General features: G+C 38.3%; 5 protein-coding genes, 2 long non-coding RNA genes and 2 other non-coding genes across 21 annotated transcripts; 5 read left to right on the top strand and 4 right to left on the bottom strand.

Moving 5' to 3' along the window:
- Positions 1-2,105: 2,105 nt before the first annotated feature.
- On the top strand, positions 2,106-4,139 carry LOC122318341. The gene is made up of 2 exons (XR_006244803.1): positions 2,106-2,372; positions 3,819-4,139. It is a non-coding gene; the product is annotated as an uncharacterized LOC122318341 (long non-coding RNA).
- Positions 4,140-8,595: 4,456 nt separating this feature from the next.
- On the top strand, positions 8,596-41,367 carry LOC122318641. 13 transcript variants are annotated; one of them, XM_043136192.1, is made up of 7 exons: positions 8,596-8,746; positions 29,299-29,397; positions 30,414-31,024; positions 34,480-34,594; positions 34,733-34,810; positions 39,093-39,153; positions 39,289-41,367. In XM_043136192.1, the coding sequence occupies exon 7, from the start codon at positions 39,404-39,406 to the stop codon at positions 41,219-41,221; it is 1,818 nt and encodes a 605-aa protein (XP_042992126.1). In that variant the 5' UTR covers positions 8,596-8,746; positions 29,299-29,397; positions 30,414-31,024; positions 34,480-34,594; positions 34,733-34,810; positions 39,093-39,153; positions 39,289-39,403; the 3' UTR covers positions 41,222-41,367. The 13 variants fall into 13 exon arrangements, with proteins under 13 accessions (XP_042992126.1, XP_042992124.1, XP_042992128.1 ...); XM_043136190.1 differs by having other exon boundaries at positions 30,455-31,024; XM_043136194.1 differs by lacking the exon at positions 34,480-34,594 and having other exon boundaries at positions 30,455-31,024.
- LOC122274487 lies at positions 20,883-21,425 on the top strand. The gene has a single exon (XM_043083525.1). The coding sequence runs from the start codon at positions 20,883-20,885 to the stop codon at positions 21,423-21,425; it is 543 nt and encodes a 180-aa protein (XP_042939459.1).
- Positions 23,569-24,610, bottom strand: LOC122274488. The gene is made up of 2 exons (XM_043083526.1): positions 24,115-24,610; positions 23,569-24,068 (listed from the first exon to the last, which is right to left on the bottom strand). Exons 1-2 carry the CDS (start codon positions 24,608-24,610, stop codon positions 23,569-23,571), a joined length of 996 nt encoding a protein of 331 aa, XP_042939460.1.
- An 873-nt stretch (positions 41,368-42,240) lies between the features above and the next one.
- LOC122318645 lies at positions 42,241-43,931 on the bottom strand. Its single transcript, XR_006244887.1, has 2 exons — positions 43,464-43,931; positions 42,241-42,632 (listed from the first exon to the last, which is right to left on the bottom strand). It is a non-coding gene; the product is annotated as an uncharacterized LOC122318645 (long non-coding RNA).
- Positions 42,567-77,220, top strand: LOC122318644. The gene is made up of 3 exons (XM_043136205.1): positions 42,567-42,674; positions 74,058-74,414; positions 74,881-77,220. The coding sequence occupies exons 1-3, from the start codon at positions 42,567-42,569 to the stop codon at positions 74,935-74,937; spliced, it is 522 nt and encodes a 173-aa protein (XP_042992139.1). The 3' UTR covers positions 74,938-77,220.
- LOC122274868 lies at positions 73,285-73,392 on the bottom strand. The gene has a single exon (XR_006228408.1). It is a non-coding gene; the product is annotated as a small nucleolar RNA R71 (small nucleolar RNA).
- Positions 77,221-110,277: 33,057 nt separating the features above from the next.
- Positions 110,278-110,877, bottom strand: LOC122274490. Its single transcript, XM_043083527.1, has 2 exons — positions 110,725-110,877; positions 110,278-110,679 (listed from the first exon to the last, which is right to left on the bottom strand). Exons 1-2 carry the CDS (start codon positions 110,875-110,877, stop codon positions 110,278-110,280), a joined length of 555 nt encoding a protein of 184 aa, XP_042939461.1.
- A 6,843-nt stretch (positions 110,878-117,720) lies between these two features.
- Positions 117,721-117,828, top strand: LOC122274836. Its single transcript, XR_006228378.1, has one exon. It is a non-coding gene; the product is annotated as a small nucleolar RNA R71 (small nucleolar RNA).
- The last annotated feature ends 14,419 nt before the right edge of the window (positions 117,829-132,247 follow it).

A 132,247-nucleotide genomic window follows, 5' to 3' on the forward strand; every position in this document is an offset into this window, starting at 1 on the left:
TTTGTGCAAGGGAGTCTCGACGCTCTACTATTCATCAATTTTGAGTACTTCTTCCATTACTGACTTTGCTTCACTTTAATTTACATTTAAAATTAATCTTTATTTTCCATTAATCATTTAATATCTTTATTTAGTTTCCTTGTTCCTTCTACTATTCTTTTAATTTGTCTCCCTATAGAATCGATACTCCAAAATTGTACTACAACTACCGTTTTATTCTTTGGGCGTAATCAGTCTCCTTGCATTGGCGCAGTCCTCACACATGGGTAGTCTTATTAAATGAAGTTCTAAATCATTAATTTAATAGTGCACTTAAGAAGGAAATTGACAAAATGACATGTTCAATGTAGGTGCTAATTGACATGAATGTAATTTGAATGCATGAAATATGTTTTCTACATAAAGATGATGTTTGTATAAGGCTTGAGTTAAGTGATTATGTTCATACCCTTCTTATCGTTTTATGTAATAAATGTCATTTTTGCAAACTATGTTATATGTAAATACTTTAAGGATTTATGTTTATAGAACGTTCTTTGATCGGCCCTTATGATGTACCCGTATCATTACATCTGATGCATGAATGGAAATGAACTGCATGTTTATGATTGTGTGCGTGTATATATATATATACTAGATCAGAACAATGTGCAAAACACGTTTGCCTAGTTAGATGAGATAAGGTTTTTAATAAAAATAATATGATTTTACAAAAAATTAATTAATGCACCAAGTTGAGTCACGTACACATCATAAATGGGTGTCATGCACGTACATGAATTACATATTGATTTCTATTGAATGCCAAAACTAATCAATTCTGACATTAATTATGTGTATGAATTTATGGAGAAATCACAAAACCTTGGAACCCAATAAAATCAATAATATTTAACAAAATTCTCGACAAAATTTGTCGCATATATAAGCTAGTCTAGTCAATTTCAAAAAATAAAATTACTTTGATCTCAAAACTATAATTTATACTTTAACTTTTCCATTTGATTAAAAGTTGAATAGAACATATATTATTGCTCTTACTTACCAGACTATTTTAATTATTCCAAGCTAATATATTTTTAAGAGATCACAACTATATACCACATTACAGACATAAAAAAAATGTGATTAATTCTTTAATAAGTTTTTTTATTCAAATTAATTCTTTCATTGGTGGAACTGTTTGCTTAATTATGAGATAAATTGTTGTCAACTTCATGAGTATTATTGATGAGTAGTATAGAGAGTGAGTCAGCTTTCATTCTTGTCCATTTTATTTTCTACCTCTTTTCTGCATCATGCATTCAACATGCACATTGATTAACTTTGAAAGAAAAAGTTGCATATAATACACCTACGACCTATCTATCTAATAAATGCCTTAATCTAAAAATTATAGTTTTGAAAGAGTAATAGCATATTTTATTAAAAACATAGTGATCAGAAAGAAAGACTTGTCTGTCCACAAAGCATGCAGACCCGGCGTACAAGAGAACATATTCATGAGATCCTTAGAAATTTTTTATTATTTTTTATTACCCATTGGCCATCAGCTTCGATTGAAAAGATATTTTTTCTCAATTTTAACCATGTGCATGCATCCATCTTTCTCTTCTCCCAATACAACAAACAACCTTGATCTATTGCAAATAAAATAATTAAGGCCAATAATAGGTAGAAAATTAATAGGAAAACAAAAATTAATGGAAAAACAAGAAAAATTAATGGAAAAACAAGAAAAGTTATTGTAGCAGTTAGATAACCACTTATTATAATATAATAGATGTATTGAATGAATGAAAAAAAAAAGATGAATGAAAAGGAAAGGAAAATGACTAAAATGAATGTTTGAGGTATAATACTTAAAGAGCTATGATAGTGAAGACGATATTGTGAGGATAGGGCAGATGACAATGCTGAAATGCATTTTTGATGGTGCGCCTAGTGATAACCTATTTTTTAGGATGCTAGGTTCTTATCCACTAGCCACGAAAAGAGCCATGACCCAGTCGCTAACCCTAACACACAGGGGTTAACAATGTGTACTAGCCATTAGGTTAAAGAGGAAAGAATGTTAAGGCATGATTAGGTTTTATTAGGCTAAATAAGGCTTTAGAGCATTCCCATCCAGTATCCTAAACTATTGTTATCTCTGAATTTTGGGGGAAGCTGAAAAACCCCCTCGCATCTTATTCCTTAAATTAGGGATTTCATTTAGGGGAATATGGAGAACCACTGTACATCCCTAATCGTCCATCTCTTTCCTTTCCTATTGTTGGTCCTGTGTGTTCCTCTCTCTCCACTCTCGATTGCCTTCTCTTGTGTCGTTTGCCACTTTTGATGGTGGCTTCTCTTCATCAGCCCAAATATATGTAAGTTTATACTCATATCTTCTCTCTCGCACATTCCCTCTTCTTCTCTCCATGGCTGGACTCTGTCCTCTCTCTACACGATTTTACACACTGAGCCCCTCTCCCATGGCTGAATTTGATACATTTTTTAGTATAATTTTTCTGAGCCTTTTTGTAACTTTGGCCACTAAAATTTGAGAACCCTAGATTTAAATCAGTGCTCTAGGGTTTGGAATATTCATGGATTTGTGGTTGGCATTTTCATGGGAACTTTTATGCATGTATCTGCCATGGCTTTCATCTGTGTTACCTTTTCAACTTCTTGGTTGTATGTATCTCGATTTGCTTGGCCACTTCAATTTGAAAGCTTGACATTTTATTATTGAGTGCTCTAGGGTTTGAACGTTAGCTTGAGGAAATTGTTTGTTCTTTAAGCTGCTGTGAGTAATTTCAAACCTTTTTTTCATGTTGGATTTTTGTATGATTTAGGACTCACTCGAATTTGCCATGGTTGAATGTTGGATTTGTGCTCAATTTGGATTTCTTGGATGTTTGGAGATGGAGAATTGGTTTGTTTAGCTTTGTTTGGGCATGGACATGTGCTCAGTTTGGACTTATTGTTTGTGATATCATTGGTTTGTTTAGCTTTGTTTGGGCATGGACTTTGTGCTTAGTTTGGGCTTGAACTTGTGCTCAGTTTGAGCATGGACTTATGATCAATTTGTGCATAGACTTTTGCTTAGTTGTGCAACATTATTAATTAGAAAAATCTTCATGTGAGGCAACTTGCTTCTTTCACGACATGGAGTTCTTGTTTGTGGTATCATTGATTTTTTTTAGCTTTGTTTAGGCATGTACTTTGTGCTTAGTGTTTGGGCATGGACTCTTGCTCAGTTTGGGCATAGACTTGTTATCAGTTTGTGCATGGACTTGTGCTCAGTTGTGCATCGTTATTAATTAGAAAAATCTTTTTTTTTTTTTACAACTTGCTTATTTCACGACATGGACTTTTTGTTTGTGGTATCATTGGTTTGTTAGCTTTGTTTGGGCATGAACTTTGTGCTCAATTTGGGCATGTATTCATGGATCAGTTTGGGCATGTACTTGTGATCAGTTTGTGCATGAACTTGTGCTCAGCTGTGCATCATTATTAATTATCATGACATTGTGAGGTAGCTTGCTTCTTTCACGACATGGACTTCATGTATGAAGTTGATTATACCTTGCTATTAATTGATTTGGTGGTATCTCTTCTATTGTTACCATGGATTGACTTGCTATTTCCAATTACCTAGTTTGGACTAAATGAGCTATTGTTATATTGAATTCTTTGGGCCTTTGTATGCATTCATACACTATTTAGTAACCACTTTATAGACTGATGAGGGCACACTTTCAATGCATTCTCTCTACTGCATCTCTTGCTTTCATTATGTTGATGTTTAGTTCTACTTTTGTCTTTTGTAGCTTTTGGTATTGATTTTAGGCCTATTTTTTGGGGCTTCGTGTTTAGTGCAAGGCTGTGATGATGGTTCTAATTACTCCATGGAAGGGTTTAATTCACAGGTGTTTTTAATAGAACTCCATCGATATGGCAAGGTAATCTGAACCCAAATGACCACAAACTATTTTGTGATCGTTTTCACAAAAGACAACTAGGGTTTTTGATTTTGTAGCCATTTTCTTAGTTGGACTCGTATCTTATACATAATGTAAATAATAAGACCATTCTAAGCTCTATGTAACACACATTCTTTGGGGATTTCAATGCATTCATAGATTTTTTTTTTTTGGCATTGAGTATTGTTGTCATTGGATTTTCCTTCTCTAACAATCTCGACTATGATGATGACAAAGTTAAGTGGGGACATTGGAAATTTGGCACACAACCTCATCTCATGGTAATCCAACCATCTAATAAATAATGGCAACCGATTGTTGCAGCCATTCAAGGGAGGGTGCTAAATTTCATGCATGTTACCATTCGGTTCTTGAGCTGGCTACCAAAATAACTAGACACACTTGAATGGAAAAGCTCATTGTTTGTCTACAAACTTGAAGCAAAACAAAAGATAATGCTACCCAATACCTGGGTCGAGTAGTAGTACTATCAATATCTCACAATCAAACAATCATCCCAATAAATACCCAGTATATTATTGTGGTATCAAAGCAAGTCGACGAGCTGCTTATATTGAGGATAATGAGAGCGGCAATTTTTCGATTACCAAAACTATGAGGGAATTTTACAAGCTTTGTTAGTTGTCTTATTTGCAATATATGTAGTTGTACTGGTGTGCTTACAAATTTCAATACTTGTCAATTGTGTAGGCTAGGCAGATTTGCAGATTTTTTTGTTGGTATGACCCAGAAGTACCAGAATATGGGCATAAGACAATTAATCGATTAAAAACCGAACTTTATAAGATACAGACCTCAATAGACATCTAAACCAGTAGACATCGACTAGAAATTAATTTAGAGAGGTGTAAGCACAAATTGGAGAAAACTAATTTCATTATTCTGATTTTGATATTGTGGTTACTTATTTCGGTTATTTATTTTGGAAAATTCTGATTATGGCGACATGTACATGGCTTTTGTGCCCAATATATGGGCATTTCAATAGTTGTAATTATAATTCGCTTTTATTGTTTGCACATGACATTTGTATTTTGGAGCTAATTTGAATAGGCAATACTAGTACTTGTATCTAGAATTGATAAAATAATATGAATGTATTTTTCAATTTTCAATTTTGTATTTCTCTATTACAAATAAAAAATCATTCAAAAAGACGAATATTTATTATTTGTATTAATTTCAAAACTATTCACGTATCAAGATAAAAAATCAGTTTCATGTTTAAGATTTATGTAGAAGTTGGAAATGCTCAACAGAGAGAAAATACAAAAGAGTGAGTAGTTAAGATTGTAAATGGAGGTGAGAGAAAGAAATAATAAAAAAAGAAAAGAGAAAGATTATTTTAATAGAGAAATAATAGGAAATGAGATGCATGAAGTTTTTTAAAAATAAGTAAAATTTAGATGATAATTATAGGAAGAATGATTTCTAGTTAAAATTTAGGATAGGGAATGAGATGAGAATGCTCTTATGAGGTTGAATGTTATTGTAGCATTGTTTGGATTAAAAAATATCTCAACTTATCTTATCACATCATTAAAACTTTCTCAAACTTTCAAATAAAATATAATAAACAATTCATTTTTTTCAAATTTTAAAATAAAAATAATAATGAAAAATTATCCTATAACAATATTTTAATCAAATTTCAACTATCATATAATCTTATCTCAACTCAACTCACTGGTGGCTTGCCAAATCTTTTTTCAAAGTGCAGAAGCTATCAAAGTAGTACATAGATGAGTTCCAAGGTCATTTCTAGAGGGACAACAATGTTCATGAAGAGCAAGAAAATAATGAGTCGTGTTTGTATGAGGGGCGTGTTTGTAAAATGGGCTATTTACACAATTAAGAAAAGAAACAAGAAAATGGAATTTATGTATTGATGTAGGTTGCATTAATGAAATTTTTTTTGGATCTTTTCTCTATTTTTTTTTCGGAATAATTTTCTAAAAGTTTGTAAAATTAAAAGAAGTGAGTAAAGAAATAAATGCTAGAGAAATAAGTGTAAGAAAAATAAATGTGGCAAAAATCTAAACTAAAAATACTTGGGATTTCATAAGGGGATTCTAAGACACAATTTATCAAACACCTAAACTTCAGATTTCACCCATTCATAAGTTAGAATTGAACATTCCTCACGTTTATTTTTTACTCAATCATTCACTCATTCAAAGAGATATATATTCGAAGTTAAAACAATTCAAGTTCGGTTTATAGTTTATCCAAAATTTCCTATCGAGTTGCAAAACAAGTTTAGTCAATGTAAGAGGAAAGAAATCTATGGAATCTTAAGTCACAATCAAGTATTAGCTGTGCTTTACAACAACAACAAATTAAGATCAGCAAGAAGTACTCTAAACTTTCACAAATATAACTTGTTTCACAAAACAATAGAGTATGAAAAAGAAATCAAGGATGAAATGTGAGAAATTAACTCTAATTTAAATATGGGTTACTCCCTAAAATTTAAGCTTAGAAATTTAGCCTAACATCTCAAAGTGAATGTATTCTCTAAACATTTGTGAATCTATTGAAAAACTGAAGTAAAAATAAACTAAGGAAAAGTAAACAAAAGAAATAGCCAAGAAGAAGCTGCTGCGCAGGAAGCAAGTGCAGAAAATAATCAAATGCCGAAAAGCTCTTCACCAAAAGGTCTAAAATGAAAACTACAAGCAAAATAAATATGAAATCAGCTGAAAACCCCAACATCTGGAAAAACCAAGCTGATGCCGAGAGAATTAAACCCACGCCGTCTCCTACCAAAAGTAAAAACAAGAAAAAAAAGAAATAACCCAGTATGAGAGAGTGCCCTGTCCCACGTCGTTTCCTTTAAACTAAAAACAAGAAGAATAATAATATCCCAGAGTCCAAAAGCAAAACTCGTGCCCATCTGCACCGAATAAATCCAAAAAATTAAATGAATCCCTGCGCACCTCCTGCTGTCCATTGAAGCCACGATCTGCATCCCAGCTTCTGGCTGCGTGTTCTTGCACTGTGTCATGCTCCTGTTGTTGCTTTCCCTTTCTGTGCGTGAGTGTGCATATTGAGTTGAGGCTAAAAACTCCTTTCAAGTTTGGTTCATGTCTTTTCCAAAAATACACCCTAACCTATAGGTGAAATATTTGTGTTAGCATCAAGAATGGTAAAATTGAGATATTAAATCTGATGTGAATTATCAGCTGTAGTATAAATTTTTTTTAAGTACATAAACATTAGAATTTTATCAATGAGTCAATTATTAGAAATCACTGCGTAATTAAGTGCTTAATTCACTTTTTGTTAAACAATTTATTTAATTTAACAGCCAAATCATACAATTTTTGACACTTTACCACTCACTATTCAAACATCTCTTGATGTTAATGAACTATATGACTGAGGAATGTAGACATGTATAAATGTGCATGAATGTGAATGTGATTGTATGATTGAAAACCTATATTCTTATATGTTTACGATATGAATTAGTCAATAAGTAGTCATTATTGACTATTCAACTCATTTTTGTTTTAAATGTCTGATTGTCCTAGAAGATGTTTAAAGTGAGCTTTGAGACTATGGGACAGGGCTGGGCTTATGGAGAGACGGGCATAAATAATGTATGATTGTTTTTATTTTATACTTTGATAGAAAAATAGTTGAAATAATTTTTTATAAATACTTCTGCAGACTTTCTTTTAATCTTATAAAGTACGTGTTATTTTTCTGAAAGTAATCTTTTGTATTGGGCAATTCGTTAAAGAATATTTATTTTAAAGGTTAGTAGCACACCGATCTCTCTATTTTATGAAATTCACATTATTCGTAACTTTAAGTGGATTGGTTGTAAAGAAATAAATAAATACTAATATGGTTATCCAGTTATTTTAATAACCTTTCAATTGAATAGTTTTGATAATTTAGAAACTGAATAGTTTTGATAACCTGAAAATGGATCCTAAGGTAATTAATTTGTACGGTTTAGATAGTGAGTTGAGATGAGATGAAAGTTGAAAGTTAAATATAATATTGTTAAAAAATAATTTTTTAATATTATTATTATTTTGAAATTTGAAAAAGTTAAATTATTTATTATATTTTATGTGAGAATTTGAGAAAGTTATAATGATGAGATGAGATGAAACACTTTTATTATCTAATTCAATTTTTTTAAATTCTAAAATAACAGTAATTTTAAAAATTAATATTCTAATAATATTTATTCAACATTGAACTTTTATCTTAATTCATTTTATTTTAATTTACTATTTAAATAGGAACTTATATTTTAAAAAATTAAATTATTTATTATAATTTATTTAAAAATTTAAAAAAATTACAGTAATTAAATGAGATAATATGAGTTAAATATTATCTTATTATCCAAACCCCTTGTTTAAACTAAATTGTGCCCCTTTTTATTTTTTATTTTGTATTTTTGCCCTTTAGAAGTTTTATATTAATAAAATTAATTAAAAATGATGAGAAGCGATAAAAATGATCTAAACTGGAAAAAAGGTATCCATACCGTCTTCTTTGGTTCTTGACTTGATATAAAAGTATTGATATTTTAATCTCTTTTAAGAATTATAATAATAATAAAAAGAATTAAATAAAACACTGGAAAAGGGTAAAAGAACTCAAAACAAAGGGGACTTTGTACACTTTCGGTCTACCATCTCCTTCAATTGCTGGACCCTAAACGACACAGTGACCTGAAAGCAGCAACCGCGGCAGGAGTAGTAGCAGCCACTCGCCATTACAACGAGGTTATCCTCCTTCTATTCGTTTACCTTGTTCTTCACATATATTTCTGTTTATATATGGAAATGTTATTTCCCGATTCTCATTTATATTGCAAACACACACAATTGGTTCATAAATAAAACATCGGATGCGTGCCCACGCTCACATATCTCCTCTGTATAAAATCTATTTCTGGGGGGAGGAAGATAAAATATATTAGTCAGAAATAATTATAACGTCTCTGTATATGTTCCAAGAATCCACAAGAATTCAAGATAGCATTTTCACCTGTATATACCTAGACCTTTAGTTTCCCACTTTTGCGTTTGTTATTTGCGTTTTTTTTTGGTTTGCGAATTGTGAGGTTTAGGTTTATTTCTAATTAGCTTTATAGTTTTTCTTAGGATCTAATATTTTTCATTTCATTCGGACCTGTTTTCAATAGAATGGGACTGATTTGTAGTTATTATGTTTGGATAATTTTAGCTTATAGAGCGTTGTGAGTGAATTTTGCTACTGGCACCAAAATGTAAAATCCATCTAGTCTAGCACTTATAGGAAGAAAACTGGCTCTCTGCCCTCCTACATTGAATATTGATCGATTCTGGTTTGGATGTTTTGACCCTATGGTAGAGATGTATTTAGAGCCTCATTGTATTCAATGGGTTTTATTAATCTTGCTGCTTACAAGCTTAGCCGTTACAATCTTGATGTTCCTAGGATAATTAAATGAATGCCAGTTTCTCTTGGAATTAGAACTAGTGTGTTATGAGGTTTTCTTGGTTGCAAGAGAAGAAGAATAAACAAGAAAAAAGAAAGAAGAATTGAATACAAGAATCACACATGGATGGATTTTATTTTGAGGAAAAATCCCACCTCCATGAATTATAACATACTAGACTCTTCAGATAGTTCCCATCCTATTCTTCTCACCATTTATATACAATGGTAAAGATCGAAATGCACCGTATGACTATGATACAAAAACATTCCCTGTTTTATTAACTTCCCCAAATGACTAAACCTTCTGTTTGTATTAAACACCCCGTCTCTTTAATATTGAGGGTACCTTTTTATCACATCTTCTTCATTTCTTCCTTTCTCGATCACAAGCTCCAGACCCTTTGCTGTCTTTAGTTCCTTCCACATACACTTCAGTATACTCCTAACATTCTCCCCTCCTTCAAAAGCCTTGACTACAAGGCTGGACCTGCAACAAGGGAGTAGGAAAAGAGATTAAAGCTAAAGTGGCCACTGAAATATATCTTTGACAACTTAATTCCTCATGATATTGTTTTCCTCTGTCAATGGGCCAGCAAGTAGGTATTTCAAAGAACTTAAATGGAAAAACAAACAAAATCACAGCATAAGTCTTTGTTCTAGTGTGAAGGGCCATAACCCATTCAGCCATTGCGTCAAACACTTTGCAGCCAAGTTTCCAAGACTTGCATTTCGCACAGATGTCAAATATAGTATTGCCCAAATACAAGTCAAAAGCAAGCACAGATTTAAGAATATGCAATTGAAGCTCTGGGGAATCTTGTGAAAACCAAGAATCTCTGCATGAACATGAATTTCCAGCGTTTTGAAGTACAATACCTGAGTTATTACCATTTTAAATACTTGGAACACCTTTTCCTAAACTTCTGTTTCTTCTTTCTCCATGTGTTGTTTTTCTTACTTCTCACATTCTTGCTTGCTTCCCATATTTTCAAATTTATTTTTAGTGAAACTATTTTCTTCAAATGACTTTGGAGCATCATCAATATTTTGAGCAGGGGATGAACTTGGTGCATCCTCCAAAATTGTGGCCGTAAGTAGGAACATTTATGCTTCTTCATGCTTATTCCCTTCTAAAGAATAAGTTAAGTCAACCAACAAGTTGGACTTTACCTTCTCATCAATAGAAATAAATCGAGCTTATTCGCCTTTGTCGAACATTCATTCGTAACTTCAAGACCTTCAAGATCATCACCAGGAGCAAGTTCAATTGTTTCCTTTTCTTCCTTCATTATAAAAATCTCTTCTCTAAGCCTCCATGATCTTTGACGTGCCATTAAATCAAACAATTGCCATTGTAACTTAGAATACCGATTTTGATTTTAATTTCTGCCCCATGTCTACAACATACCGGAAATATTATCCAAACATTCATTAATTTCTTGTATGTCTTCTTGATGAATATCAAGTTGCCTCTGGATTTTCACCTGTTGCCTTTGAAAATTTTCTTGGCGTAGTGTTGATTTGGTGTAGTCTTCCATGAGAGGATCAACCTTTCTGATATAAATTGTTATGGGTTTTCTGGGTTGCAAGAGAAGAACAATAAACAAGAAAAAGGAAAGAATAATTGAATTCAAGAATCACACGGATGGATTTTATTGTGAGGAAAAATCCCACCTCCATGAATTATAACATACTATATTCTTCAAATAGTTCCCATCCTATTCTTCTCACTATTTATATACAACGGTAAAGATCAAAACGCACCGTATAACTATGATACAAAAACACCCTGTTTTATTAACTTCCCCAAATGACTAAACCTTCTGTTTGTATTAAACACCCCGTCTCATTAATATTGAGGGCACCGTTTTATCACATCTTCTTCATTTCTTCCTTTCTCGATCACAAGCTCCAGACCCTTTGCTGTCTTCAATTCCTTCCACATACACTTTAGTATAGTTGGTTTTGGTTTGTATGACATCCTGTATGTGGTGAGTCTAAAGAAAACTCCAAGCTTAAAAGGATTATTTTAATTTTTAATTGTAATTGTTTTCAACCTTTTTTCTTCTCTCAAATTTGATATGCTTAGATGAGCTCATGTACCTAGCTGCCTCAGTACTAAAAGAAATCATGCTTATTTCTTAGTGAAAGATTTTCCGAACTTGAATGGAGTCATGCATTTAGCATTGTAGCACCCCTTCCCGTAGGTCTAGAATGTTACTTCCATTTGTAACTTTGTGCCTAGTAAAGAGATTCAACATCATAAAAGTACTGCATTTATTGAATCATAAACTAGGCAAGGGTAGGGTTCTAGGTGCTGTCTAGGTTGCTGGCAGCAACCTAGATTCTTAGTGCTCCTAGAAGTTGGGTGGTTTCTCACATTTTCCAACCTGAGGCGGAGTTGGAGGAAGTTCTTGGCTGCCTCAACAGTAGCTATTTCCTTGCAATGCCACTATAGCGTGAGTTCTAAGTTCAAACTTCCATAATATAACATAGGGACGTTTCTAATGCTTAGGACATGGAAGTTTTGATGTATGAAACAGAACCCCTTACCTACCTTGAAGGAGAGTTTAGGAGGTTCCCTCTAAGAGTTTTGGTGGAGGGAACACAACCTTGCGAGATTGAATACGCCGGTATCACTTGCCAGAACTTTATCCTAATCTCTTCTTTGATTTCTCAGGTCCTTTTTAATACTGGCACATCAGTTTGTCTTTTTTGTTACCTATTAAAAAAAGAGTTTTGGTGGAGGGAACTGCAGAAAGAGTGCTGTGGAAAGGCAATATACTATGAACAGCATTGGGTTCGAATTACCTAAAAAGAGTAAGAGATACTCACTTGAAATTGCCATCATCATGCCTATTTGATAGGCTTAATGTTTTCCTGATTTTGGCAGCCTAGGGTGGCAGAGAGTGGCAGCACAATGGCGGTAGCAGCTTTGCGAATACCTTAACACTTTGATGGTATGAAACTGAGTGGAGTGTATAGAGTTTACTCAAGGGAAGAGGGGCTGCACGTGTATGGGGCTGCCTTTTGTTTGCTAATAGGCTTAGGAGGCTGCTAGGATTAGGGTTTAACTTAGGTGGAAAATAATTTAGGGTTTCTGTATCTAAGGGCTGCATGGGCATAGGGGCTGCTGCTATAATCCTGGCAATTTCTTATTAGGAGTTTTGATTGAGTAAATACTGGGTTTCTAAGCTGGCTTCCCAATTCTAGAAATTTCCATGTGAGTTGTATGAGGAAGGATCTCTTAGACTTGCTATAATGGGTTGGGATTGATTGCTGGAGCTGTTAATGCTGGCTTGTCAGCTTTTTCAATAGTCAACTTCCTGAATAGTTAGTCCTAAAATCTTGGTAGCCTCTTATCTAATTTATTCCTGTGCTAATCAGAATAAAATTTTGCCTAATGCATTTCCGAAATCCGAAATCCTGCTGCCCAACAGATTTCAAAACTCCCCAGGTCCTATATCTAGCAATAAATCACATAATACCTTCCTTATTTAAGTAAGGAAAGTCTGAGAGCTTTGGACTCTTAGCAGTCCTGTAAATATGTACAAAATCTGACTTTTGAGTGGGGGAAATCATTCCTTAAATATGTGTCAAATATCTAACTTAGCTTGGGCACAAAGCTGGCGCCATTAGCTGTCCAGTGGGTTGGACAGCAAGCCCACTAACCCCAATACACTCACTATTATGCATAATTTTTTTCTATCAGTAAATAAGTATTTTATTGATAATAGGTGAAGCCAAGTACATGGGACACATACAAGAGCCACACCTAGGCATGTCTAAAAATACAAGAAAATCATGTGCGTTTATGCCATTAAAGTATTACTATGGACCAATGGAATAAAGTGTGTAGAAAAAAGTTTTAAGCTCATCCATCGTCCGTCATGATCCTCAAAGCTCCAATTGTTCCTCTCCATCCATATGCACTACCATAGACAGGTTGGTATCATCTTCCACAAGCTAAAAACCCTCTCCGTACACATGCAAGTTTTTATGCCGGCAGGTGTAAACAACGTTTGACGGTGGTGTAGTTTATACGGAGGAGTATGATTCTGTCTAGAGAGTTAGTGGTAGAATAAAAAAGGATCGCGCTTGTGAGAGAAGGAGTAAACATTCGCATATCTGAAAGGGGATGGAAGGAAAAGTATGAGATGGTTGTGTGCCGTAACACAATGTTATGGCTTGTGCGTGTGTTGGAGGAATGCCTGAGAGGGGGGAGCAAGGAGGTGTACTCAGTGGTAAGGGAAGGCTATAGGAGTTTTGTCGCACAACGGTGGACAAACCACCGTGGACGTTATTTGTCGGTTGCAGAGTACGGATGTGAGGGAAGAGTTTCTTTATTCTGTTTTCCTGAAGGTTCAGGTGGTTGGGGATGGAAGAGCCTAAAGGAGCTTGCTGAGGAGATGAGCCGGTAGTTAAAGTTGTCGGGGCTCAGGCGAACAGAAGGCAGTAAGACCATCCAACCTTACGTACGTAGAGGCCCTCACGGCGGTGAGACCAGTACACGGCGAGAAGAAACCAGGTGACTATGGGTGGGATGGGGGTGTTTTTCGAGCCCCTCAAGCTGTACGGGGGTCAAGCTATGGCATGCCTAAGGTTGGTCAGGAGACGTGGGTGAGTAGCAGGCGATTGTTGGAATTGTAGGGGCAGTTGAGGAAAGTGCAGAAGGAGATGGAGGAGTTATGTATGTATGTCGGGATGAGAAAGGAAATAAAGGGGAAGGGGGAGATGAAGTCTAGTGAAGGTTTATTGGGCTCGGGGCTGTGTGATCAAGGGCCACAAAGGTCTAAAAGTGGGCCTTAGCCCCAAACAGTAAGTTCCCATGAAGCAGAAAGGCCGGGCTTCGTGGATAAGGCTCGGCCCAACATTGTGTCTAAAGATCGGGGACTAGGGCTTGGGCTTGGGCAGTCCCAGCCCACACCAAGTTTGAGCCCTTTGGCCGGCTCACCCAAGAACTCGTTGTGCCATTTGCATGACCCGTCGTCCAGCAATGGGACTTCGACAACTCCTGAGCTCGTGCAATGCTCATCGGCAACTGTCTTGCCAACGGCGAGTCCACAGAAGTCGCCGACGGGAGCAGGGGGAGACTCTGGCAAGGTGCCAGCGGCCATGGGTCTACAGTACTCTATGCCGAATCTAAGCGTGTCAACACCGGCGAGTGTAGAAAATTTTTTCCCACTCTATGGTGGCTAGACGACGCCGATTTATGTAGGAGATAAATTTGCAGGCGGATTGGAACTCTCAATCCATTCAGATAGTGATTCGGAGATGGAAGAAGAGCAGGGGGAGTGGCCCGATGACTGTAACCATTCGGTGGAGGGGGTTTTTGAGCTACCTAATGATGGTGAACAGATGGGTTTGGAAGATATATCTCTGGATGGAATTTTTCAGGGAAACTAGTTAAGTAGATTGGTGGAACCCACCCCGCTGAATTTCTGCTTCCCACCTCAACCGATTGTATCGGATTGGGTTTTTCACAAGGTAAAAGAAATACTGGATAAAGTACAAAAGATAAAAAATCATTATTCAGAGCATCCATGGGGTGTTAGGGTCATGGTTAAACCTTGTTGATGCGACGGAGTTATGTCTCAGTTTAGGGAGTTAGTGGTAGAATCTAAGAGAATGACTATCGCAAGCGAGGGAGTAAACTTCCGGTTAACGGAAAGGGGGTGGAAAGAAAAATACGAGGTGGTGGTCTGTCGTAACACATTACTATGGCTGGTACGTGCGTTAGAGGAATGCTTGAGGGGAGGAAACAAGGAGATGTATTCGGTGGTCCGAGAAGGTTATAGGAGTTTTATTGCACAACGCTGTGCAAACCACCGTGGGCGATATCTGTTGATGGCAGAGTATGGGCGTGAGGGAAGAGCATCTCTACTCTGTTTTCCAGAAGGGTATGGTGGATGGGAATGGAAAAGCCTTAAGGAGATGGTCGAGGAGATGACACACAAAAAGGTGCCGGTGGTAAAAGGAGATGGGAATCAGTTGTATAGAAGATCATGGAAACCTCATACCGTCACATATGCAGAGGCTCTCACGGCGGCAAAGCAAGTAAACGGTGAGCAGAAAACAGAGGCTGTCCGGCAAGGGGGTGTGTCTCGAGCCACTAAAACGGTACAGAGGTCAATTTTCGGCAGGCCTAAGGTGGGACAAGAGACATGGGTGAGTAGTAGGAGACTGTTAGAGCTGCAGGGACAGGTGAGGAGAATGCAGAGGGAGCTGGAAGAATTACGTGCCTATGTCGGGATGAAAAAGGAAATAAAAGGGAAGGAGTTGATGTTAGGAGAAGAAAGTCAGGGAGCGGGGACGTGGGTTTCTGATTTAAATGGAGGTGGGCATGGACTTGGGCCTGGGCCTGGCACGGCCCATGTGGCTGTTTTAGAGGAATCAGGGCCGTCGAAGTTTTTAATTGGCTGTGGGCCTGGGCCTGGGCCATCCCAGCCCATCCCAAATTTAAGTCCTGCCGGCCCTGACCCGAGCCTTTCGAACCGGTTACCCCGACCCGCTGATCCGTCGCTCATCACCGAGACACCATCGCATGTTTTGTGCACGCAGTTGAGTCAGATGACGCCGGCGAGTCCACAGAAGCTGCCGACGGGGACAGGGGGACACTCCGGCAAGGTCACGGCGACTATAGATGTACCCAGCCCAACCTCGGTCCAACCCCATTCAACGCCGATGAGTGAAGGAAATTTTTTCTCTCTGTGTAATGGCTAGAAAATGCCGATCTCCTCTAGAATCAATGGGGAAGATGGTATGGAGCTCATAATCCAATCAGGCAGTGATTCGGAGTTTGAGGAAGCGGAAGGAGAGGGGCCTGATGATTGTAGCTACTCGGTGGAGGGTGATTGTGTGCTTCCTAATGAAGAAAAACAAGTGGGTTTGGATGATATTGATCTGGATGGAGTCAGTCACGAAATTCTGCTAAGTAGATTAGAGGAACCTACCCCATTAAATTTCTGCCTCCCTTCCCAACCGTTTGTAACAGATTGGGTTTATCATAAAGTGAAAGAAATTCAAAAAATAGTGGGGCTTGAGTGTGATGGGTATGAGGAGCAGTTTGTGGCGTTGTTTACAACCATCGAAGCAGGGCACAAACAAAAGGACAAAGGAAAATCAAAAAAGCATCGGGAACTCCAAAGATTGACTTGGTCGATGAACATGGAGGGTAGCGCTAGTAGGGGTAGGGTAAAAGGGAAGGGGCAGAATGTTTCTCCATGAAACCAAAAATTGTGTCATGGAACGTTCGTGGGCTTAATGAGGGGGATAAGCGCCTGCGGATTAGAAATATGATTAGGGAATGGAAAGCGGATATTGTGTGTTTGCAAGAAACTAAATTGAAAGGTATGGATAGAGAAATAGTGCGAAGTTTATGGAGTGGTGTACATGTAGATTGGGCTTATTTGGCCTCTAATGGAGCTTCAGGAGGAATTGTGGTTTTGTGGGACAGACGTGTGGGAGAAAGGGTGGAGGAATTTATTGGTAATTATACGGTGGCATGCTCGTTTCAGAGTATAGCTGATAACTATCGTTGGGCTTTTGCAGGTGTTTATGGTGCCAATTCATATTCTGAAAGAAACCTGCTATGGGATGAACTTGCGGGGATTCACAGTGTGTGGGATCTCCCCTGGTGTATAGGGGGGGATTTCAATGTCGTGAGATTCCCAAGTGAAGCATCGGGAAGCAGAAGATTACGACCAGCAATGGAGGCTTTCTCAGAGTGCATTTTTGACTTGAATTTGGTAGATCTGCCTATAGCTGGGGGTATCGCTACCTGGTCGAATAATCAGTCCTGGTCCCGACTGGATCGTTTTCTCATTTCACCGGAATGGGAAAGTCACTTTCCGGAGGTTTGGCAGAAGAGGCTAGCCCGTATTGGCTCGGACCATTGGCCAATTATGATAGACTGTGGAGGTATTCGGAAGGGTCGTCGGCCGTTTAAATTTGAGAATATGTGGCTAAAATCAGAAGGTTTCGTGGATAGGGTTAAACAATGGTGGTCCTCCTATCAGCTTCAAGGAACCCCGAGTTTCATTTTTGCGGCAAAATTGAAAGCTCTTAAAAAGGATATCCAAACTTGGAACTTGGAATCGTTTGGCAATGTAGGGGAAACCAAAAAAGCAAAGCTGGCGGAACTTCAGGCGCTTGAGAGACTTCAAGAGGTACAACACCTCACACAGGCAGAAAAAGATAGAAAGGTTGAGTTGGGTGCAGAAATTGAAAGGTTGATCCTATTAGAGGAGGTGTCGTGGCGTCAAAAATCAAGAGCTTTATGGTTGAGGGAAGGGGATCGGTGCACGGGCTTTTTCCACAGAATAGCAAACTCACACAGGAGATATAACAACATTGAGATGTTGAAGGTGGATGGAATGGAGTGCAGAGATGAACAGGAAATTCACAATCATGTTGTAGGTTATTATGAGAACCTGCTAAAGGAACAGGCGGGATGGCGGCCTCCTCTGAATGGGTTGGATTTTAATACCATTGGTTTGAGTGACGCATCACATTTAGAAAGGGATTTTGAAGAGAGAGAGATCTATGAAGTTGTGAGGAAAATGGCTAAGGATAAGGCACCAGGACCGGATGGATTCTCTATGGGTTTCTTCCAAGACTGTTGGGGTGTTATTAAGGAAGATCTAATGAAAGTCTTCCAGGAGTTCTTCAGGGTGGGAAGATTTGAAAAAAGCCTTAACGCCACTTTTTTAGCTTTGATACCTAAGAAGGTGGGAGCGACGGAGATTAAGGATTTTAGGCCTATCAGTCTAGTGAGTGGGGTGTATAAGATAATATCCAAGGTACTTGCGAATAGACTAAGTGAGGTGATGGGTAAGATTGTTACTCAACCCCAAAATGCTTTTGTTAAAGGAAGACAGATCTTAGATGCAGTGTTAATTGCCAATGAATGCCTCGACAGTCGACTATCGCCAGGAAAACAGGAATCATGTGCAAACTTGACATGGAGAAGGCGTATGATCATGTTAACTGAGATTTCCTTTTACACTTATTAAGGAGGTGTGGTTTTGGGGAGAGGTGGAGGGCCTGGATTCATTGGTGTATTTCTTCGGCAAAATTTTCGGTACTATTGAACGGAACCTCAGTGGGATTTTTCCAGAGTTCACGTGGTTTGAGGCAAGGGGATCCATTGTCTCCTCTGCTGTTTGTCATGGTCATGGAGGCGCTAAGCAGGATGATATCGGCACTGGTTGTGAATGGTGTTATTGCAGGTTTCCCGATTGGAACCCCAAGCAGGGGCATCATTGATATTTCCCACTTATTATTTGCAGATGATACTTTGATCATGTGTGAAGCTGAGCATAGGCAGGTTCAAGTGCTAAAGGCTGTACTGTTCTGTTTTGAGGCTGTCTCTGGGCTGAAGGTGAATCTGGATAAATCAGAATTGGTGCCAATTGGGTTGGTTCCAAACACCCGCCTATTGGCACGAACGCTGGTTGTAAGGTTGCTTCTCTTCCTATGACCTATCTGGGACTGCCTTTGGGGAGTGCTTCAAGGGCTACTTCTATATGGGATATGGTGTTTGAGAAAAATTGAGCGGCGACTGACAGGGTGGAAAAGAATGTACTTGTCTAAAGGCGGTAGGATCACCTTGATAAAAAGCACACTTTCTAATCTACCCACATATTTCTTATCTCTTTTTCCAATTCCAGCAAGTGTAGCAGTCCGTATTGAGAAGCTTCAACGAGATTTTCTGTGGGGAGGCTTGGGAGATGAGTTCAAGTTTCACTTGGTCAAGTGGAAACAGGTATGTAAGTCTATCCAGGGGGGAGGTTTGGGTGTTAGAAACCTAAGGGTGTTTAATCGGGCATTATTAGGCAAATGGTTATGGAGATACCCCAGAGAACCAGATGCGCTATGGAAAATGGTTATAGAAAAAAAGTATGGCGGCTTATGGGGAGAGTGGAGCACGAGAGAAGTAAGGGGGGCTTATGGAGTTGGTTTTGTGGAAAAAACATTAGAAGAGGATGGGAGGTTTTTAACCGTTTTGTTAAGTTTCAGGTGGGTACAGGATTAAGGATTAAATTTTGGAGCGATGTGTGGTGTGATTGTCGGGCCTTAAAAGATGTGTACCCATCTCTCTTCCAACTGGCGAGTGCAAAGAATATTTCAGTGGCGGATGCTATGGAGGTGATGGAGGGACGGATTGTTTGGAATATTCACTTCGGTAGGGCGCTACAGGATTGGGAGATGAGTAGCATTGCAGATTTTTACAGCTTTATATATACTCTATAAATCTAGACAGCCAGCAAGAGGATGTCATGTGGTGGAAGCCAACAAGAAAAGGTATTTTCTCGGTTAAATCTTTCTATAAGGTTCTCACCCCAGAGTCTACTTCTCTTTTCCCGTGGAGGAAGATATGGCATCACAGTGCACCTCCAAAAGCCTCTTTTTTCGTCTGGACAGCAGTATTGGGTAAGATTCTTACCACTGATAATCTAAGGAAAAGAAGGATTATCATTGCAGACTGGTGTTGTATGTGCAAAAGTGGAGGAGAGTCAGTCGATCACTTTCTGTTACATTGTGGGGTAGCAAGGACTTTATGGAACGAGGTTTTTGCTCGCTCGACAATGGTATGGGTGATGCCAAGAACGGTTGAGGCAGCATTGGCTAGCTGGCCAAGCATAAGAGGAAGGCGGCCGATTAAAGCTATGTGGAAAATGATTCCGATTTGCATTGTGTGGAGTTTGTGGCGGGAGCGCAATGAAAGGACGTTTGAAGACCAGGAAAGATCTATAGAGGAGCTTAAACTTTTATTTTTTAGAACTCTTTGTAGTTGGGCCATAGCTGTTGATTTTAATGGTATGGCCTTTCGGGACTTTCTAGCCTCTAATGCACCTACTTAGGTGGGGCATTAGAGTTGTGACACAGGCGTTTGCCATTCTTTTGATTAATAAAATTATTTATTTATCAAAAAAAAGAAATACTGAAAATAGTGGGGTTTGAATGCGAGGGGTATGAGGAGTAGTTCATGGCCTTGTTCACAGCAATTGAAGCAGGGCAAAGCAAAAAAATAAGGGAGGATTAAAGAAGCACCGGGAGCTCAAAAGACTGACTTGGTCAATGAATATGGAGGGTAGTGCTAGCAGGGGTAGGGTAAAAGGGAAGGGGTAGACCGTTCCTCCATGAAACCAAAAATAGTGGCTTGGAACGTCCGTGGGCTTAATGATGTGGATAAGCGCTTGCGGATTAGAAATATGATCAGGGAAAAAGGCGTATGATCATGTCAACTAGGATTTCCTCCTTCATTTACTAAGGAGGTGTGGTTTTGGGGAGAGGTGGAGGACTTGGATCCATTGGTGCATTTCTTTGGCAAAATTCTCTGTACTGTTGAATGGAGTGTCATTGGGTTTCTTCCATAGCTCATGAGGATTGAGACAAGGGGACCCATTATCTCCCTTGTTATTCGTCATAGTCATGGAGGCGCTAAGTAGGTTGCTATTGGCATTGGTTGTAAATGGTGTTATAACAGGTTTCTTGATCGGAGCCCCGAATAGGGTTATTATTAATATTTCCCACTTATTATTTGCAGATGATACTCTGATTATGTGCGAAGCTGACCAAAGGCAGGTTCAAGCGCTAAAGGCCCTACTTTTTTGCTTTGAGGCAGTCTTTGGTTTGAAGGTAAATCTAGACAAATTAGAACTGGTGCCAATTGGGCTAGTTCCTAATACTCGCCTCTTGGCAAAAACGTTGGGGTGCAAGATAGCTTCTTTCCTTATGACTTACTTGGGACTTCCTTTGGGGAGTGCTTCGAGGGCTTCTTCGATATGGGATACAGTGATCGAGAAAATAGAGCGGCGTTTGGTGGAGTGGAAAAGAATGTACTTGTCCAAAGGTGGTAGAATCACTCTGATAAAAAGTACATTATCTAACCTACCCACCTATTTCTTATCTCTATTCCCAATACCAGCAAGTGTGGCAATCCATATTGAGAAGCTCCAACGAGATTTTCTGTGAGGGGGTTTGGGGGATGAATTCAAGTTTCATTTGGTTAAATGGAAACAGGTGTGCCGCTCTATCCCGGGGGGAGGACTGGGAGTTAGAAACCTAAGGGTATTTAATCGGACATTATTAGGCAAATGGTTATGGAGATTTGCCAGGGAACCAGACTCTCTATGAAAATTGGGTATTGAAAAGAAATATGGAGGCTTATGGGGAGATTGGTGCACTAGGGAAGTTGGGCTTATGGAGTTGGATTGTGGAAACACATTGGAAGAGGCTGGGAGGTGTTTAACCGCTTTGTTAAGCTCCAGGTGGATACAGGAGCCAGGATTAAGTTCTGGAGCGACGTGTGGTGTGATAGTAGGGATTTAAAAGATTTGTATCCCTCACTCTTCCAATTGGCGAGTGTAAAGGATTTATCAGTGGCGGATGCCATGGAGGTGTTGGGGGGATGGATTACTTGGAATATTAATTTCGGTAGAGCAATACAGGATTGTGAGATAAGCAGCATTGCAGATTTTTACAGCCTTATATACTCCATAAGAGTAAACAACCAGCAAAAAGATGTCATGTGGTGGATGCCAGCAAGAAAATGTATCTTCTCTGTTAAGTCTTTCTATAAGGCTCTCACCCCAGAGTCCAACTCTCATTTCCCTTGGAGAAAGATCTGGAGTCACAAGGCACCTCCAAAAGCCTCATTCTTTGTTTGGACAGCATCCTTGGGTAAGATTCTTACCATTGATAATCTAAGGAAAAGAAGGATCATTATCGCAGACTGGTGTTGTATGTGTAAAGGAGGGGGAGAGTCGGTAGTTCATCTTCTGTTACGTTGTGATGTAGCAAGGACTTTATGGAATGAGGTGTTCGTTCGTTCGGCAATGGTCGGGTGATGCCAAAAATGGCGGAGGCAGCGTTGGCCAGTTGGCCAAGCATAAGAGGTAGGCAACCGATTAAAGCTATGTGGAAGATGATCCCTATTTGCATCTTGTGGAGTTTGTGGCGGGAGCGCAATGAGCGGACTTTCGAAGACCACGAAAGATCTTTAGAGGAGTTTAAATTTTTATTTTTTAGAACTCTTTGTAGATGGGCTATAGCTGTAGATTTTAATGGCATAGCCCTTCGAGATTTTCTTGCCTCTAATGTGCCCACTTAGGTGGGGCATCAGAGTTGTAACTCAGGCGTTGCCATTCTTTGATCAATATAATTATTTATTTATCAAAAAAATCATCTTCCACATAACTGCAATTTGAGAATTACCGCAGATTCCTTGCCAACTGGTCAAAAATTCAACAACCCTTCTTGGCATTACCCAAATGAGTCCCACTCTAGCAAAGATATCGTTCCATAAACGCATGGCTACATTACAATGTAATAATAGATGATCCACAGAATCACCACTTTTTTTACACATGTAGCACCAATCCAATACAATGAGCAGCGTTTCCTTAGATTATCTAAGGTGAGAATCTTCCCTAACGCAGCTGTCCATACAAAAAAAAGAAGCTTTTAAGGGGGCCTTAGACTTCCATATGTTCTTCCATGGGAATGTTCTTGTAGAGTGTGTCATAAGAGACTTATAGAATGACTATGGTGTATCTCCCATTCTTGGACGGTGACCATATCATCTTATCTGCTTCTTCAAACATTCTAAAAGTGTGTAAAAGATTGAAAAAATTTGTAAATGTGTCAATTTCCCAATCTTGGGCAGCTGTACGGAAAATTATGTTCCATTGGGGTGAACCACTAGAGAGATCCATAAGCTTTACTACTGAGGCCGCCTTTCTTTGTGCAATGTTGTATGGTACTGGGTAGGCTTCTTTGAGGATTCTATCTCCACACCATAAGTTATTCCAGAATTTAATTCTAAAACCATCCCTAGCTACAAAATGTGTTGATCGATGGAGATTGGTCCAGCCCCTTCTTATGTGTTTTCAAAGCTCCACCCCATGTGGTCCATTCACCTCATTCGAGCACCATCCTCCCTGCAATTCACCATATGCCCCATCTTTAACTATATATCGCAACATGCCTTAAAGAAGGCCATAGTGAACCCATATGGACTTGGAGCTTTGTCGTCTGCCATACTTCTCACCACCTTACGAATCTCCACCTCCTCAAATGGCCTCTCTAGCCAACTTACTTCTTGCTGGTCAATCGACTAAAAAACAAGACCATCTAGACATGGCCTCCAAGAAAATTGCTTCGAAAGTAGTTGTGCATAGTAATTGGTAATGTGATTCGTGATCTCAATCGGATTCAATGTAATCCTCCCATCTACCAACAGGGACTCAATGATATTGTCTTCTATGCGAATTAGCATGTGATGGAAGAACTTGGTGCATTTATCCCCTTCTTTTAACTGTAAAGCCCTCAATTTTTGTTTCCATGAAGTCTCTTCCATTAGAGCCACCTCAATATCCAAGATGAGATGCTTTTTGTGAGCCTTTTCTTCTTCTAAAAGCCCCCTCTCCTCCAGGTCTTCCAAGCCCTGTAATTCGTCGAGGAGGGACTTTTTTCGGTGTTCCACATTCTTGAAAATTTGTTCATACCACTTTTTCAAGTTCACTTTGAGAGCCTTTAGCGTGCAAGCCAGCACATAACTCTGGTTGCCTTGTATGAGATATGAAGGCCACCATTGCCTAACTCGCTCAACGAAGCCTTTTGATTTCAACCACATGTTTTGAAACTTAAAATTATCTTTTACCTCCCTGGATGCCTCCACAATCAATGAGAATGGGGAAGTGATCTGAATATAGCCTTGGAAGCCGTTTTTTGATTAGGCCCAGAAAGTGTACTTCGCAATCGGGCAAAATAAGGAATCTATCAAGTCTTGACGAAGCTGGATGTTCTCTATTACTGGACCATGTGAATGTGGCACCCACTAGAGGAATGTCCAAAAGTTCTTGCTCACAAATAAATTTTGCAAAATCCGTCATTGCTGAGCTAGGGCTAGGTCTTCCTATATGTTCGCTTGGAAAGCGAGTGACATTAAAATCTCCCCCAATACACCAAGGAAGACTCCATAAGCTACAAAGTCCAGCCAGTTCATCCCACATGCCTCTTCTCACTATATTAGAGTTGGGTCCATAAACACAGACAAAGGACCATCGATAACTATCTTCCACATTCTTGAAAGAAGTGGACGCCGTATATTCCCCCACACGTTCATCCATCTTTTCCACCGCCCTTGTATCCCACATTACCAAGATGCCTACTGAAGCCCCCTTAGATGGCAAATATACCCACCCCACATGACGACGATGCCATAAATTTTGTGTGGTATTAAGGGAGATGACTTCTAGTTTTGTCTCTTGTGGACATACAACATCGACTTGCCATCCGTGAAGCTGATTTCGTTTTTTGGTGTGCTTCTCTAACTCATTCAACCCCTTGATGTTCACAAGACTATTTTGAGCTTCATAAAGACATCAATTTTTCCCTACCCTTTGTACCGCCATGACTCACACTTCCTTTGTAATTAATTGAACTTGTAAGTTGCTTTAATTCCCTTCACCATTTCTTGGCTAAATGGCTCTTCATGTTTGAGTTGGGCTGCCCATCTTCGATGGCAACAAGGCCAAGAACTGATCTTAATAACCAATACATGGAATTCCAACGCACAATTGAATCTCCTTGGCTTTACGTAGAACCTAGTTTGATGCTAGTATCTGGTCTTGCAGTGGTGACATTGAATTCTTTGGGGTCAGCTCATCCCAATGATAATCAGCACAAATGTTCTAGTTTATTGTTGTGTTTAGATACTCCCCCTCGTTTTCTGAGGCTTCGGGCTTGAATAAAACCAAGATGCCAGCATCGGTTTGGAAATCCTCAACACCCACTCTCTCAGCATTGTTATTTAGTGGCATCTCAATGTCTAGTTGAAGCTCTCGTGCAAGTACAGCTAGCTCATTGCGGACCCCTTCCTCTATCTGAGAGCCCTTGTTACTTTCAAAATGAACAGTCCTGGCTTCAATCTCTATTGGCAGTGTCACCTCTTGTAAGCCGTCAACCTTTGGTCCACTCACCAGATCTCTTGCTCCTGGTGGTGGATTCTGGGTTGTCACTGTCTCCTCCTGGCCCTTTTTCGTTATTGGTGAGCCTTACATACCTCTGATACATACTATCTCAACTATGAGCTCCACCGGCATCATCATCTTAGACAACCCATCGTCTGTGGCTTCACCCACCGGTTTGCCTTCTCCCATCGGCGAGTTCTATGTGATCGTTTGTTGTCATTTGGAGGATGACGGCGTATCGTTGTCGATAATAGGCATACAACCCTTTTCTGGAGGCCTCAGTTGTTTAGCCTGCCAGCTTTTGGGCTGGGTTGGGGCTTTCCCTTTCTTGGCCCAAGTATAATGCCGCTCTTGGAGCTTCTTTCATGAGTTTCATGAACGAGGTAAGTTTGAAAAAAGTTTAAATGTTACCTTCATTGCTCTTATTCCAAAGAAGCCAGGGGTGGTGGAGATTAAGGAGTTTCATCCTATTAGCTTGGTTAGCGGTATGAACAAAATCCTTTCGAAGGTATTGGCTAATAGATTGAGTATGATATTGGAGAAGATTATATTCAAGCCCCAAAATGCATTCATACGAGGTCTGCAAATTCTTGACATGGTGCTCATTTCCAATGAATATTTGGAGAGTTGCATCAAGTTAGGTGAACCAGGATTATTATGCAAACTTAACATGGAGAAGGTATATGATTGTGTAAACTGGAATTTTTTGTCACAAATGCTTGAGAGGTGTGGACTTGGATCAAGATGGTGTTCTTGGATCAAATTTTGCATCTCCACTGTTTATTTCTCTCTTTTGGTAAGTGGTACCCCAATGGGTTTTTTTTTAGGGGTGTGAGCCAAAGTGATCCCTTATCTCCATTATTATTTGTTTTCATAATGGAAGCTTTTAGTAAAATGATCACAGATCTCGTGGAAGGGGGCTTTCTATTTAGCTTTATTGTTGAGGATGCAAGAATCGGCACACTTGAGATGACACTCTTGTATTATATGGGGCTAATCATAATCACATTCAAGTTTTGCGGGCTCTTTTACTTTGCTTTGAAGTGGCATCGGGCTTGAAAGTGAATATTATCAAGTTAGAATTAGTTCCAATGGAAATGTTCCCATCTTCTTCAGTTTGGCTAATATCTTGGGATGCAAAGTTGCTGCTCTACGAATGAAGTATCTCGGTCTTCCATTGGGTGCCTCCTTTAAGTTGCAGTCTATTTGAGATGGGGTGGTGGAAAAAATCGAGCACAAACTAGCAAGTTGGAAAAGGTTTTATCTATCCAAAGGTGGTAGAGTTACATTGGTCAAAAGTACTCTCTCCAGCTTGCTTTCTTGCTTCTTATCATTATTTCCAATACCATGCAAGGTGGTTCACTGGTTAGAGAAATTGCAATGAGATTTCCTATTAGGGGGGAATAGATGAAGAATTCAAGTTTTTCATTTGGTGAATTGGGCTACGGTTTGTACCCCTATATGCAAAGGCGGGTTGGGAATTCAGAATTTGTTGGTCTTCAACAAGGCTTTATTGGGTAAATGATTATGGAGATATCACAAAGAAAGGGGAGCTTTTTGGAGGGTGATCATAGATTTATTATGCATAATTAAAAGCCCAAAAGTTTTGAGGAACTCTTTATTCCAACTTCTAAGCATGAACCAAGTGAGATTTTTGCTCCCCCCTTTCAACGCAGTTAGCTATGTGAGCTGGTAGGGTGAACGGCATCATAAAGTAAGTTGGCAAATTTGGCATAGAGAGAGTAGATTAATTACGTGTACTTGTATAGCATCCGTTTCTCTCTTAACAACATGTTACTTACATAAAAGAATTGCATGTTTTTGATCGGTAAACAGCATAAAAGAGTAACATTAGCAGTGATTTTGATGATGAAACCATTCAAAAATTATATGAACATACATTAGAAGGTTATTTTTAGAGACTAAACTTTAATTGTGATTAAAAGAACTGAGAAAACTTGAAAGAAACCCTCCCAAATCACCAAAGATGGGTTTACAACTAGACTTATATATTGAGTAAGAAAAAGAGTGTTATTTTGTAAAACTTTTAAGATTTTGAGGCTGGAAGGAGGCAACGACAATGGAGAATTAAGGATGAGTTGAAATAATGAGGTTTATGGTCCTTTTTGAACAATTTTAGGTTTTCATGGACAGCATGAAAGCTGACAAAAATGAGGGTTTCAACTCCTTATGAGACTAGGTTTCCATGGCAACAAGGCTCTAGGTTCAGATGGGTTCTCTTTGACATTCTTTCAAAGTTGCCAGGTGATCATCAAAGTTGACTTGATGAATGTCTTTTGGGAGTTCTATTAGTGAGGGAAGTTCAAAAAACGTCTCAATGCCACTTTCATTGTCCTCGTCCCAAAAAGAGCAATTCCACCATTGGAGGTGTTACAAACTTATCTTCAAAGATCTTGTGAAAAGAATGAAGGTAGTATTGGGAAAAGTTTTATTTTGTACAGTAAGTGCCTTCATTAGGGATGACAGATCCTCAACCAAGTTCCCATGGCCAATGTGTGCCTTGGAAGTTGATTTTGATCAGGTGTATCAGAAGTGCTTTTGTTAGCTGGATTTAGAAAAGGTGTTTCGTGTTTCACTCACGTCAATTGGGACTTTTTGTTCTACATGTTACGAAGGAGCAGTTTGGAGAAAAATGCTTTGGATGGATAGTGCAAAACATCTATTAAGTGTTTTTTTGTGCTCGTGGTTCAGCCTTTGGCAGCAGCTCACGTGGATCAAGACAAGGGGATCCTTTTATCCCTCTCCTATTGTTTGTAGGTATTATTGTCATGTAGTCCATAACCATGATGTTGGCGGCTATTTTGGATTTTGGTTTGTTGTCACAATTCCTGGTCAGCCATAGTAGCCTTGATTGGCTGCAAGTCTCACACCTCCTACGCTGGTTATACTTTATTCTTTGTGAGGCTAACCTTGATCATTTTTCCAACACTCCCAATGTCCTTTCTTTTATTTTGAAGTTTTTCCAGGTTTGAAAATTAATCTAGCTAAATCTGTATTGGTTCCAATTGGGGATGTTGTAGAGAAGGCAATTTGGCCTTCGTTGCTGGGGTGTAGAGTGGTGGCGTTACCTAGGAAATACTTGGGACTACCTTAAGGCCCAGATAATCTTGGATGTATTGTGGTGAAGATTACACATTGATTGGATGGGTTGAAGTGATTACCTATCCAATGGTGCCCGCTCACCTTGATGAAAAACACTCTTTCCAATCTACCCAACTTATTACTTGTCATCGTTCTCCATCACAGCAAGTGTGACAAAACGTGCATAGAGAAGCTTTAAAGGGATTTCTTGTGCGCTGGTATGAGTGTTGGTAAAAGTGTACTTAAGTGTAAAGCGCAAAGTTCCAAGGCTGGCATGCCCTGCTTAACAAAAGCAAGGCGCATTTACAAAGGCGCAGATTAAGCGCACTTTATGCACTTCTTTCAGTGTGATTAAAGCGCAAAAAGTTCGCTTTTGTAATTTGAACTATCTATTTTGTGTGCTTGGACCTTTAATTTAAATGAAGTAGATGAGAAATTTGACAAGTAGATGATGAAAATGATGATGGTCCTATGCTATATGATGAGGACGATTATATACTTTAGGCTTGCATGGTGTTGCCCATGTTGGCATATAAGTCAATACCATTTTTGGGTCTAGCTGGCTGCATACTTTTCAAGCTTCCTAGGAGGTTTCCTATGCCTAAATGCATGCAGAAAGTTTCCTATTCTGGTTTGAGTGCTGCGCAGCACACAGCTGTGAAAGTTTCCAAACTCTGGTCAACTTCTGCCATTAAAGGAAGTTCTTTCCTAATTTAATCCTAACCTGAAATCTCAGCAGCATCTTAATGGGGATTTTCTGGTTGTGACAGCTTGCTATCCAAGGCAACTTCTGCCAAAAGGAAAAAATTGCTGACTGACAGATTAGGAAATTCCCTAATTATGCAGTTCTGATTCTTGGTGATTTACAGGTAATTTCTGTAACCCTAAATCATAAGCCCTTCCTAATTTATTCCTGTGTCGGCAGGATCAAAAGGTGTGATTTTATGGGGTTTTTGTTAAGGGGAGATGATTTGTAAAGGAATGGTACAAATTTGGGGCCACCTTAAAAAAGTGGGGCCCCACTTTTTTTCAAAGGGAGTGCACGAGGCTTGCACAGTCTATAAGACTGTATCTTGCATTGCTATTTTGTTTAGTCAATATAGCTATGACAGGTTAGGAAACTTTAGAGGGTTGTCTTGGGCAAGTTTTCTCTTTGAAAGCATGCCTCAAATGACTGTTGCTACAGTAAATGAATCTCTCAGCCTTAATGAAATCAAATAATTAATATCAAATAATTAATAAAATTCTTAAAAATACATGCAATACAATAAACACCTAACTCTATAATTGGCTTCGAAAGTTTCCCAACTTATGGGCCAAAGGTCTAGGGTGTGACATTATTCATCTTGGGTTTCACTCTGATTACTTGCCAATAATTTTTTGTCAACTAAGGGGAGGTTTGGAAGTAAGATGAGCATTTTTAGTTTGAGATAAAAATTTGAAATATTATTTTTTAATATTATTATTATTATTTTGAGATTTGAAAAAGTTGAATTGAGATTTGAAAAAGTTAAATTGTTTATGATATTTTGGGGGGGAAGTTGGGAAGGTTGTAATGATGAGATGAGATTTTTGTATCTCATCTTACTTCCAAACCGGCCCTAAGAAGTAGCGCAGGATGACAATATTATACATGAGTTTTGTTAGAGGGCATTATTGTAATAAGCATAACTCATGAGGTTATAATCGTCAATTGCTTGTTTAGTATATATCGTGGAACAGTAATGAATAAACACAAGTTTTGAACAAATGGTTTTTCCCTCATGTTTGTGTTCTCTTTATGCTTTACAACATGGTATTAGAGAGTGCTTTCTACATTGTTGCTGATTCCATTTGATTTCACCCTTGTTTGTTTGCATATATTAAAAAAAAAAAAAATGAAAAGAAGCGAACTGAGTCACTTTTGGGTGGTGGTTGGTGGTGTAGCGGTGCCGTTGGGTGTGGCCGGAACAGACTTTACAACGCAATACTTGGGTTTACGCCGTTTCCAGTGTTTTCCGGAGTCATATCTGGTATTGGCTGCTGAATTTGAGCTCATTGTCGTCTTTAGAGGCGACCAGTAGGGCCACCAGTCGTCTGCAACGTTGAAGCCGAGAGATTGTATGGTTGTGGTGCTTAGGTATTTGGCCTTGGGGTGAGGATGTCCTTAACCTGGATTAAGTGTCTGCTCTATGTTGAATAGCACCTATTTGGTAACGAGAATAACCCACAGCCTAGTTATTCTTGTTTAACATAAATTAAATTTGGGTTTAAGGCCGAATCCGATGCAAGGCCATCCGTACTGCTACACACCTGTTTGATACTGGTTCATATATGATAGTGGCCTGTTGATATCGGTTTTGACCTGATATATACCGGTTCGAGCTGATACAGATCTGTTCGTTGTGGATACAGACCGGTTTGTAGTTGACACAGACTGGTTCAAGTCGATATTCATTTATTTTCAGCGATATTTGCAGTTAATCAACCGGTACAAGCTGAAATCCGGTCATTCAGGTCTGTCTCTCATGTACTTTGCATATATTTTACACGACTTCAGCTAAGTTTATACTTTTCAGTTGGGTTCTTTGGTTTTCATCCATATTTTTTCACATTTTGTATTGGTCTGCTACCTGTGTTGGATTGTGTTGTATTTTTCAGCCACCATGTGTACCAAAATTGAGTCATTGTCTTTTACATTAAGCTTTAATGTGTCTATGACTTCGGTAAATTTGAATGGAAAGAACTATGTGCTTTGTTCAAAATTTGTTGAAGTGTTTTTGAAGGACAAGGGTTTTCGTAGCCACTTGGTTTATACAAAACCCAACTCAACTAGTCCTACATTGCTTAATGGGAACAAGAAGATGCTCAAATCTTGTCCTTGATGTTGTTTGACATTGAGCCGAATATTTGTTCTAGTTTGATGCATCTTGACACTGCTCATGAATTGTGGGGGCATCTCAAGCAGATGTATTCAGTTGTTGGGAACATCACCTGCATTTATGAGTTGTGTAAGCAATTTTTTGGTTGAAACAAAGTACTTTGGGTCTTGAAGAGTATTATTCTTGGGTGATGAGTATATGTGAGGAGCTCAAAATGTATCAACCTATTACCTTTGATGTTTCATGTGTGCAACAATTTGAAGGGTTAAATGTTGTTTGATTCCTTGGAAGTCAAAATATGAGTCTGTTCGTTCTGAATATTTTGCTAGTCCATAGATTCCTGCATTTTCTAATGTGTTCTCTCAGCTTCAACATGCCACGTTGTCTGCACATGGATCTCAATTATCTTATCATTAGAGTAGTGAGAGATCTACTTTAGTTGTTTCTTATGGGAGTCACAATGTTCCTCCCGACAGGAATTGGGATCAGTTTTCTTATTATCAGACTATTGTTGGGATTTAGTGAGAGATCAGTTGTCTTATGATTAGACTGTTGTTGGGATTTACATGGTAGACGACCATCTGGGTCCGCTAATCAGGCCATTTGTCAAGATACTACCTTGATATGATCACCATACTAAGGGATGAGTGTTAATGTTTTGAATACCATACCGTATTGGCCAGTACAACTGGAATTTACTGTGCTAGAATAGTAATCGGCACGGGGGAGATAGGTGTACCGGGTCAAATACCGGCTGTTTCGGTGAGTTTAGGTCAATATCAGTAGGTTTTCGATGTACCGGCCATTTCGATGTGTTTCGATCAATATTAGCTGGTTGTGGTATTTTTGTAATTAATGTAAAAATCCTTACATTTTTTGTAATTTTCACTCAAATTCTCACATCTGAATATTCTTATATGTGTTTTAACTTTTTTTTTTTTTTTAGGGATAAGTTTGTGTTTTTAACTTTTTAGAACTTTCATTAATGTTATTTTGAAATATAATTTATACATATATAATTAATTTATCTACATATAGACAATCTCAAAATGGTACCGATATCGAAGTATTTTGTTCCAGTGCCTTAACCGAAACGATCACTGGAACGGTATTCAAAATCTTGATGAGTCAACTTCCATAGCTACTTTTGCCCGATCAGGTACACCATCCGCATGTATTTTTTCATCCACTCAAGATCTATGGATCATCGAATTTGGGAGCTAATGAACATATGACCAGTTTGTCTTATTCTTGATCTAATTTAGAAACTGTGAAATTTCCAAAGAACGTTACTCTTACTAATAGTTCTCTAGCTAAAGTTACAAACATTGGATCTACTAAGATCATTGACCCTATATCCTTGTCATTTGTTATATATGCTCTTGGCTTTTCCTTTAGTTTGTTGTCCGTAGTAAGATTACTCAAAATCTCTATTGCTCAGTGGGTTTTTACCCTCTTTATATATCTTTCAGGATCTCAATACGAGGAAAAAGATTGGTACAGGGCATATGAAACTGGTGGCCTGTATTATCTTGATTTCCAGCATTCACCCACTCGAGCTTTCACGTCCTCATCATCATCCACTTTTGGATGGCATTATCGCCTTGGTCACCCTTCCATTGCCCTTTTGAAATGTCAGATTAGGAATCTTGGAAATGTACCTTCCTTTCCTTGTGAAGTGTGTCAATTTTGTGTATTTAGTACCTTGAGTTGGTAATCGAGCCAGGAGTAATTTTGAATTGAATCACTCTGATGTATGAGGACCAATCAATATTCAATCAAATAAAATTCAGTGTTTTGTTACATTTGTGGATGATTAATCTCGTATGACATGGTTGTTTTTTATGAAGGCACTATTTGAACTTCTTTTCATATTTCAAATGTTTTGAAGATAAATTAAAATCCAATTTGGACAGAAAATCCCAGTTTTGTGTTTTGACAATGTTAAAGAATATCAACCTAGTTTCTTTGCTACTTGATTAATAAAGGAATTGTTCATCTAACCCCATGTTCTTATACCCCCAACAGAACAGTGTGGCTGAATGTAAAAATCATCATTTATTAGATCAACTTGAGCACTTTTATTGCACATGCATGTTCCATAAACGTTTTTGAAGTGATGGCGTCAATATTGCATGTCACCTTATTAACTGTATGCTTTCATCAGTTCTCGATGGTGCCTCTCATTTCTCTATTTTGTTCATCTCCTTCATTTTCTCTTCGTCAAAAATTCTCTGTGTTTGTTTGTTATGTTCATAACCTTGACCCAGTTTTTGATAAACTTGATCCATGTGCTACAAAAAGTATTTTTGTTGGTTATATTTCTAAACATTGAGAATATCATTGCTACAATCCCGTTCTTAGATGATACTTCACTAGTGCTAATTAGGGGTGTAACTGGTCCAGTTTGCTTCGGTTTTGGACAAAATCTAGGACCAAACCGATAACATCGGTTTTGCATTTTTTAAAATCGATTATGTACTGGTTACCTCCCTAAACTGGTACTTTTGGTTTTATCAGTTATGTTTCAGTTTGGTCCGGCTTTCCGATTTAATATGTTAAGTATATTAGTATTACTAATGTATTTATAAAAAAAAATATGTTGAAAATTTATTAGGCAATAAAATGTATTTAATATATATATTTTATATTTAAACATATATAATTATGTATTAAATAATATATTATAATTTATAACAACATTTTAATCTTAAACATGAATATTTATTTGATCATATGTTATATATAAAAGATTATATATATAATATTAAAAATTAATAAAATATATATAATATATGAACCGGTCCGGTCCAGTGTTGGAAAACGTAAAACCGATTCTGGACCGGATTTGACTAGTTTTTAAAATGAATGAATCTATTCCAGACTGAACCAACCTGCCTGGTCCTGTCCGGGCGGGTTTTTCGGTTTATTTTTACACCCATAGTGCTAATGCCACATTTTTTTAGTCCATACCCAATTTCTCGAACATATCTTCGATTGGTGAGTGTGACTTCTACCATTACTTACTCTTACTCTTCATTCCTCACCCTCACCCACTCTTACGCCGCTCCTTTCACTATACTCTTACAGGTTTATCCACATTGCTCGCGGCCGCTGGCTCTCATGCCTTTACCAACCTTGTCTCTTTCTTCAGATTTTGAGTTGTCTAGTACTTCAGATTCTCAACCTATTGTTCTTAGAAAAGGTACTTCTTATTGTGTTAGTCTACCTAATTAGCCTGTTTTTCTCTTGCCATGACTATCTTCTTCATTCTCATATTCTACTTCTTAATTTTCAAAGCTTTTTGTTCCTAAAATAGTCCATGATGCTTTATCTGATTCAGGGTGGTGGACAGCTATGAAGAATGAAATGGATGCCCTTCACCATAATGAGACATGGGATTTTGTTCCACTATCACCTGGTAAACAATCTGTTTGCTGTAAATGTGTGTATATAGTCAAATTCCATCCTAATACTTTTGTGGAAAGTCTGAAAGCACGCTTGGTCGGTAAGGGTTACATTCAAACTTATGACATTGATTACGAGGAGACTTTCTCCTCGGTTGCTAAAATCTCATCTATTTGAGTGTTGATCTCTCTTGGCGCAAATCTAGGCTAGCCCTTATTTCAGTTGGCTGTTAAAAATGCATTTCTACACGGTGACTTGCTTGAGGAAGTTTATATGGAGTAACCACCTAGGTTTGTTGCTCAAGGAGAGTATTGTGGTGTTGTATGCAAGTTAAAAAGGCACCATATGGTTGGGATGGTTTTCTAATGATGTATTGGCATTTGATCTTTATAGATGTCAAACAAACGATTTTGGTATTTCACCCACATAGTGATGTAGGTCATATGTGGATGACATTGTAATTATTGGGAGTAACTAAGCTAGGATTGGTAGGCCGAAACAATTTTTGCACGATCAGTTTCAAACAAAAGATTTGGGCAAGCTTAGATATTTTCTTGGGATTGAAGTTAGCATGTCTAAAATGGGTATTACCCTATCTCAGAGGAAATATGTACTTGACATTTTGGAAGAAATTGACTTGTTGGGTGCACGACTTATTGACACTCTTATGTATCCGAATTGTAAACTCTTGAAGGATGAAGGGGGAGTTGTTTGAAGATCCAGGTAGGTATTGATGACTTGTTAAGAAATTGAATTATCTTACTATCACTAGAGCTGACATCTCTTATGTTGTGATGTGGTGCCTCAACCCCCGCATGGGATTGGACGGTGATTGAAACGCTGGGACATGTAATAGATGGTTTCATACCCCTCATACACGACACATATAACATGCAATGCTTCTAGATATACTAGCAGTATGCAATAAACTATGCAGTGGAATATAAATGGTTTGTGTGAAACGAGACAATGCCTAAAGCAATTGCCTTAGCACATGGTACTGCAAACTAAGTAGAATCCAACATTGCCATCATCATAAAGTTTCATTTCATTAAGTACTCCCAAAAAGTGAATATGTTCTTTTCCCAAAACATGGGACCTAGTCAAAACAAAGTATTGTTCCACAAAAAGCTTCATTTTGTATCCCTTCAAAAAAAAAAAAAAAATGAAAGTCTTCATGGCCTTTTCGACTTTACTTTTTTCTCAAGGAACCGGTCCTTGCCAAGGTTCCTGAGTGCCTAAGATGTAACCCTTTTACAACATAAGAGATGTTGTACATGAACTCATGAATCATAACATCTCTAAAACATGGCATGTTGACATGGGCGTGTGAAACATCCAAACAACTTCATGAGCATACACAAACATGTCATGGCCGAAACATCCAAAGCTTAAAGTCATGGGAAATCTTCACGTAGCATGTTTCATAATTGAAGCTTTGTTAAACAATGGCCAAGTCTGAAACATTAGAGATGTGGTATAGAAAAATCTTCATTTAACATGTTCCAAACTCAAATCATATCAACCCTAGTCGTGGCATGGGTGGGTTTAACATAAAATCCTGACCATATCAGAGAAATCCGAGACATAGCACATCACACTAGCCGAGCTTCAAGATGAATGACATATTAACACAAACACAAGCTTAATCCGAAACATAAACATGTGATTCATGGCATTTTCATCATAGATCCGAAACATGCAACATCTTCTCATGGCATTATGCAAGTCATAGCAATAGGTTCATCCAAGCAACAATATAGAACAACCATCAAAGATGAAACAAGTAGAAGATTTACACAAGTATATACATATGCTAACCAAACTAGGTTGAATGTATACTTACAAAAATCACTTCGGAAACAAAAGCAAAAATCTGAAAATTACAATATAACATATTAGGAGTCATTACTAACATTCTAGATCTGGAAAAGTGGGTGAGTGAGTGAAAGTTTGGAAATCTTTTCTCAACTCAAAACCACCCTAGGGCACAAAGTTGAAGTATTCTAGCACGTCACCCTCAAACAGATGGCCAAACTGAAGTGGTAAATAGAAGCTTGGGTAACTTACTAAGGTGCATTGTAGTAGATCGTGTGAAGACTTGGGATGAAATTTTACCACAAGCGGAGTTTGTTTATAATAATTCGGTGAATCGAACCATTAAAGAGACACCTTTTGAGGCTGCTTATGGCTGAAGCCTTTGAAGATCAAAACCCTAGTTTGCCTTCCAAGTTAGAAACCGAATCACATCTAACTCCAAACTTGTATTCATGTGATTATTCTATGAGGAAATGCTTAGGGTTCCATCTTTCTAGAAGAGAAACCCTAGTTTCTAGCATGAAAGTGGGTGAGTGTGTTCACAAGCCCTAAACCCGAAAATGAAGAAAGGAAATTTCTCCACTTGGGTCGTGCATGAACAACAAAGGAAGGGGGGGAAAGATTCTTACCTTCACGAGCTAAACTCATACTCAAAGTGTGGAGGGTGATTCCTTGGTGATTTACAAAAATAGTGATGAGTATGGTGTTGTTTGGTTAGAAGGAAAGTGGGGCAATGATGTTTGGACTTGGAGAATCCTCTAAACGGCATGAGAGAAAGGTGGAGCATAGAACATGCCCTTAGAAATCCGAAAATGAGCAAGAAGAAAATGTGTGGTCATGTGGCATGTGGTCTTTATATAGTCTTCTTCTTGAAACTAATTGGTCAATAAAGAGCCAATGCATGTTGGACATGTGGCGTGGCCCTTCCTATTCTTCCCTTTGCTGAAACCCTTATGTCCTCTAAACCCTTCTCCTATGTCTAGGTTCAACGAATCCTTTGTACATTTGTGTAATTTGCCTCAATGCCTCTTCATTTTCCCAAGAAGATGGGGGTGCATGCATGCGAAGTGGCATTGGCGTATGGAGTCCCTCGCCCCCCTCTCTCTTTTCCCCTTGAGGATCTTTCCTCTTCCCCATGGTGTCTCCTCCTCTTCCCCATGCAAGAACCTTCATCTTCCCATCCGTATTCCCTAGGTGACTCTCCCACTTCTCTAGGCCTCCTAAAAACTCTTAATGTGACATGTAACAAGCGAGTGGGTGTGGTGACTGAAAAAAGGTGAGGGTAGACTTGTCTTTTTGTGTGGTTGCCTCCTTACATACCTTCTAGAAGGCCTTTGCATGCTTGACATGTCTCAAATTCTGAGGAAAACCTTTGGATAGGCATGTGGGGGTGGAAAACTGAACTATACCTTTTGTCCCTAGGCCTTCCCCATGCAAATCCCTCTTGGAAATCTCCTTGGTCTTTCCTAGGCACCACTTCTCCATTCAATTCACCTTGGAACTAAAATTTGTGCCAAGTGGCATGATAGGCATGCAAATGGGGCTTGGCTGAATGCGCCTTGATCTTCCCAAACACTCTTCTCTCCCCCCTAGTCCACTATCAAGACTAGCTTAGCTACATAGTGCCTTTCATGTGTGACACGTGGCACTAGTGGCAAAGGTTTGGATCATGGGCCAAAGCATCTAGGCTTTTTGGGCTTGGCCTTCCTATGGTGACCAAAATTCTCATGGCTTAGATGGCCTTCTTTTGGGCTTGGGTTGCTAATCTATAAAACCAAGGCCTAAATCCAGCTAAATAAATCCCAAAGTCCTAAAATATCACTAAGTCAATGAAATCAAACAAGGATGCAGTCTTGGTCAAAAACTTGGGTTATCACAAGTGAGTGTAGTGAGTCAATTTCTAGAAACACCAAGCGTCTAGCATTTGTATGCTGTAATACATATTCCTCTTATCTTATTTTGTGATAATAAAGTTGCAATGCATATTGCCTCTAATCATATGTTTCATGAGAGGACTAAATACATATAGATTGATTGTCAGTTCATTCAATATAAGATATTGAGTGGTGACTTTTCTACACCTTTTGTGAAGTATGCCAATCAACTTGCAGATGCGTTTACTAAGTCCTCGTGTCATGGTTAAAGTTTGTTTGTTCCAAGCTGGTTATATATGATATATATGCCCCAACTTGAGGGGTAGTGTTGGAGGGCATTATCGTAATAAGTATAACTAATGAGGGTATAATTGTCAATTATATGTTTAGTATATATATATAGTGGGAATAAACAGAAGTTTTGAACAATTAGCTTTTCCCTCTTGTCTGTGTTCTCTCTCAAGTTCCATTCCTTTGCATGTCCCTTCATCAACATTGGAAACTCTAATTAATTCTCTTAATTCTCCAGATGTTTAAGTTCAGTTCAATTGGGAAATTATGTCTTGTAGCATCTGCTCATGGGTATTTCCTTTTGTGATACAGGTGTGTTGTTCATTTGTCCCAGTGAATAAACCAGCACCATTTAACTTGGAATGCTATTCTTGTATGGGAAAAGCTTCTGAACCTTATTGATATTTGTTATTTCACACTGGCACATCTCTTTCCATTTGATTGGCTCGTTTTCTGCCAGTGTTATTCATCGTGTTTATAATTGTTTCCTCTTTTCCTTCTCCTGCAGAATCTGCATCTGACTGGAGTTCTTTTTTCCCTTTTCTTGGGTGATGGCAGAATTTTAAATGTACCATTGAGAACCACTATTATGTATGCAGCATAGGGGAAGTTCTTAGAATCATATGAGCGGGATTTCTTCTTGTTTAAGTGGATACATGGCTGATAATTCTTTAATTATATCCACGGGTTCTCGTAGTGTAATAGAGCATCCATTAGTCATTGGGCAAGAATTTGCTGATGTGGAAACATGCCGAAGAATGTTGAAAGATATTGCCATAGCACTGCACTTTGATCTCCGAATAGTAAAATCAGATCGTAGCCGGTTTATAGCCAAGTGCAATAAAGAAGGTTGTCCATGGCGTGTCCATGTAGCCAAATGTCCTGGAGTTCCAACCTTTACAATTAGAACCCTACATGGAGAGCACACCTGTGAAGGAGTTCGCAACCATCATCATCAGCAAGCATCAGTTGGTTGGGTTGCTAGGTCCGTAGAAGCACGCATTCGGGATAATCCCCAATACAAGCCAAAAGAAATTCTGCAAGATATCCATGATCAGCATGGAGTTGCAGTTTCTTATATGCAAGCTTGGCGTGGGAAGGAGAGGAGCATGGCGGCTCTTCATGGAACATTTGAAGAAGGGTACCGCCTACTTCCAGCATACTGTGAGCAAATAAGGAAAACTAATTTGGGAAGCATTGCTACTGTTGTTGCTGCCGGACAAGAGAATTGCTTCCGTTGCCTCTTTATTTCTTATCGTGCATCAATCTATGGGTTTATAAATGCTTGTAGGCCGCTACTAGAACTTGACAGAGCACATCTTAAAGGGAAATACTTGGGTACATTACTTTGTGCAGCAGCTGTTGATGCAGATGATGCATTGTTTCCATTGGCTATTGCCATTGTTGATGTGGAAAGTGATGAAAACTGGATGTGGTTTATGTCAGAATTACGAAAGCTTCTTGGAGTAAATACTGACAACATGCCTAGACTGACGATACTATCCGAAAGACAAAGTGGTATTGTTGAGGCAGTGGAAACTCATTTTCCAAGTGCTTTTCATGGTTTTTGTCTACGTTATGTTAGTGAAAATTTTCGTGACACATTTAAAAATACAAAATTGGTGAACATCTTCTGGAATGCTGTTTATGCCCTCACTGCAGTTGAATTTGAAAGCAAGATTGCTGAGATGGTAGAAATTTCACAAGATGTGATTCCATGGTTTCAGCTCTTCCCTCCTCAGCTTTGGGCTGTAGCATATTTTGAGGGCGTGCGATATGGCCATTTTACACTTGGGGTCACAGAATTATTGTATAATTGGGCCCTTGAATGTCATGAGCTTCCTATTGTGCAAATGATGGAGCATATTCGCCATCAGTTGACATCTTGGTTTAATGATCGTCGAGATATTGGCATGAGGTGGACCTCTATTCTTGTGCCATCCGCTGAGAAGCGGATTTTGGAGGCCATTGCAGATGCTCGTTGCTATCAAGTACTTCGTGCAAATGAAGTTGAGTTTGAGATTGTGTCAACTGAGCGGACAAATATTGTGGATATAAGAAGTCGTATTTGCTCGTGTCGTCGTTGGCAGCTATATGGTTTACCTTGTGCGCATGCTGCTGCTGCCCTTATTTCTTGCGGGCAAAATGCCCATCTATTTGCCGAGCCTTGCTTCACGGTAGCAAGTTACCGGGAGACCTATTCACAGATGATAAATCCTATTTCAGATAAAAGCCAATGGAGAGAACTGGGCGAGGGTGCAGAGGGTGGAGGTGCCAAGGTTGATATAACAATACACCCACCGAAGACTCGCCGCCCACCGGGAAGGCCCAAAAAGAAGGTTCTTCGTGTTGAGAACTTTAAGCGCCCAAAGAGAGTTGTTCAATGTGGTCGCTGCCATATGTTAGGGCATTCACAAAAGAAATGCACTATGCCAATTTGACCTTAGTTAGCTTGTTTAGAATATTTTGTTTTGTTCTTTTGTTCTAAAATATTCCGCAATGCAATAGAAGCAACAGTGTGCTTGTAATTTAAGTGTATTTTTTCCTATTTAGTTGCTAAAATAAGGTTTCAGTACTTTTTGGCATAGTTCGGTCATACGTCTTGTGCATGTGAGGGCAGCAAGTTTGTGTTTTTAATATTAAATAGCATAACCCAGTCTTACGATCTTTTTCAATTTAGATCAGTCTCTTTGTTTGTTTTCAACGGAAGGGACTAACAATTTAATTTTTCGTAGATTATGCAGGAAATAATTATCTTACAAAATCATTTGATCGTGTGTGTTTTCTGTAATGCTTTGAGGACTTGCCGGTCATTAATTAATGTTTGTTTGTAAGCTTTTTGGAAATCTCAACATGGAATTTCGGTTTCTTGGGGAAAGCTCATCAGGGATGGCCCTGGTGGGAACGAATTGTTCAAGAACATGAGACATGCCGGATTACGTTTTACATCGTATCTTGTGTAATTTGTTTCTTGTGTTGCTATGCTAGTGCATCCTTTAACCAAAATGTCTTGCCAGTTATCTTTGCTGGTTCTAGCACGAGCGCACATTTGAAAATGAGGCCAGCTTGCCCAAGTGAAGTACTGACACCAATGGTAGTTATTGTTCCTCACTAGGTTGCTATCTGTTGACGGAAAAGAATTTGTTTGCCTTGAGATGGTAGTAAGGAGGAAAATATAAGGTTGTTTCACGGTTACGTATCAAACTTATGCAAGATGAGAAATTGCAAGGATTTATAAATGAGAAAATACTACTTATCATTTCTATACCATAAATTAATTTGTGATTTGTCATTTTATTTAAATACATATTTATACATCAATAAGTGTATTTAAATATAATGACAAAAATGACATCACATGCTAGTGTGTGATGTGGGGGATGATTTTTAGAATTTTTTTTATTTTATTATAAATTTGTCAATTTAAATTGTAGTGGTTGGCTCACCCAATGCACGGGAATAAATGAAGTAGAAACCCAAAAGTGTAAATAATGACAAGTCAGTATAGGATTCCAAAACATGTACATTTGATTAGAATGGAAGGCCGTAATTGCACCTCTCTCTCTCTCTCTCTCTCTCAATGGGCGATTAGAAAGGCAAATCATTAGAGTCGTTTGGCACCAAAAAAACCGGCCAGTAAGAAGTCTGCTTCTCTCTCTAGGAGGTGTCCCATTTCCCTGCACTTATTGATGCTACGTTTACGTTCGTAGTCTAAATCGAACTGCTTCAGAACACAAGAACTTCAACCTTGATCTTCAGCCATCTCCACAATAGCTGCAGTTACCGATGGACATGGACTCTCTCTCATCACTCAAACTGAAGCCTTGTCGTGGCATGATCTCAACCTTCAGCCTGCACTGCAAAAGTCATCTCAAACAAAATCCTGGTAGGGAGGTTAGTAGCAGATAGACCCTTAAACCAATTTGCTATTCACTCTTGTATCAAAGCATCATGGAATTTCATACAAAATTTTCTCATTGAAGACATGGAGACAAACAAGTTTATTTTCACCTCTAGATCTCTCCAAGATAAATTTCGAGTTCTAAACCAAGCCCCTTGGAATTTCAAAGGGCATCTGTTAGTTCTAAAATCTTGGTCTCTAGAGGCCACTCTTCAAGAGATCAATCTAAACCATGCAACTTTTTATGTGCAAAATATATGGTCTACCACTTGATTATATAACTCTTGAAAATGTTGTTGAAATTGGGAATGCACTTGGTAACTTGATCAAAGTGGAAGAAGACCCCCTTTATGGTTTAGCTTTTAGAAAATACATTAGAATTAAGGTCGAGATAGACGTCACTAAACCTCTCCAGCAAGGTTTTATGATGCCAAGAGAAGAAAATCTAGAAATATGGGTAGCCATCAAATATGAAAAACTGACAGACTTTTGTTACGCTTGCGGAAGACTCGGCCACTGTCAAGTTTTCTGTGGTTTTCTAAGTTCAACCCCTACAAGACTCATATATGGCCATGGATTAGAGCTGAAAACAATAGCAGCCAAGGAATAAATCAAGCTTTTCAACCAACAAACAAAGGGCAACATGAAGAAGCGAAACCAATGGAAAACAATGCCCGAATGAATCTGTTATATGGAAATTTAAATCAAGGAAAACAAGCAAGCTTTGCAAGCACACACTCGGAAATAAACCAGTTTGTGATAAAGGGTCAACAAAACACTACCAGCAGGCAAACCGAAAGAAACTAGGCAACTGAGCAAGGCCTTTGTAGCCAAGTGAAACCTCCAAATGAATGGATCCAAGTCCAACCGAAAGAGAATAGAGAATGGGCAGTAACTCCAGGTGAAAGCTCCAGCTGAAAACTCCAAGTAAGCATCTCAAGTCCAGGAGAAAACTCCATGTAAATGGCCTGGCCCTTACAAATTCTTAGACACTATTCAGCTATAGTGAACAAAACGCAGTTAATTCCCCACCAAGAAAAGTTAATATTTTCACTGTAGAACCACCAACCGAATCCAACAACCTTCCCTCCTACTGTAGTTAGATTTCTCTTTTGTCTTCAAGCATAGAAATTTAGTCAACAAGGGGTACAAAAGCAATGGTACAGATATTCATAAATGCAGTCCTTCAGCTGAAACCAGTCAACCACCGTGGCACACTCAATGGCATCAGATAAACGCGACAATGAAGGGATTTAAACCCCAACAAAAGCATGGACTTGGCTTTCAATCGGCCCATTTAAGTGAACCCACTTTCAACTCTACAAGCCAAACGGAAACAAGGCCTTTCTTCATGAGCCTACAAGACATTCATGCAAACAGATTAGCCATAGATACAAGGCCTGAAGCACTCACCTACAAACTGAAGCCCATCAATGTGGGACAAAATCCACTTCATATCCCAACCGAAAGTAGCCCATACAAATTTCAAAAGATAAAAGCTTCAGTTGACTTCAACCCAGGTAACCCAACGATCATGGCTGCTCCATACATACCTCCATACATCAACTCAGATCAGAGCCATTCTCAGTTAACCATCCAACTCATTGAAGATTTTGGCCCCTAATGTGAAATTAGTCCCATGCATGAAGAATATGCTGCACCAACTCAGGAACCATTAAAAGAAAAAGAAAAATCCCCAAGAGTAAAGAGCCTCACTCAAACAAGTTATCCTCCAGAGGGTTTCAAACTTCAACTTCAAAATCAGACTAAAGCATTCCTCCCATCCAAAAGACATAAAGAGGTAGAATTTTTTGAAGCCCCAACAAGGAAATCTCAATGTATCTTAAAAATAGAAAAAAGAGAGAACTTGGATAGCATGGAAAAAAAAAATCACAATTAGAGGAATCATTAATGCCTCTTATGTGATGACCCGCTTTTACGTGTATTTTCACTAAAGGGTTGTTTTTAATTTAATTAATATATTGGTTTATTTATTTTAAATTATTGTATTTTAAATTGTTTTATTTTATTTTATTTGATGCGGTGTTTAATTTATTTAGTCATTTTATGGTTTTTAAAATCGTTTTCGGCGGATCAGTTTTTGGTTTCCGGAGTGAAGATTGGACCTTATTTATTTTCTTTTCTCTTTTTCTTTTTCCCATTTTCCTTTTCTTTTTCTTCTTTTCTTTCTTTTTTTTCTTCTTTTCTTCTCGTTTTCTCTCTCCCCGCGAGCTGCTCTCTTCTTCCTCTCCTTTTCGTCGCCGCCCCTTTGACCGCTCGGTTCTCCGCCATCTGGCCACCGTGTAGTGAACCACCCCCACCATTCTCTTCCCCTCCCACCAAAGATCATCTCCACCAATTTTCAGAGTTATCGGACTAGCCGTTAGCCGCTACGCACGGCTGGAAGTCACGGCACCAGCCCTGTTTTTCCCCCCTGTCGTCGGTTGCTTTCGCAGTCCAGAACCGCCGCTCGCCGGCGGTGTGGCCTACACCACCCACGCAGTTTTCTTCCCCTCTCACCGATGAACATCCCCATCAAGTTTCACCTTCATCTGAGCCACCGTTAGCCACCACGAGCTCCTCCAAGCCACACGGTTTTTCACCGTTTTCGGCGCCGTCGCACCACCTCCGGCCACCATCTCTTCACAGCTTCTTCCCCTACCTCTTGCCGACCTAACCCACCTAATTTCAGCCTTGATCCATGTCCGGAGCAGCTCCCACGAGCTCAACTCCGTTTAGCCCCTTTTTGGTCTTCCACCGCCGTTTCCACCACCACCCATGGCCAAAACTCGTTTCCCTTAACTTCATAAATATCTCAAGACCATTACCTATCAATTTCATGCCTTGGTTTGTCCCTGTTCGAAAGTGGGTAATTTATTACCCACGGCCACAGTGTAAAATTACACTGTTACGTTACTTTTCCTTTGCCGTTTGCAATGCCGCGAGCTTTAAAAAAATACCGTATAGCGCTGTAAGTATTTTCCAAACTCTACTTTTAGATTTAAACATATTTTACTCTTACAATAATTATTGGATTGGTTGGTTGATTCCAGACTGAGTCCGAGGAGTTCGGGGGTCGGATGGATTGAGGACGGAGTTGTTGGGTTGATGTTGATGTTTGTTTGAGATATTTGTGCCTTGATGTTTGCTTTGTATAGTGCATGCATGTTCATGTTTAGAAAGGGAAAAACCGGGTTTTTCGTGTAGTTGCATGCATGAACATGTGTTTGAAAAATGAAAGCTGGGCTTGTAAGCGAGAAATGATTTATGGTATATGTGAACGGTTGAACTGACTGGTTTGAGTCAGAGGCACGTGTAGGGATGGTGGCAAGCAGGGATGGTGGTAGAGTCCCGCCTGTGATTCCCGCCTACGGTGCTCGCGTAGGGACGGTGGTGAGCAGGGATGACGGTAGAGTCCCGCCTGTGATTCCCGCCTACAGTGCTCTGACGGTCTGGTTTTTGGGCCATTATCGGGGATAATGGCGAGCTTATATTTAAAGGATATACTTTGGGCCAAATGAGACTCTTGGCGTGAGTTGGTGAGGAATACGTTTTTGGGGCCAAATGAGATTTTGGCGTGCGTGGAAAAATGTGATTTTATGGGATGTGAGCATTTGCATTCTTTCCTGCATATTGTGGAGTTTATTATGTTTTTATCTAGTGGTGTTTGAATTTTACTTACCTGTGGCACCATTTTTGGTACCGTAGATTTTGGTGCAGAGTTCGAGGAAGGGGAGGAGGCTGAGCCCGAGGATGCGGCTCTGCCGGAGTGCTGAGTTAAAGTCTATGCTTTGTAGTTGGTTTTAAAACAATATTTGTGTTGTTTAATATTTTATTATGTATGTTTTGAACAGTTTTGTATTAAACTAAGAAAAATTCTGGTATTTAGTTATATGACTTTGCTATCCGCTGCGTGTTTCTTCGTGCACATTTGTTTTTTATACACACACTTGGCACATGTCATTAGGGTGGTGACCCGTGATGTTACCATCCGAACGTCTCGACTTCCCCGTGTCCGTGCGTGGGGATTTGGGGGCGTCACATCTTACTCTTCTGGAAATGCACTTAGGAAAGATGGGCAAAGAGAAAAAATCGAAAGGGAAAGCAAGAGTCAATCCCTACAATAGGCCGACTTCATATCCATAAGGAAAGTCCAAAATAGCCAGCGAGGCAGGCTTCAAAATGTCTCCACAAGCCAAATGAGAACACTAGTATGCAATTGTAGGGGTTTGGATCGACCCAAAGCAATCAGAAATTTAAGGGCCAATATTAGGAAATATAACCCTGAAGTAATCTTTTTGTCATAAACTATGGTGATGGAAGAGCACACCATATCTATTGTAAATAGCATAGGTTTCCATCTTTTTGTAAGCTCTCCAGCTATAAAGGGAGACTACTTCTTATGTGGAGACCGAGTATAGATATAGAATTGGTCAATATTAATATGAATGCAATATCTGTTTTGATGTACTCGGATCCCTCTCATCACCCTTGGCTAATGACGTACGTTTATGCCCCAGCGCAACAAAACCTCAAAGCCAACTTTTGGAGTCATTTGGACTCAATCCAACAAGCCTTTCTAGACCCTTGGATTTGTATGAGAGATTTCTATGATGCGATCAATCAACAAGAGAAATATGGGGGGCGCCCGTTTCTTAATAATCAAAACCTTGGTCTCAAAGCTATAATGGATAGACATGGTCTCATAGACATTGGTTATTGAGGCCCAAAATACACATGGACAAACAACAGGAGTGGTATGACACTCTTCAGAGAAAGATTAGATAGAGTGATTGCAAATCAAGACTGGAGATTACTGTTTCCTGATGCATCGTTGCAACATCTAGCGTTGTCAGCCTTAGATCATCATCCTTTATTGCTATGAATGTCCAACAATTAGAAATCTGTCATCTCTTTGAAATTTGAAGAATTCTAGATCCATGAACCTCTCAGTCAGAATATCATTCGAGAAGCCTAGAGTAAACCTTTTCAAGGAAACCCAGCTGATATACTATGCCGAAAAATCCAAGCAACAAAAGAAGCTCTCAAACTCTAGAACAAAAATCATTTTGGGCGAATTCAAAATAATAAACATAACCTGGAAGCAGAGTTGCTAGAGGTGCAGAGCAAATCCATGAGCAAATTCAACAAGGAAAGAGAAAAGTACCTTCAACACAACCTCCACAAGCAAAGAGAATATGAAGAATCACTATGGCGCCAAAAGTTAAGGTTAGCATGGCTCACCTCAACAGACCTCAATACCAAATTCTTATATTTATCAACAACGATCAGAAGAAGAAGAAACTCAATTGACACCATTAAGCTAAATCCAGGTAATTGGTGTTCAGATCCAACTCTTATAGAGAATGTTTTCATTAATCATTTTCGGTCCATATATACTTCTACAAACCCAAGCTTCCTAGAAAATTTGGAAAATTTATTTGAGAAGCAAATTACTGATCAAGAGAATAAGAACCTCTAAGCAGTGCCAAGTGGGATAGAAAGTTTTGGTGGTCTGAAACAAATCTCAAACCATAAAGCACCTGGCCTAGACGATAGGACAACACTATTCTATAGGCATTATTGGAATATTTTAAAAAAAGAGGTGGTCGGAGCAGTGCAGAATTTTTCAGGAGTGGTAAATTGCTAAAGCAAATTAACCATACCAATATAGCTCTTATTCCAAAAATTCAAAACCCAAATAATCTGAGCCACTACCGCCCAATTAGCCTCTCAAATGTCATTTACAAAATCATTACCAAAATCATGGCCAATTGCTTTAAAGTAACATTAGATTCCATTATATCTCCTCTTCAAACAACCTTTGTTCCAGGACGCAATGTCAAGGAGAACACTATAATTGCGCACGAACTAATCCATCATCTCAAGAGGAAAAAAGGCAAAAGAGCTCGAATGGCAATAAAGCTCGATATGGAAAAAGCCTTTGATTTGGTCGAATGAGATTTCTTATTCTGTAATGAAGCAAGTGGGATATAGCTTAGGGTGGATAAATTTGATCAAAGAATGCATTACCACAGCAACTTTTTCCATCCTCATCAATAGTTCACCCCGTGGAATCTTCAAAGCACAAAGAGGACTAAGGCAAGGAGATTCAATCTCTCCTTTCCTCTTTATTCTAGTTACTGAAGTGTTACCTAGAATTCTTTTAAAAGAGGAAGCAAGAGGGAAAATAGAAGGGATAAAAATTAGAAGACACAGCCCGCCAATCCCTCATCTTCTATTTGCATACGACACGATCATATTTGCAAAAGCAACCACAGAGAGTGCCCAAGTAATCTCTAAAAGCCTAGCAAAATTCAAACAGTAGTCAGGACAAAAGATTAATATGCAAAAATCCACCATCTTCATCACAAGGAATGTAAACCCAGCCATAAAGTCAGAAATCCACCAATGGCTTCCATACAAAGTCTCTTTAGAAAAAATGAAATATCTAGGCCTCCCAATGTCTATTAGCATAAACAAAAAAGAAAACTTCCAAGAATTATTAAACAGAGTGGAGAAAAAACTAGAAGGGTGGAAATTTAAATTACTCTCCCAAGCAGGCCAAATAATGCTGATCAGAACTGTAGCGAGCACTATCCCAACTTATTTCATGTCTACTTTTCAGCTCCCCAAAACAGTGTGCAAGACATTAGATACAAAATTCAAAAATTTCTGGTGGGGCTTCCCAAAAGATAAGACCCATAACTTGACTCTCAAGTCATGGAAATCAATATGGCAACCAAAAATATACAAGGGTCTTGGAATAAGGCATATGACAAACATGAACCAAGCACTAATCACAAAAACATGACAAGACATGAGTGAAAGCAAGAATGGTCTTTGGTACAATCTACTAGCTACAAAATATCTCAGCAACTCAGATGGTAAGCAACACAAACAAAATTAGACTCTTACTTATGGAAAGGAATCTTACAAACAAGAGATACACTCAGGAAAGGGAGATGCCTTCAGATCAATAATGGCCTCACGACTGATATTTGGGATGCACCTTGGATACCAACGAGAGAAAATTTCAAACCAAGACCACGGCAAGATATGAATCTAGCCCACTCAGAACTTAAATTTTTGGACATCATCACTGGCAGCCTAAGACACTGGGACCTAAAGAAAATGCAAAATCTATTTGAGCAAGAAAGTATCAATGGAATTCAAAAAGTTCATCTACCAATCTTCTCTCAATCAAGACAAAATGATCTGGGCCCCATCGAAGGGTGGAAAATTCTTTGTTAAATCGGCTTATCAAATGATAGTAGAAGGACAAGAAATGAATCAACAAAATGAAGTCCAAAACCAGAACCTCTTTAAGTCAATCTGGAAGCTAAAAATTCATGAAAGACACAAATTATTAATGTAGAAGCTGCTTTGGAACATCCTTCCAACAAAAACTCGAGTGAACAAAGTTATATCAAGCTCAAATTCAGAAGAGTGTCCTATCTGCAATCAAGCCGAAGAATCCTCACTTCATCTTTTTGTCAATTATCTCGTAGCGAGAATACTATGGAGTCAAAGCTCATGGAAAATGGTAGCTCAGCAGACATCCGATTCTGGGAGGCATTCACTCGCATGGGAATAGATGCTACCTAACTCCAACTGGATCCAATGCCACTCAAGGGGTACTCTAGGGAGACAGTTTAGGTGGGCAGCACTCCCTACATGGCCTTTGTCATGGTTGATTTCCTGGTAGTGAAGGCCCCATCATCTTACAATGCCATAATTGGCCAATTGACCCTCAATAGCCTGAAGGCAATCACCTCTACCTACCATCTAAAGATGAAGTTCTTGACCTCTCAAGGATTGGGAGAAAATCGGGGAGAACAGGTCCTGGCGCGGGAATGATACGGGCAGGAGATGAAACTAAGTGCTAGAGGGCTATACATGGCGCGCCCCTTGGCCCATTGAGAAGATGAAGCCTTGGAGGAGAAGGAGACCAGTGAGGAGGTTTAGATATGCGCCTCACATGAAGCCTTGGCTAGTCTTCATCAATGACTCAAACCGCCGGGCTGGAGAAGGAATGGAGGGTGCATATATATATTAACAAAAAAAAAAAAAAAATTAGGAAGAAATAGGGAGCTAGCCGATTTCCCCAAAATTTTTGATTGTTGTCCAAACTTTATTAATGAAAAAAATTAAGTTTTGAGGAATAGAATGTATAAAATTGATGTCTCCATCAATGCATATCTCCATCAACACATATCTCCATCAATGCATATCTCTATCAACACACATCTCAAGGGGTAGACCACGCCTAAGTGATGCAATGGAGGATAGTGAGCTCAACCTCTAATTTGCTCGAATGAATTACCTTGTCCCCATTAAGGCGAAGTGTGGACCGGCTATTTAGTTGTTTGACATTTACCTTTCCTGTGAGGCACCAAAGGGATGGGTGTAATACTTAAGGCTGTTTGATCCCTTCCACGACGAAGTGCTGGCTTATCCTCAGTTGCCCCACAACTTATCTTCCTCATGGGCATCAACAGGCAGGAGCGGGTCCAGTCCCAAACTGCCTGGTACTTACCTCCCCACAGGGCTTTAAAGGGTGAGATGAGCCAAAAGCCATCTTATCCCTGCTTGTAGGGGAGAACAGACCTAGCACTTTGACAACCCAATAAATTAGCCTGACCTCTGCCATGACTAAGAGTGGGATAAGCGCCAGCTTGACCCTCACTAACCTTCCCCATGGTGCTAATGGACAAGAGTGGGTCTAGACGCAAACTGCCTGAACGACCCCCGGCTTAGTTTGACCTCCCAATTGAGGAGAGCTGGTCTAGCCTCTCGGCTACCCTAACAACTAACCCCATCCCATTGCAGTGAAGTGCAGACTGGCTTCTCAGCTGCTTAATAGACTACCTCTCTGGGGGACAAAAGGAGAGGGCATGGCCTATGGCATCCCTACCCCTCCCTCGTGGAGTGCAGGTTGGTCCTCTAACTACCCAAAATAACTCCAGAAAGATTATCTCCTCCCATGGAATGCACATAGTCTTTGCCGCTCCTTATTAAAGCAACTTAGGTTAGCAAGTTCCAGTGATTATTTACACTAATCAGTTTGACTCTTGCAGCATGGATAAACATCCACTACTTACCTTCTCATTGGAGCTCAACTAGTCGATCTAGCCTTAAGGTGGCCCAACCTACCTCACGACGAAGTGTGGGTTCAGTCTCTCTACTGCTTGACGTCACTCCAGGGATCACATCTCCTCCAAAAAGTGCTCGACCCCTCTTGCCAAACGCAAGAGTCAACGAGGCTAGTTTAGCCTGAACATGTTGCTCGGCCTCCACTAAAGACTCAGGACGAGTATGACCTTAACATGCCACTTGGCCTCTCTTGCCAAGCTCAAGGGTCAGCAAGGTGAGTTCAGCCTAAACATGTTGCTTGAGCTCCATTGAAGACTTAGGGCAAGTCTGGCCTTAATGTATCGCTCGATGCCCCTTGCCAAGCACATGGATCAACAAGGCAACTTCAACCTGAATGTGCTACTCGACCTCCACTAAAGAGTAAGAGCAAGCCCGATCTTAACGTGTTGCTCAACCTCTCTCTCCAAACGAAAGGATCAACGAGGTGAGTTTGGCTTGATTGCACTACTCGTCCTTCTCTAAAGAAGTCAACACTCAGAAAAGGCTAGGGACTCGCCTGATTTCCAGGTGCTTGAATAGGCAGGCAAGTCACTTGGCTGCCTTGCTAACTTCATGCTTGGCTGCTCGGCTAACTTCACGCTTGTATTCAACACAGTCGAGCCCATCTCTCACCTTAGCTGAGTTTTGCACTTGCACCTTATGCGGTTGAGCCCATCTCCCACACACCCAAGATGGCCGATAGGTCACTCGATAGTCCGGCCATGTTCATGGGGACAACGGGACAAGTCACCGACAAGAGAAGCCTAGAGGAGGGATGGTGTAAAGCAACATAGGGACCTAATATCTCCTTGGCATCAATTATTCTGCCGAAGTTGGAGTTATTTGCTTACAAAAGCAAATGGGGGTTAAGCCCATGGCACCAGCGGTGACAACTCTCATCCGACATTAGATCTCCAGAAACATGCAAAGCATATGTACGAAGTGCAAATGGAAGAAAAGCAAAAGAAACTGGCTTAAAAGGGGGTGCAAACAAGAAGAGGCAAGTACCCTGTCCCCACGGACTCTCCCCAACCCTTGCTCCTGCAGGCTATGCCAACAAGGGGTCCAAGCCTGGCCAACCCATTGGGTCAACCAGTGAAAAGACATGGGGAAGATGATAAAGTAAAAATACACGAACAAGAGAAGTAAATAATGCTTGTTCATTGATGATTAAAGTCTTTACAAAGAGGAAGATTGCTACGTCTTTACAAGGGAATTTGCAAAAGAAAAAGTGAAGGAAGCTGATGTGTACATTTCAAAAAAGGGAAACATTTAGCCAATGGGCTTGGGATCGGTAAGGTTGTCGAAGAGCGTACAACCCCTCGTCTAACCCAGGTGTCATTAGGAGCCAAACTAACAGGGGAGAGTATCCTATTAATTGCCATAAAACTGACTCATCAGTACCAGCAAGCCCACCTCCAAAGCGGGTGATTGCCCTGTTGCACCTTCACCAACAATTCACAGGACAATCATCAGGGAGGCTGTTGTCCGAGCATGATCATCATCGACAAAAGCCCTCCAACCACTTCAGCCTAATGAGTCATAGCGTCTGAATAAAGTGTGAACTGCGTGGTGGGTCATGAGAAAGGACAGACTAACAAACAGTATGATCAGGGTGCCTGGGCCCCACCACCTCTTAACCATACCACCAAGTGACAGGGTACAACACAACCTTTGGCACAATCCCCTCAAGGTTTGTGGCATCCTCGTCCAAGGGAAAGTACTCCTAAATTGAAAATGCTCGACACTTTGTATTCAATCTTCAATGTTTCCAACTCGCCTAGGGCAATAGTCAAACTTTTACTTCTGTATAGACCTATAGTGAGCCTTTATCCAAAGGGCCTTGAAAAGAACTAGAAGGCTCATTAGGCTCGGAGTTCTCCAAAATAGAACCCACGCAAGAAGATTAGAAATGCCCCAAGCACTTGGAGGGTAGGAAGAGAGATACGATGATCACCAATTGAAAAGCAAGGGCTTATATAGGCCCTTGCAGTTGTCTGTACCTCGAGGTTTTGGGAACATGCATATCCCATGGCACCAGCAAGTCTGGCATGAATCTTGTGGCATGTATGACCTCAAATCTCATAGCACACACTGCATGAATCTTGCAATGTGTGTTGCACAAATCTCATGCCACACACTGAGCGACAAGAGGGGCAGAAGTCACCTGGCACCATTAGTACAAGAAAGATGTATCGAGTGTGAGAAAATATCAACATTTAACTGCCCAAAGCACGTGGGGACCAACGCATGCCACATCAGCTGGCAAACAGGGCTAGTAAGGGAGTCTCAAGACCTAACAGGTGGAAAAGGTGTAAGGCACAAGGGTCAACCTTTCTAAGAATGAAGGACACAAAACTGTAACGACAAATGTAATGATGTGAAAGCCAAGGTGAGTAGAGATTCCCATCAGGTCAATTGGTGAATAAAAAAAAAAAAGAAAAAGGAAAAAGAAGAGAACAAAGAAACAACCACAAAGCAGAACATGTGGCAATGGAACAAAGAAGTATACTGGTCTATTAATAATCAGAGCTTGTGCAAAGGGGAAGAATGAAATAGGAAAACTGTAATACGTCAAGTCAATAGTGAAGGAAATACAAAGTCAGACAAGCGAGGTGTCGAGGTCCTTGGACTCGATAGAGCCCACCTCTCGAGCATCCAGGTCCGCTATATGCCTTCAGGGTAGGTCCCGGCGCTTTTAGGATGGGCCACCCCTACGCCCTAAGGATCGGCCACCTCGACGCCTTCTAGATCAACCCCCTTGGCGCCCTCAAGTGGATGGGTTGTAGGGCCTTTGTCTTCAGGTGGAAAGGAGTTGGGAATCATCTCTTGACCCATTTCACCACCATGTTCGAGGGTAGCAAGATCAGGCTTGAGTTGATGGAGATTGATGGCCCTCAAATGTGCCTCAAGTGCTTGTGAGCTCCCTTGGGGATTTAAAATGACATAATCCCGCATCTTCTTAGGGCCTCCAATGTACTCTCAGTGAAATGACATACACCCAAGCATCGTCGTGAGCATTAAAGGCCTTTCCCAACTGGTCACTTATGTGGGTAGTGACATACTGCACCTGAGTCAGGTCACTACATAGGTCCTTGATAACCACATCCCGGGTGGCTATCCTTTATTGAGCCTCCTTAAACTCTTTCAAGGCCCTTTCTGCCTCCTTTCTCACTCGGCTGTGGCCTGGGCAGCCGACAGTGAGTCCTCCCGACCCTTCAAGGTAGTTGAAAGGGACAAGCACTCCCCCTTTAGCAATTTAAGCTATTGGGCATCGTAGTCTCAATGGTCCCTTAGTTCCACACTTTCTGCCTAGAGCTGACTTAGTGACTCCTCTAGTATTGCCACTGAGGCAGTCAGTTTTTCAACTGACTGTTGGACTAAAGCTGCCTGCCCCTTCATCATTGCCAACTCCATCTCCAGGCACCTTTTCTCCTACCTCTCCCTGCTCACGCAGTGGATAGCCATCTTCACCATAGAATGAAGTTCCCAATTCTCCACCTTGGCACCTCACAATGAAGTTGGCCAATATATTTGCCCCTTGTAGCCCACCACAGTAAATGCCAAAAGAGTCAAAAAGAGGATAAACAAGTAAAGGAGGGAGAAAGGTGAGTTAAAGGAACCTGGATGCCACTTGTCAAAGTGTGTGTGTGTCTTTCTTTGGCCAAAATCCCTATATCTTCTAGGTGATGTTTTGCCTTCCCAAGACAAATCCCTTGGCCTTCCCCCATGCATGCCACCAGCCTCTCTCTCTCTCCCTTTGCTCTTCCAACATACTTCTAGAACATGCCTCTTCCACTTTCTAAGTAAGATTCCTTGGAACTCCAAAAGTCCATCTCATACTCTCCACATGTTTGACAAGTGCCAATCTTGGCCTTTCCTATCCAAAGTGGCTTGTAGGCCCTAGTTTTAGGTGACATCATCTTCCACTCAACCTTCTAGTACCTCTTGCATGTAGGACAAGTGCCTCACCTTGCCTTTTCCCTAGGTTTCTCACCCAAATGACCAAATAGTCCCTCCATAGCCATGTAATCTTGCCCTATCTTTTGTCAAGTGTAAGAATGACATATTAGGTTTTAATTTATGGCATGGAAATGAGGTTTTGATTGATTTTAATTATGGTTTAGCGTGCTAATGTCAAACCAGGCCATATTTGATATTTAGATGAAATAAATTACTTTGGGTCACATTTTTAGCCATGACATGACTTGGAATGACTTTATATGGTTCATAAATGTCTTAGAAGGAATTTTGAAGGTTTAATTTCGAAGTTGGATGCATGGCATGCTTAATGGATGATTTGTCAAGATTAAGGTCTTAAAGCCATGTGTAAGTGTTGGGATGAACTTGTATGACCTGATGCCTAAGTTTTAATTATCCCTGTGACGACCAAGATTAAACTATGCCTCTTAGTTTACTTTTGGTGTTTTATTTGGGCCAAGCAAGGTGGAGTAACCCAATTATAAATTAGGTTTAGTACACTAGGCATCTAAGGCCTTGAGGAAGGCCCAAGCCCATGAATGATTTGACCTATATCAGAGAATTAGGGTTTGTAGCCCAATAGACCTCGGGCACATGCCTAACCCAATTCTTTGGATGCCACATGTCATCTAATAGAACCTATAACTAAGACTTAATAAATCTGGACTGAATTGAGGGAAGAAAGGTGAGAGAGTTTAGGGTTTTGGTCTTGCACGCCTACCCTAGAGGATCACCCACCATCTTGCCATGTTTCATTCATGCAAGAAGGCTTGCTTGTAAGAAGAGGTATTGTGACACTTGTCATAAGTAGAGAAAGGTTTCTAGAAGGGAAATGATAAGATTATGGAAAGTGGAGCCTAGGGAAGTCCAAGCGACAAGGCATGACAACCATGGAAAATAGAGGGTTTTGGTTTCGAGACGAAGTTGCCATGTGTCATGCATGCAAAATAGAAGATGAAGGGTTTTGCTTTGGAAATGGGTGAAGTCTACATGGGAGATGGAAAGCCACATGCCCAAGGGTTCTAGAAGAATCTGGGTGGGAAACTCATGAGATTGACTGTAATAGGGAAGGGTGTATGACAACCACATTGCTCAATCACATTTCTTCAAGACTTTGGGAAGATGAAGGATCACCTTGGAAGTTGTAGGGTTTCAGCAGCCACCTACACTCACACACACACTTCACTTGCCACGTGGCAAGCATGCACATGGGTAGAGTTTCAAGAAGGATCTAGGGTTTCAAAATTTACCCTTTTACCACTTGATAAAATGGACATAGAGACTTGATGAAGGGCGAAGAAGGAACTTGGCTTTGGGTTTAGAGGGCTTACATGCCACTCATCCAATAGATGGGCTTTTGTTCCTAACACAATCTAATGATGGGGGAAGGAGAATAGTCACATTGTGGTGATGCCAAATGGCATCCATGCACCAAGTTTTAGTTTTGTTAGAGGGGACATCATACCTATAAGAAGGGGGAGCCGAAAGACCGAGAGTCTTTTTGGGACTTTTTGAAGGAAAGCTTAGAGATTTCGATCACTCACTCTCTCTCTACTGATGTGAACCCGCGGGAAGAGAATCCCTTAAACCTACAATCAATTTGAAAACTTACCCAAGAACGCCAAACTCAAGTCCGTGGATGGAGAATTTAGACCCGTTGAGAATTCATTTTAAGAACCTAGATTATATCAAAATCTAGACCCGTTGAAATCCCGTCTCAAGAACTCAAATTACGAGGAGGAACGCCACAAAGGTTGTGATTTACCTTTAATAAGTTCAAGAGTTCAATTAAGAACAAGAGGAAAAAACTCACTTACAATTAAAATTCGAAATAAAATAATGTCTGCCTTGAAATGGCTGGTTACATCCTTTAAATACCCTCCCCAAAATATGATAAAACCCTAGACTAAAATTTGAGACCCTTTCTCTCAAAAATGCCCTTAGTGAACAGTAGCCGTGGGTACTGTAGTTCAAATAGAAAAGACATGTGGGCTAAGCATCCTCAAGCCCACTTATTCAAAACTAATAATAAAAATCCTTTAAACAAATTGAAAGTCTTAATATCTAAAGGCCATATTTCTAAGTTAAGTCTTCCACAGCTTGGATCAAGTGGATCAAAGCTAGTTCTTCTTCTTTCAAGACCATCTTGAGTTTTGGGTTCTTGCTAGCTTCTTCCCAAGTGGTTTGTACTAATCCTTGCATTGCTTCCTTGATCTTCTTGGCTCTCGATCTTGTAATTAGCCCATCTGGAACTTGCAAAGGATCTTTAAGAGTAGGCCCACCTTGGTTCCCATCATCCACTCTCTACCATTTCTGTTCACCCAAACACCATTCAAGCCACCCTCGTGTTTGCAAGACTAGAGTCATCTTTCACCAAGGGAAAGCTACGAGATAAGGAACAACCAACCGTTTCTTTTCTTTGTTCTTACACACGGGCAAGAAAGTGAATGCTTTGGTTTTCCACATGTTCTTCATGAATAAGTGATCAAAACACACACACAACCATGGGAAGGAAAATGCTTTCAGTTTTGGGTTAAATTTCCACACGAGCACACACACATACATTCAAAATACTTAGGGTTTCTTCTTTAAAGAGTGAAAATCCAAACTATCTTTTGGTTAAGTTTTTAGGATGTGATGACCAGGATTAAGCTAATCCTTTTAGTTTATTTTTGGTGTATTATTTTGGGTCAAGCAAGGTGGTGTGACCCAATTTGAAATTTGGTTTGGTACACTTGGCATCTAAGGCCTTGAGGAAAGCCCAAGCCCATGAGTGATTCGGCCTCTATAGAAGAATTAGGGTTTGAAGCCCAATGGAACTAGGGCACATGCCCAAAGCAATTCTTTGGATGCCACATGTCATCCAATGGAACCTACAACTAAGACTTGATGAATTTGGACTGAATGGAGGCAGAGAGGTGAGAGAGTCTAGGGTTTTGATCTTGCACACCTACCCTAAAGGATCACCCACCTTCTCGCTATGTGTCATGCATGCAAGAAGGCTTGCTTGTAAGAAGAGGTATTTTGGCACTTTTCACTAATAGAGGGAGGTTTCTAGAAGAGAAATGATGACGTTGTGGAAAGTGGAGCCTAGGAAAGTGATAAGTGTACCAAAATGCACTCTAAATACCCTATTATTGAACTAGAATGCTAAAATCTGAATAGAAATCCTAAGAATTAATTTATATTCTTGAATTTAGTTTTTATTTATTTTGAGATATTTCTAAGCACATTTCTTTTGATCTTAGAGGCCATAAAAGAGGAGTACACGCATCAGTGGGTTTTTGTCTCAAAATGCAACAACTTTGGTTCTTTTAAAAATGCAAAGCAAGTTCAGAGTTTTATTATTTATTCTGGATGCTCGAAAACATGAGACACAGAGCTGCTAAACCATAAAAGAGAAAAACACACGCATGCGGGACCAAAAGAAATGGATCAGCTTTATCTCTTATTGGTTTTATGTGAGACTCAAGTTGGAGGTGGTTAGGTGGATTTGTTCCACTTTTTTGACTTTGGAGAAATTAAGGCTATGGAACCATATTTTGAAAAAAGGCTAGCGGGGATTTGGATGAAGGGATATACATGTGAAGATGCAGATCTAAAAAAAAAGTAGAAAAAATATTATTTTTATTTTTTCAGTCTCTCATGGAGAACTAAATCTTGGGCGAAGCCTAGGGTATAAATTGATTGGTGAAAATATTTTGACTTTATTTCAATTCGTAGATTAAGCTTTATTGTTTAAGATTCCATGATCGAGTTCTCTATTTGTTTTGGATTTTTACAAGTTTGAAACAATTATATTAAATCTTGCTATAGTTTTTTGTTGAGCTATAGGATTATAAATATATGATTGTGACTTAAATAGTTGTTTTTCATGTCATTGATGTGATCTTTTGCTACACTATTGTTTGTGAACATAGTGCTGTCTTGAAATCTTATATTCATTTTTATATATAAACTGTGGTTTGTAAAGGGGGGAATAGGTTCTAGAATTAAATTTGAGAAAGTAGATGAATATAATGTTATATATTCTAAATAGGAATTTGGTGCTATAATTCTTAATTGTGTATATAGTTTGGATTGAAAAAGTCAGAGTATTGGATCCGGTTGATGGAAGCCTGAAACTTTACTTACCTATTTTATCTGTGCCCTAATCTCATTTTAATTGTATGCTTTAGGTAGAATTTCCATATTATTCTCATATTGTCATTTAATCGTTTCCCTTAAACTTGCACCTTGTAGTGTTTCTTCCGACTCCTTGTGTATTGCCACCCTAAACTATATTATACTACCGCATAGTTTAGGCATAATCAAAATTTGGTGCCGTTGCCGGGGAGTGCAAGAATCGATACAAAGCATAATTTACTCTAGCAGCATGTAAAGGCAGTAACTTCATTCCCTCTTTTAGATTGCTACATTATTTTCTTTTTCTTTTTATTGATCTTACATGCACAGATATGGAGACTCCTTGGGTAGGTTTGCTTATAGGCCTGTGCTATTGTCAGAATCAAAATTTTTAAATCCTTTATTTGACAATCCATCTAGTTCTAAATAAATGAGTGAATGCAAAGATCAACCCACTAGAACTCTTTAGGATTACCTCCACCCTATATGCACAGCTACACTAGCATGCATTATGTTTCCAGCCAACATTCATCTGCTTGATTTTAAAATAGGGATGATACAGTTACTTCCCACCTTTCATGGTTTAGAGAATGAAAATCGTTATTTGCATATCAGGGAGTTCGAGGAAGTAGTTGTGACTTTTCATAGTCATAATACTATAGATGATGTTGTGAGACTTAAGTTCTTTCCTTTCTCTTTGAAGGATAGAGCAAATAGCTGGTTGTACTCCCTAAGATCACAATTGATAGGATCATGGAATGAGATTACACAAGTCTTCTTTAACAAATACTTTCCCCAACATAAGACCAATACTTTGAAGAGGTAGATCTCCACCTTTGCACAAAAAGATAGTGAGACTTTGTATCAGGCTTGGGAGAGGTTTAAAGAGTTGTTGAGTATGTGTCTAATGGTATTCTAAATCCGTCTTCCAAGTGCAGAAGCTATCAAATACATGGATGAGTTCCAGGGTTATGCCCGACACTTTGTATTCAATCTTCAGTGTTTCCAACTTGCCTAGGGCAATAGTCAAACTTTTACTTCTGTATAGACCTATAGTGAGCCTTTATCCAAAGGGCCTTGAAAAGAACTAGAAGGTTCATTAGGCTTGGAGTTCTCCAAAATAGAACCCATGCAAGAAGATTAGAAATGTCCCAAGCACTTGAAGGGTAGGAAGTGAGATACGATGATCACCAATTGAAAAGGAAGAGCTTATATAGGCCCTTGCAGTTGTCTGTACCTCGAGGTTTTGGGAACATGCATATCCCATGGCGCTAGCAAGTCTGGCATGAATCTTGTGGCATGTATGACCTCAAATCTCATAGCACACACTGCATGAATCTTGCAATGTGTGTTGCACAAATCTCATGCCACACACTGAGCGACAAGAGGGGCAGAAGTCACCTGGCACCATTAGTACAAGAAAGATGTATTGAGCGTGAGAAAATATCAACATTTAACTGCCCAAAGCACGTGGGGACCAACGTGCCGTGTGACTTCTTTAAATTCAAGGCAAAAGGATTTAATGAAATCAGAAAAACCAAGCATCGACTTTCACCTACACTTCCTTTAAATCCCACCGACACCTCTCTCAAATCCCACAGACTTCACATAATTAATTACCATCTGCTTTCTTTTCTCCGTTAGCACCGACTCTCTCTTTTAATCAATCAAGCACAGATCTTCACACTCCCACGTCCTTCCCCCCTCCCCCCCCCCCCCCCCAATTGAATAGAGCAAGGAATATCAATATTTGTAGCCGCCTCAAGCTAGACGTGAAGTTGGTTCACTCCTTTCACACTGAATGCATTCTTTAATTCCAGCCAACACCAAATTTATTTTATTCTACTTGACTATCAAATACCACATTTTTAGCACCGGGGGATTAAGCACTTTCAATCAAGTCCACTTTAGCTGCACCAACTGACATCAAATATTTGATTCTCACATAAAAGTCAAGCCAAACAACAACAACAAGCTGTCGCCCAATTACATTCACACTCCCTCTCACCCAACGTCAATCCACTTCCTCCAATAGAGTAAGCAAATATCAAATAGCCGCCTCAAGTCCAAGTCTAATACTCCCCTCCATTTTTCTTTTAAAGACTTTTACGTTGCATATGTTTGTCCACCGCAAATAATTTTCTTCACCGCATGCATCTATGAACAACCAAGTAAGAAAGTCACCAACAAAAGTCTTCATCGTTTTTTTTTTTTTTTTAGCTACCCAGGTGCATCGCTTCCTTCCTTCTCTTCACTCCTCTCAATTAGTGTGCACTTTTGGTCAAAAGTTCCAACCGGATCTCATGTGAATTTTATTTGAGCTGAAAATAAGTAGATAAAAATAGCACTCAAAAATAAATTAAAATAAAAAATAGATTATCAAAAATATATTATATTTGTGAGGAAATATTGTCCAATTAAATTATAGTTATAAAATTAAGCATAAACATGATATCGATCAATTAAACTTCACAACTTGTATTTATGCTTATTAACCATTTTTCCATCTAAAACCAATAATAGTGTCAGCAAGAATTTAAAATACATTGGTTTTAAATAGCTAAAATACGCAATATTTCAGCTCAATCACACCCCCAACTAGCTTTTTGCTAATCCTTGAGTGAAATAATGAAAATTAATTTAGATGGACATTGCAGAAAGCTCAAAATTCAAACAGAAGCAATCAAACATAATTTTGAATTCTCACAAAAAATCGATTCGTGACTACTCAACACCAGGAGTTGTATCCACAAAGAAAGTTTCAACAATTATTCACATAGAATTGGGGCAAATGTCTTAGAACTTGGATATGTGTGTGTGGCTAAACATTTGTGTGTTCCTCATTAATAAGGATGATTTATCATAGGATTTTTCAACTTTAAGATTAATTATTATTGATTCTAACTACCTTAAAGCCTAAGGGACTAGCAGTTTTCACGCCAACTCTGTTTAAAGGTTGAACACTCAACCTCCAAAGTTTTGGGTAACTGTTTCTAGCCCTTTATTCAAGAAAACTTACATGATTTCATCTTTTTTTTATTTATATTTTTTTTATTTCTTTCTCTTTTATTTCTTTTTTTTCATTTTTATTTTTTTTAAAAGGCTCGGTAGTCCTGCAGTTTACTTCTCCAGTTTTAAATCAATGATCATTAATGAGGAACACTACAAGTGTAAGCATGTGCAAAATGTTCTTTCAAAACTTGTCCTTCATTCTATTAAATCATACTAATTCTCATTTCTGTAAATATCGCATCCCGGTGTTTCAAGTCAATCCTCAACAAAATATAATGCATCATAAGTTATGTTCTATGCTTAGGGTTGAAAATAAATCTTCACAAAATAATTTCGCTCAACTACTCCACCAAGATACTCAAATTTCACAAAAATGCCAGGAGTGTGTATTAATCATTTATGTTTCAATGCACCTCACAAAATTATTTTTATTTATTTATTTATTATTTATTTTTATTTTTCTCAACAGAAAACCCTCCACCCAACTAAATGTGACGTTGTCCTCAATGTTTAGCAATTGAATGTTCGATGATATATGCTATACATGCATGAATTGAAACAAGATAAACACTATAGAACATGTATTGAAACAAAAATGATTAAACAGAGAGGAAAGAAGCACCTGAGATACTCGAGTGCGCATAAGGAGTAGATTTCTGTCAAAGTTAGAAGGCACAAAAAGCAAAAGAAAGAAAAACAAAACAAACAAATACGATATATACAATGAGGAATCAGAAGTTAATTCTGATAAGCAGGATCCTCCAGAGTAGTGGACTCAACCTTTGGAGTCAAATCACCCAAAAATGATTTCAACCTTTGTCCATTAACTTTAAAAACATTACCATTCTCTAGATTTTCTATCTCAATGTCTCCAAAAGGATAAACAGTTTTTACAATAAAGGGGCCGATCCATCGAGATTGAAGTTTGCTAGGAAACAAATGGAGCCTTGAATTATACAACAAAACTTTTTGGGAAGGCTTAAAAGGTTTTCGAAAAATATTTTTATCATGAAAAATTTTCATTCTCTCCTTGGCAATACGAGAGTTTTTGTAAGCTTCATTCCTGATTTCCTCTAACTCATTAAGCTAAAACTTACGAAGAGAGCAAGCTTTATCCACATCAAAATTAAATTACTTGATTGCCTAATAAGCTTTGTGTTCCAATTCCACAGGTAAGTGACATGCCTTTCTAAAAATGAGTCGATATGGGAACATACAAATTTGGGTTTTAAAAGTAGTATGGTATGCCCAAAGTGCGTCGGTTAGTTGTAAAGACCAATCTTTGTGACTTGGGTTAATCGTCTTTTCTAAAAAAATTTTGATCTCCCGATTAGATACCTCAACTTGGCCACTTGTTTGTGGATGATAAGGAGTAGCAACCTTATGAGTAATACCATATTTTTGCATTAAAGTCTCGAAAGGCTTATTGTAGAAATGTCTATCTCCATCACTGATAATGGCTCGAGGTGTTCCAAACCTTAATAAAATATTTTCTTTCAAAAATTTCAGTATCACTTTGTGGTCATTGTTTTTGCATGGAACAACCTCAATCCATTTGGACACATAATCCACAGCTACCAAAATGTAAAGATTGCCAAAAGAAACTAAGAAGGGTCCCATGAAATCGATGCCCCAACAATCAAATATTTCAACAACCAAGATCGGATTTAATAGTATCATATTCCGGCGGGTAATCCCTCCTAATTTTTGACAACGCTCACAATTTTTACAAAATTCATGGGTGTCCTTGAAAATGGTAGGCCAATAAAAACCACATTGCAAAATTTTAAAAGCAGTTTTCTTTCCAGAAAAATGGCCATCACATGTCCCAGAGTGACAAAAAGACATCACACTTTGAAATTCGTTATTGGGAACACATCGTCTAATTATCTTATCAGGGCAATATTTAAAAAGATATGGATCATCCCAAAAGCATTTTCTTACCTCCACAAAAAATTTCCTCTTATCTTGTTGAGTCCAAATGTGAGGAATTTCACCTGTAGCGAGAAAATTAGCAATGTCAGCTTTCCAAGGCACTTGAGATATATCAAAAAGTTGCTCATCTGGAAATGTGTCTCTAATAGGAACCGTCTCTATGGAATCTGAAAGAACAAGTCTAGACAGATGATCAGTAACAACATTCTCAACTCCTTTTTTATCTTTAATTATCAAATCAAATTTTTGTAGCAAAAGGATCCATCTAAGCAAAGCAACCTAGGCTTTGCATCTTTTTTCGCTAAAAGGTACTTTAACGCAGTGTGATCAGTAAAAATGACAATTTGAGATCCAATCAAATAAGAGCGAAATTTGGTAAGTGCAAAAATTACTGCAAGTAGCTCTTTTTCAATTGTTGAAGAATTCATTTGAGCACTATTTAAAGTTCTACTTGCATAATAAATAACACAAGGCTTTTTGTCCTTACGTTGGCCCAACACAGCTCCAACAACATAATCACTAGCATCACACATAATTTCAAATGGTAAATTCCAATTAGGTGATCGCATAATTGGGGCTGAAATCAACATACCTTTTAGTTTTGTAAAAGCTAACTCACAATCATCAGTCCACACAAAAGAATTTTCCTTTGACAATAAATTGCACAAAGGTCTAGAAATTGTGTTGAAGTCTTTAATGAACCTCCTGTAAAAACCTGCATGACCCAGAAAAGATCTGATATCCCTAATGTTCTTTAGGATGGGCAATTTAGAAATTAATTCAATTTTGTCCTTGTCCCCTTCAAAACCTTGAGAAGAAACAATGTGACCAAGAACAATCTCCCTTGACTGACCATAAAATAACACTTCTCCCAGTTTAAAATCAAATTTTTTTCTTTGCATCTAATCAGAACTCTTTCCAAATGAGTCAAACATTCATCAAATGAATCACCAAAAATAGAAAAATCATCCATGAATATTTCAACGAAATGCTCTACCACGTCACTGAATATGCTCATCATGCATCGTTGAAATGTAGCAGAAGCATTACAAAGTCCGAATGGCATCCTTCGATATGCAAAGGGACCAAATGGACATGTAAAAGTGGTATTTTCTTGATCTTCAGGAGCAATCTCAATTTGGTTATATCTAGAATAACCATCTAGGAAGCAATAGAATTTATGGCCCGCTACACGTTCAATGATTTGATTCATGAATGGTAGGGGAAAATGATCCTTTCTGGTGACATAATTTAGTTTTCTGTAGTCAATGCACATACGCCAACCAGTAGTAACTCTAGTTGGGATCAATTCATTATCAGCATTCTTAACTACAGTCACACCAAATTTCTTGGGTACCACCTGCGTGGGACTAACCCATTTGCTGTCAGAAATAGGGTAAATGATCCCTACATCTAGAAGTTTTAACATCTCTACTCCGACAACCTCTTTCATGTTGGGGTTCAGTCTACGCTACATCTCTCTAGAGGGTTTAGAATTGTCCTTTAGATAAATCCTGTGGGTACAAATCAAAAGATTGGTGCCTTTGATATCAGCTATGGTCCATCCTATTGCCTCTTTGTGTTCAATGGGAACACCAATTAATTTGCTTTCCTGAATTTCATCCAGTTTTGATGAGATAACCACTGGTAATGTCTCTGCTTGGCCTAAAAATGCATATTTGAGATCAGCAGGTAGAGGTTTCAAGTCGAGTTTTGGTGTTTGTACACTTGAGGGGAGAGACACGACATCATAAGGTGGTAATTCCTCAAAACGTGTTCTCCATTTATCAGTGTCCATTATAGGAGTAGATTCAAGCAAAAAATTTATAGATGCAAGCATAGAATCATCATCAAAATTTGTACCATGAACCAAACAAGCCTCAAGAGGGTCAGAAAGAATTGACAAATCAAATTTATTTTGCACAAGAGTTTGGATCAGATTTTCTTCATGCGCATCATCATCATCGCCAAGTTGTTTACAAATATTGAAAATATTCAACTCCAAAGTCATGCTGCCAAAAGAAATTATCATCATACCACTCCTACAATTTATTAAAGCATTTGAGGTCGCAAGGAATGGCCTACCCAAAATTATAGGAATTTGAGTGAAAACATTAAAGACAGGTTCTGTGTCCAAAACAATGAAATCCACTGGGAAATAACATTTGCCTACTTGCACTAACACATCCTCAACTATCCCTCTCGGTATTTTAATTGAACGATCAACAAGTTGGAGTGTTACCTTGGTGGGTTTAAGTTCACCAAGACCCAACTACTCATATACCGAGTAGGGTAGGAGGTTCACACTAGCTCCGAGGTCAAGTAAATCTTTTTCAATTTTAAAATTTCCAATCACATAGGAAATTGTTGGACAACTCGGGTCTTTATACTTTGGTGGAGAATTGTTCTGAAGGATGGCGCTTACCTGCTCAATGAGGAAAGCCTTCTTCTGCACTTTCATCGTACGCTTCACTGTGCACAAATCTTTCAAAAATTTAGCATACGATGGAATCTGTTTGATTGGATCCAACAGAGGAATGTTGATTTTTACTTGTTTAAAAATTTCAAGAATATCAGCATTTTGAACCAACTTGTGAGAATGTTGCAACCTTTGGGGAAATGGGGCAGGTATTGGGGCTTTCACAGGCATATCTAGCTCAACCTTGTTAAGTTCACCATCACTCTTGGAATTTAAAGAATTGTCGGTCTCATCAACTTTCGTTGAAATACTTTTATCAATTATTTTTCCACTGCGTAGAGTGGTGATGGACTTGGCATGTTCAAATTTTGAATCAGAAGGATTTGAATTTCTTACCTCAAATTTACCTTTGGGATTCGGCTGAGGTTGAGCGGGAAACTTATCCTTTTCTTGAGCGTGCAATGCGGAGGTCAAGTCGCTAATGGAACTTATCATCTCAGTAATGACCTGCATTGTCTGAGTGTTAATATTGGCTTACCCTTGCATAAAAGTTTGTAATGTCTCCTCAAGGGTTTTCTTATGTGGAGGCACATAAGGAGTAGAAAAAGATGGCCCTTGAGGATTTTGATTTGAATTTGACTCATTCCTCCAACTAAAGTTGGGGTGATTTCTCCATCCAAGATTATATGTTTCTGAATAAGGGGAAGAAAATGGTCTCCTATAAGAATTCATGACATTTGCTTGTTTGTGCAACACCTCTTTAAAAGCGGGGATTGTTGGACAATCCTGAGTAGGTGTCCACTAATCTCACATATGCCACAATTCTCTTCTTCTTTTTTAATGGCCTTAGCCGAATTTACCTTCCTAAGTTCCATGGCCTCGACTTTTCTTGTCAAACTTGCTATCCTAGCATTCACATCATCATTTTCTTTAAGGACATACATACCCTCTTGAGATATGGCATTGAGTTTGGACTTATTTGACCAATCAGAACGATCTGTGTTATCCCAAGATTGGGCATTTTCAGCCAATTGGTCAAAATAATCCCAAGCATCATTAGGATTTTTATTTAAAAATTCATCATTATACATCATTTCTACAAACTGATGCATTTGAGATATTAAACCTTCATAGAAAAAACTAATGGTGCGCCAAGTCTCATAGCCATGATGTGGGCAAGTTAGCAATAATTTTTTAAAACGCTCCCAACACTGAAAAAATGTTTCATTTTCTTTTTGAGAAAAATTCATAATATTTTTTGAAGAGTGTTGGTCCTATGAGTAGAAAAAAACTCTTTCAGAAATTCTCTATGCATTTCTTGCCATGTGCTAATAGATCTTGGTCTCAAGGAGTTCAACCAATTTTTAGCTTTTTCTTTCAAAGAAAATGGAAACAACTTTAATCTAACAATATCATCATTGATAGTTTGGGTTTGTAAAGTTGCACAAACTTTTTCAAATTCTTTCAGATGCAAATAAGGACTTTCTGAGTCTAAGCCATAAAACTTGGGAAGTAATTGAATTTCTCCTGGTTTTAAATCATAATTCCCCATATTCGTAGGAAAAATCATGCAAGATGGAGTACTTGTCCTTGTTGACCGCAAATACTCACGCAAAGTTCTCATTGGTGGATTATTTTGTGCCTCCTCATTTTCGAACTCGTCATGAACACTATGATTATCAACCATGGTATTAGAATGAGAATTTTTAGAATCACCAGACAAAGTATCAACCAATTCTTTTAAAACAATTTCATTTCTCCTCAATCTACCAGTTTAATCACGTTGCCACGAGATCATTCATCATAGAGGATCAAGCACATTCAAAAACTAAAAGATAAATGAGAAACAAGCAAGAAAGTAAAAGAAATAATTTTGGAATGAGATTACCAAATGATATGAATATGGAAGCAATGTTACTTGATCCCTTTCCCGTCAAAAATAACAAAAATTGTGCTTGTAAAAAGAATATGAGAAAAAAAAATTAGCAAAAGATTACTAAAATATATTTTTTTTCTTTGAAAAAAATTATCACACGTTGCAATCTCCGGCAACGAGAGAAAACAGAAATATATTTAGCCGACGCCGAGAGAATTAAACCCACGCCGTCGCTGAACTGTAGAAAACAGAAATTGAAACTAAAAGAAATTTATCAAGAAGAAGCTACATCCCCTAGATGTCGAACGAAAAACATAAAGAAGCCCAAGAAAAATAAAACTCCAACCACGTCAATCCTCTCTCAGCATCTCTCAACTCCCCACGTAGACCTACACTCTCAGCAATATCAAATTATTTCAACCGACTGACTCATCTCTTCTCTCCTCACGTACCACCGACTTCTCTCCTTTCTTTTACAAACCACCTCACGTCCCTACTGAACGAATAAACCCCCTCTAAGAAACCAATCCCAGACCGACACTCCCTTCACTCCAACTTCTCTCCAATCAACAAAATTAATTCATTCCAGCTGACTCCCTCTTCACTTTCTAGAAAATTCAAGGAAAAAGGATTTAATGAAGTCAAAACAACCAAGCACCGACTTTCACCTACACTTCCTTTAAATCCCACCGACATCTATCTCAAATCCCCACCGACTTCACATAATCAATTACCATCTGCTTTCTTTTCTCCATCAGCACTGACTCTCTCTTTTAATCAATCAAGCACAGATCTTCACACTCCCACGTCCTTCCCCCCTCCCCCCCCCCCCCCCCCCCAATCGAATAGAGCAAGGAATATCAATATTTGTAGCCGCCTCAAGCCAGACGTGAAGTTGGTTCACTCCTTTCACACTGAATGCATTCTTTAATTCCAGCCAACACCAAATTTATTTTATTCTACTTGACTATCAAATACCACATTTTTAGCACCGGGGGATTAAGCACTTTCAATCAAGTCCACTTTAGCTGCACCAACTGACATCAAATATTTGATTCTCACATAAAAGTCAAGCCAAACAACAACAACAAGCTGTCGCCCAATTACATTCACACTCCCTCTCACCCAACCTCAATCCACTTCCTCCAATAGAGTAAGCAAATATCAAATAGCCGCCTCAAGTCCAAGTCTAATACTCCCCTCCATTTTTCTTTTAAAGACTTTTACGTTGCATATGTTTGTCCACCACAAATAATTTTCTTCACCGCATGCATCTATGAACAACCAAGTAAGAAAGTCACCAACAAAAGTCTTCGTCGTTTTTTTTTTAGCTACCCAGGTACATCGCTTCCTTCCTTCTCTTCACTCCTCTCAATTAGTGTGCACTTTTGGTCAAAAGTTCCAACCGGATCTCATGTGAATTTTATTTGAGCTGAAAATAAGTAGATAAAAATAGCACTTAAAAATAAATTAAAATAAAAAATAGATTATCAAAAATATATTATATTTGTGAGGAAATATTGTCCAATTAAATTATAGTTATAAAATTAAGCATAAACATGATATCCATCAATTAAACTTAACAACTCATATTTATGCTTGTTAACCATTTTTCCATCTAAAACCAATAATAGTGTCATGAAAAATTTAAAATACATTGGTTTTAAATAGCTAAAATACGCAATATTTCAGCTCAATCAAACTGCAAAGGGAGAGAGAGAGACCGGCAACATGCATAGAGGGAAGGCCAAGGGACTTGTCTTGGGAAGGCAAAAGATCACCTAGAGAAGGTATAGGGATTTTGGCCAAAGCAAGACACACACACACTTTGCCAAGTGGCACCCATGCACACAGTGAAGGATTTCCAAAGGAGAGGGTGTGGAACACGGATTGGAAGAGGAAAACTGACTCCATGGATGCCGTTAACTTCATTTTTCTCATAAGATTTTTGTTGTCCGTTATATTTATGGGCAACTAAATTCTCAAGTAGGGTTAGGGATGAACTTGCACATTAGATGGTATTTTTTAAATTTATTTTTAATTTATGTATTTGATTTTCAATTATTAAAACTCTTTTATTTTATCATTCTCAATTCATTGTTGATATTTTCTTCTCCGAATAATCACAGAATTTATTCTGTTTACAGATTCAATCATACTTTTTCTATTGAATTGATTGGTTTTTTGATTATGTTTGGATCAATTATTTATCTATATTGATTAGTTCTTTGCTGCAATATCACTCCCTAAGTATATTATTGTCGTTGGATTTTCTCAACAGAGATAATAATATACGTATTTTAAAAGTGGTCAATGATTTTTCAAACAGTTATATTTGGTTTAATTTTGTTTTATAAATCTATACCTTCCGATTGAGAATTTCAGGAATTGAGTTTCCAATTGAGTTATCCAATCAATTAAGAATAATTAAAATACCGGATTTGTGCAAGGAATTCTCGACGCTCTACTGTTCATAAAATTTGAGAACTTTTTCCGTTAATCACTTTGCTTCACTTTAATTTGCAACTAAGATTAATCTTTGTTCTCCATTACTTATTTAATATTTTTCTTTAGTTTCTTTGTTCCTTCTGTTATTCTTTTAATTTGTCTCCTTATGGAATCGACATTCCAAAATTGTGCTACAACTACCGCGTTATTCGTTGGGCGTAATTAAATTTTGGCGCCATTGCCGGGGAAACGGTAGAAGAATTGTTAGATAATTTTCCTTTCCACTGTTTGTAAAGGAGGTAACTTCGTTCTCTCTTTTAGCTTGTTGCATCTTTATTTATTTATTTATTTTATAGTTTTGTTTTTTTTAGTGTTGCATTTTTCTCTACCTTGCATGATGTGAACCCCAATCGACTCGCTTTGAAACCCAACAACAATATTGGAAAAACAAACCCAAGAAAGCCAAACTCAAGTCTATGAATGGAGAATCTAGACCTTTTGAGATCTCGTTTCAAGAACCTAGATTATATTAAAATCTAGATTCGTTGAAGAACCGGTCTCAAGAACCTAGATTATAAGGAAGAACGCCACAAAGATTGTAATTTGCCTTTGATAAGTTCAGAAGTTCAATCAAGAACAAGATGAGTAAACTCAACTCAAAATGAAAATTTAATATTGTCTGCCTTCTCAAATGAGACTACAAGTGGTTTAAATAAACAATTCCTAAAAACCTTAAGTCAATAGTGCCGCAGGTACTGTAGTGTGAATAGTGCCATGTAACAGTAACTTCTAAAAACCCTAGTTCAAATAATATAATACTTTCCAAATAAGCCCTTGGCCAAAATGCAAGGTTTTCCCAAAAATCCTAATTCATAAGAAATAAGACATATGTGGGCTAAGCATCCTCAAGCCCGCTTATTCTAAACTAATAATAAAAACCCTTTAAATAAATTGAAAGCCTTAACAACAATAGGCCCTATCTCTGAGTCATGTCTTCCACAGCTTGTATCAAGTGGATCAAAACTGGTTTTCTTCTTTCAAGCCCATATTGAGTACTGGGCTCTTCCTAGCTTCATCCCAAGTGGATTGCACCAATCCTTGCATTGCTTTATTGATCTTCTTGGCTCTTGATCTTGTAATTGGCCCATCTGAACTTGCAAAGGATCTTTAAGGCTAGCTCTACCTTGGTTCCCATCATTGCATGCATAGGTATAGAGACGCCTTAGGTCAGTTTGCTTGTAGACCTGTGTTAGAGTCAAAGTTAGAGTCTAATTTTTCTAATTCTGAGGAAATGAATGAACACAGAGATCAACCCACTAGAATCCTTCAAGATTACCTTCACCCTACACACACAACCACACCATCATGCATCATTTTCCAGATAATACTCGCCAATTGGATTTTAAAATAGGGATGATATAGTTACTCCCTACTTTTCATGGCTTGGAAAATGAAAATCCATATGTGCACATTAGGGAGTTTGAGGAAGTAGTTGTGACTTTTCATAGTCAAAATGCAACTGATGACATTGTGAGAGACTTAAGTTATTTCCTTTCTCTTTGAAGGATAGAGCTAAGAGTTGGCTATACTCGATGAGACCATGATCTATTGGGTCATGGAATGAGATGACTCATATCTTCTTTAATAAATACTTTCCCCAACATAAGACCAATACTTTAAAAAGGCAAATCTCCACCTTTGCACAAAAGGACAGTGAGACTTTGTATTAGTCTTGGGAGAGATTTAAGGAGCTATTGAGTATGTGTCCTTACCATGGGTATGAGAATTGGCGCTTAGTGAGCTATTTTTATGAGGGACTTACACCTAGAGAGCGCCAATTTGTGGAGATGATGTGTAATGGTGAGTTCTTACATAAAGATCTTGATGAGGCCATAGAATACCTCAATGAGCTTGTTGAAAAAGCTCACACTTGGACTGGACCTAGTGCTATTGAGTGCACAAATAGGTCACAACCTGCAGGAAACCTAAATGGTGGTGGAATTTACCATCTCAAGGAAGATGATAACCTAAAGGCTAAGGTTGAGATGCTCACTAGGGAGTTAGAGTTTTTCAAGACTAAGCCAACACACATGGCTAATCATGCAAAATCTTTTAGACCATGTTTTGTGTGTGGGAGGTGGATCACTTGCCCAAGAGTGTCCCACATTTGCTGAGATGAGAGGGATGTATGAGGAACAATGTAATGCCTTAGGTATGTACATGAAACCTTTTACAACTTTCTCTAATACCTATAATCCGGGGTGGCGCAATCACCCCAATTTTAGCTGGAAGTCTAAAAACCAGCCACCTGTACAATCCCTTAGATCATATCCTGCACCATATCATGCACCTTCATCTTCTAGAACTCCTTTAGAAGACACTTTGCATGCTTTTATTGAAGCACAGGGTAAGACTAACCAAAAATTTGAATCTTTAATTACGCAGGTCTTTGAAGAAAACAAAGAGATAAAGAGTCATATGTCCAAATTGATGAGCTCCTTGAGTGTGAATGAGCAAGGAAAGTTCCCTTCTCAAGCTCAGTTCGCACCCCGTGGTCAACACGTGGCACAAGAGAATTTGAAGGATGTGAATGCCATTGTGACACAAAGTGGTAAGTCTTTACACATCCCAACAATGAAAAAATCAGAGGATGTGGAAGATGATCAAAGCAATAGTGGTGTCGAGCTGCCCAAAGAAGCATATTTAATAAAGAGCTCAGTTAAGGTGCCATTTCCTCAAGTTTTAAAACCGAATAAGCGAACTTTGGATCCTAACAATGAAATCTTGAAGAACCTCAAGCAGGTAAAAATAAACCTTCCTCTTTCGCATGTTATTAAACAAGTTCCTACTTATGCGAAAGTTATTAAAGATTTGTGTACAGTTAAGAGGAAGCACCATGTGAAGAAGACATCATTCCTGATAGAGCAACTTAGTGCTCTAATTGGGCAGCAGATTCCTCCAAAGTACAAGGATCCTGATTGCCCAACCATTGCATGCAGCATTGGAAATCATGAGTTTGGGCAAGCTTTGCTAGATTTAGGAGCTAGTGTGAATGTAATGCCATATTCTATTTATCTGCAGTTGGGGTTGGGAGAAATCAAACCAACCACTGTAGTATTGCAATTGGTTGACCATTCAGTCAAAGTACCCTGGGGTGTGGTAGAGGATCTTCTAATTCAAATTGACAAATTTTATTATCCTATTGATTTCCTAATCCTTGACACTAGCTCTATTGTTGATACTACTTCTAAAATTCCTGTGATTTTAGGTAGGCATTTCCTTGCCACTGTTAATGCTCTTATTAATTGTACAAATGAGCTTATAAAGCTGTCCTTTGGAAAGATGACTCTTGAGGTGAATATCTTCCATATTGCAAAACAACCAGAAGATGATGACGAGAGCCACCAGACATACATGATTGACTCACTCATGGATAGGGGAGTTTCTTTAGCTCATGATTTTGGTCCCCTTGAGTATTTTCTAGTTAATTATGAGTTTGATTCTATCAGTGATTCATCTGATGTAGTTGATACTTGTGCTATTTTTTATAGAACTCGGGATTATGGCACTCGGGCATGGCAACTGAAGTTTGAGGAGTTGCTTGAGAAAAGTGAAAAACAAATTCCTTCAAGTGTGGAAACACCCAAAGTTAAAATGAAGCCTCTGCCTAAGGGTTTAAAGCATGTTTTCCTTAGTCCAGGTGAAACTTTTCCAGTTATTATCTCATCTGAATTGTCTGAGTCTCAAGGTGAGAAATTAATTTGGACCCTAAGTGAGCATAAGTCAGCCTTAGGTTGGAGCATTGCTGATATAAAGGGTGTTAGTCCCTTGGTCTGTTCTCATAAAATTAATTTGGAGGAAGGAACTAGCCCTTGTAGAGACCCCAGCATAGGCTTAATCCTACTATGAAAGAAGTGGTGAAGAATGAAGTGTTGAAACTATTAAATGCAAGAATCATATATCATATTCCTGATAGTAAATGGGTAAGTTCTACACAGGTTGTTCCTAAAAAGTCAAGTGTTATTGTGGTGAAGAATGACCTGGGAGAGTTAGTCCCAACAAAACTTGTGAATGGGTGGTGGATGTGCATTGATTACAAAAAATTGAATGCTGCCACCTGGAAAGACCATTTTCCTCTCCCTTTTATTGATCCAATTCTTGAGTATGTGGCTGGTCATCCTTTCTATTGTTTCTTGGATAACCATTCTGGTTATTATCAAATTGAAATTGCATTAGAAGACCAGGATAAAACCACTTTCAGTTGTCTTTTCGGTACTTATGCTTTTCGTAGAATGTCATTTGGATTGTGTAATGCACTTGCTATTTTTCAACGTTGCATGATGAGAATTTTTAGTGACATGGTTGAAAATTGCATAGAAGTTTTTATGAATGACTTGACTATTTTTAGATCTTTTTTTGATGCATGCTTATTGAATTTATAGAGGGTGTGACTCGTTGTGAGGAGAAGGAATTGGTTTTGAATTGGGACTTTATGGTACCTTCAGGTATTGTCTTAGGGCATATTATTTCTTCTAGGGAGATAGAGGTTGATCAATCTAAGATTGAATTAATCTCTAAGTTGCCTACACCTAGGGATGTGAGATCCTTTTTTGGTCATGTGGGCTTTTATAGGAGATTCATACAAAATTTTTCTACCATATCTAGACCACTATGTGACCTCTTAGCTAAAGATGTCCCGTTTGAGTGGACACAAGCTTGTCAAGAGGCTTTTAAAATGCTAATTGGCAAACTTACCTTAGTACCCATAATGCAGCCACCTGATTGGACTTTATCTTTCGAGATCATGTGTGATGCCAGTGATTTTGCTGTAGGTGCTGTTCTTCGACAGTGAAGGGAGGGGAAGCCTTTTGTTATTTACTATGCTAGTAGAACTCTAAATAGTGCTCAGATGAATTACTCCACCACTGAAAAAGAGTTGCTAGCTGTAGTGTTTGCTTTGGATAAGTTTGGTGCTTACTTGATTGGCTCTCCTATTATTATTTTCACAGATCATGCAACCCTTAATTACCTTTTTACAAAGAAGGATGCTAAGGCATGATTAATATGGTGAATTTTACTTTTATAGGGATTTGACATCACCATCAGAAAGGAGTGGAGAACGTAGTGGCTGACCATCTCTCGAGGCTCACATTTAAGGACACCTCTGACCACTTGCTAATCAGGGATGATTTTCCTGATGTGCATTTACTATCTATTACTTCTCTACCATGGTTTGCTTATATTGTGAATTATTTGACTGCATGTGAGATACCAGTGGATTGGAGTGCTTAAGACAAGAGGAAGTTCATGACTAAGGTACTTAATTTCTATTGGGATGACCATTTTCTTTTCAAATACTGTCCTGATCAAATTTTAAGGAGTTGCATCCCTAATGAAGAGATTGCTAGCATCTTGGAATTTTGTCACTCCCAAGCTTGTGGGGGCCACTTTTCAATGAATAAAACAGCTGTAAAAATTTTGCAGTGTCTATTTTATATGTCCACCTTGTTTAAGGATGCAAACATCTATTATCGCTCATGTGAAAAGTGTCAAAAGTTAGGAGTTATATCCCGTCGTAATATGATGCCCTTAAACCCAATTTTAGTGATTTAAATTTTTGATTGTTGAGGCATTGATTTTATGGGAACATTTCCTCTTTCTTGTGGATATCAATATATTATTGTGACAGTAGATTATGTGTCAAAATGGGTAGAGGTAGCAGCTTGCAGGAGCAATGATAATAGGACTGTAATTAAATTTCTCAAAGAAAATGTGTTATCTCGATTCGGAATACCACGTGCTATCATCAGTGATTGGGGTACACATTTTTTCAACTGTTTTTTAAGGCTTTGATGAAAAAATATAGGGTGGTACAAAAGATCTCTACTACCTACCATCCCTAGACAAGTGGACAGGTAGAACTTGCAAACAGGGAAATTAAGCAAATTTTAAAAAAAAGGGTAAACCCGAATTGCAAAGATTGGTCTTTAAGACTAGTTGATGTGCTTTGGGCCTACCGTACAGCTTTCAAAGCTCCCTTAGGCATGTCACCTTATAGGCTTGTTTTTGGAAAGCCTTGCCACTTACCTGTGGAGCTTGAGCATCGAGCTTATTGGGCCATCAAGCATTTCAATTTTGACATGAGAGAAGCAGGTAAGCTTAGAAAATTTCAGTTGACTGAGTTAGAGGAGTTGAGAAATGATGTTTATGAGAACCCTAGAATCTATAAGTGATTGAGCTGAAATATTGCATATTTTAGCTATTTAAAACCAATGTATTTTAAATTCTTCGTGACACTATTATTGGTTTTAGATGGAAAAATGGTTAATAAGCATAAATACGAGTTGTGATTTTTAATTGATTGATATCATGTTTATGCTTAATTTTAGAATTATGACTTAATGGGACAATATTTCCTCACATATATAGTCTGTTTTTGATAATTTATTTTTCTTTTAATTTATTTTTGAGTGTTATTTCTTTCTTATTATTTTCAGTTTAAATAAAATTCAAATGGGATCCGATTGGAACTTTCGACCAAAAATTCATACTAATTGAGAGGAATGAAGAGAATGAAGGAAGTACTTGGTAGCTGAAAAAGAAGATACAAAATGAAGACCTTTCAGTGGTGACTTTCTTATCTTGATTGTTCATAAGCACATGCGATGAAGAAAATATTTTGCTTGTCAATGCAAAGTTAAAGTCTAAAAAGGGAGGTGCCGTGAATTACTTGACTTGTGGAGTTGGTGGTGATTATTAATGAAGAGCCATGAATTCGAGGAATGAGTTTGCAACTTGGGGCAGCTATTTATATATATATATTGCTAGATGAAGAAAATAAAGGAGAGGTGCCGTGCTTGAATTGGAGAAGCATCGAATTCAACCATCTATATATATATATATGTGTGTGTGTGTGTGTGTGTGTGTAGCTGGACGGTAGAATAAAGGTGTGAAAAAGAAAGAAAGTATCGGTGCATGAGTAGGTGAGAAATTGAAGATGGAAGTCAGCTGGATTAATTTGATTGGAGGGAGAGTGAGCTGTGCTTGGAATCGGTGTGCATGAACTTAATTTTCTGCTTGGTGAGTTTATTCTCTTAGAGTCGGCTGGATTAATTTGATTGGAGGGAGAGGGCAGGTTACGTGGGGGATAAAAGGGAGTTGAGGTGTGTTGGTCATGAGTAGAGAGGGAGAAAAGAGAGGGGTACGTGGTGGTAATTGAGGAAGCACCGAGTAGAGAATTATAGAGAGGGTGAGAAGAGACGTGCTTGAGTTGGCTGGACGTGAGGGAATTTATCTTACTGGGCAGCTTTAATTCTCTTGCAGGAATTGAGTTATGCTGGAATTGAAGGAAGATTCGGTGGATGCTTTAGAGTTGAGGTAAGTCGGTGCTTGAGTCATTGAACAAGAGAGGTAGACGTGTGAGTTGAGAGAGAGACGTGTAGGGACGTGAGAATTATTCAAAAAGGGAAAGAGAGCCGTGCTTGACTTGTATAAAGCAATGGATGGTGAGAGAGACGTGGGATTAGAGGGAATTTTTTGGAGGTGTGTAGCCATGTTGGACTTGGTTTGAGCGTGCTTGGTTTGAATTGAGAAACCGATTGAATAAGATGAGAGAGGAGAAATCGGTGGAAATTCATTGAAGCTTGACATGTATAAAGAAGGAAGCTTTGAAGAAACATGTGTGGAAAAAGAACTTAAATTAAGGAAGAGGTAGCCGAAATGAAGGAAGATAGAGAGTTGCATGTGATGTAGTCAACAATTAACACCACCGAAAAAGGAAAATGGAAAGCATGAAAAGAAAGACACATGCAAGCTGGGTCAATGTTTACAGCAATGAGAAGCTTTCAGTTGAAGGAGTGAAAGAGTCAGTCGTGGGTGCATGATTGTGTAAAAATAGGTGGGGAATTTCTAGAATTTGAGAGATGAAGAGGCGTGATTGAAGGCTTCCACCAAATTGGACATCATTGAAGTCGGTGGATTGGCTCTTTAAATAATGGGTGCAGTCCGAAGGAGAAGAACAATTTTTTTGCTTTGTTATGTTCTTTAAATAATTGGCTCTTTCTTGTGTTCGGCAGTTTTTTTTTTTTTTTACTTAAACATTTTGTTTGTTCGGCATTTTTTTTTCTTTTGGCTTTAATGCTTTGTTGTTTTAGAGTTTATATTAAGTGTGCTAAGAATTGTTCGAGAATTTTATTTCATTTAGTGTAAAACCTTAATTTCTTGCAAGTGTGCTAGTTGGTTTCATGCAACAAAAGAATTGTTCTAGAAGTTCTCATTAAGTGTATTACCTTAATTTATTGCAAGAAAGGTTCGGTTGAGAGATTTTGTTTTTGAATTTTTCTGAAACATCATACGTGGGGAGTAGAGGAGTTGTCCTAAAGTTTTCATTAAAGGTTTGGAGATTAATTTTCAAGAGTGATACATGAGAAGTTGTTCTTTTTGCTTTAGATTTCAATTGACTGGTGAAGAGGAGTTTTCGTCTAGACTTTTCGTTCTCTATTTTATTTAACTTCAGTTTAAAGTTTATGGAATACTTTTGAGATTTTTTTGGCTTAGAAGTTTGGGTAATTTATTTACTGTTTACTTATTTCATGTTATTTATTTTTCTCCCTTCCTTAAGCCTTCATTTAATAGTGATTACAATTGTTATGTGTTATTTTGAGAATTTGTGATTTAAATACAAAGATGAATTCTAGAATCTTGGTTTTGGGCATTTTCAATTTTCAGTTCATGTTTTGTCAATTACTTTCTAATTTAGTTTAATTCTTAATTTAGTTTTATTAATTTCTGAGTTTAATCCATTAGTCCTTTACATTCCAATCCGACAATCAAAATCTAAAAACATGAATCTAGTCCATGACTAGTACCATTTTCCATCCATTGCACATACCATCATTTTATTTTCTCTTTATAAAGTTTTTCATTTTTTTCAACGAGTTTGATTTTTAAGTAACTTTTCCTGAGGAGATGATCTAGGAATTTATTCCTAATTATTACACGACATCCTCCTGCACTTGGGATAGCATTAGTGCTACTCATTTTTTGAGTGAGTCAATAAGGCTAAAATGTGATGATTTTTTTTTTTTTGAAAAGAGTGGGCAATCACCTATCCAATAGTGACGCCCTCCCGAATTTATTAATAACACTCTCACTTATGGCAGTGGAAAACCGTGGTAACAAAAAAGCAAATCCCAAAACAATCCCAAAAAAGACCCTAGACAAGCCTACGAAACATAATGAAAAACCATGATAACCAAAAAACAACAACCAAAAACAAAAACTCATCGACATCTTAAGGAAGGAAAGCCAGCTAAATCCAACTAGATCAAACCTCTCAGGACCCAAGGCAATGTTGAGTTACTAGTATAGACCAAATCGACACCATTGCCACCATTCTTGGCCAACCAATCTGCCACCTTATTTCCTTCACATAATACATGCTGAAAATGACATTTAAGAGAATGAGCCAAACCACCAATCTATTCCCAATAGTCCTCTACGTACCAAACCCCACACCGCCCTCTCTACCACCAAGAAATAACCACCATTGAATCAACCTCAATAGTCAATTTGAAGAGCTGAAGTACCTTGCATAGTTGCATGCCATTAAGAAGTGCCAGAAGTCCCGCTTTATTATTGGAACCAAAACCAACAGGGGAGGCAAATGCTTGCACAAGCCATCTTAGATCATCTCGAATGACACCGCCATTACCACAAGAACCAGGTTGCCAAGACTGCTCCCATCCGTATTCAATTTAAACCACCCTGATGGCGGTTTATGCCACTTGACAATTTTGCACCACCTCTCTTTTAAAGGGGCAAGTTTGATCTGTAGTGTCTCAAGAATCATACCATCAAAATGAGACAACCTGTAAGAATTATCAAAACCCTTACAAAGGGTACTAAGCCATACACAAATAGATTTGAGAACAATTTCATGTGATTTGAAAATGCCCTCCATATGAGCTAGGCATATTCTCCTTCAAAGTCTCCTAGTAACTATGATAGGCATAAGGCAAATTATAATACCCACTTGGTTTTTCCAATTGCTACGAAGAGGAAGCCCAAAGAGATTACCAAAAATTGACCAGATTTTTTTAGAAAAATCTCCCTAAAAAAGAACATGATTAATGTCTTCATATTGACCTGCAATACAACACTCACATTTGGAAACAATTGAAATGCCAATACGATGCAACCGATCATCTACACTCAAAGCCTTGTGCCAAGCCTTCCAGAACTAAATAGACATTTTTAAGGGGAGATTTTTATGCCAAATCCAAGAATGCCAGTCTAAAGAGCTCCCTCAGGCTCTAATACAATGCCATATTGATTTAGTGGAAAACATACCTGTTTCTGTTTGGGTCCAGACAAGAACATCCTTCCCCGAATTAGACCTAGATAAAGAGGCTAAGATATCATCCACATTCTCCAAACCAACCAAATTCTCTAACAGATTCAGATCCCAACTGTCTGACAGCCAACATTCTTTAATTTTCAACAAAGTCTGACCCACAACCCGAAAATCATTAATCAAGGGTCCATTCTCCCTCCATTTTTCATACCAGAAAAAATTATCTCCTTCTTGAACTCTTCATTTGGAATTATTCAATATCAAAGGGATACAATGAGCAATCATTTTCCAAAACCTCGAACCTTTGTTAACATCTATAAGGAACCAAGGTTTCGATCCCACATATTTAGCCTTAAAAAAGTTTTCCTAGAGAGAGTTACCTTGTAGAAGATTCCAAGCAAACCTCATATGCAAGGCTGTCTGAATGTCCTGGAGATGCCTCAATCCGAGACTCCCTTCTGCCACAGGCCTACAAATATGGTTCCACGCCACCCATTTCTTTTTATCTCTTCCATTTGATTCACCCCAAAAGAAAGAACTCATCAGCTGTTGGATCTTATCAATTATTGCTTGAGGGACTTGTAAAACAACAAATAGGTGAAGGGCCATACTTGAAATAACATGGCGTAACAAAAATCAGTTTCCTCCAAAGACAATAGCCGTATTTTCCAACCACTTATTTTTTGCCTTACTTTGTTCACCATTCCTTTAAGATGTAATTGCTTAAGACGCCAGATGATAATGGGCACTCCAAGATATTGGAATGGAAACTGCCTCTCCATGAAACTGGTGCCATGGAGCATATGGCATTTATGAGTAGGGGAGATTTTATTCGAGCAATACAATGTAGACTTGTGTTTATTAATAGCCTGTCTCGACCATCTTTCATACTGACCCAAGATACTTAAAAGTACCCAAACCAACTTGTGGCTCTCATTAGAAAAAATAACCACATCATCAGCATACATTAAATGAGAAATAATAGGCATACCTCTGACCTAATGAAAGTGGCCAAATCTATTCGTAGCCACACTCTGATTAATCATCCAGGAAAGGATCTCTTGCTGGGTAATAAATAAATAAGGAGATAGGGGATCACCTTGTCAAAGACGACGACCTCCCAGGAAGAAACCTTTTATTGTCCCATTCATCATAACCGAATACCAGGGACTAGAAATACAAAAGAAAATCAAGTCACATAATTAAGACGAGAAACCAAATCTCAACATGACCTTAATCAGAAAATTCCAATCAACGCGATCATATGCTTTTGCCATATCAACTTTTAACATAATATTGCCACCATGATTCCGTTTATTAATAGAATTGAACATTTCCTGAGTGAGGCTTATATTCTCAAAAATAATTCTACCTGGGATAAAGGCACCTTGCTCCAAACCAATCGAGGCAATAGACTGGTTAATCGATTCACAATTATCTTTGAGCAAATTTTATAAAAAATCAAGCAAAGGCTGATGGGATGGAACTTATCAAAACCTGTAGGAGAATCCACCTTTGGAATTAAAACCAAGTAAGAAGCTGTAAAAAACTTGGGAAGAGACTTAGATGCAAATAATTCCAACACTGCATTCCATAAATCATATTTAACCACCTCCCAGCAGCTCTTGTAAAATCCAGAGCCAAAACCATCAGGTCCAGGATTACTGTTAACTGGAATTAAGGACAAAGCAGCAAATACCTCCTCCAATGAAGGGCACTAACCAGGGAGGCATTCTCCTCCTTAGAAAGAACCAGATCAATAAGACCCTCAAGAATAGGTTGTTCAGCCGATGGTTCACTCTGGAGAATAGATGAAAAATAATCTACTGCACCTTGGTGAATACTCTCGAGAGACTAAGGCCCCGCTTGGTTACACAGATGAGATGAGATGAGATGAGATGTTTTAAATAATAATAAATAAAATATTGTTATAATATAATTTTTGAATATTAATTTTGTATTGGGATTTGAAAAAGTTAGATTGTTTATTATATTTTGTATTGGGATTTGAAAAAGGTGTAATGATGAGTTGAGATGAGATGAGATGAGATTTTTGGTTTTGGCTAAACAAACAAGGCCTAAAACAACACATCGTTTGACCGCATCTCTAATACCTGCTTACGCCTTTTATTGGCTAAGCAAGCATGAAAAAATTTGGAATTCTAGTCACCATCCACAGCCCATTTGAGCCTTGCCATTTGATTCAATCGAATTTCTTCCTGACGCCGCCAAGTCACCAAATCTGCATTTGCCACTTGTAACTCTCTCTAGATTATCATCCCGGTTTAATTGAAGCTGTATTTTGAACTCCTAAACCTAATTTTCAAGAGCAGCAATCCAGACCAGTGCAAGACCGAAGACCCTTTTATTCCATTCCCGCAAGACGACTTTAGTCTGCTTTAACTTCATAACCAGATTCTGAATGGCTGACCCACCCTCTCGGGCTGACCAAGCATGTCGAACACAAACCATAAAATCATGATGTCCCACCCACATCTGTTGGAAATGAAAAGGGGCTGGACCATAAGAGAAAGGGTCTTGTGTGAACTCTATAAGCAAAGGAGCATGATCCGAAGTGGAGCTAGGAAAATAAGAGCAAATAGCATTAGGAAATAAAGAAAGAAAAGAGGCATCCATCAATATACGGTCCAACCGTGCCCAAGAACGAGCAAGGCCATATTGCCCATTACACAAAGAAAAAGTACTCCCCTTCGATTCATTTCAAGTAAACTCTCCTGTTGGATCCAGTTATTAAAATCCTCCATAGTTGTAAGAGGTCGAGGCCTACCTCTTCTTTTCTCTGAATCATTCCGGATAATATTAAAATCACCAACAAAAATACATGGGAGTGAACCCATATTTTGAATAATAAGAGAATCCCACAAAATACGCCATTCAGCCATTGTACATTTTGCATAAATAACAGTAAGCAAAAACTTTTCAGCCCCTTCGCCTACCTGAAGAGAAACATATTGCTCTCCCATTCGAGCCAATCTCACCTCCAGAATACTATCCCAAAAAATCCAAATTTTCCCCCCCTCAACCTTATTTGAAGTGAAATTGTCAAATTTCAAAGCACATCCCAATCTCCTAGCAACATTTTTTGGTCTCGACTTACAATCAATTTTTTTAATCTACCTTTTGAGGTTCCAATACCCCTAATATTCCATATGAAAATAGGATCAATCATGAGAAGGATTAGAGGATCGAGCAAGAACCCGAGAAGAACTCATTTTAACAAGCATCTTTTTCTTATATTTCCTTTTACCTTCATTTGCCTCAGATTCTGTCAAGTATTCTTTGTCTTGTGGAAAAACTTCCAAACGTACATCTGGCTCCGGTTCAGAGACACAATCCTCCAACATCTTCTGCTCTTCATCCAGTTCATCTAGCGGTTCCACGGTGTCCAACTCAGTCTCCTGGACTACAAATGGGACTTCAGGCATAGACTCCTTCTCAAAGGCCAACAACATTGCTTCGGAACCATCCACAGACTTTTTTTCCAGCACGTAATCATTTTTTGTAACTGAACCCAAGCCACTTTACAACCTTTTGTATTGACCATTGTGATCTTAAGTAAGTTTTTGGAAGGAGTAGTAGAAATCTCATTTGTTAGTGTTCCTATCACAAGATCAATGTTTGATTGTTGCTTGTACATAGTTGCCTAATTTCTCATAAGAGTGTGTACACCCATTGTCAACTCCATAGAGAGAGCCCTTACATGAAACACTCTTATACCCATGAGTTATGGAATTGAACCTTTTGCTTGAGACGTTCTTGATGTTGCATGTGTCAAGGTTAGTGGTAAGATGGTTATGACTTGGAGAACACACACACACTCTGTGGATTGCTATAAGTAGATTGATCTTGATGGGTTATTGGATTCGTTAGATTTTTTTGATATGTGAATCAGGAAAGTGTGACTTGGTGGCCTTTATGTGTGATTTTCTTTGGTCTCTTTCATTGTTTTGGGCATGAAAATTGCTAGGGACTAGTAATGAGTAAGTTGGTGGGTGTGATGAGTGCACGAAAGTGCACTATAAATACTCTATTATTGGATTAAAATACTAAAATGTGAATAAAATAATAAGATATAATTTATATTATGGAATTTGATATCCATTCACACTGAAATATATTTGAGCATGATTTTACAATATTTTAAATCTCAAATATTGCATTATTGGTTGGTGAGAGATAATTTGCATTCTTATTTCAATTTTTTTTTTATATATAGGTAAAGCATGCACTAATGCTTAAAGGAAGAAGGAAAAAAGAAGAAGAAAGAATTATTTTGGCTTTCAAGTGAGAGACGCTGGGCCCTTTGCTTTCGGCCTTTTGAATTGGAGTAATTGGCAACTTTGAGTTGGGAGTTCACGTGGACCCAACAAGTTTGGGCTTGGAGGGAATTAAGGCTACGGGAGATGTTTTTTATTTTTTATTTTTATGGTTTTAAACTTTGAGCGGCATGGGCTTTTTGGGTGTTATACGGAATTACACAAGGAGTGGACATGGGCCCCATACAAGTCAAGGGACTGGGTTACTGCATGAAGGAGACAGTACCTCATATATATATATATATATTGGAAAAAAAGAAAAGAACGAGGGGAGTCTTTGGTGGGGGAACAACAGCGCCTTGGTGGTGTGGAGCACGGATTGGAAGAAGAAAATTGACTCCATAGATGCCCTTCACTTTAGTTTTCTCTTGAGATTTTTGTTGTCTATTATATTTGTGGGCAATTAAATTTTCATGTAGGGTTAGGGATAAACTTGCAAATTAGATAGTATTTTTTAATTTATATATTTTATTTTCAATTATTAAAACTCTTTTGTTTTATCATTCTCAATTCATTGTTGATATTTTCTTTTCTGAATAATCACAGAATTTATTCTGTTTATGGATTCAATCATGCTTTTTCTATTGAATGGATTGTTTTTTTTACTTATGTTTGGATTAATTATTTATCTATATTGATTAGTTCTTTGCTGTAATATCGCTCCCTGAGTATATTGTCGTCATTAGATTTTTTCAATAGGGATAATAATTTATGTACTTTAAAAGTGGTGAATGATTTTTCAAAGGATTACATTTGGTTTAATTTTAGTTTATAAATTTATACCTTTCGATTGAGAATTTTAGGAATTGAGTTCCCAATTGAGCTATCTAATGAATTAAGAACAATTAAAATACCGGATTTGTGCAAGGGATTCTCGACGCTCTATTGTTGATCAAATTTGAGTACTTTTTCCGTTAATCACTTTGCTTCACTTTAATTTGCAGTTAAAATTAATCTTTGTTCTCTATTACTTATTTAATTTTTTTTTTAGTTTCTTTGTTCCTTCTGCTATTCTTTTAATTTGTCTCCTTGTGGAATCGACACCACAAAGGTGTGCTATAGCTACCGCATTATTCTTTGTGCATAATCAGTATGTTACTACATCTTTCAACTTGCTTATTTTATTGGACATTGGATTTTTGTAAGTAAATCTCTAGCTTACTCTCGGATATCCTATGTATATGCTATATAAACTTCTTTGTTTGTTTGTATGTTTGTATTTGAGGTGATGATACCTTATCATGTTATTGGATTGGTTAGCTATTATTTGATTTACATCATGAAGAGGAGATGTGATGCCACATCTAGGGTTCAAATTTGCATGTTCTGAAATGTAAGTGAATACTTGATCCATAACTGAATCCATTAGAGGTTCAAGTTCATGAAATACTTACTTTTTTATTTGTATATTCACATGCACGATTCGGCTATACATGTATGTTTATTGGTAATGTTGCAACAAATGCATTAGAAAATTCTAAATTCATGAAAAGATTGTGTAATGTGTGTTTCAAGTGTTGACATATTTCGGCCATGACCTGGAGGATGTGTTAACAATATGTGCTTGAATTTCTAAGTGCATAAGATAAATATCCATGCATACTAGGGTTTGCATGTTTCGGCCATGCATAGTACATGTGAAGATATGAATGTTTTGTTTCTTGTTTCTTGTTCAACTGTCTTGGAATTAATTGATTAAGAACATGGTCGCATGTTCTAATATTTTCAAGCCATAACGCAGAATGGATATGGTTGTGTATGATTACATGATGATTGGTTTAGGTTAAGTCTCCACATGCATTAGCACATGTCAGATGAAAGCATAAGGTTTCATAGTCCATGTCACATGCATTGGGTTTGTGAAATAATTCTAAAAAGAAAAGAGTCGATTAAAATTTTTTCATGATCCCAAATGCTAGGATGGTGAAATGCCTTAATGGAATTCCTCTCTCCACTAAGGAGTGATTAAAATGGTGTGGTAACCCCTAGGTCAATGAAGTAAAGTCGATGGGCCTCAAATGGTTTCCTAAAAGGAAAGAATACCAAAGTGAGGTTGCACCTAAAGCTAGTGGGTGCCATACGGTGAAGGCGAAAAGACGAACTATCGTACCAAGTATGAATAAGAATAATACATAGTCACCTTGGTTAAAGTAGGCCAATGGATGATGTGGTAACTAGCGGGAAACACGTGGTTTATAAGGGAGTCATGAGGTATCCAATCATATATTTAAAGTCAAGAATAAGGCCTTGAGATCAAAGACATACTATGTTATGTTATATGAACAAGAATCTGAGCTCATATGTATGTTTAATGTTTAAGAATGAAAAGATGAGAAGAAGTTTTATGAAAAAGTTATAAAAGCTTTGTTACACATTGTGTTTTCAAAAGTCAAATGCACAAGTAAAAGTTCATGTCCATGCAATTATTTTGGTTTTCTCTCATATGCTTATGATATCTATTGTATGTTATTTGTTTACTTACTAAGATTTCGTAAAATCTCACTGTGGTAGTTTCCACTACCATTCTCTCATGCGAAATGGTAGAGGTTGTAACAGGTATGCGAGGTCTTATAAGTTTATGGATGAGATTAGTGCTAGTGGAGGATGAGTTCACCATAGAAGCTCGTTATCGCTTCACTTTAGACCTGCTAAAGGTTACAATGCAGCGACTCAAGGAAATTCTAGAGACCATTCATGAGTCAAATGATGGGGCTTTGCTTCTGGATCCTAAAAAGACCTTGCAATTTATGGACAATATGGACTTCATGACAGGGTATCTCAAGCAAGCTTGAGATTCCAAAATCGAAGTGAAAGAGGTCACTTCAGAATTAGGATTGTTGGAGCTAGACCCCTGACAGACAAAGGGAGGCTTCTTGAGTTTAACTAAAGATGAAAATTTAGTCTTGGTACACATGACCTTATAAAAAGAAGTATATTTTGATGACTTAAAAATTATGGTCCTGGGTTTAGGGAGTTTTGAAAAACAATTATATTCTTTTGGGAGATTTTATGAAATTTGATATTTTGGGATTTTGTGTTTTAGTACCATGATATCTATTTTACCATTTGACCTAAGTAGAATATTCTGCTGCAATATACAACATACTGTTAGATTAATAGGTGCATTGTATCTTAATTGTTATGTATGAGGGGTATGTAGCCTTGTGTTTCATGTCTCAATGCTTTAGTCACCGTCCAATCCCAAATGGGGGTTGGGGGTGTCACAACGGATGAGTATTTTAAGAGGAAGGAAGGCCACGACCTAAGCACTCATTTGAAAGACTAGGGTTTTTATTCTTTAGAGTTTCAGATCTATGGAAGAACCTAGAAGATTAGGCTTTTTCTTGTTTTGAAGAAAAACCTAGAGCACTCACTCACTCACTCGTGCATGGATTAGGGTTTTTAATCCATGCATGAGTAGTTGATTCTTATGAAAATGTTACTATATTTTTCAGCTTGCTTATTTTATTGGATATTGGATTTTTGTAAGTAAACCTCTAACTTACTCTTGGATATCCTACGTATATGTTATGTAAAATCATTTGTTTGTTTGTTTGTATATTTGTATTTGAGGTGATGATACTTTATCATGGCCTATATTCGGTTTCTTAAGTGTTTGCTTACTATGTTATTGTTTGTTTTGTTGTTATTTGATTTACATCATGAAAAAGAGGTGTGATGCCACATCTAGGGTTCAGGCTTGCATGCTTTAATATGTTTATGAAATACTTGATTTTCCATATGTATGTTCACATGCATCATTTAGCTATATGTGTATGGTTATTGGTAATATTCCACAGAATGCATTAGAAAATTCTAAGTTCATGAAAAGATTGTGTATTGTGTATTTCAATTGTTGACATGCTTCAGCCATGACTATGAATGATGTGTTATCAATATGTGTTTGAAGTTCTAACTATATAACACAAATATCCATGCATATTAGGGTTTGCATGTTTCGGCCATGCATAGTACATGTGAAGGTGTAAATGTTTTGTTCCTTGTTTGTTGTTTGAATGCCTTGGAGTTATTGATTACGAACATGGTCATATGTTTTAATATTTTCAAGCTGTAATGCGAAATGTACATGGTTGTGCATGAATACATGATGTATGATTTGTGTTAAGTCTCAGCATGCATTAGTACATGTCTCATGAAAGTACAAGGTACCATAGTCCATGTCATATGCATTGGGTTTGTGAAATTATTTCTAAAAGGAAAAGAGTCGTTTAAAGTTTTGTTACGACCTCAAATGCTAGGACGGGGGAATGCCCTAATGGAACTCCTCTATCTACTCAGGAGTAATTAAAATGAAGTGGTAACCCCTAGGTCAATGAAGTACAGTTGACAGGCCTTGAATGGTTCCTATAAGGAAAGGATACTAGAGTGGAGTCGCACCTAAAGCTAGCGGGTGCCATACAGTGAAGGTGAAAAGTTGAATTGCCATATTAAGTATGATTAAGAATAAAACGTAGTCATCTTGGTTAAAGGGGGCCAATGGTTAATGTAGTAACTAGTGGGGAACACACGATACATAGGGGAGCTGTGAGGTATCCAATCATATGTTTAAAGTCAAGAATAAGGCTTTAAGCTCAATGACATGCTATGCTATTAATTATGAGCAAGAACCTGAACTCATATGCATGTTTTAATATTCAAGAATGAAATGATGAAAAGATGTTTTCCGAAGAAATTATAAAAGTTTTGTTACACATCGTATTTTCGAAAGTCAAAGTGCATAACTAAAAGTTCATGTCCATCCGCATTCATTTTGGTTTGCTCTTGTATGCTTATGATATCTGTTGTACGTTATTTGTTTATTTATTGAGCTTTCTTGAAATTTCATTATGGTAGTTTTTACTACCCTTCCCTCACCCCGGAATAATAGAGGTAGTAATAGGATCCCAAGAAGAAAACCATGGGGAAGCTTAAGAGGCTAGCTCCCCAGATACCTAGGGAGACCCCAAAGAGCCCTATAAGCTCATTGGAGCCATCCATTTTAGGGAGGTTGAAGGCCGTTGACCAGTTCATTATCGAAGTTTTGCAGCTTTTCGCGTTGCTAAGAAGGATCTTGAAGCACGACAAGGCCAAGTAGGAATGACATAGCAAGAAGATGTTTTGCAAGGGACCATTAAGGTTTAGAAAAAGGAAGAATGTCTTTAACAGTAAAATGATGGTCCCATGTTTTGGGAGTGTTTTTTTAATAATTATGCTTTTCAGAAGATTTTATGGAATCTAATATTTTGGGATTTTGTGCATCGATACTATGATATTTATTTTACCATTTGACGTTAGTAGAATTTTCTACTATGACTTACTTTATACTACTAGATTAACATATAATGTCCGTCCTTATGGTAGGACCTTTAGACGATGTTTTTAAGAAAATAGACAGGAATTACCATTCATTTTCAAATTCCTTTTCCTTCCATGCTAGGATACAAAAGACTCAATGTTTATAAATAAAACATGTTTCTTAATTTAAAGGGTTACAACGGAAAATATTAAATTTTATAATTAAAGTCTCATACAAAACGTTGTGCCTAGGCTTTCGTGCTCTTCCCCTTAGGCCGTGTCCATCCTAACGCATCATGCTCATCTTGTCCTTGGGAGGGCACACATAAAAACTAAAATGAGTCGATGACTCATAAGCATTACTTCATACAGTTAACATATAACAACCTAGGTTTTCAGTCATGCATTCATCACTCCATATATATCATACATAGACATTCATTTCATTTTAAAAAAGGTTTTCTTTCATAAAACAGTTCCCCTTACCTCATTGTCTTCATTTCTTAAAAAGTCTTCATGCATACATCATTTCTTAACATGCACACATTCTTTCTTATCACTTTCATTGGCCGTTGCATATTGTTATGCCCCGTATGTGAGGGTTAGTGGTCTTTTGGACCTTGATTCCACCGGTGGTCACGGGTTAGGAATCCATTTCGTTAGGGTGCATCAATGGGTGCACTACCAATACTACTTATCTGGTATTGCAATCTGCCCAGTCCAGTCCTTTGGTACCTTTATCCATTCATTCATGTGGCCTTTACGTATTTTCATACATTAAAGCATTTAGTCCTTTCATTCATTCCAGTCCTTTCAGTTCTTTCAGCATGGGCTTAAACATTATCTTTCATGGCATCCTTTAAAACATCAGTTCATGTAACATTTAAAGCATTAGTTTATAGGGACATTTAAAACTCTTTCTTTGCATCATTTAAGATATAAGGCCTAAGCCTTGCCTTTCATTTCTTGAAAATACATCCAATACTTACTACGTATAACATCAATTCACATGCATACACTTACATATTTGGGGTGTGTAAAAAAGGGGCTGCCAAGGAGGGCCGTTACATACTTATGCTTGAAAACTTATACTTAGCATTCTTTCATAAAGCATGTTTCATATCGTTTTGTAAAGCATCATAAAGGAAAAACATTTCATTTTCATTATTTAGAAAACTCTAGAAGAGTATGAATGTAATACTTACCTGGACTTCATGCCATACTTATTTCATGCAGTCCATTCGTGTGCATGTCAGATGACAACGTACATGCATACACATAACCTCAACGTCATTCTCTATCTAGTACATAAGCAACTATGCTAGAAATAGAACTACACTTCACTTGGAACACTCTTCATCCATCCCTATGTTCTTACATGCCATTTACTATACTAAAACCTTCGAGGTCCATTCACCGTCACTACCTCCATCTTCTATGTCTTTCTCATCACGTTTCCTCTTTTTGGGACCCAATTGGGTCACCTTTCCCAATCCGACGTTCTACTTCGAGGTCTTATCCTTTAAAGTGAACCTCCACGATTCACCTTAGGGTTAAAACATTAAGACATTCATCTTACTCTCCTATTAACCCCATTCTGATGCATGACTCAGACCAACTAAGTCACGCATTCTGATCCTAGACAACATACCCATTACTACCTTCATGCATCATAGCCCATACTAAATCCTCATTCCCATCCATACATGCCACATGACTTTAAGTAAACTCTGAGGCTTAAACATCGTGTAACCATGCTTAGGATAGATTACCCATTATATATGGTAAATCCATGTGGTACACGTGTCCCAATAGATGCACATATACCTTACCCTTTATCACCTAAGATCAACTTATAGTCTGATGAACGCCCGCTTGTATAAACAAGCTCCATACTCCGATACCAACTTCTACTCAAACCTGGTCAGCAGGACCTTCCTACTTCCTTGCCCTTTACAAGTTCATTCTAACACTTGACACGATAGGGCTCCATTCACAACATCTTCGTCGTGTCACGTAGCTCGAGACTACTCCCAAGTCACATCACGACTACTTCGGGACACCGTTCCATTGTTCCCGACACTACACCATATGCTATACGCTCCTCAACTACGCCATCCAAACCTTCATGACATGTCGTCGGGTGTATCATGACATTGCACAGAGTACACTTCACATATACTCTCCTCCATCCACACTATGGCACACGCCACATAGTGCATCACTGTACTACATGGAGTATACTTCACGTGTACTCCCTTCAAATAGCTACACCACATCACCACTACTGCACACAACTCGCACCCATACTTCACAGCATAGTTCACAACACTACACAGCATAACCCACAACCACGCCCAACACTTCACTACACAGCGAACTCCACAATACTAACAGCATAGTCCACAACCTATCAACTAACATTTAATGTAAATAACATGGGATAGAGGACTATACCATCGATGAGATAACCTGTGTGTTACTCCCGTCTGTGATGATCAAAGTGTTGGAAGAGTCATACGTGGCTGTTAAACCACGTATAGTGGTTGTTTGGGCTATTAGAGGTGGCTACATGTGTGGATCTGAGCGTAAGAGGGTTTGGTCATGGTCCTAAAGTGGTGGTCTCATGGCGGTGCCAAGGTGGCACATGGTGGAGGCATGGTGGCGTTGGTGGTGGCAGAGGCCGCGCAAGGCCTAGTTGAGAAATGGAGAGGGAGAGCTAAGGGAGCTTGGTTGGGCGTGAAGGAGCTTGAGGGAGGTGTGGTGGAGCTGTGGTGATTGTAAGGTGGTTCATGGCAACAGATCTGGCCTTGGATGGTGCAACCCATGTGTTGGAGAGTGAGAGTGTGTGTGGGAGTTAGGGGCTACGGTGCGGCATGGGGAGGCTAGAGGGAGGTCGTCAGGGAAAGGGAAGCTCGGTGGTGGTGGTACGGTGGCCTGGGCGGCGGTGCATGGTGGTGCAAGTGGAGGAACCCGTATGGGTTTCGTGCATTTCGTGTGGAGTGATCTGAGGGAGGAGAGAGGGCTGCAGGGAAGGGAGGCCATGGAGGTGGAGCTGGTGAGGTAGTGGAGCTGCTGGAGGTGCTCGGAGGCAACATTGGCCATGTACAAGAGGAAGAGAGAGAGAGGGGTTGCCGTGGGACTCACCACTAGTGTGGAGTTGGACAAGGAGCTGTCGGTGGTGAAGGTGAGGCTGGGCGGCATGTGGCTGCGTGGCTGGAGGAGGGAAGGCCACAGGTGAGAGGGAGGAAGTTGCTTCCTTTGGGAGAGAGAGAGAGAGAGAGAGAGAGAGAGAGAGAGAGAGAGAGAGAGAGAGAGAGAGAGAGAGAGAGAGAGAGAGAGAGAGAGAGAGAGAGAAGTGAGGGGAAAAGGATAGGGGCTTTGGCATTTAATCCAGCCCCTTTGTCTTGGGATCTATAAAATGATCTAACGATGAGCTTAAATTCTAATTTAAAAATGTGTAAGCATTTATTTAATTTAAAACACTGAGAGGAATTAAGATAGAATATTATTTTTATAAACTAAAAGTTCATAAAATAATATTCTTTCATAATTAATAAAGTGATGAAGTCTTGTTAATTATTGAAGAGAATAAAACCATTTAAATTAATTTAGAGTTTTCAACAAAATTTAAATCTCATAATATATATATATTTTTAAATGACTGAAATAATTTATATTAAATAATTTTCTAGAATTATAATATTTTTGGAGCTCTTCAAAAATATTATAATTGTGTTATTTAAAATTAAGCTTAGTCCAATAATATTGAAAATATCACATATAAATATTTTCAGGACATTTAAAATATTCGTCAGCTTTAAAATACTAGGCTCGCTTTAAAAATCACTTGATATCTTTTGAAACAAGCCATCAAGGCTCAGGACGTAGAATGAGGCTCGTAACTATAAAAGAAAGAATGAGCGGGTTGTTACATAACAGGTGCATTGCATCTTAATTGCCATGTACGAGAGGTATGTAGCATTGTGTTACATGTCCCGACGCTTTAGTCACCATCCAATCACAAACAGGGGCAAGGGCGTCCCAATCCCTAATGTTATAATTACTATTGACACTTGATAAATTTGAGTAGACATGCATCCATAGAGGTTGAATAGTTGAAATCACATCTTGACCTAAATAGAATGCATGACACTGGTTGGGCATGTGGGTAGGCCTTAATAGAATGCATGCCATGGGTTAGGTGTGATCCGCATAGTTGGTTGAGTTATGTCTTGCACAAAAGCCAATCAGTTTTGGCTCTACTTAGGGTGGCTTTGAGTCAAGGTTCACCATGATGATAGGAGGGGCTCTTGAGTATTGGAGGAGGAGGGAGATGGCGTGTGGTGGTGGTTCAACTAGGTGTAGAAATACAACCAAATGCAAACCATTCGGTTAGGCACTCAACTAGGCTTTCAATAGAAACCAATTGGATAAATTTGGTTTGCTTGAGTTAGAGCCAACCTAGTAGGTCTTTGAGTCCATGGATAGGCCCTATAAATCTGGACATAAGGTCCATATAGTGACCTACTCCAAAGACCACATCCAAGGCCTGTACTTTTGGCCCAACCCAAGGCCAACCCTTGAAGCCTAGCACCTTGTCTTTTATTTCATTCTTCCAATTGAAGCCCACATACACCATACCACTAGTTTGCTTCAAGCCCAAGAAGTTCCACACAGCCCTAAGGTTCCCATCTAACTATGGGTAAGCTTCCAACTTGAGTTTAGGGCATTAATCAACTTACACATGATTAATGATCTCTAAACCATGTTTTGAGCTTAATTTTCTTTTTAATTATTTCTCTCCTTTTTTGTCTGGACCTTATTATTTGTATTGTTATTTTCCATCATTATTAGATTGAATTAGAAGATTAGTCTTGATCCAGCACATGTGAATAGAAGCAAAGCCATATTAATGCCCAAGTCACCACCACTCAGCACCTTAATGCATCACTTGGTGCAATGTAACAATTTAGCCCCTAGCCCATGCCTCTTGCACCAATTTCTCAAGGAAAATTCCATCATTTACACTCTATCTTAAGCCTCCAAGTTTAGTTCTAGCATTGGAAGAATTGGTTCAAAGAAACCAACTCAAAATACCCAGCCAATTCCATTACAAGCCTAGTTGAACCAAATCGATTGGCCTTGGCTTTCAATTGAATTTTTTACTCTTGGTTGAGCCACTCCACATGCCACCACCATGGTCCCTTAAACACCTGAGAAACCCACTCTAATTCCCCCAATTTAGACTAAGGAGAAGTGATTACGCCCAAAGAATAACGCGGTAGCTGTAGCACAGCTTTGGGGTGTCGATTCCACAAGGAGACAAATTAAAAGAATAGCAAGAGGAGCAAAGAAACTAAAGAAAAATATTAAATAAGTAATAGAGAATAAAGATTAATTTTAAATGTAAATTCAAGTGAAGCAAAGTGATTAACAGAAAAAGTACTCAAATTTAACAAACAGTAGAGCGTCGGGAATCCTTTGCACAAATCTGGTATTTTAATTATTCTTAATTCATTGGATAACTCAATTAGAAACTCAATTCCCGCAATTCCCAATCAGAAGGTATAGATTTATAAACCAGACTTAAATAAAATGTAACCCTTTGAAAAAACATTCACCACTTTTAAAAAACGTGAATTACTACCCCTATTGATAAAATCTAATGACGACAATATACTCAGGAAGTGATATTGCAGCAAAAAACTAAATCAATATAGATAAATAATTGATCCAAACATAATCAAAGAACTAATTTATTCAATAGAAAAAGCATGACTGAATCCATAATAAATTCTATGATTATTCGGAGAAGAAAACATCAACGATGAATTGAGAATAATAAAACAAAAGAGTTTTAGCAATTGAAAATCAAATACATGAATTAAGAATAAATTAGAAATACCATCTAATGTGCAAGTTCATCCCTAACCCTACTAGAGAATTTAGTTACCCATAAATATACAGGACAACAAAAATCTCCAGAGAAAACTAAAGCGAACAGTGGCCATGGAAGTGATTTTCTCCTTTCTTCAGATCTGCCTCTTGTGCCTCTTCCTCCCCCTCCATTTTGTGCTAATGATATGCTTATATAGGGTAGGAAAGAAACCCTAATGCCCTCTTAATTTCCGCATAAAAAAATCGCCTAAATTTTAGAACTTATCTTGGCAGCCACGTATGGTCTTCAGGAGTTCAAAGCTGGAAATCCTTATTAGAGACAAAGTTATAGCCCTTTAAGATATATTTCCAATGCATTAAGAATCACATCAATCCGATATGTGAGTAAAAAGATACAGTCAAAAGACTAAAGTATGTCCAGACTGTCTCCTAGCGAATTTCGGACTTGGACTTCTTGTGGTTTCATTTTGTGATTTTTTTTCTTTTTCTTTTCTTCCAAATTGCTCTCAAACCCCATGAATGTCCTCCTTTGAATTTGACTGGGCTTGACTTGCTCTTTTATAAACTCTGAAATTAGACATAAAAAAACTGCTTAGGAGTATCCCAACATAAATAGAAATTCAATTTATGAATACACATTTAATTCCTATGATTTCTATTCACATTTTAGCATTTTAGTCCAATAATAGGGTATATAGTGTCACAACCCCACCCTATCAAGAGGGAGACTGATGCAGGGGGATCCGAGACAGATGATGCTGAGCTGTCAGATTGCACCTTGATGGCACTGAGATACCATGAGTTAGTAGATCAGCGCAAAGGCGGGAATTGATTGTGATGTGTTCCTCATTGGGGCCGTTTTGAGTGCATTTCAGTCTTTTGGCCATAACTTTGGCTACGGGTGTCAGAATCGCACATAAGACCCCAATTCGGAAAGCTCTTTCGGCGCGTACGCTGTCCACATGAGCATGGCTCCATGTGCCTTTTTTTTCGACCTCAAATTCTGCTGTTTTCCCCTCTGAATCACTAGTTTTAGTTATTTTTTACTATTTATGGTAATATTTCGCTTGTCAGTTAGGAAGTCATTTTAAACTTGATTTGGGCCGGATTTTTTGCAGATTGCTTATTTTATTTCGAATTTCAATTTAGAGTGATTTTCGAGGTTTTGCTATTTTTGGCAAAATTCGGATAAACACGATTTTTGGCTATAACAGTCCGGCTTGTGGATTGATTTTGATCATTGCTTGATTTTATAATATTCTGTTAAACCCTAGAGACTTTTCTCTTTGGTTTTGGGTGATTGTTCTCCTGTGAATCATCTGTTGGAACTAGCCTACAGGATAATCGCTATTCTGTCCGGTGTCAGTTGGCATCAGAGCTTCAACATCTTCCTGGGAAATTTCACCAGTTTCAATGGCTGGTGGTCGTGGTCGTGGTCGTCGTGGGCAGGTTCCGAATGAGGAAGCCCAACGCCGTGATTGCAACGTTCAGGATGCGATGATTGAGGATTTGCAGAGCCAAGTTGCAGAATTAACTAAGCGCCTGGCGACGCAGGATTGCGAGGATTGTGAGGCCTCTGATCACGATTCTAATTCCACTTTCGAAAACCCATATCACAATTGTGCTCTATTCCAGGAGCACCGTGGTCGATCATGGAGACCTCGATTTTCGGGTCGATCTGCCCGAGTTTTCTGATACGTTACAGGCCAAGGGATTCGTGGATTGGATTAATGAAGTGGAGCGTATTTTTGATTATAAGGAAGTCCCCAATCCTGTGAAAGTGAAACTGATCGCCATCAAACTCAAGGGCAGAGCACCTGCGTGGTGGGAGCAGTTGCGACGTTCATGAGACAAGCAGGGCAACGCCAAGATCACTGATTGGGAGAAGATGAAGAAGAAGATGAAGGGTCACATCCTTCCCTTCGGCTACACACAAACCTTGTTTCAGCGACTTCATGCGTTGAGGTAGGGCGCGCGATCAGTCGATGATTACACGGAGGAGTTTTACCAATTGGTCGCCCGGAATGATTTATCTAAGACGGAGGAGCAGATGGTGGTGCGGTATTTGGGGGGTTTGCACCAGCCCTTGCAAGATGTCCTCAGCCTTCATTCACTGTGGAATGTTTCGGAGGCCTACCAGCGTGCACTTGCTGTTGAAAAACAGCAAAACAGGAGACCAGTGATTAGGAGCGATCAAAACAGTCGGCCAGTTCGCCCTCAAGATTCCCATCCTGTCCAGCAGCCCTCGCAGGGTAATTCTAACCCTACTATTAGATGTTTTCGTTGTGGTGAACAGGGGCATAGGGCGACTAATTGCAGGAAGCCTGCTAATCAAAAGGGCAAAAATTTGTTGATTGAGGAAAACGTGATAGATGAGAATGAGGAGAGTGGCGAGCCCGTGTATGATGATGATGAGACTGATGATGTGCTGTATGGAGATGGTCATGAGACTCTGGTCGTTCACAAGAGTCTACTGACTCCCAAAGGTGATTCAGGGGACGATTGGTTGAGAACCAATATTTTTCACACGACCTGCACAGTTGCAGATAAAGTCTGCAAAATGATCATTGACAACGGCAGTTGTGAGAATTTAGTGTCCGAGGAGGTTGTCCAGAAATTGCAGTTGAAGATGGACCGTCATCCTAAGCCATACAAGTTGTCATGGCTAAATAAAGGCAGCGAGGTAACAGTTGATAGGCGATGCCTCGTGTCTTTTTCAATTGGTAGAAAATATTTCGATAATGCCTGGTGTGATGTTGTGTCTATGGATGCGTGTCATGTATTGTTGGGTCGACCTTGGCAGTATGATCGCAGTGTCATTCATGATGGACGGAAGAATACGTATTCCCTTAACATCAAGGGAAAAAAGATTGTGTTGGCGCCCTGGCGGGAAGGACTCACTCCTACCCCGGTAGCCAATAATACTAACCTGCTTTCCATGTCCAGGTTTTTAGATGAGATTGAGCATGGAGGCATGGTCTATGCTTTACTACCTTGCGAGAATAGTGCAGTAGACATGGATACAAGTTTACTAGTAGAGGTGCAGTGGCTGCTAGCAGAATTCTCTGACTTGATGCCAGAGGATCTTCCTCTTGGGCTACCGCCTATGAGGGATATTCAGCATCAAATTGACCTTGTTCCTGGGTCAAGTTTGTCGAATCCACCAGCATATCGCCTCAGTCGCAAGGAGGCTAAAGAGTTGCAGCGATAGGTGGTAGAGTTGTTGGAGAGGGGCTATATCCGAGAGAGTATGAGCCCATGTGCAGTCCCTGCCCTGCTAGTGCCAAAGAAAGATGGTTCTTGGCGTATGTGTGTTGACAGCCGAGCGATCAACAGAATTACAGTGAAGTACCGGTTTCCGATTCCCCGTCTGGATGATATGTTGGATCAACTATCCGGTTCTAAGGTCTTCTCAAAAATTGACCTTAAAAGCGGATACCACCAGATCAGAATAAGGCCTGGAGATGAGTGGAAGACGGCATTTAAGACGCCACAAGGGTTGTATGAGTGGATGGTCATGCCTTTTGGGCTATCCCATGCGCCCAGCACGTTCATGAGATTTATGCATCAGGTCTTGCGGCCTTTTATGGGGAAATTCATTGTAGTTTACTTCGATGATATCCTCATTTATAGTCCGACATGGGCTTCACACTTTGATCACCTCCGTGCTGTTTTTGAGATGCTGAAAACGGAGTGCCTGTTTGTCAATCAGAAGAAGTGTTCTTTCTTCACTACTTCTGTGACTTTTCTTGGTTTTGTTGTGTCTACTGATGGTGTTCATGCAGATCAGTCAAAGATAGATGCAGTCTTGGACTGGCCCAGACCAAGGACCTTACATGACATCCGAAGTTTCCATGGATTGGCATCTTTCTACCGCCGGTTCATTAGAAATTTCAGTACTCTGATTGCCCCTATCATAGAGTGCCTCAAGGGGCGTGATTTCCAGTGGTCTGAGGAGGCAGAGGCCAGTTTTCAACTGGTCAAGCAGAAGATGACCGAGGCACCAGTTTTGGAACTCCCTGATTTTGACAAAGTGTTCGAGGTAAATTGTGATGCATCTGGCGTTGGCATTGGTGGTGTTCTGAGTCAGGCAGGTTGTCCGGTTGCTTTTTTCAGTGAGAAGCTATCGGGATCAAAGAAAAATTATTCCACTTATGATCTAGAGTTCTATGCCATAGTTCAGTCCCTGAAGCATTGGCGTCACTACCTAGTACAGAAGGAGTTTATTCTGTTTACCGATCATGAGGCCCTGAAGTACATCAATGGCCAACACAAGCTGAGTAGACGTCATGCCAAGTGGGTGGCATACTTGCAAGAATTCACCTTTACGCTGAGGCACCAAGCAGGGAGTCTGAACCGCGTCGCAGATGCCCTGAGCCGTCGTACCTTACTCCTCACCACCATGAGTACCAAAGTTGCAGGCTTTGAGACATTCACAGATATGTATGCAGCTGATCCCTTCCTTTGGAAGGATATTTCAGGAGGTAACTGATGCTCATCGTCATGATTTTGTTTTGCATAATGGGTATCTGTTTTATGGATTACAGTTGTGCATTCCAGATTGTTCATTGAGACAGCAAATTATAAGTGAGCTTCATAATGAGGGACACTTTGGCCGAGATAAGACCTTGGCCCTCATCTCTTCTGACTTTTATTGGCCCAAGTTGACTAGTGATGTGGCCCATTATGTGGACCGTTGTTATGTGTGCCAGCGGTCTAAGGGAGTTCTCACCAATGCGGGCTTGTACACTCCCTTACCTGTTCCTGAAGCTCCTTGGTTCGATGTCAACATGGATTTTGTATTGGGCTTACCCCGCACCCAAAGGGCCTCGGATTCTATCTTTGTTGTGGTTGACAGGTTTTCCAAGATGGCCCATTTTGTGGCTTGCAGGAAGACTATGGATGCTGTCCGGATTGCCCATCTTTATTTCAGGTAGATTGTGCGTTTACATGGTGTTCCTCGATCCATCACTTCAGATCGTGATACCAAGTTCATCAGTCATTTCTGGAAGAGCCTGTGGGGGAAACTGGGAACACAGTTGAGTTTTAGTAGCGCCTACCACCCCCAGACGGATGGCCAGACCGAGGTGGTGAACCGGAGTTTGGGCAACCTTTCGAGATGTTTGGCAGGAACTAAGCCGAAGCAGTGGGATTTGGCATTGCCTCAAGCAGAATTTGCCTACAACAGATCGAAAAACAGAACCACAGGCTTAAGCCCATTTGAGATTGTCTAGGGGCAGAACCCATCCGGGGTGCTGGACTTAGCCCCTATTCCACGTATAGGACGTTTCAGTCCTAAAGCAGATGAGATGGCAGAGCATCTTTGGGGTATCCATGAGCAGGTGAAACAGACCATTCATGAGAGCAATACCAAGTATAAGACTCGGGTTGACAGTCATCGTTGTCAGGTACTTTTTGATGTTGGTGATTTTGTTTGGGTTGTATTAACTCGTGATCGTTTTCCTGTTGGCGAGAACAATAAGCTTAACGATCGGAAGGTTGTGCCTTCCCAGTCACTTGAACACTTCTGATGTCTTTAATGTGAAGCACCTAAGTCCTTGTTTTGTCGATTCTGATGACACTACTCTGAACTCGAGGACGAGTTCTTTCCAGCCCGGGGCGACTGATGTAGGGGGATCCAAGACAGATGATGCTGAGCTGTCAGATTGCACCTTGATGGCCCTGAGATACCATGAGTTGGCAGATCAGCGCAAAGGCGGGAATTGATTGTGATGTGTTCCTCATTGGGGCCGTTTTGAGTGCGTTTCAGTCTTTTGGCCATAACTTTGGCTACGGGTGTCAGAATCGCACATAAGACCCCAATTCGGAAAGCTCCTTTCGGCGCGTACGTTGTCCACATGAGCATGGCTCCATGTGCCTTCTTTTCGACCTCAAATTCTGCTGTTTTCCCCTCCGAATCACTAGTTTTAGTTATTTTTTACTATTTATGGTAATATTTCGCTTGTCAGTTAGGAAGTCATTTTAAACCCGATTTGGGCTGGATTTTTTGCAAATTGCTTATTTTATTTCAAATTTCAATTTAGAGTGATTTCTGAGATTTTTCAATTTTTGGCAAAATTCGGATAAACATGATTTTTGGCTATAACAGTCCGGCTTGTGGACTGATTTTGATCATTGCTTGATTTTATAATATTCTGTTAAACCCTAGAGACCTTTCTCTCTAGTTTTGGGTGATTTTTCTCCTGTGAATCATCTGTTGGAACTAGTTTGCAGGATAATCACTATACTGTCCAGCGTCAGAGACCGTGATCCCGTACCTATTCTTTTTCCTATTATAACAGTAAATTTATTTATATATGAATTCTCATATTGTTATTAGTATTATTATTATTATTTTATTAAATTTTTTTTTAAAAGATAATGCGAGACGATTTGAACCCATTACGCATAAATTCTAATTTCTAACTAAAAGAAACATCTAATAGACATACCTTTACATTCCTTCACAAAGGACTCTCAGAGTCTGTCATCCATTTATTTAACATAACTACTTTAAACAAAAAGGGACTCAGTACCTTCAGTCTTTACAAAAGGAAACTAACTTAAAGCAAGAGAGGTTTCCATTACCCCACTATATACTTTATACCTGAAGGTATCTTTTCTAGAAGTTAACTCTATAAAACATCCCCGTGTGGGGTCCAGTATTAAAACATAAGAAACATATATTTTCATAAAAAAAAAACCAAACTACCAAGGGACTACTAAACATCGGCCCCTCCCTCCTCAGAAATACTCAGCTCCTCAGTAGATTCATCTATACCTGGACGTTTAAAACATAAACACAAAGTGAGTCTAATACTCAGTAAGTAGTACACCATGCTGTTAACTTAAGAAGTATATAGTACTTTCTTTTGAAAATATGCATCCATAAACCAATACTAATTCTGACAATACTTCCATACATATACTTACTTCTTACTATCATGCATATACTCACTTCATACTTTCATGCAAAATCTTTATTTCTTATTTTCATACATACTTATATATCATATCTTCATGCATACACTTCATTTAATCTTTCACTTTCTTGTGGCCAACACACTATTACGCCCCGTGTGTTGGGGTTAGCGGTCTTATTGGACCTAGATTCCACCCGTGGCCACAGGTTAGGAACCCCTTTCTGTCAGGGAGCAGCACTGGGTGCACTACCAATACTACTTACCCGGCATTGCAATCTGCCCATTTCTTTGATATCATTTCCTTTCATGTGGCCATTACATATTTTCATACATTAATTCATTCCTTTTCTTTCTTTGAAATCAACATTTTCAATATCTTCCTTAGTCCGATGAATATGCTTTTATTTTGGAAAATAGCATTTTATGTCATGCTTACATATAAATAAAATCTTAGTTATTTCAAGAAGCATATATAAAAATTTCATGACTTAGGGACTACATGCATGCATTACCATATATACATACAATCAATTATAATCAATAGGATACTTAACAGGGGATACCAAGAAAGGCTTGTATATAATATAAACTCATTTATTCTTTAATTAGAGGAACGTTTGGAAAGAGATAGAGAAATATTCTTCCACAAGAGAACTTGATGTGGGCGCATGGTCATAGCTACTTACCTCAATCCGCTGCAATCCCTTTAATTTTAGAAAATCCTAATCCAATAAATAACAAGTGTGTTAAAACTCATCCAACAATCCTTTAGATCCCCTTTTAACGATGGCTAAAATATTAAAAATCTAACATCGTTTTCTACCCTTAATGTTACCTCAATTAACTACCCTCTCGACAAATCCTTACAAGAGTAACATAAGAAAATAGTTAATTTAGTTAACATAACATCAAAACAACTCCATATATGCATTTAATCACTTAAAACAAAACATAATTATATATATACACAAAACAGAACATTAAAACAGTCTTATATATATAATTAATCCCTTAAAACAGAGCATATATGTAGATATACAAAACATAACAACAAAACATCCCCATATAAATACTTAATCCTTTAAAACAGAGCATATATGTATATATATAAAACATAACATCAAAACATAAACTAAACAATTTAGTTAGCTTTCAAAATCACATTAAATCACATTAAACAATTTACCTTAAGCTCCTAGATTCTTTCAAGAGGTGAAGTGAAGGTCTAAAGCTTGAAGAAAATGAGAGGAGTTTGATTTCTTGAAGAGGAGAAGAAAAGAGGGAAGTGGCATTGGCTAGCAAGGAAAGAGAGATGAAGAAGACTTGTTCTTCATTTGTTAGATGTAGACTGATGGGTTTGAAGGGGTTCATTTGTTAGGTATAGACTGATGGGTTTGAAGAGAAAATCCTTCATCTATTAGGTGTAGACCGATGGGTTTGAAGATAAAATCCTTCATCTATTAGGTGTAGACCGATGGGTTTGAAGATAAAATCCTTCATCTATTAGGTGTAATCCTTCATCTATTAGGTGTAGACCGATGAGTTTGAAGATAAAATCCTTCATCTATTAGGTGTAGACCGATGAGTTTGAAGAGAAAATCCTTCATTTATTAGGTGTAGACCGATGGGTTTGAAGATAAAATCCTTCATCTATTATGTGTAGACCAATGGTTCATAAGAGAAGAAGGCTTAGTTAAATTTTGGTCATTAAAAGCTTAAGGAAATGGAGGGTTAGGATTAGATTTCGGAAGATAACTATTCCAATTACCAATCCAATGGTGGGAATCATTTGTGCTCTTTCATAAATCATAAAATTTTAGGATTTAAGGAGAAAATACTACAAGGCCTTAAAATCATGTACTTAATTTATTTTAACAACCCACATAAAAGTAAAAACACACCCATCTAAATAAAATAATAAAAATCTTTACATGAACATATTTAACTTAAGGAATAAAATAAAATGACGTAAAAACTTACATAGTAAGACTAGGGTATTACAACTCTCCCCACCTTAAAATAATCTCGTCCTCGAGATTTAACTTACCTTAAAGAAAAAGAGTGGGATATTTAATCCTCACGTCGTCTTCATGTTCCCATGTTGCCTATTGCTCAGTGTGGTGGTTCCAAAGTATTTGACCATTGGAATGGTTTTATTGCGAAGTACTCGAACCTCCTGATCTAAGATTCGGACCGGTGCTTCCTCGTATGAGAAATCTTTATGCACTTGGAGAGGTGCATAATCCAACACATGTGTAGGGTCATGTACATATTTTCGAAGCATTGAAACATGGAAAACATTATGCATGACTGAAAATTCTGGGGGTAGTGCGAGTCGATATGCAACTGCTCCTATCTTTTCAAGAATCTCAAATGGGCCTATGTATCTTGGGGTTAATTTTCCTTTCTTGCCGAAACTCATAACTCCTTTCATTGGAGCTACCCGAAGGAATACTTTGTCTCCTACCTCAAAGTGTAGCTCCCTTCTTGAGCTAGGGCAAGCCTCTTTCTAATGATAGCTACTTTTTCTTGCATATTTTGAACTAAGTCAGGGCCTAGCATCTTTTTCTCACCAAACTCGTCCCAATAAAGGGGCGATCTACATTTGCGCCCATACAAAACTTCATATGGTGCCACATTGATACTCTCTTGGTGACTATTATTGTAGGCAAATTCAACTAATGGTAAGTATTTTATCCAACTTTCCTTGAAATCCAAGACACATGCCCGTAACATATCTTCAAGAATTTGAATTGTTCTCTCCGACTGCCCATCTGTCTGAGGGTGGAAAGCAGTGCTATAAATCAATTCTGTCCCCAAGTTCCTTTGCACACTCCTCCAAAATGCTGAAGTAAACCGTGAGTCCCTATCCGATACTATCTTGGACGGAACTCCGTGCAACCTAACTATCTCCTTGACATATATCTCTGCCAACTTGCTCATCGAGTAAGTCATCTGAATTGGTATGAAGTGGGCTGATTTCGATAATCTATTGAGAATCACCCACACAGAATCTTGTCCTCCTTGGGCTTTAGGAAATCTAGTTACAAAATCCATGCTGATTTCATCCCATGTCCAAACTGGTATTGGTAGTGGCTGTAGTACTCCCGAGGGTCTTTGATGCTTAGCCTTAACTTGCTGGCATGTCAGGCATTGAGCTACAAAGTTAGCCACGTCTCGTTTCATGCTGCTCCACCAGTAGTGTTGTCTCAAGTCTCGATACATTTTGGTACAACCTAGATGCACTGTGTATAGAGACCGATGTGCTTCCCTTAATATTAAATCCCTTAGTTCCTTTTTAGCTAGTACACACAATCTTCCTTTAAACCGCAATGATTCATCACCAGAAATCACAAAATCAGGTTGTTTTCCTTCTAAAATATCTGCTTTGATCTTCTGGAGGTTAAGGTCTTCACTTTGAGCAGCTTTAATTTGGTCCAATATTATCGGGCCCAGAATTAGGCTATTCAGCCTTGCTTGTACATCCTTCACCATTTCCACTCCCAGCTTCTCCATATCTAGAAGAACAAATTTCTGGGGAGTATACATGCTCCTGAGAGTGCCAGAAGAAGACTTCCGACTAAGAGCGTCGGCAACTACATTAGCTTTGCCGGGATGGTAGTTGATATTACAATCATAATCTTTCAATAACTCTAACCATCTACGCTGCCTCATATTTAACTCTTTTTAGTGAAGAAATATTTTAGACTCTTGTGGTCTGTATAAATTTCACAATGTTCCCCATAAAGGTAATGTCGCCATATCTTTAAGGCAAATACCACAGCAGCCAACTCTAAATCATGGGTTGGGTAGTTGCGCTCATAATCCTTAAGTTGACGCAAAGCATACGCTACGACTTTTCCATGCTGCATAAGAACACACCCCAACCCTTTGTGTGAGGTATCGCTGTATATCACAAATCCTTCCGTACCCAAAGGTATAGTAAGAACAGGTGCCGTCACAAGTTTCTCCTTGAGCTCCTGAAAGCTTTTCTCACATTCTGTCGTCCATATGAATTCCTCACCCTTTAGGGTCAAGGTCGTTAAAGGAACTGCGATGCGAGAAAACCCTCCAACAAATCTTCGATAATACCCCGCAAGACTAAGGAAGCTTCTAATTTCTTGAATAGTTTTTGGTCTAGGCCATTCCACTATCGCCTCCACCTTTGTAGGATCTACGGAAATACCATCCTTTGAAATTATATGACCAAGAAAAGAAATCTTTTGTAACCAAAACTCACACTTATTCAACTTAGCATATAATTTCTTCTCCCGCAAAACTTGAAGAACAACCTCCAAATGCTTCACATGTTCTTCCGGGGTTCTTGAATAAATAAGAATGTCATCAATAAATACTATTACAAACTGATCAATATACTTCTTAAAGACACGATTCATCAAGTCCATGAAAGCCGCTGGGGCGTTAGTCAATACAAAGGATATCACTAAAAATTCATAATGTCCATATCTCGTTCTAAAAGTAGTCTTTGGAATATCCTCCGCCTTAATCTTCAACTGATGGTACCCTGATCGGAGATCAATCTTTCAAAATACTTGGGATCCTTGAAGTTGATCAAATAAATCATCAATCCGTGGTAGAGGATACCGATTCTTAACGGTCACCCTATTAAGTTCTCTATAATCAATACAAAGTCGCAACGACCCATCCTTCTTTTTCACAAAGAGAACTGGTGCACCCCACGGTGATACACTAGGGCGAATAAAGCCTTTTTCCAACAATTCTTGCAATTGATCCTTAAGCTCCTTGAGCTCTACAGGTGCCATCCGGTATGGCGTTTTAGAGATAGGTGCCGTTCCCGGAATGATATCTATAGAGAACTCAATCTCCCTATCCGGAGGTAAGCCAGGTAGTTCGTCTGGAAAAACATCAGGAAAATCCTTCACCACCCCTATATTTTGCAACTTAGGCCCATTTGGTTGTGGCATTACTAAACTAGCAAGAAATCCTGCACAACCCTTCCTTAACATAGTGGTGGCCTTTAATGCTGAGATCACCTTCGGCATAATACTCTTAGTCGCAGCACAGAAACGGAACTCTAACTCACCTGGTGGTCTAAAGATTACTTCCTTCTTGAAGCACTCCAAGCTAGCATGGTATTGAGACAACCAATCCATGCCCAAAATCACATCGAACTCCTCCATATCAAATAATATCAAATCAGCAAGGAGATGTCGATCTTGTATCTTTATCGCACAACCCTTCAGCACAAATTGACAAATCATGGATTTCCCGAGAGGTGAAGAAATAGACATCACTGGCTCAAGAGGTTCAGGTGCTCTCTCACTCAGGCATGCATATTTACGGGATATAAATGAATGCGTAGCACCAGAATCAAATAGTACTAAAGCACAATGCGAAAACAGGGGAAGAATACCTGTTACCACATTAGGAGAAGTATCAGCATCATCAAATGTTAATGCGAAAACTCGAGCCGGTGCTGGATTCTTCTGCCCTTGATTCTACACTTGAGTATTAGGGGCCACAAGCATTGTACACTCCCGTGCCAAATGACCTATCTTACCACATTTAAAGTAGATGTTAGTCCCCATAAGGCACTTCCCGGCATGACGTTTGCCACAATTTTGGCATGCGGGGTGAGGCGCTGTTGTACCACGTTGGGGAGGTTTGACCACTTGGATTGGCTTGGGCATCGGGCTATACATAGGTCTCTTGCCCTTATTTTGCTCCATGGCATAAAATGGCCTCTTCCTTTGATTGAATTCCCCTGCCCGGACTCATAAATTCTCCTTAAGTATCATTGCTCTATCTGCCAAGTCCGTGAACTTTCTAATTTTCAATGCAAGAAGGGAGTCCATAATTCTGGGGTTTAGGCCTCACTCAAACTTCTCGGCCTTCAGTGCCTCGGTGTGGACCAAGTGTGGGGCAAATCTCGACAACTCCACAAATTTTGATGCATACTGTCTCACTGTCATTGTCCCTTGTTTCAAGTTAGCAAACTCTCGGGCCTTGGCCTCTCGAATGGATACAGGAAAGAACCGGTCATTAAATGCCTCTTTAAATTTATTCCATGATATAGGGGTAGCTTCACCCAATTCCTGCTGAATAAATCCGCGAGTGGCCTTCCACCACCCATTGGCCACATCAGCCAAGTTATATGCTGCAAATTCTACCTTTTGTTCCTCGGTACAGCTGATTACACTGAAAATTTTCTCCAAGCGCTCTAACCAATTATCTGCATCTAATTCCGTACCCTTGCCATCAAACAACGGAGGATGCTATTTGCAGAATCGATCAAAAGCAGTCAGATGTGGGAATTGTACTTGCATGGCGGTTTGCCCACTAGTGAAAGCCTCTATAAGGCGAGTTGCCGCATCCATAAGGTTTTCTGAATCTCTAGGAGATTCTTGTTGATCTTCAGGATTATGGACACTGGGCTGCCCTCGACGTTTATAGTTATTGTGTTGCGTTGCCATACTAGAACATGGATAACAATAGCATTAGCAAAAACTCATACAAAGTAGCATACATAACTTGAAATCTCTTTACAAAATTCATATCATGCAATAAGAAATACCATTTGAACCTGCTATGGAGCTTGGCATGCTTTAGAGAGAGGGCCTTAGCCTAGTTTACTCCTAAAGTCTACAGGACTTCTTAACCTTTTGCTCTGATACCAAGATTTGTCACAACCCCATCCTATCAAGAGGGAGACCGTGATCCCGTACCTTTTCTTTTTCCTATTATAACAGTAAATTTATTTATATATGAATTCTCATATTGTTATTAGTATTATTATTATTATTTTATTAATTTTTTTAAAAGATAATGTGAGACGATTCGAACGCATCACGCATAAATTCTAATTTCTAACTGAAAAAAACATCTAATAGACATACCTTTACATTCCTTTACAAAGGACTCTCAGAGTCCGTCATCTATTTATTTAACATAACTACTTTAAACAAAAAGGGACTCAGTTCCTTCAGTCTTTACAAAAGGAAACTAACTTAAAACAGGAGAGGTTTCCATTACCCCACTATATATTTTATACCCAAAGGTATCTTGTCTAGAAGTTAACTCAATAAAACATCCTCGTGTGGGGTCCAGTATTAAAACATAAGAAACATATATTTTCATAAAAAGAAACCAAACTACCAAGGGATTACTAAACATCGGCCCCTCCCTCCTCAGAAATACTCAGCTCCTCAGTAGATTCATCTGTACCTGGACGTTTAAAACATAAACACAAAGTGAGTCTAATACTCAGTAAGCAGTACACCATTCTGTAAACTTAATAAGCATATAGTACTTTCTTTTGAAAACATGCATCCATAAACCAATACTAATTCTGACAATACTTCCATACATATACTTACTTCTTACTATCATGCATATACTCACTTCATACTTTCATGCAAAATCTTTATTTCTTATTTTCATACATACTTATATATCATATCATCATGCATACACTTCATTTAATCTTTCACTTTCTTGTGGCCAACACACTATTACGCCCCGTGTGTTGGGGTTAGCGGTCCTATTGGACCTGGATTCCACCCGTGGCCACAGGTTAGGAACCCCTTTCTGTCAGGGAGCAGCACTGGGTGCACTACCAATACTACTTACCTGGCATTGCAATCTGCCCATTTCTTTGATATCATTTCCTTTCATGTGGCCATTACATATTTTCATACATTAATTCATTCCTTTTCTTTCTTTGAAATCAACATTTTCAATATCTTCCTTAGTCCGATGAATATGCTTTTATTTTGGAAAATAGCATTTTATGTCATGCTTACATATAAATAAAATCTTAGTTATTTCAAGAAGCATATATAAAAATTTCATGACTTAGGGACTACATGCATGCATTACCATATATACATACAATCAATTATAATCAATAGGATACTTAACAGGGGCTACCAAGAAAGGCTTGTACATAATATAAACTCATTTATTCTTTAATTAGAGGAACGTTTGGAAAGAGATAGAGAAATATTCTTCCACAAGAGAACTTGATGTGGGCGCATGGTCATAGCTACTTACCTCAATCCACTGCAATCCCTTTAACTTCAGAAAATCCTAATCCAATAAATAACAAGTGTGTTAAAACTCATCCAACAATCCTTTAGATCCCCTTTTAACGATGGCTAAAATATTAAAAATCTAACATTGTTTTCTATCCTTAATGTTACCTCAATTAACTACTCTCTCGACAAATCCTTACAAGAGTAACATAAGAAAATAGTTAATTTAGTTAACATAACATCAAAACAACTCCATATATGCATTTAATCACTTAAAACAGAACATAATTATATATATACACAAAATAGAACATGAAAACAGCCTTATATATATAATTAATCCCTTAAAACAGAGCATATATGTAGATATACAAAACATAACATCAAAACATTCCCATATAAATACTTAATCCCTTAAAACAGAGCATATATGTATATATATAAAACATAACATCAAAACATAAACTAAACAATTTAGTTAGCTTCTAAAATCACATTAAATCACATTAAACAATTTACCTTAAGCTCCTAGATTCTTTCAAGAGGTGAAGTGAAGGTCCAAAGCTTGAAAAAAATGAGAGGAGTTTGATTTCTTGAAGAGGAGAAGAAAAGAGGGAAGTGGCGTTGGCTAGCATGGAAAGAGAGATGAAGAAGACTTGTTCTTCATTTGTTAGGTGTAGACCGATGGGTTTGAAGGGGTTCATTTGTTAGGTGTAGATCGATGGATTTGAAGAGAAAATCCTTCATCTATTAGGTGTAGACCGATGGGTTTGAAGATAAAATCCTTCATCTATTAGGTGTAGACCGATGGGTTTGAAGATAAAATCCTTCATCTATTAGGTGTAGACCGATGAGTTTGAAGATAAAATCCTTGATCTATTAGGTGTAGACCGATGGGTTTGAAGAGAAAATCCTTTATCTATTAGGTGTAGACCGATGGGTTTGAAAATAAAATCCTTCATTTATTATGTGTAGACCAATGGTTCATAAGAGAAGAAGGCTTAGTTAAATTTTGGTCATTAAAAGCTTAAGGAAATTGAGGGTTAGGATTAGATTTAGGAAGATAACTATTCCAATTACCAATCCAATGGTGGGAATCATTTGTGCTCTTTCATAAATCATAAAATTTTAGGATTTAAGAAGAAAATACTACAAGGCCTTGAAATCATGTACTTAATTTATTTTAACAACCCACATAAAAGTAAAAACACACCCATCTAAATAAAATAATAAAAATCTTTACATGAACATATTTAACTTAAGGAATAAAATAAAATGACGTAAAAACTCACATAGTAAGACTAGGGTATTGCATATAGAGTGCACTTTTGCACACTCATCACACCCCCCAACTTACTCTTTGCTAGTCCCTAGCAATTTTTATGTCAAAACAACGAAAGAGACCAAAGAAAATCACACATAAAGGCCATCAAGTCACACTTTTCAGATTCACATATCAAAACAATCTAAGGAATCCAATAACCCATCAAGATCAATCCACCTATAGCAATCCACAGAGTGTGTGTGTTCTCCAAGCCATAACCATCGTACCACTAACCTTGACACATGCAACATCAAGAACATCTTAAGCAAAAGGTTCAACTCCATAACTCACGGGTATAATAGTGTTTCGTGTAAAGGCTCTCTCTATGGAGTTGACAATGGGTGTATACACACTCTCATGGAAAATTAGGCAATTATGTACAAGCAACAAGCAAACATTGATCTTATGATAGGAACACTAACAAATGAGACTTCCATCAATCTTTCCAACAGCTTACTTAGGATCTGAATGGTCAACAAAAAAGGTTGTAATGTGGCTTGGTTTTGGGGTTATATACAAAAAAAAAAAAAAAAAGATGAAAGGGATTCAAAAACTTCCAAGTACATACAAAGGGAATTTTATTAAATATCTTAATAGACCACACTTCTCACTTGATATACTCTCTAACTTTTCAGATTATCAAATAATAATGCTTTTCCTTCTTCTTCCTCTTTTTTTTTTTTTTTTCAAAAATTTGATGGACAAACACATGCCACTTTTGTATTCTTTCCATCTCTACCAACTTCTTTTTTTTTTTTTTTTGGAGCTCACTCAATTGAACACTTTGCAACTTGTACTCTTCTCTTTTTTCTGTCATCTTCTTCTTCTTCTTAATTGAAAATGATAAAATTAAAGAAAGAAAATATAAATTCCACACCTAGTATACACTTGGAAGTAAAAAGGGTAAGAAAATCTGTGTATAGGTTATACTCCAATGTGGAGAGGCATGGATGATATGGGCATATGAAAAGAAAAAGCTACAAGTGTTTATTGGCTCAAAGTTGGCTACTAGGGGTCTATGATGGAAAGGATAGCTTGAAAGGCTCAAACGTTAATCCTAAATTGACCTTCATCATATCCCAAGTATATACACCATTGTACCGCAAACCATGTAATGATATTCTCAAAAGAAGTGCCCAATTCAACAGATCAATGAACACTTATCACAATTTACTGCATTTGTATGCTCTCAATCCTCTCCAAACTCACATGAATACTTAAGCAAAAGAGTTCTCTAACTACATGTGTCAAACCACCATCTTACCACAAAACTTGGATAAGTGCATTAAGGATTCTGTGAATGTTTCAGCAAAAAATGATTTGGTGGGTTTGGTGAATTCACGAAGATGGCTATGAATGAGAATGAGTACACATGTGAAAATGATGCACGTGTGATGCAAATTAAAAAAAAAATTTGACACATGAAAATATGCCACAGAGTTCCAACAATCATTTTAAATACTGAATTTGCACCACCACCCCCCAACTTAAATGAAACATTGTCCTCAATGTTTAAGAATCAAAATTGAATGGGGAGTAACTGAAAATGGTAGAATACACCTGATGAGTGACGTGGGTAGCTCACTAAACACCAAAGATGGTAATTTGAAATGATGAAATGAAACTATCCTGTAATCAAAAACAAAGAAAACAACAGAAAACAAAAAGGAAAAGAAAGAAAATAAGAAAAAGCAAAAACAAAACAAAGCAAAACAAAATAAATAAAGAAACACATACCTTGGTGGTGTGGTCAAGGTTGATAGATTGGATCCACAAGTGGAATGTCTTCCACTTCCGGAACTTGCCTATCAATTAATATTTTAAGGCGTTGACCATTTACTTTAAAGATCCGACCATCCTTAGGATCCTATATTTCTACCACCCCATTTACAAAAACATTTTTCACTAGAAATGGGTCAGTCAACCTAAACCAAAGTTTTCCTTTGTGCTTGTGAGATCCAAAATCATATAAGCATATTTGGTCATTAGGTTTAAACCTCTTCCTAAGAATATTTTTATCATGAAACATTTTCATTTTAACCTTATAGACTTTAGACTTAGGCAAAGATTTCAATTTAACTCTTGATGCTTTCATACTTATAGGAATCTATTTTCCACATTTCTTAGGCAACTCCTCAAATTTTTGTTGCCAAACCTGTGTGCCATAATCCTAAGTTTCATCAAAAACAACACAAATATCAATAACAACAGATGAATCACTAACAGATGTATTAAACTTAGAATTCACAAGGGAATATTCAAGGGGATCAAAATCATGAGTTGTGTGAACTCCCTTGTCAATGAGTGCATCAATCATATACGTTTGGTGGCACTTGTCATTTGTTGGCTGCTTCTCAATATGGAAAATGTTGACCTCCATGGTCATGTTTCCAAAAGATAACTTCATCAACCCATTCCTGCAATTTATAAGTGCATTAGCCGTAGCAAGGAAAGATCTACCTAATATGAGAGGAACTTTAGAGTTAGACTCAACAACTGATTGAGTGCCCAAAATTAAGAAATCAACAGGATAATAAAACTTGTCAATTTGGATCAAAACATCCTAAACTATCCCTCTCGGTTTCTTAACTGAACGATCAGCCAACTGAAACACGACAGAACTAGGCTTAATTTCACCCAAACCAAGTTGCAAATAAATGGAATAAGGCATCAAATTAACACTAGCTCCTAGATCTTGCAAGGCTTGCCCAAACTCATGATTCCCAATATTACATGCAATGGTTGGACAACCAGGATCCTTGTACTTAGGAGGAATTCGCTGCTCAATTAGAGCACTAACTTGCTCTGTCAGAAATGCTGTCTTCTTAACATGGTGCTTCCTCTTAACTGTACACAAATCTTTAAGAACTTTTGCATAAGTGGGAACTTGTTTAATAACATGCAAAAGAGGAAGGTTAATCTTTACCTGCCTGAGGTTCTCCAAGATTTCATTACTAGGATCCAAAGTTCGCATACCAGATTTTAAAGCTTGAGGAAACGGTACCTTAACTGGACTCTTGATTACCTAGGCATCCTTGGGGAACTCAGTGCTATCATTGCTTTGTTCCTCTTCAACATCCTCTTGCTTATCAGTTGTTGGGATTTGTAAGGACTTACAACTTCTTGTCATAATGGCATTGACTTCTTTTAAATTTTTTTGTGCCATATGCTGACCTTGGGGTGCGGATTGAGCTTGAGAAGGAAACTTGCCACGCTCATTCACACTCAAGGAGCTCATTATCTTGGATATATGACTCTTTATCTCTTTGTTTTCTTCAACAACCTGCATAATCAAATATTCAAACTTTTGATTAGTTTTACTCTGTGCCTCAATAAAAGCATGCAAAGTGTCTTCTAAAGGACTCCTAGAAGATGAAGGTGCATGATATGGTGCAGGATATGATCTAGGGGGTTGTGCAAGCGGCTGGTTTTCAGACTTCCAGCTAAAATTAGGGTGATTACGCCACCCAAGATTGTAGGTATCAGAGAAAGGTGCAACAGGCTTCATGTACATACCTAAGGCATTACAATGTTCCTCATACATCCCTCTCATCTTAGCAAATGTGGGACACTCTTGGGCAAGGTGATCTACCCCACCACACACAAAACATCGTCCAAGAGACTCTGCATGATTAGCCACATGTGTTGGCTTTAACTCTTTATTCTTCAACACCTCTAGCTCCCTAGTGAGCATCTCAACCTTAGCTTTTAGGTTATCTTCTTCCCTGAGATGGTAAATTCCACCACCATTTAGGTTTCCTGCAGGTCGTGACCTATTTGTGCTATCAGTAGCACTAAGTCCAGTCCAAGTGTGAGCTTTTTCGGCAAGCTCATTGAGGTATTCTATGGCCTCATCAGGATCTTTCTGTAAGAACTCACCATTACACATCATCTCCACAAATTGACGCTCTCTAGGTGTAAGTCCCTCATAAAAATAGCTCACTAAGCACCAATTCTCATACCCATGGTGAGGACACATACTCAATAGCTCCTTAAATCTCTCCCAAGACTGATACAAAGTCTCACTGTCCTTTTGTACAAAGGTGGAGATTTGCCTTTTTAAAGCATTGGTCTTATGTTGGGGAAAGTATTTATTAAAGAAGACCTTGAGTCATCTCATTCCATGACTCAATAGATCGTGGTCTCAAAGCGTATAGCCAACTCTTAGCTCTATCCTTCAAGGAGAAAGGAAAGAACTTAAGTCTCACAATGTCATCAGTTGCATTTTGACTATGAAAAGTCGCAACTACTTCCTCAAACTCCCTAATGTGCACATATGGATTTTCATTTTCCAAGCCATGAAAAGTAGGGAGTAACTGTATCATCCCTGTTTTAAAATCCAATTGGCGAATATTAGCTGGAAACATGATGCATGATGGTGTGGCTGTGAGTGCAGGGTGGAGGTAATCCTGAAGGGTCCTAGTGGGTTGATCTTCATGTTCACTCATTTTCTCAGAATTAGAAGAATTTTCAAACAAATGATCAGAAAAGTTAAACTCAGACTCTAACACAGGTCTACAAGCAAACCGACCAAAGGCGTCTCTATACCTGTGCATGCAAGGTAGAGAAAAATGCAACACTAAAAAAAAACTACAAAAAGAAATAGAAAAAAAAATGCAGCAAGCTAAAAGAGGGAACGAAGTTACCGCCTTTACAAACTGTTGAAAAGAAAAACTCTCTCACAATTCTTCTACTGTCTCCCCGGCAACAGCGCCAAAATTTGATTACTCCCAAAGAATAACGCGGTAGTTGTAGCATAGCTTTGGGGTGTCGATTCCACAGGGAGACAAATTAAAAGAATAGCAAGAGGAACAAAGAAACTAAAGAAAAATATTAAATAAGTAATAGAGAACAAAGATTAATTTTAAATGTAAATTCAAGTGATGCAAAGTGATTAATAGAAAAAGTACTCAAATTTGACAAACAGTAGAGCGTCGGGAATCCCTTGCACAAATCTGGTATTTTAATTATTTTTAATTCATTGGATAACTCAATTAGGAACTCAATTCCCGCAATTCCCAATCGGAAGGTATAGATTTATAAACCAGACTTAAATAAAATGTAACCCTTTGAAAAAACATTCACCACTTTTAAAAAACGTGAATTACTACCCCTATTGATAAAATCTAATGACGACAATATACTCAGGAAGCGATATTACAGCAAAAAACTAAATCAATATAGATAAATAATTGATCCAAACATAATCAAAGAACTAATCCATTCAATAGAAAAAGCATGACTGAATCCATAAACACAATAAATTCTATGATTATTCGGAGAAGAAAACATCAATGATGAATTGAGAATGATAAAACAAAAGAGTCTTAGCAATTGAAAATCAAATACATGAATCCGATATGTGAGTAAAAAGATACAGTCAAAAGACTAAAGTATGTCCAGACTATCTCCTAGCGAATTTTGGACTTGGACTTCTTGTGGTTTCATTTTCTGATTTTTTTCTTTTTCTTTTCTTCCAAATTGCTCTCAAACCCCATGAATGTCCTCCTTTGAATTTAACTGGGCTTGACTTGCTCTTTTATAAACTCTGAAATTAGACATCAAAAAACTGCTTAGGAGTATCCCAACATAAATAGAAATTCAATTTAAGAATACACATTAATTCCTATGATTTCTATTCACATTTTAGCATTTTAGTCCAATAATAGGGCATATAGAGTGCACTTTCGCACACTCATCAAGAAGAATCAAGAAGGCAGTCAAAATCAAGACAATTTTTATTCAAAACAGTTGGCCTCTGTGTTTTTCTCTTTTGATTTTTTTGGTTTTATTCTCTACATCAATGCAACCCCCTGCACCTATAAGCTAACTCTTACACCTCACCATGAAGAAATCATGAAAATATAGGGTACAACTCAGCTGACCAAACATGACACAAAGCTGAAAATTTCACTCATCACTCCACCTCCCATCCCCACCAATCCAGAAGTGTCATCTTCATCCAAGGCCAATGTCCTCCTCCCAACTTGAAGCCTATAAATAGCTTCCTCACTTACTCATTTCTTCACACCTCTTTTCCAAGCCTTCTCTTGAGTCTTGAGAGCATTTTTCCACCTTAGTGAGCAATAGAGCAAAACTGAGTGAGTTTCTTGAGAGTTCTTGAGTGAAGTTGTTTTGGGAGCTTTAATGCCCATGATTGCTATTAGTAATCTTGCATTGTCTTTTGTTAAGTGCTAGAATGACATGTTAGGCTTTAATTTATGGCATGGGAATGAGGTTTTGATTGAATTAGTTAAGGTTTAGCATGTTAATGTCAAACCGGGTCAGATCTGATGTTGTCATGAAATAAATTACTTTGGGTCAACTCTTTAACCATGGCCTGATTTGATTTGATTTTATATGATTCATAAATGTCTTAGAATGAATTTTTAAGGCTTAATTTTGAAGTTGGATGCATGCCATAATTGGCTAGGATTCTATCTTGTGTTGATCATCTAGCATGTATCGGTTTTTATTAGTTTATGCTTAACTTATGGAAGTTTTGCTTATTTTACCTAAGCTTGAAAATCTGCATTGAGAATGGCCTTGTGATTGGGATAAGAATGAAAATGCATGATTATATTAAGTTTTAAAACATTTGTAGGTGAATAAACTAGAAACATCATGCATGCTTAATGGATGGATTAGTCAAAATTAAGGTCTTAATGCCATGTGTAAGTGTTTGGATGAACTTGTATGACCTGATGGCTCAGTTCTAATTATCCCTAAAGTTATAATTACTATTGTCACTTGATAAATTTGAGTAGACATGCATCCATAGATGTTGAATAGTTGAAATCACATCTAGGTCTTAACAGAATGCATGCCACGGGTTGGGTGAGTGTATAGGCCTTAATAGAATCCATGCCACAGGTTGAGTGTGATCGGCATAGTGTGTTGAGTCATGTCTTGCACAAAAGTAAATCAGTTTTGGCTCTACTTAGGACAGCTTTGAGTCAAGGTTCACCATGATGACTGGTGGGGCTCTTAGGGATTGGAGGAGGAGGGAGGTGGCTTGTGGGGGTGGTTCAATGCACAAACCAGTTAGGCACTCAATTAGGCTTCCAATGGGAACCAATTGGATCAATTTGGATTGGTTGTTTTGGAGTCAACCTAGTAGGACTTTGAGTCTAGGGGTAGGCCAGAAAAATCTGGACATAAGGTCCATATATTAACCCACTCCAAAGCCCACATACATCTAAGGCATGCACTTTTGGCCCAAGCAACCTTGAAGCCCAGTGCCTTGTCTTTTATTTCAGTCTTCTAATTAAAGCCCACATACACCATACCATTGGTTTCTCTCAAGCACAAGAAGTGCCACACACCCCCTAAGGTTCCCATCTAACCATACTTAACCTTCTAGTGAAGGGCATTAGTCAACTTTTCGATCTGGACCTTATTGTTTTTATTGTTATTTCGCATCATTCTTAGATTGAATTAGAAGATTAATCTTAATCCAACACATGTTAATAGAAGGAAAACCACATCAATGCCCAAGTCACCACCAATTGGCACCTTAATGCATCACACGGTGCATTGTACCAATTTAGCCCCTAGCTCACGCCTCTTCCACCATTTTTTCAAGGGAAATTCCATAATTTATACATGACCTTAATCCTCCTTGCTCAGGTCTAGCATTGGATGAATTGGCTCCAGGAAACCAAGTCAATAAACCCAACCAATTCTGTTACAAGCCTAGTTGAAACCAAACCGAGTGGCCTTGGGTCTCAATAGTATTTTCTGCTCTTAGTTGAACCACTCTCCAGGCCATCACCCAGGTCCCTTAACCACCTAAAAGGCCACTCAATGGTGGTAATAACGCCCCCAAGTCTAAACAAGGATAAGAGACAAGAAAGGAATCACAATGTGGACAGTTTTTATTCAAAATCGTTGGCCTCCTTTGTTCTTTTTCTCTTTTGACTTTTTGGTTTTATTTTCTACAACAATGTAGCACCCTTCATCTACAGACTCACTCTTACACCTAAGCATGAAGAAATCATTAAAATTTAGGGCACTATTTAGCTGACAAAGCATCACACAAAGCTAAAAACTTCCCTCATTACTCCACCTCCCACCTTCACCAATCAAAAGTCTCGTCTTCATCCAAGGCCAATGTTCCCCTCCCTTCCTTGTGAAGCCTATAAATACCTCTCTCACTTTCTCATTTATCTAGACCTCTCCTCCAAGCCTTTTTCTTGAGTCTTGAGAGCATTTCTCCCCCTTAGTGAGAAATAGAGTGAAACCAAGTGAGGTTCTTGAGAGTTTTTGAGTGAAGTTGTTTTGGGAGTTTTAAGGGCCATGATTTCCATAAGTAATCTTTCCCTATATTTTTTAAGTGTTAGAATGAAATGTTTAGGCTTTAATTTAATCCATGGGAATGAGGTTTTTTTTTTTTTTTTTTTTTTTTAATTAACGTTTAGCATGCTAATGTCAAACCAGGTCAGATTTGATGTTTTGATGAAATAAAATACTTTGGGGAATGACTTGATTGGATTTTATATGATTCATAAATTTTCTAGAATGAATTTTGAAGGATTAATTTCGAAGTTGGATGCATGCCATATTTGGCTAGGATTCTATCTTGTGTTGATCATCTAGCATGTATCGATTTTGATTAGTTTGTGCTTAACTTATGGAAGTTTTGCTTATTTTACTCAAGCTTGAATAATGTGCATTTAGAAAAGCAGTGTGATTGGGATAAGAATGAAATGCATGATTATATTAAGTTTTGAAACATCTCTAGGTGAATAAAACTAGAAACATCATGCATGCTTAATAGATGGATTAGTGAAGATTAAGGCCTTAATGCCATGTGTAATTGTTCGGATGAACTTCTACGACCAGATGCTTGAGTTCTAATTATCCCTTTGGTTATAATTACTATTTTCACTAGATGAGTTGGAGTAGACATGCATCCATAGAGGTTGAATAGTTGAAATCTCATCCTAGCCTCAATAGAATGCATGCCTCTGGTTGCGTGTGTGGGGAGGCCTTAATAGAATGCATGCCATGGGTTGGGTGTGATCATCATAGTTGGTCGAGTCATGTGTTACACAAAAGCCAATCGGTTTTGGCTCTACTTGGGTTGGCTTTGAGTCAAGGTTCACCATGATGACTGGAGGGGCTCCTAGGGATTGGAGGAGGAGGGAGTTGGCGTGTGGTGGTGGTTCAACTAAGTGCATAAATACAACCAAACACAAACCATTTGGTTAGGCACTCAACTAGCCTTCCAATGTAAACTAGTTGGATCAATTTGGTTTGGTTGTCTTGGAGCCAACCTAGTAGGCCTTTGAGTCAATGGATAGGCACTGCAAATCTAGACATAAGGTCCATATAATAACCCACTCCAAAGCCCACATCCAAGGCTAGTACTTTTGGCCCAATCAAAGGCCAACCATTGAAGACCAGTGCCCTGTCTTTTATATCGTTCTTCTAATTTAAGCCCAAATACACCATACCATTGTTTTCCTTGTAGCCCAAGAAATGCCACATGCCCCCTAAGGTTCCCATCAAACCATGGTTAAGCTTCTAACTTGTGTTAAGGACATTAATTAACTTAAACTTGATTAGTCATCTCTAAACCATGTTTTGAACTTAATTTCTTTTTTAATTATTTCTCACATTTTTTTATCTAGACCTTATTAATTTTATTGTTGTTTTGCACCATTCTTAGATTGAATTAGAAGATTAATCTTGATCTAACACATGTCAATAGACAAAAGGCCACGTCAATGCCCAAGTTATCACAAATTGGCACCTTAATGCATCACTTGGTGCATTGAACCAATTTAGCCCCTAGCCCATCCCTCTTGCACCATTTTCTCAATAGAAATTCCATCATTTACACCCAACCTTAACCATCCTAGTTCAAGTCTAGTATTGGACGAATTGGCTCCAAGAAACCCAACCAATTCCATTACTAGCCTAGTTGAAACCATACAGAGTGACCTTGGGTTTCAATTGAATTTTCTGCTCTTGCACTCCACACGCCACCACCCAGTCCCTCAACCACCTGAAAAATCCACTAATAATGCACCCAATTCCAACCAAGGAGAATAGATAAGAAAGGAGTCACAATTAGGACAATTTTTATTCAAAACCGTTGGCCTCCTTTGTGTTTTCCTCTTTTGATTTTTTTTGGTTTTATTTTCTACACCAATGTAGCTTCCTGCATCTAAAAACTCACTCTTACAACCAAACCATGAGGAAATCATGACAATATACGACACTATTTAGCTGACCAATCATGACATGAAGCTGAAAACTTCACTCATCACTCCACCTCCCACCGCCACCAAACCAAAGCCTCATCTTCATCCAAGGTCAAATTCCCCCTCCCCCCTTGAAGCTTATAAATATTTTCCTCACTTTCTCATTTCTCCACATGTGACGCCCCCAGATTTTCATTTCGGATCGGACGGACATCTGAAGCGTTGAGACATGCAACTCAAGGTTACCTGCCACCGTTTATGACATATAGGATGCAATGTTTCTAACATACATCTAGCATTATGCAATATTCATAGTGGATAATTTTTTTTTTTTTAATACTATGCACCAAACTTATAACATCCCAAATAATTAAAGCATAATCCATGCATACTTAACAAAATAAAAATCCACGATTACACTACGGGTCTCAGAAGACTGTAATCTCAAAACATGGGAGACTAGACTCCATATTTACAGTACCAAAATACACTACTGAACCAGTTCATCGAGTAACTCGCGTAACTCAACTAACGAGGCTAGAATACTATCCAAAAAGAAAAACTAACTATAGAAGCTGTAAGGTCTGCGTCGTGTCTGTGGATCTAGTCAACCTCCTTCAGTCTACCAATGTCTGCTCCCTACTCTGATCCTGACACATCGCCTACCGTTCGGGGGGAATGGTAGTTGGAACTACCACGGTGAAATTTGATTACAAATCTTAGCAAGTTAACAAAAAACTCACACATAGGTTAATGATGCATGCATGTCAGTAAAAGCATGAATGCATAAATAAAATCATGAGTAAGCATATCATAACTTGACATATAGCATGGCAAAATAGACATAACATGAACTGAACTTGACTTGACATGACATGAACTTGAACTTATAATATAACATGGGCTAGCAACATAACATGAACGTGAACTTGAAACATAACATGGACTTGAATCATATCATGAACATGAACATACATAACATAAACATGAACTTGAATTTAACATAAACTTGAGCATAACATGACATAAACGTGAACTTGAGACATAATGTAAACATGAACATAACATAACATGAACGTGAACTTGAACATAACATGTACGTGAAGATAACATGACATGAACGTGAACTTGAACATAACATGACATGAACGTGAACTTGAAACATAACATGAACATGAACATAACATAACATGATATGAACATGAACTTGAAACTTAACGTGAACATGAACATAACATTTACGTGAACATAACATAACATAACATGAACTTGATCTGAAACTTAGTCTTATCTCATAGGATCACCATGCTTTATTATTCTTAACTCCTTGACATAAACTTGGACTCTTGTTCAATTGACTTAATTAATAACGTGACCATAAGGGTGCTACAAGGGTCCCCTTGAGCCTTGTATCCCTGCCGATTACCGCATCACAACACAAGTATCTACACCAGCTGTGAGTGCATTAATATGTATTCCATAGTTGTTGTGGCCCCACATATTCTACGTGTCACAATTACTGTGTCTCACGTAGTGTATGCTCCACAGTTGTTGTGGCCCCATGAATTATTTGTACCACACTTGCTGTGAATATACGTAAAATAAAATATGGCACCATCGGCGTTAGTTCCTGGCGCGCTCCGGTGACCAGCTAATTAGGCCCCATTCTCAACCTGTTGACTGTACTTCGTTAACCCAGGGAATTTTACACCTATTTAGACACTCCAACGTGAACAAAGGAGTTCCACTAAGATATTACCCCATCCTAACACTTAGGGTCGTGATTAATATGAATAACTTAACATAAATGTGATTTGAAACTTGACTTAATATAAACTTGATCTGACTTCTTTACTTAACATGACATACTTGCAATGATGAATATTACATGATATGACATACATGTAACACATGACATACTTAACATGGCATACTTATAACATATAGCAATACGTGACATAATAGATTATGTAATAGATAAATATTCGTGATAGAATAAATCATGCATAACAGATAAACATGTAATGACATGGCATGGCATGACACATATGATAACATACATACATAAATTTTAGTTCGCTTACGCATCATACATACGCAGTAAACTGATAGTAAATTAGAAGCTAACTTACCACGATCGTCGCGTTTTACAAGAATAAAATGCAAAACACGAGAAACTGTAAGAGGGTATTCTAAAAGTTAGAAATTTAACTACTAACAATTAGAAATGTGTAAAAGAGACAACTGAGAGTAAAATTACCATTTTACCCCCTACATGTGGAAAAATGACCATTTTACCCATAACTTAAGGATTTCACATCCTAACTCTAAAAATTTCCAAAATTTACACTCCTCATGTAAATTTTGTCCTAAACTCAAATATCAATTCAAAAAAATTTAAAACAAATCAAAACTATGGAAAACACACTATGGCCAAAGCATCCATAGGGCATTTCTCTTGATTTTTGTTGCAATTCCTTCCAACTTCAAAACTCATGCTTAACCCAAAATTTTGCAACAAGGATCTTCCTATCCTAAGTTTTAAACCATACTTAAAACAACCATTTAGGAAAATCTAATAATCAACACCAAACTTTTTGTAAAAAGATCCAAACACTTGAATCACAAGCTTTGACCCTAAATCAAAATATCTCCAAGAATTCCAAAAAAATAAATCTTACTTCTAACATATTCATAACATCATTCTAAGATCAAATATGCTTTAAATCATCAAAATAAAGTCACCAAAGTCACAAAATAACAGTTGGAGTTTTTTGTTTTACACTTAGTCTAAACACAGAAACTTTTTCCTCAACTAGCTTTGATAAATCTCTTGATCAATGGCTTAAGAAGGTGAGATCTTTGTAATAAAGCATCACATGGTTTTAAAATGTGTCCTAAAGAATATGAAACCATCAAACTTAAAATCACATGGCTAAAACTCAATAAAACATGGATCTAACCCAAAAACATCAAATCTTAGGCCTAACCGAAATTCTCTTGCATAGAAAAATCATATCCTTGAAACTAATGCTACATATCTTCAAATAACATCCTAACATGAAAATAATAGACTTAGGATCATCATATAAAAATATCAAAGCCATTAGAGTAAGATCAAACCAAAAAATATTCAAACTTTCTCCAAATAAAAACTGTTTTTCCACTTCCAGTTTTCAAGTTTCTAGATCTAAGAAAATCTATCATCAAAAGCTTTAGTCATGCAACAAAACTTCAATGAACACTCTTAAACACATGCTAAAAACACTCCATAAAAGTTTCGGACCAAGATATGTCCATTAGTTTGGTCAAAAATTCCAAAACATAACATACTCTCCAGTTTCACGCCCAGAATGACCTTTCCATGGTTAAAAATACTTTTGACCAAACAAATGACCATGGAATGATACAAATAATATAACTATGGAAACCAGACTCAAATAATAACAACTTTTATGAAGGATTCATCGTGTAAAAATACTTAAAAATGGTCAAAAAGCTCCACGTAATAAGACCCAGAAATCTACCTGAGAGAGCTCTTTTCGGTTTCTCTCTAAGAATGGGGTGAAGAAGTGATGAAAGGGAAGGAAGTGTGTCTTGCACGACTCAAGGATTTTGTAGGGGGAAGATATGGACCTAAAAGATCTTGATTGGAGGTGGCTATGTGACATAAAGTGGACAATAGTGAGGGGCAAAGGACAGCCTGCAGAAGCTATGAGGTATGGGGGTTGATGGGGTGGGTTTCTCCATTTCATCAAGGCACTATTGGGTGTAGCCAAGGGCAGTGAATGGTATTCAATGTGGGGGAGGAAACTTCTTCAAGAACCATTGACAATCAAAATTTGATTACGCCCAAAGAATAACCCGGTAGTTGTAGCACAGCTTTGGGGTGTCGATTCCACAGGGAGACAAATTAAAAGAATAGCAAGAGGAACAAAGAAACTAAAGAAAAAATATTAAATAAGTAATAGAGAACAAAGATTAATTTTAAATGTAAATTCAAGTGAAGCAAAGTGATTAACAGAAAAAGTACTCAAATTTAACAAATAGTAGAGTGTCGGGAATCCCTTGCACAAATCTGGTATTTTAATTATTTTTAATTCATTGGATAACTCAATTGGGAACTCAATTCCCACAATTCCCAATCAGAATGTATAGATTTATAAACTAGACTTAAATCGAATGTAACCCTTTGAAAAAACATTCACCACTTTTAAAAAACGTGAATTACTACCCCTATTGATAAAATCCAATGACGACAATATACTCAGGAAGCGATATTGCAGCAAAAAACTATATCAATATAGATAAATAATTGATCTAAACATAATCAAAGAACTAATCCATTCAATAGAAAAAGCATGACTGAATCCATAAACACAATAAATTCTATGATTATTCGGAGAAGAAAACATCAACGATGAATTGAGAATGATAAAACAAAAGAGTTTTAGCAATTGAAAATCAAATACATGAATTAAGAATAAATTAGAAATATCATCTAATGTGCAAGTTCATCCTTAACCCTACTTGAGAATTTAGTTACCCATAAATATAATGGACAACAAAAATCTCCAGAGAAAACTGAAGCGAACGGTGGCCATGGAAGTGATTTTCTCCTCTCTTTAGATCTTCCTCTTGTGCCTCTTCCTCTCCTCCATTTCGTGCTAATGATATGCTTATATAGGGTAAGAAAGAAACCCTAATGTCCTCTTGATTTCCGCATAAAAAATCGTCTAAATTTTAGGACTTATCTTGGCAGCCATGTACAGCCTTTAGGAGTTCGAATTTGGAAATCCTTATTAGAGACAAAGTTATAGCCTTTTAATATAGCTTTCCAATGCATCAAGAATCACATCAATCCGATATATGAGTAAAAAGATACAGTAAAAATACTAAAGTATATCCAGACTGTCTCCTAGCGAATTTCGAACTTGGACTTCTTGTGGTTTCATTTTGTGATTTTTTTTTCTTTTTCTTTTCTTCCAAATTGCTCTCAAACCCCATGAATGTCCTCCTTTGAATTTGACTGGGCTTGACTTGCTCTTTTATAAACTCTGAAATTAGATATAAAAAAACTGCTTAGGAGTATCCCAACGTAAATAGAAATTCAATTTAAGAATACACATTAATTCCTATAATTTCTATTCACATTTTAGCATTTTAGTCCAATAATAGGGTATATAGAGTGCACTTTCGCTCACTCATCACACCCCGCGACTTACTCCTTGCTAGTCCCTAGCAATTTTCATGTCAAAACAACTAAAGAGACAAAAGAAAATCACACATAAAAGCCATCAAGTCACACTTTCCAGATTCACATATCAAAACAATCTAAGGAATCCAATAATCCATCAAGATCAATCCACCTATAGCAATCCACAGAGTGTGTGTGTGTTCTCTAAGCTATAACCATCGTACCACTAACCTTGACACATGCAACATCAAGAACATCTTAAGCAAAAGGTTCAACTCCATAACTCACGGGTATAATAGTGTTTCATGTAAGGGCTCTCTCTATGGAGTTGACAATGGGTGTATATACACTCTCATGGAAAATTAGGCAATTATGTACAAGCAACAAGCAAACATTGATCTTATGATAGGAACACTAACAAATGAGACTTCCATCAATCTTTCCAACAGCTTACTTAGGATCAGAATGGTCAACACAAAAGGTTGTAATGTGGCTTGGTTTTGGGGTTATATAAAAAAAAAAGGATGAAAGGAATTCAAAAACTTCCAAGTACATACAAAGGGAATTTTATTAAATATCTCAATAGACCACACTTCTCACTTGATATACTCTCCAACTTTTCAGATCATCAAATAATAATGCTTTTTCTTCTTCTTCCTCTTTTTTTTTTTCAACAATTTGATGGACAAACACATGCCACTTTTGTATTCTTTCCATCTCTACCAACTTCTTTTTTTTTTTTTTTAGAGCTCACTCAATTGAACACTTTGCAACTTGTACTCTTCTCTTTTTTTCTATCGTCTTCTTCTTCTTCTTAATTGAAAATGATAAAATTGAAGAAAGAAAATACAAATTTCACACCTAGTATACACTTGGAAGTAAAAAGGGTAAGAAAATATGTGTATAGGTTATACTCCAATGTGGAGAGGCATGGATGATATGGGCATATGAAAAGAAAAAGCTACAAGTGTTTATTGGCTCAAAGTTGGCTACTAGGGGTCTATGATGGAAAGGATAGCTTGAAAGGCTCAAACATTAATCCTAAGTTGACCTTCGTCATATCCCAAGTATATCCACCATTGTACTGCAAACCATGTAATGATATTCTCAAAAGAAGTGCCCAATTCAATAGATCAATGAATGCTTATCACAATTTACTGCATTTGTATGCTCTCAATCCTCTCCAAACTAACATGAAAACTTAAGCGAAAGAGTTCTCTAGCTACATGTGTCAAACCACCATCTTACCACAAAACTTGGATAAGTGCATTAAGGATTCTGTGAATGTTTCAGCAAAAAATGATCTGGTGGGTTTGGTGAATTCACGAAGATGGCTATGAATGAGAATGAGTACACATGTGAAAATGATGCACATATGATGCAAACTAAAAAAAATTGACACATGAAAATATGCCACAGAGTTCCAACAAGCATTTTAAAAACTGAATTTGCACCACCGCCCCCCAACTTAAATGAAACATTGTCCTCAATGTTTAAGAATCAAAATTGAATGGGGAGTAACTGAAAATGGTAGAATACACCTGATTAGTGACATGGGTAGCTCCCTAAACACCAAATATGGTAATCTGAAATGACGAAATGAAACTATCCTGCAATCAAAAACAATGAACACAACAGCAAACAAAAAGGAAAAGAAAGAAAATAAGAAAAAACAAAACAAAACAAAGCAAAACAAAATAAATAAAGAAACACATACCTTGGTGGTGTGGTCAAGGTTGATAGACTGGATCCACAAGTGGAATGTCTTCCACTTCCGGAACTTGCCTATCAATTAATATTTTAAGGCGTTGACCATTTACTTTAAAGATCCGACCATCCTTAGGATCTTCTATTTCTACCGCCCCATTTACAAAAACATTTTTTACTAGAAATGGGTCAGTGCACCTAAACCGAAGTTTTCCTTTGTGCTTGTGAGATCCAAAATCATATAAGCATATTCGGTCATTAGGTTTAAACATCTTCCTAAGAATATTTTTATCATGAAACATTTTCATTTTAACCTTATAGACTTTAGACTTAGGCAAAGATTTCAATTTAACTCTTGGTACTTTCATACTTAAAGGAATCTGTTTTCCACATTTCTTAGGCAACTCCTTAAATTTCTGTTGCCAAACTTGTGTGCCATAATCCTGAGTTTCATAAAAAACAGCACAAATATCAATAACATCAGATGAATCACTAACAGATGTATTAAACTCAGAATTCACAAGGGAATATTCAAGGGGATCAAAATCATGAGTTGTGTGAACTCCCTTGTCTATGAGTGCATCAATCATATACGTTTGGTGGCACTCGTCATCTGTTGGCTGCTTCTCAATATAGAAAATGTTGACCTCCATGGTCATGTTTCCAAAAGATAACTTCATCAAACCGTTCCTGCAATTTATAAGTGCATTAGCCGTAGCAAGGAAAGGTCTACCTAATATGAGAGGAACTTTAGAGTTAGACTCAACAACTGATTGAGTGTCCAAAATTAAGAAATCAACAGGATAATAAAACTTGTCAATTTGGATCAAAACATCCTCAACTATCCCTCTCGGTTTCTTAACTAAACGATCAGCCAACTGAAACACGACAGAACTAGGCTTAATTTCACCCAAACCAAGCTGCAAATAAATGGAATAAGGCATCAAATTAACACTAGTTCCTAGATCTAGCAAGGCTTGCCCAAACTCATGATTCCCAATATTACATGCAATGGTTGGACAACTAGGATCCTTGTACTTAGGAGGAATTCGCTGCTCCATTAGAGCACTAACTTGCTCTGTCAGAAATGCTGTATTCTTAACATGGTGCTTTCTCTTAACTGTACACAAATCTTTAAGAACTTTTGCATAAGTGGGAACTTGTTTAATAACATGCAAAAGAGGAAGGTTAATCTTTACCTGCCTGAGGTTCTCCATGATTTCATTACTAGGATCCAAAGTTCGCATACCAGATTTTAAAGCTTGAGGAAATGGTACCTTAACTGAACTCTTGATTACCTCGGCATCCTTGGGGAACTCGGTGCTATCATTGCTTTGTTGCTCTTCAACATCCTCTTGCTTATCAGTTGTT

This window comes from Carya illinoinensis, chromosome 8 (assembly GCF_018687715.1).
Source record: "Carya illinoinensis cultivar Pawnee chromosome 8, C.illinoinensisPawnee_v1, whole genome shotgun sequence".
Taxonomy (NCBI): Eukaryota; Viridiplantae; Streptophyta; class Magnoliopsida; order Fagales; family Juglandaceae; genus Carya; species Carya illinoinensis.

What these genes read in the sequence shown, in the direction of transcription:
- LOC122274490 (XM_043083527.1), bottom strand. Translation starts at nt 110,877, where the DNA reads ATGGCAACGCAACACAATAACTATAAACGTCGAGGGCAGCCCAGTGTC. An exon ending in GTGGGCAAACCGCCATGCAA is followed by an intron (nt 110,680 to 110,724) that starts GTACAATTCCCA and finishes TTCTGCAAATAG; the next exon opens with CATCCTCCGTTGTTTGATGG.
- LOC122318641 (XM_043136192.1), top strand. Translation starts at nt 39,404, where the DNA reads ATGAGCGGGATTTCTTCTTGTTTAAGTGGATACATGGCTGATAATTCT.
- LOC122318644 (XM_043136205.1), top strand. Translation starts at nt 42,567, where the DNA reads ATGGACATGGACTCTCTCTCATCACTCAAACTGAAGCCTTGTCGTGGC. An exon ending in AACAAAATCCTGGTAGGGAG is followed by an intron (nt 42,675 to 74,057) that starts GTTAGTAGCAGA and finishes TTAATTACGCAG; the next exon opens with GTCTTTGAAGAAAACAAAGA. An exon ending in TCTTGAAGAACCTCAAGCAG is followed by an intron (nt 74,415 to 74,880) that starts GTAAAAATAAAC and finishes CTGTGATTTTAG; the next exon opens with GTAGGCATTTCCTTGCCACT.
- LOC122274488 (XM_043083526.1), bottom strand. Translation starts at nt 24,610, where the DNA reads ATGTGGGATACAAGGGCGGTGGAAAAGATGGATGAACGTGTGGGGGAA. An exon ending in TTGTGGAGGCATCCAGGGAG is followed by an intron (nt 24,069 to 24,114) that starts GTAAAAGATAAT and finishes TGAAATCAAAAG; the next exon opens with GCTTCGTTGAGCGAGTTAGG.
- LOC122274487 (XM_043083525.1), top strand. Translation starts at nt 20,883, where the DNA reads ATGGAGGCGCTAAGTAGGTTGCTATTGGCATTGGTTGTAAATGGTGTT.